At 39.0% G+C, this 137,688-nt stretch overlaps 3 protein-coding genes and 1 long non-coding RNA gene across 6 annotated transcripts in view; 3 read left to right on the top strand and 1 right to left on the bottom strand.

The window, feature by feature from the left end:
- The window catches only part of pde3b (phosphodiesterase 3B), a 59,150-nt gene extending 46,793 nt beyond the window's left edge, over positions 1–12,357 (top strand). The window contains exons 5-16 of one of the 2 annotated variants that reach the window (XM_039795214.1): positions 1,705–1,805; positions 1,919–2,156; positions 2,266–2,357; positions 3,037–3,194; positions 3,447–3,581; positions 3,956–4,067; positions 4,282–4,395; positions 6,092–6,291; positions 9,735–9,938; positions 10,151–10,312; positions 11,368–11,620; positions 11,725–12,357. In XM_039795214.1, the coding sequence (XP_039651148.1) occupies positions 1,705–1,805; positions 1,919–2,156; positions 2,266–2,357; positions 3,037–3,194; positions 3,447–3,581; positions 3,956–4,067; positions 4,282–4,395; positions 6,092–6,291; positions 9,735–9,938; positions 10,151–10,312; positions 11,368–11,620; positions 11,725–11,948 (1,993 nt within the window). In that variant the 3' untranslated portion in view covers positions 11,949–12,357. Of the gene's footprint in view, positions 1–1,704; positions 1,806–1,918; positions 2,157–2,265; positions 2,358–3,036; positions 3,195–3,446; positions 3,582–3,955; positions 4,068–4,281; positions 4,396–6,091; positions 6,292–9,734; positions 10,042–10,150; positions 10,313–11,367; positions 11,621–11,724 lie in introns of those variants that run through there. The other variant, XR_005638780.1, reaches the window with a different exon arrangement.
- Positions 12,358–16,195: 3,838 nt separating this feature from the next.
- LOC120556334 (vitamin D 25-hydroxylase) lies at positions 16,196–20,523 on the bottom strand. Its single transcript, XM_039795875.1, has 5 exons — positions 19,957–20,523; positions 19,227–19,368; positions 18,469–19,101; positions 17,972–18,301; positions 16,196–17,230 (listed from the first exon to the last, which is right to left on the bottom strand). The coding sequence occupies exons 1-5, from the start codon at positions 20,191–20,193 to the stop codon at positions 17,034–17,036; spliced, it is 1,539 nt and encodes a 512-aa protein (XP_039651809.1). The 5' UTR covers positions 20,194–20,523; the 3' UTR covers positions 16,196–17,033.
- An 11,856-nt stretch (positions 20,524–32,379) lies between these two features.
- calca (calcitonin/calcitonin-related polypeptide, alpha) lies at positions 32,380–36,611 on the top strand. Of its 2 annotated transcripts, XM_039794061.1 has the most exons (5): positions 32,380–32,547; positions 32,951–33,042; positions 33,374–33,499; positions 34,894–35,075; positions 35,880–36,611. In XM_039794061.1, the coding sequence occupies exons 2-4, from the start codon at positions 32,957–32,959 to the stop codon at positions 35,054–35,056; spliced, it is 375 nt and encodes a 124-aa protein (XP_039649995.1). In that variant the 5' UTR covers positions 32,380–32,547; positions 32,951–32,956; the 3' UTR covers positions 35,057–35,075; positions 35,880–36,611. The 2 variants fall into 2 exon arrangements, with proteins under 2 accessions (XP_039649995.1, XP_039649994.1); XM_039794060.1 differs by lacking the exons at positions 34,894–35,075; positions 35,880–36,611 and adding an exon at positions 34,152–34,670 and having other exon boundaries at positions 32,387–32,547.
- An 831-nt stretch (positions 36,612–37,442) lies between these two features.
- Positions 37,443–77,787, top strand: LOC120555393. The gene is made up of 3 exons (XR_005638704.1): positions 37,443–37,988; positions 76,829–76,959; positions 77,279–77,787. It is a non-coding gene; the product is annotated as an uncharacterized LOC120555393 (long non-coding RNA).
- Positions 77,788–137,688: the final 59,901 nt, after the last annotated feature.

Genomic DNA, 137,688 nt, shown 5'->3' with positions numbered 1-137,688 from the left:
ATATATATATATATATATGTATATATATGTGTATATATATATATATATATATATATATATATATACATAACATACTATACATACATACATACATACATATAATCCCCACACTTACACATACATATATATTCTTTTTTTAAAAAGGAAGTAACTTTGTTCAATTGTATTTGTCCGTTCAAAAATATAAAACAATAAAAAGTAGATCTAAAAAAAAAAGGAGCACAAGGCAACATTAAAGAACGGCTTGTGTATTGCTAAGGCCACAGGGTCAAAATTAAATGATTTATTAAAAATGTTATAACTTTTAACAACTTATTTCAGGCAGAGTCTGTGTTTTTCACACAACGGCAGCTACAGTCTGGTGTTACAGTCCTCTCCAGTGAAATACATAAATTCAGCATTTTAACCGTGTTTACTCCAGCTGCTAGCTAACAGTAGGCTAACGTTACCTGCTGTCGAGTGTAGTGTTAACTACCGTCCGTGAGGCGATGTTTCCGTTCCCTCTAAAGTCTGTTTTCGGAGCATCAGAGAGAAGCGCAGGCATTTAAGTGGCACCTAATAAGGCACCGAAATCTGCGTTGCTATTCGGTCTGGTAGATAACGGTCGCTGGCACCGGTGCCGTATTAGCACCGGGTCTGTGCAGGTGCGATGGATTGCGTACAAACCAATAGGGTGTCGGAATGGTATATGTTTATACTTAAATTCACTCTATCTGGATGAGATGGCGCGATTTATCTGGATAGGTTTTTTTTTTTTGTGTGTTTTTTTGAACGATGACAAGCCGGAAAGGAAAACAAGCCGAACTGAAATAGGAGTAACGAGGCTATTTCTAAAATGTAAGGAGTAGAAAGTACAGATAATTGCGTGAAAATGTAAGTAGTAGTAAAAAAGTAAAAAGTCTGCTGTAAAATAATTACTCCAGTAAAGTATAGATACCAAAAATTTCTGCTTAAGTAAGGTAACAAAGTATTTGTACTTTGTTACTTGACACCTCTGTTTGAAGCTGTATATGTGATACTGAAAAGCGCAAAGTTAGCTTTCTAACCTACAAATCCTGCTTCATGGGACAGGCCAGACCCTGCTATCATCAGCTGAGAATATGAAATACCGGAAAAATATATATATATAAAACTGACTGAGTCTGTTTTATAGAAGCCTGTCACCCACAAACAAGAAACGGAGAGAAATTGTGTTCCATCGCTTCCTTCCATTGTGTTTCTGCCAACAATAAAATGTACCTGTAAGCCCTGTGTGAGTTTCAGCTTGCACAGAGAAAACAAAAGCAGTTTTTAACACATCATAGAATAGTGCTGTCTCTTCTCTGAGTAAAAACTAAGAAACCGATCCGCATTTTACACAATCCAGGAATAAGTTTAAGTGGACTATAATATCGGTACCTCCTGTTTACATGCTTCGAGGGAAAATCAGGCATCTTTAGTGACTGTAAACAAATCCATTACACAGTGTTCGATTTACTCGAACAGTAAACTTGCTGTGGACACCAGGGTGTAGTGTCTATATGTCTCCACGGGATGGCAGTAGAGACTAGCTATGTTGGCGGTGAGCTTCTTAGAGTTTGAGGCAAAACGCCTGAGAGTGAGATATCTGGTATAAGATATCTTATTCCTTATCTGTGCAAAAACTATGCTAAATAAAAGTTGTATTTTAGAGCCAGTGTAGAATATATGTGTTTTGTGCTCCAGCTCAGGTCTGTCTAATGGGCCCAATCCAAATCTGCTCACCATTCCCAAGCAGAGATCTTCCTCTGTTACCCTTACCTATCATGCTGGGTCCAGGAGAGCAGGTGAGACTTAACCATACAACTTCCCAAAGACACTACATGTGGATTAATTGCTCATGTTTTGACTGAATCTCGTGCCTCTCTCCCTTTTCCTGTACTCCCTTTGTCCTCTCCAGGCGCATCGCCGAGCCTGAGTCCACTTACCTCACCAAGCCACGGTCCTCTCGCAGTAGGTGCAGGTTCTTCGTCGTCTCTCGTCACTCGATCGCCTGTGGAGTTCCCAGACACGGCTGACTTCCTGACAAAGCCAAGTGTCAATCTGAACCTGCACAAGCCCTTGGGCTACACCCTCAGCTCACCTGATTTCCAGCAGGCCTTCCGTAGCTCCACCTTCCCTCCTCACCTGTGCACCAGGTGAGACCTGCAGTAATGAAGTGGCATGTTAATGTGTCTGTTATGTTAGTGTTTCTAACAAAAAGAAGTGCTGCAATTGGACATTGCTGTGATTCTGTGTCCTTTCTAGCTGTGGTCGTCAGATGCTCAAGGGCATTTCCGGTGGAGATACAGGGGAATCCTATCAACCATTTGCCAGTGAGGCTCAACGCAGACGCTCAGGTACATACAATTCAATTTAATGCACATTGATGTGGTGGCAGACAGCCTTGACCAGTGCTACGGTGTTGGAGATTGTAAGAGTAACACTTCTGTAAGCAGTTCAGGGGGTTAACGCTGCCCTCTGCTGGACTCCAAATATAATGCAAGTTCATGCACACATGCAGACAGAGGTGTGCACACGCACGAAAGAATGAGCATTTCACATTGTTTGGTTGAATAGCTAGACCTACACATTGAAAATAAGCCTTGTTTTCTCAGTAGTTATCTACAATCACTATTAACCATCTTGACCGCATTAGCCACTATACGTTCTGGTAACCAGTATTAGGTTTCTTTTTCTTTTTTCATAATAAGTTTACAACAGTTAACCTGTTTCAAGGCAGGCCAGTTTTAAAATATGTAATATAAGTTTTACATAAGTAAAATAAATAATCTATATATACCAGTGATTCTAGTATCAAAAGCCAATTTAAATATGCGACTGCATTGTATTCATTTAAAATACATTTCAAATTCAAACACATTAAAAGTAATGTGATAATGCAAAGCAAAAGGTGTGTGTGTGTGTGTGTGTGTGTGTGTGTGTGTGTGTGTGTGTGTGTGTGTGTGTGTGTGTGTGTGTGTGTGTGTGTGTGTGTGTGTGTGTGTGCTTTCCATTCACTGTGCTCTGTGTATGCAGCGGCTGAAGAGTTCCCAGGAGAGTCTCTGATCAGGGAGGAGAGCGTGGAGGCAGACGTGTCTGGGGACGGGAGTCCACGCGTTGCAGGGAACCAGGGGCAGGCGGAGGAGGAGAAGCAGAAGAGCTCGGGCACAGACCAACAGACTCAGGAATCAGAGGTTTGTGATTACAGGGCTTCTAGTTCCAATACGATTGTTTACTGAAGCACAGCACATGGAACAATTACTCCATTTGTCATGTTGTTTGTAGTTTTCCTTCCCATAAGTATCAGCCATAGTTGTGTGTTTCAGACGGTTAGCTCATACTTGTACGTAGACTTAACTATGGATTCAGTTTTTTTTGTTCAGAACATTATGTGTCAATGAAAAAAGTACTTGTGCTAATCTCTACAACATTTTGCGATTGCTCAGGGTGAGCAGGAGTTCAAAGTAGATCCTATGCTGGAGGACCATGAGGCTCTCATGGAGAGGATGAACACCTGGAACTTCCAGATCTTTGACCTGGTGGACCGAACAGGAGGGAAGAGCGGAAGGATACTCAGCTATGTTAGTACAACAAGCACAGACCAGTCACCTCCTGTAGCTGTAGTAGTATGTGTTTTTAATTGGCCGGCCTGTCCACTCCTGATAAAGAAAAGCAAACCGTTCCATGAAGTTGGATACAATCATCATTGCAGCCTGCTAGCAGGACTTTTAGCCTTTTAGTTTAAATTGAATGTAAATATGCAACACTTAAATTATAATTTACAAAAATTTCAGGGAGTTCAAATTTTTTTAGCTTAAAAATTACATTTAGCAGACAGTGAAATTCTTCTATGATAATGAAAGTTATTTTTAATGTTCTACTGATTAACAGTGAGGGTGCTGGTTATCTTGTGTTCTGATTGCTGTTTCAGTAAAGCTGGCTTGTTTTTCCACAGGTGACATACACCCTTTTCCAGGATACATGTCTGTTTGAAATTTTCAAGATCCCTGTGAGGGAGTTCATGTCATACTTCTGTGCTCTGGAAAGTGGCTACAGGGACATTCCCTGTAAGTATCACACTGTGAAGTGTTCAAGAAATTCAAAGACTCATATTTGGGGTTTGTTTGATGGGTTATTCCAGGATGTTCATATGTATTATTGCCATTGTGTGGCAAAGCTAAGTTTTAGTAATCCATAAATGATGGAATTTTTCAATTGTGTGCTGGTGTACTGTACATGGTAAAATAGATTTATTTTAAATTTGAACTATTATGGTTACAGATCACAACAGGGTCCATGCTACTGATGTGCTCCATGCTGTCTGGTACCTGACCACTCGACCAATTCCCGGGTTCCAGCAGATTCACAGTGAGCATGTGACAGGAAGTGACACAGGTAGGGCTCATAATCAAGGGGGTAAGCTTCGCTTCAGAACTCGAACCTCCGATGGCGCCATTTTGTTGCTACAAAGCGATCACCTCTTGTTAGCATTCCACTGACCGCCATTTTTTTTTTTACGTCACTTGACTGCGAATAACTTTACATCTGAAGCGTTTAAAGACTCTATTTGTCCATTGTTTATTTCTAAAGAAACACAACAATGTATAAAAGGCTCCATTACCTTGTACCTCACGTTATGGCTCCGTAACAGACGTTTTTGAAAAAATAGCCGTCTATAACGATTGTGTCATAACCAAGTGACTTACTGTCGCACAGTAGAGGAATTACCGTATAGTACAGGAGAAGCTTGCGGGCAGTTTCGACTTACATTAGCTGTTTAGGTTTAATTACTAATGTTAACTAGCATGTTAGTTAGCAATAATTAGCCTGTGCCTATGTTATCTCCTTACATATACCTACGCTCTCCGTCTCTGTAAGATTGGAAATGATTGAGATTTCTCTTGGCACAGCTACCAGAAGACTTACAACTTTCAGACACGTTGCTCACGTCACATTTACGTTGTCTCTGTCAGTTGGAGGCTGCGCAGTAAAGCAAGAGATCACCGGAAAAGTGATTCTAATAGCCTTCACTGCTCTCCGTCCAGAGCAACGGGGTCTATTGGTCCATTATATACAGTATATGTCAATGCTCATAATCTCAGTGGTCAAAGATTGTTGTTACAGTTTCTGAAACACGGGTTATAATGCAGACACATAGCTGCACAACAATCATTATTGGCTGAATGCATAATCGCGTTATGTCTATTACAGATGTTAGCCAGTGTCGCACATTTTGAGTTGTTTGAGGGGCGTTCATCATTTAGTCTTGCATAAAAGCCTGCACACAGTAACCATTCTAAATGGACTTCTCTGATCTCATGAATAAATAAAAACCTCCTAAATGTGTCTTGCATTTAATCAGTTAAAGACATTTTGGTCTACCAATCCTAATGAGCATCTTGTGGGAGAATTCATATTATTAGGTGGGTGAATGCGCATTGATAAGGAGTTGTATCTGCAAAGTTAAACCACAGAAACAACCTATCCCCTTAAAACGATTAGTCTCTAGTTGTCATCTAGACAGCATACGTACTGTATAGGTGTGAAACCTCTTAGATGCCTCCGGTCGAACCATTTTTACAAAATAATCTTACAAAGAAATGTCCGATTAGGTCACCAAATAAAGAGAAAGATTTTAGTGTGCAGACTCTTTCTCTCTATTTTGCCACCCTCTGATGTCAGAAATACAGTAATTCTGACTGATTTTGTTTGTGGCTTTTAGAAGTTTCTTCTTTTATTGGGTGTGGCCTTTACACTACCACATCATACTCTACTTAATCTACTCTGCTAATTTATTTATTTTTATCTACTCTGCTAATGATTTTAGCTCCATTAGAAAATACCTGAGGTTTATTCACTGACGTCGAACACTGAGGCTGCCAAAACAGTTGTCATTTGATAAGCGCGGACCGAGAGAAGGGGATGAGAAAATGGCAGTTATATGAAAGTCAAAAGTAAGGTTTTGCTCAGTTGTGGAAAAACCACAATTCTAACCGGATTTTACAATGGCAGTGTAGCTCTACACTTTTTTTTTTTTCTCCCATCATTGTGACATTCATTGACAGCTATCTTGTCTGTTGTCATGTTCCAGATTCAGATAGTGGGATCTCTCCAGGCAGGATATCCTACGCCTCCTCCAAAAGCTCCTCAATTTCAGATGACAGCTATGGCTGCCTGGCCTGGAACATACCTGCCCTGGAGCTCATGGCCCTTTATGTAGCAGCTGCAATGCACGACTATGACCATCCCGGTCGCACAAATGCCTTTCTAGTAGCCACTAATGCACCTCAGGTAATTTAAGATAAAATAGGCATTTATTGGTACTTGAAGGTGTTGTAGATTGAATTGACAAACTAACTGTATCTCACTGGGACACATAAACACACTCGTGTTTACAGAAACAAAAGATCACATCTTCAAACTATGGGTTTATGCAAAATGACATTTCACCACAACTGTATATACGTACACGAGCAACTGCCAGTCAGCATACAGTATAAACCTAGTAAGTTGATGACACCACGAACGTTGGTCCTGTACTTGTGTACTTCGGGACAATCCTGGACTTGATGTCTGGAACAAAGTGTTAGATGTCATCGTAGCTTTTTTTTTTTTTTTTTTTAAACTTGCGTCCTTCCTACTAAAATGAACTACATGAGTTTTTACGTCTTTCATTTGTAAATCTTCTCAAACTTGGTGACCAATTTGCTTGTTAGCACCGGAGCACTGTGCTTTTTAAACGTTTCTATTATACAGTACAGGCCAAAAGTTTGGACACACCTTCATCTTCAATGCCTTATTTTTCATGACTATTTATTGTAATTATGAATGAACACATATGGAATTATGTACTTAACAAAAAAATGTGAAATAACTGAAAACATGTCTTATATTTTAGATTCTTCAAAGTAGCTTTTTTTGATAGTGCTGCAAACCCTTGGTGTTCTCTCAATGAGCTTCATGAGGTAGTCACCTGAAATGGTTTTCACTTCACAGGTGTGCTTTGTCAGGGTTAATTAGTGGAATTTTTTCCCTTATTAATAAAAAAAGCAAAGAGTGGCTACTTTTGAAGAATCAAAAATATAAGACATGTTTTCAGTTATTTCACACTTTTTTGTTAAGTACATAATTCCATATGTGTTCATTCATAGTTTTGATGCCTTCAGTGAGAATCTACAATGTAAATAGTCATGAAAATAAAAAGGAAACGCATTGAATGAGAAGGTGTGTCCAAGCTTTTGGCCTGTACTGTACCTGTACATTACTGTACATGTGTGCAGGGGCGTAGCACAAGACCCTGGGTCCTGATGGGCCCCCATGTTCCTCAACTCACCCCCCTCCCCCCTCCCAAAAAAACATGAATCTGTAGGCCTAGATGTTTATAGGGTAATAACTATTAACTGTAATGCTTAGAGTAGCCTGATGACACACATTTCAAACCTCCTTTCTCAACATTCTCTAGCCTACTTTACTGTGGTTACTACTACATTTTGTTTGTTTTCTCTGTACCTTTACTTGCCAGCCTGCTTACTATGCTGTCTCTCTGATCATCTGTTAATTTATCTGGCCATAGTCCTGGATCCTCTGGCAAAAACTGGTCTACACTCCTCTGCCTACTTTCCAGTTCCTCAGCTCTCATTTCCACACTGTGCTCAGAGCAACACTCATGCTCCCTGCTGTCTTCACTCCCATCATCCTCAATCACATCTTCTCTATAATCTTTCTCTATGAAGGATACATTTGATATTAACCTCTTATCCTAATTGTAACCTAATATAATAAAACACACTAAGATGTTAGCGTTACTTAACACCTTTCAGTCAAAATGGCTAAACATGGTTTGCTTTCATTTTGATATAAGCTCACCTTGTCTCAAATCCAAAGAGGATGATGAGGGGTCTGTTGCTCCCTGGTGTGACTGTTTCTGAAACTGAGGGCCATGTGTTTCACAATGTTAACATCTACTGAATCTGACATAACTATAATGTTGACATGATATGTATCTACCGATGAGCTACCAAGCTACCTATGACACTGATTAGCCTATTATTGCTAATTATAGACATTATAGCCTATTCATTTAAAATTAAACATGTTTTAAATTAGGCTATTACAATGGTGTGTTGTATGCAAACAGCATTGTTAGTGTAGTTTATTTATTTAGCCTTTACCTCAGATTACATGTATAACCAAATTATCATTTCTGCTCTTTCAATGGGTTGTCTCAGTCCGTTTTTACGGACGGTCACGGAGATATTCAAGCAGTTTAGCACCATGGATTTCGTTTTCTAGTTTGTGCTCACCTTTCTTTGAAAATAAGTCAGTTACCAATTGTTTCCCCTCCTTTCGTTTTCTCTCCTCCTCCTGTCTTTCCTTTCTTTTTGGTAGCCTGATTTGGCTTTCTTTGAGAAAGACATTTCTACAGCAGAAGTTTGCGCTCCACCAGACACTCAACTGAACTAACGTAAACAAAATGCGTGCAGATGGACTAAACCATTTGGCGCATTAGCAAGGGGTGGGTGAGACCTTAGATAGTCTTTTTTGTATACAAAATGTAGTCAGTCAATCAACCAAGTTATTCAGCCAATACACTAACTTTACATTTCATCTGACATTCAATTAAATTCAATTTAATTAGGAAATGAAAATATCCAGGTGAAATAAAATATATTCCTTACTTATCCCCAGTCCGACGCCCCTGCATGTGTGTATGTGCACTATTATCACAGTTGTTCAAGCTTTACAAAGAAATACACAATATCCGCAATGGATAATCATCAAACGATATAACATTTTGGATCTTGCATTTGCTGCAGTATCAGCATTTATCCCTTTGTCCGTACTAGGGGGGGGGAGACATTATACACAACAGGTTTGCAACTTGTTGAATTTGCAGAACTAGAAACATTCTTGAAATGATGTTTTGTCCTCATGCATTATGAGTATCCTACAGAAACCCTGTGTTTCCAGTTTTACAGTTAATCTTTAACTTCAAAGTCAACATTTTCCTTAGATGACCTTTCCTTACATACTATATAACGCAAAGCCAAGCTATGCATAGTATAATTTCAAAGTAGCCTTTTTCGATGCAAGGTTTACAGATATAAGAAAGGGCAATCATTACTTGATGTCCCGAGATAAATTATAAATTAAATGTATAATTATTATTAAATTATCTCTCCAAACTGTGTCTCAAGGAGAGAGCGTATATAATTAACTCCACACCACATGGCCATTTGTGCTCTCTCTCCCCGTCATGTAAATGAAGGGTTAAAAGGTTAACTGCATGTCCCAGTTTAAATATTGTATTTTGTCAACATGGCCAGTGATAGCACCCCCACTGTCTGTCTTTTTTTAAGTTCCAGGAAAGTGGGTTACAAGAAAGGAGAGGGAACCCTGAACCTAACATATTGATTGTCTGTTAAAAGTATCTTTTAAGCCTTTTGTGTTGTCTATCGTCCCCGTAACTGCTTTTAACCTGCTTCTCCCCACAGCTATATTTGCCCTTTGAGCCAGTTACATTTCTACTTTCAGAACCAAATACCCTCATGTCTGTTTTTTATCTCATTTACTGAGTGCTATTTTTGAAGTCAATACAAATTGGGTTACACATATGCAGACATATTATGTAAGCAAACGTATTATTGACATTTTAAAGGAAATTGTAGGAATCTTCTTAGCATGCCATCTTTCCCCTCTCTCACCGCTTTGCTTTTCCCTCCTGTGCGGCGCAGGCGGTACTGTACAATGACAGGTCGGTGCTGGAGAACCACCACGCTGCGTCTGCCTGGAGCCTCTATCTGTCCCGGCCCGAGTTCAACTTCCTGGTCAACCTGGATCACGTGGAGTTCAAGCGTTTTCGCTTCCTCGTCATCGAGGCTATACTGGCCACAGACCTCAAGAAGCACTTTGACTTCCTGGCTGAGTTCAATGCCAAGGTCTGAGATGAAGAAATCTGAGTTGTATGATCAGAATAGATCATTATCTATTTATTGATCCTTTAATTTCTGGCAAAATATTGATTGAAACATTAGGAGGATGGTACGTTAAAGTTTAGTTGAGCAGTTTGCAGCATAATGGATGCAGGAAAAACCGGTTGTCCTGTTGTAATAAGGCATCCATCTTTGTTTGTTTGCTTGTTTGTTAACAGGTGAATGATGTGAACAGTCCAGGAATTGATTGGACCAATGAGAACGACAGGCTGCTGGTGTGCCAAGTGTGTATCAAGCTGGCAGATATCAATGGGCCGGCCAAAGTTCGTGACCTACACCTCAAGTGGACAGAAGGCATCGTCAATGAGTTTTATGAGCAGGTACAGACTGCATGCTAATGCTGTGGCGTGTATTCAATTAGCACAAACATTTAATTCTATCTTTATCTTTCATATTTCTAACTTAAAGGGGGCATATCATGACAAAAATCACTTTTTTTTAGTGCCTGTACACATACATTTGGGTATCTGGAGTGCCTACCAACACACAAACAAATAAGACAACCCAGTCAGTTGTTCTGTGGGCTGCCTAGAAAACATGGGATTCAACAAGCCATTTAGATTTAGCTCGCCTTCCTATGTCATATGTAGGATCATTAGAATATACCACCCCATCTGAGTATCTCCAGCCACCACTTTAGAATTATCTTGTGCAATGTTTTTTTCACAAGTCAATCAGAGCAGGCTGGACTTTTCCATTAGGGGGGCTTAAAGAGACAGGTGCTAAAACGGAGCGTTTCAGACCGAGGGTGATACAGGTATATCCAGACACAGTATGAGAAAAAGCATGTGTTTTTTGAACATTAAGGCATGTAAACATCTTCTAGTAGAAACCCAAAATACAAGTATGAACCTGAAAATGAGCATATGTCCTCTTCAAGTAAAAAGCAATACCAAATTCTCTCGTTTTTTTAATACTATAGTAATCCCATTCCTACAAACGCCTTTTAGAGAGAACATATAACTGACACATTTACATCAAATCCACCCTTTGAACAGCCCCACCCTAGTCTAAACACCAAGGTTGCAAATCCAATAAACAAGGACAAACAAGAAAAAAAGGGGAGAAAACCATAAAGGACAGGAAAAAAGACAAAAACAAAAAACAGAGATTAATAAAAGTGACCTCAATAATCCCTCAATAGATTATCCCAGAGATTCAAATTTACAAAAGATGATGAAAAAAAATTGTCCTGCATGAGGAATGTGGTTTTCTGCATTATACGGAAAAAAAACCCACAAAAGAAATATAAGTTAGAGACACTAATAATGTTATGTTCCTCTGTGTCTGTATCAAGGCTCATCACAAATGATCTGTGTCCCTGAGATGTTTTTAACCATACTCCTTTTTTTTTCTTCTTTTTTTTAATCTGCAGGGTGATGAGGAAGCTGGGTTGGGATTACCCATCAGCCCCTTCATGGACCGCTCCTCCCCACAGCTGGCGAAGCTACAGGAGTCCTTCATAACTCATATCGTAGGACCACTTTGTAACTCCTACGACGCCGCTGGCCTACTTCCTGGCCACTGGATTAATGGAGAGGGATCAGATGAAGACGATGAGGAGGGGCAGGTGGACACAGACACAGATGAAGATGAGGATGACGAGCTAGAGGACGAGCTGGCACCAAGTAAGGCACCAACAGCTCACCAGTACTGTCAAGTTTACTGTGCAAAAACTGAGTAATCTAGATTTGATTTTCTGAAATATTTCATTGTTTTCGCTCCGTTGCAGAAAGGAGGAAGAGCCGCCGCAGGTTGTTCTGCAGCATCATGCAGCACCTGACCGAGAACCACAAGGTGTGGAAGAAGACCATCGAGGAGGAGGAGAAGAGCAAAGAGCTGGGCAAACAGCAGCAGGCTGACGGCCTCCCCAGCCTGCCGGCCAGCCTGCCCACCTCCCCGTCAGATGACATCCAGGTCATCCAGGAGGAGGAGGAGGGAGAGGAGCGTCAGTAACAGGAGGACGAAGGAAAAGGACAGAGTTGCGTGAAAAAGAAGAGGAGAGGCAGTCCCTCAACCACCTGCCTTTCACACACACACACACACACACACACACACACACACACACACACACACACACACACACACACACACACACACACACACACACACACACAGGTGACAGATGCACATAAAACACACTTTGCTATCTCTCTCTCTCTCTCTCTCTCTCTCACACGTACAAACACACATTTTGAAAGATTCACTGTGCAGACACTCAGATGCTTAAGCAGTCACATTGTTTTTGGAGAAACAAAAAGGCCTTACTACTGTGAGCGGATCCTTGCTGCAACGGTGGGAGCCCAACTCCTATGCACTTTCACCCCATGGAGAGTCGAGTGCAGCCAGAAAAAAAAAAAAAAAGCACCAGAACTGAAGAGGAAAAGGTGCAGAAGAAGAGTGTGGACGGGGTCCAGCATTGACTTGCCCTCCTGGCTGTGATGCTGCCTTGAATGCAAAGCGCTTACACCTCCATTAGGTACAAAACAATTCCTGTCTATTTAAAACTGAAAGGTAGAGTAAAAATAATGAAGCAAGCGACAAGATGGAGCGAGTGACACCCTTTACCAAAGCGAACAGTTCAAACACGGAAAGACAAGAGACTGAGACTGTTTCAGCCTCAATGTCAGGTATATTTTTGAATTACATATATATATATATATATATATATATATATATATATATAATAATATATATATATATATATATATATATATATATATATATATATATATATATATATATATATATATATATATATATATTACACATATATATACAATATATATTACACATATATATATATATATATATATATATATATTACGCATATATATATATATATATATATTACACATATATATATATATATATATATATATATATATATATATATATATATATATATATATATATATATATATATATATATATATATATCTCAAATGTGCCTGTCTGAACCTTTACTGAGTCCATATCGGCCCAGAGCCTAGGCTTGTGTAGTTCTCTCTCCTTGCTGGCGACACGAAACACTGTATCAGACTCAGTCACAGAGACATTATTGAAATGTTGACTGATTAATAGCATTATATCTGCATCATTTTTGATGCTTTTACTCGTGTACCACCCGTCTTTTTTTTTTTTTTTTTGTGGGAGGGATTCTTTAACTCTCCTTGCTATATTTTATTTGAGTGTGTGAATATGAATTTTGGCGGGAATGTGATAATGAGAATGAGTTGGGAGAAAGAGAGCACATTTTAATTATTTTAGTATGTAATTTGTGTGTATGTTTGTGTGTCCTTTCAGTAATGGTTGGTTTTTAATCGGTGAAATATCCTTTGGTGTTAAGTATGTTGCATTGAGATCAGGAGTGCGGTTTCAATGAATGGATTCTTCATTTTCCTTATTTGATTCTAAGTATTTTTTTAAAGGTTACTCAGGATTCACGTAAAGTTGAATAATTATTTTGCAAGAATTTATGTCATTAATATGAAATACACTTTAAAAAGTAAGACAATTAAAATCTGGGTGACTGAAGTAGTTTGTAATCTCTTAATAAACAACGTGACTACAAACAAATTCAAGCAATTGAAATCCTCTGTGATGGAGGAGCATACAGTATGTGCTGTCTCTTGGCCATTCATACACTGTTTGCATAACCTTTTTACAACGTCACTGGAGAAAAGCTTATCTTGATTGTCAGCAGACTGCAAACGTCTCTCCTGCAGCAACACAATCTTGCAGGTCTATAACAGTATATTAGGTAATTTCGTTTTTTTTTTAAACAAACAGTACAATGTCTATTCATCTGTATTTCAGTCGGCAGGAACACACTGATGTTTAGCCAAATAGAAATCTCTCCCAACTCTCTTTTTCCTCTTTTTTTGTGTGTTTGCCAAACCCATAACTCGGCCAGTGTGTAAAGAAGGGATCCGGGGTTAATTTTCACTTATTTATACCTACTCTTACTAGTTCTCTATTTTTGTCTCTAAGAACTCTTGGCATTTCACTAGGATAAGATGTTTTATGAAAGGGAAGACAGAATTGTTGCCTAGCTCCTCTTATTAACTTACTAAAACACAAATTTCTGGAGAAAATGTTAAGTAAGCAGTGTAAATCAACAGTAATATTTAAAGACAAAACAATAGATACAGGTGTGCACATTTTAATACCAAACAAGTGTTTAGCCGCTGTACAAAAGAGTATGTGCATATAAATATATATTTTTTTTAAATAATCAATTGAATGCATCTGTTTTCTACACGCAGCTGACATATTGTACATTGAGATCCTTGTAATTACCATTGTGTTTCCAGAGTTTTTATCTTCTTCTATTTACAGGTGTGGAACAGTGGGGGTTTGGTGTTTTGATTTTTTTTTTCGCTTGTTTTCACAGGCCTCTCCCTGTTCTGTATCATAACCACTCTTGTATTTTTTTCATGATCTCTCTCTATCACTGTTGTCTCAGTCGACCCAACTCGTGCCAAACTTGACCTACATGCAGTAGTTTGTGGGCTGTGATACGCTGATTGGCAGAATCTCTCTGGGCTCCAGTACTGTTCATGCAAGAGAAACACATCAAGTCAAATATTCCACCAGGCTCAGAGCGGCAGTGAAGGTGTCAAGAGTCAGAGTTGGACTCAGGTCAGAGCCATATACATTCTGACAACTCTGTCGTCAGCTTTTTTTCACATGGACCCATGCTGGATCGTAAAACCTCGGTAGCTCCCGACCCGACATAGTCTGGCTCATTAAGTTGTAAAAGGTTTGTTGGCTTCTCACTGTGCAGTCTTTCAAACCACAGTGCCCTCTGATGATTGTGCCATAAATACATCTATGAATAGTTGTTACCCTTATGTAGCATCAATATACGTGCGTTTGTCTAATGTAACCATTCACCCTTATCTACATTGTGGGGGGGGGGCAACGGATTTTTGTTGTTATTTATAGCTGTCATAAAACACCATCCCTAAAGTATCAGAAGTTCTCATTGACTTTTATTTGTGTGTGTGTGTGTGTGTGTGTGTGTGTGTGTGTGTGTGTGTGTGTGTGTGTGTGTGTGTGTGTGTGTGTGTGTGTGTGTGTGTGTGTGTGTGTGTGTGTGTGTGAGAACTTGTATACGACAATTCTTTTTTTTTTGTGTCCATCCCACCCTAAACAAACCGGAGAATAACCTTAAAGACCCAAAACACACCCGTTGTACGCCCACACAGGTGTTTTCACTTATAAACCAGATTAGACCGCTTCTCAGGACAAAGTGTACAAACTGCTTAATTGACATTAGGTTGCACTTGATAGGATGGGACACGTACGCCCTTCTTAGTTCCAGTATATTAGGGCATGATACCCTGCGTAACTCCACCAAACTTCAACCTGAGCACAGGTCTAATGAGCCTTAGTAATTTCAAAACCCATTTGTAGGTGTGCAGAGCCTTCAAAGCTGCTGTTATAAATATGTTTACATTCCGAAAGGATGAAATCAGTCAGATGCTATGTGAAAGATTACGCTTTTGATGATGAACACACAGGCAATTTCCGTCTCGTCTTTGCAGTACCGGATGGCACTAGCAACACAGCATCATTTCATCTTATTGTTTTGGTTTTAGGCCCTGCAACTTTACTGTTTTGGGTCACTCCCCCCACTGTCCTCCTCCTCATTGTTGAAACAGGAAAAAAATAAAAAAGTTATAAAACCCACTGTACATTACCTCCGCAGCACCAGACAGACACAGTTAGCGATTATCTGGTGAACATAGTGGAGCATTTAGCAGCTAAGGAGACCGATATTTTCCTCCGGTGTTGGTGGAGAAGAAAACTGAGGAGACTTCCTCAGTTCTGTGTTCACCTTTTATGAACACAGTTTACAGCTTATGATAACTAATGATTATGTTGGGTGACTTGGGACACAGTATCAGTAGGCTTTTACCTTTTTGAAATTATTATGCAAGTATTTATTGAGATAATCTAGGGTATTAATAGGTGAATAACACAAAAGTAATAAATATGGGATCTTTGTACATTTTTGTTTTTGTTTTGTTTCAGCAATTTAGCAGCAGCTTAAAGATGACAGGGCAACTTTTAAATATCTTAAGAAAGACTTTATGAATGCACACACAAAAACAAAATCAGTATTGCAAAAAAAGGACAAACAAACATAAATGAAGTACTTTGTGAGTACCGATAAGCACCATTTAGCAGAAACCAGTGTTGCATAGTCAGTTTCTAGAAATCCACCAGGGTTACATTACCCTTCATTTCCAGAGAGCGCTATCCCTGGAGAAGGTCAGAGTCAGTCCACATGACGTAAACCTTGGCCCTCGTCCAGCTCTAACACAGTGTACAGAAATTTCCTGGAAAGTCCCATTTCACCTCACCAGTATAAATCAGTGGTGTCATTTTTCTGAGGATGGAGGGCTATGAACCATCAAAGGTGTACTTACTATCAATCATTGACATCTACCTAACCCATCGCCACCACACCAAGGATCACAGACATGATGAGAAAATAGCACCTGAGTATTCCCAGAATGTCAGCTTTCAGCATCGAGTCGTGTCGCCTCCCGTGCTGCTTAAAGGTATTGCGCTGGGGCGGCCTCTATCTCACCCAGTAAGAGCGTTCGCCCCATTTTGGCTGAGTCCTGCAGCGGCGCGGGTTCAAATCTGATGCCCTTTGCTGCGTGTCATCCCCCATCTCTCTCCCCCTTTCATGCCTATCCACTGTCTCTATGTAATAAAGGGAAAAGCCCCCCAAAATAATCTTTAAAATAAAAAAAATAAAAAAGTATTGTGCAAACATGCATTTTGCTCAGTAAAAGAATTCAAGAGTAATTGAATAAACTGGATTACGTGTCCGTGTGTCAAGCTACTTTTGTCACTGAAAACTGTGACGCAGTGGAACTGGACGCTACAATCCAGAGCGATACAGTTTTTTTGCAGCTGTATCATGTGGTTGCATTGCTGTGCAAAATAGTCAAATTCTGGCTTGAACAGTTGAACAAGCTGTTATAAATTCCTGCTTGCCCACCCGTGATAAGGAGCGTCTCAAGAGCAGGGACTTTTCTGCTGCCTGCGGACAGCACAGATGGAGTAAGGTTTGGGCTGTAAGGTCATGCCCAGTTTGGGAGTGACAGTGGGAATTGTTCCTGGAGGGAACTGAAGATGAAACCTCTGCAGCAAAGTGGTGAAAAATAGGAACATCTCCATCCTGGCCAGCTGTTCGCCCAGGCAGCAACGCCTCCCTGTTAAAGGAAATGTAATTGTAATTAAGACTCACACACAGGCACAACATCTGGCCAAGTCATTCAAATCCTCCGAAATACAAGAAATGCACTGGGGAGCACAAACACTACAGTTGAGGAACAAATGGGTTTAACTGAGGATTGTGGGTGCTTTTCTTCATGCTCTATCTGTATGTCCTGTGATAATGACATTGTGAGAACTCTAAATGAAGAAAACACATTCATCATTTCATTCATACATTTAATTTCATTTTGAATTTGGATTTTATAGATGCTAACACAGATATGGGCAATGCACTGTGATCAAAATGGACTATATGGAAAATTCAAATGTTTTACAGTAAATGTTATTGCTCTGCTGGTAACAAAAAGGACATTTGTTTTATTGTATTCTATTAATGCGAAGGTGGGTTTGGATTTTAAGTAAATATGATGCTGGTATGTATACATGATACATGCAGTTTTATTTTTGTATTTCATTTAAGTGGGTGAGTAGCACTGAGAAGAATGAATCCAAAGACTTTAATTCAGTGTATATAAGACCTCATTTCTTTATGTGTGTTAGTTGGGTTTTATGTTTTTGTTGATAGCTTGTCAGCATCTGATTCTGGGGTCACCGCTGACCAGGGGCATACTGTAATGACCTGCAAGCTTCACTGATCTAGAAAACCTGTGATTTAAGTCTTGTTTTTATTTTCTATCAAGAGTGTTGGAATTTAGGATAAATATAAAGAGACTAACCCAAGGAGAATGGCAGGAATGCCTCACGCCTCACAAAGTTGCCATTGCTGTCCAGAAACCTCTGTGGTGAGAAAACGCCTGGATCGTTCCAGTACTTCTCATCAAAGTGCACTGAGTAGAGGTTTGTGATCACCATGGTGCCTTTGGGAATTGTGTATCCGTTGACTTTTGCATCCTGGGAGGTGGCACGGAAAATACCAAGTGGGACAATGTTGCAAAAGCGAAGGATCTCGTGTAGAACAGCCTCTACGTAAGGCATCTTCTGTTTGTCCTCAAAAGTGGGTGCTCTCCCATTGGCCAGCAAGCTGTCGATCTCTCTGTGCACCCTCTCTTTGCAGGAAAAAAAAACAGACACCATCAGGCATTTATTTATACGTAACATTACATAACCATTACATTTAGAGCAGCCTACAAACAGATGTGCATCAAATCTCTCGCGGGGTCACATTAGAAGTAAAATGTTCTCATATTGGGGTGATGCCTCTACTGTAACTGACCTTGTATGTTGGGGTAGAGAGCCATGTACAGCATGGCCCATCGCAGGGTGTTAGTAGTGGTCTCTGTGCCAGCAATAATAAGCTCACCCACTGAGTAGATGAGGTTCTCATAGGAAAAAGAAGAGCTGGGTTCTCCTGCATTCTGCTCCAACTCATCCAAATAGGCATCAACATAGTGGCGAGGTGCATGTGGCACCCTGCCCTGTGAGAAATCCTTTATAACCTGCAGCAAGAAGTCATACACCTCAGCAGCATTGCGGAACAGCTTCTGGTGTTTTCCAAAGGGCACATACTCAATCCAAGGGAAGGCGTTGTAGAGGAGGGCCCAGCCGCTGACTGCTAGCTCCACGTTCTCACTGAATATCTCAATCATGTGCTGGAAGTTGCGGTCGTCGTAAGTAAAACGCTGTCCAAAAATGATCAGGTTGGTAATGTTGGACACAGCGTTGGTCACCAGGTGTTTGGGGTTGAAGGGCTTTCCTTTGTGTTCGTCAATGGCATCGACAAAGAACATGCACTCCTCCGAGATCTTCCTTTCAAACTGTCTCTGGCCGCTGCCGAAATAACGGAAAGAGTTGCAAGCCAGTTTACGGTGTTCAATCCAGGCTTTGCCATATTTACAATTGAGAAGCCCTTTGGAAGTTGGAGAGAAAAAGAGTAAAACAGAGGAGTTTAATGATGTATCATGGCAGCTGCAATTATTCAGATAATGTTGAAGGACAAATAGTATGCACTGCAATCATATAACATCATCTTACCACCCATTTTGGTCATTTTTATGAATAAAGGCAGCGATGGGCGATCAGCAAACACCTCACTTTGATGGTAAAGGCATTCCCTGACGCAGTCATATCCAGTTAATACCACTGTCAAGATGCCTCCCAGGTCGAGACTGAAAATCTGAAAGGTACACATTGCAACATTAGCACTGTACTACTCCTTTTGTTCTTTCCACATATTTCTATGCAAACAAGTGTTCGTGTCAAGGACTGTTAGATTTATACCAAATGTTGCATTTTGCTTGTTTCCACTCTTTGGCACTAACGTTAGTCTCCAAACTGGGTTTTCACGAGCCAGACAGGAGAGTGAGTGAATAAAACAGACTCTGACCAGCCTTTTTCTACATTTACAGATGTCTTAACTATGTTTAACTTAAAATACCACACTGTGCCACCAAAAGGACGTCATGCGTCTTTATATGTATTTCTGGGAGGGGGGGCTTTCATTTTAGGGAGCCCCTGTGAGCCGGTTAATCTCCTCCAAATGCTACAGACCGCTAAATGTTAGGGCGAGTCTCTTTTGTTCCTTTCATAACTAGTTCCCTATGTGTGCGTGTATATGTATATGTGTGTGTGCATGCGCAAGAGTGTCATGGAAGTCTGAAACCTCTTGTAGGCTATAAGGTCATGCACTGCACAGTTTGCAGAGCACTCAGTTAAAAAGCACCGCAGTCCTAAAATGCGCTGTAGGCTGAGTGCGAGTCGTTACCTGTCCATGAACTTCACTCTGCTTCTTGAGGAAGACGTGCGGCTCGGTGGCCAGAGACATGATGTTCCCTATCACTGGGATGGGAGATGGACCAGGAGGAAAGCCCGGGGGTCTTCTCTGCTTGACGAGCTGGCGAACCAGCAGGAAAGCGAGGCAGGCGACAGTTAGACAGCCCACACCGAGCAGAGCCTGGGCGCAGGACACCGGCACCAGATACGGCGATTTCACTGAAACCATCTTCTCTAAAAGTTGCTCTTCCACTGCTAGACTACCTCCGCTGACTCCGGCTTCTCCTCAGAGCAACCGAAGCACATATGTAGGCTATCATCTTGCACATTTTCTATCCCCCCGCCTCTAAAGCTAAGATTGGCCAGAAAAGTCAGAGGCAACTGTTGGTGAACTTTGTTCTGCTCTTGATCAATAACCCGGATCATTTTTTGGTTGCTTTTAATGAACCTACAGATGGAGCAACACGCCATAAAAGCGACAAAGTCGCACTGCACTTCATCAAACCCATTATTAAAGTTGTAAAACGTTGGTGCAGACCAGCGCTGTAGGCTACGTGTTGCATAAAAAAAAACACTTTCACAAGCAGTAGCCTAACTGACATCAGACAATCATGCAAGTAGGAAATATATCATATATGAGGATATATGGGAGACTGGGGGGAATTAAACCGAAGGGCACACGATCCATTTCAAGGAAACTAGACAGAAAGGCACAGTCTGGAAGCGGCTTTCCCAGTAGGGATCAGGGTTTAAATTACAGGGGTTGGGGGTGGGGAGTCTGACCCCCCCCCCCTAATTAAAGGGATAGTTCAGATTTTTTGAAGTGGGGTTGTATGAGGTAGGCTACTTGTCCATAGTCAGTGTATTACCATAGACTGTATAAATAATGCAAGTAGCAGTACTGACGTCACCCATTAGTTTTTTTTTTGACTATGGAGGGGTTTTTTTTAAAGATAATTTTTGGGGCATTTTTAGGCCCCTATTTGGACAGGACAGCTTAGACATGAAAGGGGAGAGAGAAAGAAGCAAAGGGCTGCAGGTCAGAGTCAAACCCACAGCTACTGCATCAAGGAGTAAACCTCTAGATATGGGCACCCGCTCTACCAGGTGAGCTAACCAGGGACCCTGAACTATGGAGTTTGAAAAAAAAGTTTGACATTTTGGCCATCGCATCTTGGTTTTTTGAAAGGCGCTGTGCTAAACTAAACACTAGGGAGCGCAAGTTTAGTTTTTACGATTTTTCAACCAATGAAGCGAGTCATCCAGTGGAGTTTTACCAACGTGCTCCTTTCCATTCATCTGCATGAAGTACACAGAAAATTGGCAAACTTTCCCTTAAGTTACCAGCTAACGCTAGCACTAGCTAGCCAGCTTGGTTGTCAAGGTGCTACCGAACACTGAGCAAGACATTTTTAGGTGACCAAAATGTTCCAATTTACTTTGATGAAGTGAAAACACACGAGAGGGTCAAACTTTAAGACAAAAACATATGGACAGCACCCAAAAACATGTTCACAGCTATTTTAATGTAACCTACACAGTGCCATGGTTAGCATTGCTAAGCCGCTACCATTATTGATTTATCGTCTATTTTAAACTAAATGGGACCATGTTTACAAATAACCTGCTTTATTGAAGAAGACCTAAAAGTAGTGATTGAGACCATAAACTCATTATAAAAATATTTACTGAGGTAATAAATCAAGTGAGAGGTAGGGTTATTTTCTCATTAGTCTGGATCAACAGACTTCATTTCCAGAATAATCCCCGTCTGCTGGATGTCCCTCACCTTCTGCTCTCCTTGTGTTGACATTGTTAAACTCTGTTTGCTTCGGAAAACAACAATCAGAACCTCCGAGCTAGCAAGCTACACGCTGAAAATGGCCTATGTGGAAGATAATTTGGATCGGCGGTTCCACACGGTCTTCACTTTTAGATCCGGAAGTGCCAGGTAAAATTACTGTTTTTTTTATCAAAGAAGTCTGGTGGCAATGAAGAGAGCATGGATTTGGAGCAGCTTTGTCTGACAGCAATGTAAAGCCGTGATCATTTTCTAAATAAACTGCACTTAAACTGATATTGTTTTTCTTAGGTGGGCCTTGGCTCAAACTGTCACTATATCTTGACAGTAGCACACACAAACAGATAATCTGAAAAAAAAGCATGTTCCTCTGCCACCTTCTAGTGCTCCTAATGGCATTTGAACATTTTCCTGTTTCCACCGCGCCCATAGACTTACAATCAATCAGAGCCAGTAGTCAGAAAGTTTGTGACCAAATTGAGCCAAAACCAAGCAACACCAACAGTCTGACCGGATAGAGCAATCTTTCTCATTTTACAGCAAAACAGTACACTAAAATATGTTTCTGAAATCATTTGTGGCAAGAAATAGGCAATGTAGTAACAAATTCTTGATTCATATTTGATCAGCGCTGCCTAGTTCTACAGTTTGACCACAGTTCACAAGCAGTCATTGGCACTGGGTTGGATACTTCTCGGCTTTGGTTGGTTGTTTTCCTTATGCCGTTTAGAGCAGCAGGAGGAGGCAGAGGAACGTGATTTATGTATACCGTCAGGATATATTGACAGTTTGAGCAAATATGACAAGTTATTTTTTATGAAAGTTACCAACTGTAGCTTTAACCGTATTGATAAATCCATGGCACTGTCCTTGGTGCTGAAGTAGCAGGCGTATTGGTAATTGTGATTTTGCGACCTTTCCCACCATTCTGTCAGTTTCGTCTTGGATCAATAATATACTTGTTAGCTAGCTGATATCACGTCCTTTCAGCCTGTGCGATTTAAAACCATCTTCTCAATAAGTCTTTTTTCCACTGCTAGACTACCTTTGCTAACTCCCTCGGCTTCTCCTCAGAGGAACTCAAGCACATATGTATTATCTTCCACATTTTCTAGCCCCCTGCTAAGATTGGCCAGAAAAGTTAACTGTTGGTGAATTTTGTTCTACTCTATAATAATGATATTATTTTTTCCATATCATTTTTTTGGTTATAGGTTGAGTTGTTGGATACTTTCAACAATGCATAAATCAGACTTGCACAAGCAGTGGACTTAATTGACATCAAAGAATTATGTAAGCATTATTTAAATATGGCATATTTGGGTGAGACTTTGGTGGATTAAAGCGATGGGCACACCCATTGTCTCCAGGAATCCATGGACAAAAATGCACACACAGTCTAGAAGCAGCGTTACTAGTAGAGAGGTACGTGGAATATGCTGCAGCACGTTTGAGATCAATAACAGGTTTTGCAAATGTTCTGCGAATTTTAAATGCTGCTGCTTCTTGGATCCTAAAAAGAACAAAGTTGAACCAGAATAGAACAGTTTAAAACTAAAATAGATAATGTAATTATGTCAGAGAACTCTAACGTTAGGTTCAACTGTTTAAGCTAAGCAAAAGCACTCACACGCAAGTTAAAATGATGCTTAGTTAAAATAATAAATAAATAAATAATTAGTATGATGAACTGTAAATGTAATGTCAAGGTGTTTAAAAAGTAGATTATGTGCACAATAGTTAATAATGTAACTGTCAGTCTTTATAACAGTTAAAGACACAGGACCACACTGTTTATATTGCTCATTATGTATTTTGCTGTGTTTTACTCATTTAGGCAACTTCATGGGTTCAAGGGTTTACAGGCCACTTTGTCTCAATTGTTAGTATGTTGCTAAACATAATAAAGTTTGAGGTTTCTGGAAAGTATAGCTAAACATTATGTCAATGGCAAAATTAATTAAGACCACAAATAAGCTTTAAATGAAGAAAGCAGAGCACAGATTGAAATATAGAAAAAAGGAAAAAAGAAAATTCTTAGGAGGTCACTGGGATAGCAGTCAGAGCAGAAGATAAGCCAAGGGTCATCTGGAGGAGAGGCAAGAAAAGCCTGTCCAGAGGATTGTCTTAATATACTGTATTTATGCTACACAATGTATGTACTTTGAGATATAATCATCTTGCTGTAAAGGCCTGTCTCACAGGTATTGTGATTTTTCAAATTGTGATTTTAGCAGCAAGAAATTTCACTAAATATATAGAACAAGAGATTCCGATATGATATGATGATACAACTTCAAAGTCTAGTTTTGTTTTCTTTATGATTTTCACTATATAACATTTATTTATGTTTTCTACAATGTGTTCACCTATTTTCTTGTTTAAACATTCTGTTATTACTCAACACCAATTTCAACTCATATATAATGTTGCCAATCCTGCTTAGCTTCCATTCATACGAACAAAGATTTTAACAAAATGAGGAAACTGAGTAAAACACACACTTTGAAATTGTCACTGAATCCCGCATCAACCACAATATCACAAAATGTACTCACAGAAATCGTAAGTTTTTTTCAGACTGAAATTGTTAAAAGCGATGCATCAAATAAGATTTGATCTTTCGATTGAAAGAAGTTTTTAAAAGCCTCTTTTGTTTTTCAAAATTGAATTAAATTAGGTAACCCTGTTTTGTTGTCAAGCAAATAAACTTTGCCCCAGTAAGCTGCTGCAGTTTCCCTCACCTAAACACATTAAAGGTTAGGTCACACACTACGTTTGGAGGTTAAAGGTTAAGGTAGGCACCACATTCCAAACTTGCGTACTGGTGTAAGATTTTTCAAGCTTGTTGGCTAAAACCTGGACTCCTCCAGACAGTGCAGGACTGTGCGTGGATGTTCTAAAAATGGGCATAGATTTTTAAAATCTGAATCTTAAAAAGTCTGAATCTTAATTTTTAAAAGTACCAATATATTTCACATAACCCCTTTTAACTACTATACAGTTTCATTTTTATCTACACATTTTGCCTATACCGTCTGTAGATGGAAGTCGAGAGTAGATAGAGCTTGCAAGGGTTAATCCAGGTAAATAAAATCTCATTCATGGGGTTTTAAACTATAACCAATTTGCACTTTTGGAGAACCATGCTGTCCGCTTTGCTGTGTGATCGGTTCATCACGACTAACTCCTCATTAGATATGAAGTTGTTTATCCAGCCGTTCCTGCCTGCTGAGCAGCTGGTAAGCTTTTTTTCCTTAGATGCCTCAAATGGCCTCTACAGACCTCTCCCAGTCATTCAGATTTGTTAGGATACCTAATGAGGACATTCTTGCAAATTACTTCTTTGCTTCCTGCCAGCTCCACAGACTTAAAAGCTGTTCTGGAAGCGTTAAACACATCTGTCAAATGTAATCAAATAATCATGTTCTGACTCTTGCATTATCTTCTTAGTGATCGGATTAATCACAACCCCAGCGACAAGAGTGTCCAGGTGGTTAACGTTGACTATATTTGGCAACATGGATTCAGAAAAAAATCACAAACCACAGTTTTGACCACCAAATATTTGACACAATCACGACTGCTAGGCAATTTAAAGTTTAAAACATGTTTTATTTATGTTTATGTTATAACATGTTCATTTGAGAAGCCAAGGATATACAGTTGTAACGTAAGGAGTGACAAGCCGTAAACGTTAAAATAATCAACGTCAAATAATCAATGTGTTCTTATGCCCTGAGGTAGAAGTAGGCAATATGGATTGATAATACTATATATTATATATTCTCAAAGGTGCACTTAACCAATCTACTCAGCCTGTGAAAACAGTTTTAAAATGTCTTCTTTGGTTCTGCAGGGAGCTTTTCAAAGTTTAAAAAATAACCCTGATGATGTCACCAGCTTGCAAGTCAATTAAATACCATAAAAATGACGGTATATTTCATCACCTAATACTACCCTCTATAATAATAATGTATACTTTATTAGTCCTGCAAGGGGAAATTCCAATCTTCTCACTCTGTTTTTACACGCAAGCCTGAATTACACACACATGCTCAGTACCTATAGATGTCAGAGTGAGGGAGCTGCCCATGGAAAGGCGCTCCGAGCAGTTGGGGGTTCGGTGCCTTGCTCAAGGGAACCGTGGAAGTGCCCAGGAGGTGAACTGGCACCTCTGCAGCTTGTGATTTAATACAGTTACTGTATGTGTGGTAAAACAGCATCAGTCTTTACATTATAAGGCCATTTGAAATGGGTTCTTCCCGTTTTTTGCTTTATTTTCACACTTAAAAGCTTGCTCCTTTGGGACTGGACTAAATTACTTATCCCCAAAATTGTCATCCTACAATTTGTCTCTATGAAGCACTACCTCTGTCATGATTGGAGGATTTTGGAACATGTTAGCTGATACTGCAAAAAAAGATGTGATTCATACTTACAACCTGGCAAGTAATTCAACTCAATCAAAAGCCGACAGCAGTGCAAATGGAACCGTACTGCCATTTCCATCAGTTTTGTGGTTCCAAATGAATATGTTGTGCTTAGGTGAGTGGACATGCTAAGGTGTTCGTGCAGATCAGGTAGCACAGTTGCTGTCAGACTCGTTGACTCGTTGCACAGGACATTAAAGTGGCAAGGACATACCACACACCACATCTACAATAACAGCTGTGAAAAATGCAATACATAACAGTTTCAATGTTTTTTTCTGTGTGCAATAAGATAATGTGAAAAATCTCAGGTGCAATAATAATATCTATATTTACACAAGTAGTCGTTTTTAATACAGTGTATGTTTCCGGTACACTTTTACAATTATAACTTCATTTATCTTACAGCAGTTTTCTCTTTCATATTGTTCTACTTTTAAATTAAATTTTGTATCTTCATATTTAATTAAATAGTTATATATTTTCTCTGTATTTTTTTGTATTGTATTTTTTCTCATATTTTTTGTAGAGTTGACTCTCAGAGCAATGCACAAAAACTACTGGTACGCCCCTGTAAACATCTAATATATTCTACACATTTGGGTGTTAACCTACACTTATCTGCTTAGACTGCTCTCTTCCCAACACAATAGTATCTCCTAATACAAATGATCTGGGTTCCTGTGATCCTTTTCCTCTCTTATTAAGGATCTGTCTACATTCTTGGACAAGGAGCAAATTTTTTATTTATTTATTGCTTACCTAGTAATTGCCCATTTATACGCTCACATTTTCACAATCCTCATCTGCTTACTTTAATATTTGATATTTAACTGTGGGATCATTCCAATAAGTGGAATTATGCAAGGGGTCGATATGAGAGAGCATTGAAGGAATTTCTCTTTGGGGCTTTTTATTCCCAGCCAAGAACGGTGCTGCTTCTTTTTGGGAGAAGACACATTCACACTCATTTAGCTGAGACTGTCGCTGATGAGCACTGCACTGAGCATAACACTGCCCTCTCTGTCATGAATGCTCTCCTGTGTTGCAATTAATTTTCCAGGCCAATTCGTGCATGTGAACAGTGTGAGATAATTGCATTCTTGACAATACATTTTTCCCCTTGGAATGTATTTTCTCTGCCTCAACTCACATCCCTGGTCAGAGCAGGAAGTGGTGAATCAAGGCCTGGGAGCAGCGTGAGTGCAAAACAGTGTGGAGAGTATTTACTTTTAAACAGACAAAGGGGGATCTTGACTTGTTATTAAACCCTATTTTTTAAACATCTTGAAGGAAACAAAAACCATGCCAAGCTGCTATTCGTGGACTTCTTGTCAGCTTTTAACATGATCCAGCCCCACATTCTAATTGATAAACTTATCAATAATTTTAAGTTTAGATTCTTGACTTTTTAAAATCCACAACTCAGAGAGTGAGGGTTAATGGATGCACGTCTGGGGAATTGATATCATCCACTGGGTCACCCCAGGGCCGTGTCCTTTCCCCTCTCCTCTACATTCTTTGTACCGACAACTGCTGCTGTCGGCACGAAAATAGGTCAATTTTAAAGTTCGCTGATGACTCTGTAATAGTCAGCCTCCTACATGACAGTGAAAACAGCCACGGTCCTGTAGTTGATGAATTTGTAGATTGGTGTGGCATCCCTTCACCTAAATGTGCAGAAAACTAAAGACATGTATATTGACATATAGACACAAACCCACTAACATCAACCAAAATACCATGATCAAGGGACAGACTGAAGACTCTGCTGAAACCTAAACATTTCTTGGGACTATAGTGGATCACAAGCTTAAATTTACTTTCCACTCTGAAGCTTTATGCAAAAAAGGCCAGCAGCGCCTGTACTGCCTGAGGAGACTGTCCAACTTTCATGTCGATAAGTCCCTCATGATTCTGTTCTATACAGATCTTATACTGAATCTGTCCTGACCTTCTCTCTTCTCTGATGGTTCAGTAATCTTAACATCAAGTCTGAAACTGCACTAAATAGAGTTGTGAAGATGAGCAACAAGATATTGGGAGTTCAACAGTGCATTATATGTTGAGGACGTCAGAGATGTTGACAAAAGGGGTTGGTGATTTAATGTAATGGATGCTGATGTTGTTGTTGACAATGGTTGTTGTTGACTACCTTGTAAGGCTAATAAGCACTTTTCCTACCCTGTGTAGGCTACCCATGCATCTTGTACTTGTATTTATTTGTTCTCATACTGTAACGGTTGTGTTCCAGTTTTTACTGTTGTTCAGGCTTACTCTATTACCCCACCCCCCACGCCACCCCACTCGTGACTGTGTGTATAGCTCGCATGTATTTACGTGTCTTTTATGTGTTTATACCTGCTGCACACCCAAGCGCCCTTTGGGGACACAAATAAAGTTGAAGTTGAAGTGGAAAATTGGCACTTTTCATGGAGGTAGAGACATCCATCTTAGCTGCTTTAGAGAGGAGTTCACGTCACTTTTAGCTTTTGTAATTACAATAATATTGGAAAATTTGCAAACAGTACAGTAAGATTGTTTGAGCACTGACATCCAAAATCCATGTAATATAGACATGGTTTTCTATCTTCACATATATGCTTTACTTGGTTGACATTGCATGAGAAGCTGGAGATGAGTAAAGATAAATATATGAACTTCACATTTCCTGGCAAGGTACTCAAATGAGATCAAAACCATAATCATTGTGTGTGTATAGTTGGAATCTCTCATTCTAAAGTCTTTAGTCCACCATGAGCAGTTTCTTACATCATGTGGAGCTGTTAGAGACTAATTTAGTGCTTCTGGTAGGGAGCCTGCAGGTCTGTTCAATAGTACTAAAAGGCTCATCTACACTAATGAATTTCCTTGTGATGAAAAAACTAACTGGGAGGCAGGAAGCTTTATGACACATCATCCAATATTGTTACATAAAGGGAAATTACAAGATGGCAAGAGACCAACAGCCCAGTATTTCTTCGGAGAAACTGGATGGACACTACTGAAGTCTATGAAGGTTTAGTTTATCCATGGAGAGTATGTGACGCTATTCCCATACAAAAAAGGCATTATTTTATCTAACCGTGTTTAAATTATGAAAATGAGCAGGATCAAAACATTTATCTCGGTTAAGTAAGAAATTGAATTTGTTGCAGAGACATAGGAAGTTAAAATCTACTTTGTACTCTGTGCTTCAGAAACTGACAACAAGGTTCAATGATCATTAGATCTAATGACAAGTTGGAGACAAATTACTTTACTTTGGTATTTACCAACACACTTCTAAATTGTTCAGCAGTGTGTAATAGGGCAATATTATATTGAAAGATGCGAGGGAGCAAATTCTTTGACTGTTAGATATCATACTGATGAACATACAGTATGAGCCATGCGCTTGGCCTTTGACCCTGTTCCCCTTGCCACACTAAAATGCAACTTGAGTGAGTGACTGCAACAAAAGTTATTTTTTGTTCAGCACATTGCCATCTGGTAATGTTATAAAATATGACTCACTTGTAAACATTCACTGTCTTTGTAAATGTGATGAAATCTTGTGGTATTTCCATTTTTTTGCCCGCTCCATATTAGGGCTGTCAAAATTGCTCAGAAATGACGTGCGAATATTCCCTCTAAAAAAACTCATACCGTGCGTTCATGGACATCGGAAAAACGTTTTTCCAAGAGAAAACGTCACCATTCACGTCCTGTGGGAATCAGAGGTGGGAAACTCGGGCTGGATTTTGATAACCGAGTTTCCCAGTTGGTGACGCGTTGTTGACAACTGACGTTTGATGGAGGCGACTTTGGTTCACTGAACATATTTCAATGATAATAAACTGTTTATTGTGGACAAATGCCTCTGCCAAGAAACATACACAGACATAATATGTTTAAAATTATTCATAAATAGGCCTATGTATAAAAAAACAACACATTATCCGTGTCTTTTCCCGTTCGTTGTCCTGCAGATAACACAAAAAATAGCCTACACTTGGCGATGTGCTGTTTGGATGCTCGCATAAGAAAACAGAGAATCTTCTGTTATTGTGGCCTCCATGTTTTCACACACCTGATGCTCTAGGCTACGGCCAACAGTTGGTGGCAGTCATGCAAAAAGTTGTTATGCCAAACGCCAATATAACAGAAGAAGAAGAACACGCATCCCGACCATGTGAACGCTGCCAGTCGGAAAAACAACGTAACCAGGGGGGCGGTGCCTGTTATTCCGAGGTGGCATGAACGCAGCATTAATATTCGAACTATTCGAACATCTGGTTGCGCATGCGCATTTTGTCAATGACGCGCATTACGTCAATAATAGGACAAATTAATACAAAGAGACATAACTACTTGTATAGGTAGTCTATTTAAGTTTAAACATATTTGACAACGTATTACCTACACAAAAACAAGTAAATCAAATGATGACCAACAGCGCAGACCTCACGCTCGCTCGCTCGCTCGCTCGCTCACTCGAGCACTTTCTCTCTCTCGCCCTCACGCTCTCTGCGTAATGTGCGGCTGTGCGCATAACGGTTTAAAATGAACAACAATAAACACATTTTGAGTGCTGATCAAGATTTTTGTGCAAGCAATTTAAGGTCGCGACTATTGTCCCAAATATAGCAGGCTTCATTCAGTGATTGAAACAAATATTATTAACATTAACAGTTTCACAGTAGCCTATATAGAACCGACATTGAACGCTCCGAGCGAGCTGTGCTGTAGTAAACATGGAGCTTTTCCTTGACATGAAACGGTAAATAATCAAACCAGTGGAAGCAGTGCATTTAACCTTTATGCATGCATATCTATTCAGTCGTAGCATACACTTTAGTAATGTTTCTGTTTAACGTTAAATAAAATGAGGCACACAATTCCGAGAAATGTGACAACAAAGAACTTTTACCCTGAGGTTCATACAAAATAAAGTGCTTTTAAAAAAGAAAAAGGCTACTTACATTCTTGGCGCTTGTATTAAAAAAAAGGAAGAAAAAAAACTGACTTCAATTTATTCCATTGTCTTTTTAGTGCACTGTCACCGTCGGGTCATAGGCCTGAAGGCCTACAGGTTATTTGCCAAAAACACAAGATGGTCCACATTTGAAGGGGCCAGTGCTGATCTCTTTTTATTTACTATATTCCCGGCGGAGGAAAAGACGCGTTCAGAGCGCACTGAGGATCCGGGGATGGAAAGATATTTCTTTGCCATCTGGGCGACGTGAGGGTATCTCCCAGAGCCCAAAGTTTTCCACCACATGAGAGGATTTTGTTGAGCAGGTATTGGAGACTCTTGTTCATACATCAACATCTCTTTTTGAAGCAGCAGACTGTATTTTACATAGCTTGCATACAACTTTATCTCGCGGCTCAACTATTTTACCTCCTACCGACCAAAATCCAAAGTACTTCCAGACATGGCTTTTTAGATTTTTGCACTTTCTGCCATCTTCCATGCAAGACAAGTCAACTTTCAGCAGTGACGCTGTGCCAGACAGTGCGACTCCTGTGACCTGTCCCTGAACCCTCAGGCGCACTAGCGCGCCCACTCGCAAAGCAGACAGCCAGAAAGCCTCTGCTACCGCGAGCGTTTTTTTCCACATTTCCTTTTTTAATTCGAATATTAATTTTCACCTTTGAAATTCGTTTTTTAAAAACTATTCGAATATATATTCGAATTTAGAATATTCGTTGACAGCCCTCCTCCATAGTAAGTTAAAGTAGGTACTGTACACCTTTAGAACCCATGCCTCTCATTGGCCCAAGTTGTGTTCGTCTTAACCACCTAAAGATGAAATAGCACCACATAAAAAATCATTTTGACTTATTTTAAGGAGGCACTGGTGAATTATGTTTAAATTCTCTGACCGTTATAATTATACACCCTGTAATGTCAGGAGATTTACAGTAGGTGGGTCCACATGCACATACCATATTAATTCTCAAGAACATGAGACACTGACTATGACAGTTAGTTATTTCTGTCTTATTGTTTTCCCACTTACCCTGCTTAAAGAATGACTTAACTACAAATGGTGCTACCAACTGATTCAAATACCTGGCAGCTTTCTGTTAATTAGACACATTGATGACCATACAGTGACGTAATTTGCATACAAGCTCTTTTATTGGCTTGATGTAAGTGACGTAGGATTTCTGATTGGCTAGTAGTTTGAGGTAAAACATTCGACTGGCCAATAGACTACAATCAAGTGCTCACTCACTTCATACAGAAACCCACTGGGAACATACAGTATATAAACCCTGCACTGTGGGGAATGTTCAGCAGATTCACAAGTGAGACTATCGTTGAATTCTTCATTACCAGAAGATCTACTATCTCACGGTGAGTATAGATAAAAGACTGCTTTTTCAGTTGATTGTGCAAATTGTGTTGTTTGATATCAGATGATGTGTTTGTAGTAGACTGGATAACCACCTATACTGGTGGATTTACTGGTTTCCAACAGAAGGGAGATGCAACATTGCTGGTTTGATGATGTTATACTATCTATGGTAGGCTGCAGCTAATTCTGCTAATGGACAGAGCTGCTGTTATAGCTACTGGCAAAGTTCAGCTGCTTTCACAGCGAGGGAGTGTAAGAGAGAGATAAGAAGAGGAGTCATATAGCGGTGAATGCATGCAGTAGATGAGAAACTCCGTACAAAAAGAATGCTGTGGACACGGATCACACAAAATTATTTTAAAAACTTTTCCTTGCATTTGGTATTGTGTGTGTTTTCCACAGGGAATCATGATAATGCGCAAACTCTGGACTCTCCTCCTTGCCCATGCACTGATCATTTGTCAGATGTACGTCACACAGGCAGCTCCATCCAGGTCAGAGTTGTGGCTTTATTCCTAAAAGTATAAAACATATTTACCTTGTAAAAACATTGTGATTTTGTCTGACTTTTTTGATGTGTTTACAATTATTTCTGCAGAACGCTTTTCCTCGTTTACCATAACCATTGCTTGCTTATGGATGTAAAAATGCCATTTAACTTCCTGTGAGATTTTAAAAGGAACAATAACATCAGATTACATAAAGTTTGCATTGTATCCCTACTGTTGTATTTGTCTGGGAAAGTTATACGTTTTTTTTAACCAATGATGCGGCAGAACTAGAACTAGAGAGACCAATCTAATCTACTGTAATGTGTATTTTCAGAACTAGTAAGGAGTCTATGTCAGATGGAATCATACTATCGAATGATGATGCCCAAAGGTTACTCCAAGCTATCAAGGAGTTCATGCAGATAACTTCAGATGAGCAAGACACAGCTGATGGAAACAGGTGTGGCTTTTAAAATTTGTAGGTATCATCATAGTATAGTTAACCGTGATTATAATAAAGTTTAAGTACTAGGCCTATCTATCTATCTATCTATCTATCTATCTATCTATCTATCTATCTATCTATCTATCTATCTATCTATCTATCTATCTAAACCTGTTACAATCAGTTTCAAAATATAACACACTTTTGTTTATAAGCTCAACAGCTTCAACTTTGGTATTCATTATTATTCAAGGTATACAGTGAAATTGATGTACATTAACGCTCAGTCATAATCACTTAATGCATGAACTGCAGTTATTTATTCATTCATTCATCCATCCATTTATTCAGTATAAAATGATGTGCCTGAAAAACAGTGTCCTTGGTCAGAAAACTGAAGAGAGCATGATATCAAATAACATGAGAGAACATGCATGATAGACATTATTACAGAAAATGAAACTTAACAATAGCATGACAACATAACAACAATATTTTGACTAACAAGAGACCTTTATATGCCTGTTGGATCTGTTAGCATGCATCTGAAATATTAATTTAATGCATGACTTTTTGGAAAAACATCATGCATGTAATTTTTAATGTTTATCTGCATGCCATGGTTACCATAAGCCTGTTTCTGCATGTTTGTCTTTGTCTCTAACAGCCTGGACAGACCCATGTCTAAGCGCTGCACCGGCTTAAGCACTTGTGTGCTGGGCAAACTCTCCCAGGATATTCACAAACTACAAACCTATCCCCGCACCAACGTGGGAGCATGCACGCCTGGAAAGAAGCGAAGTCTATCCGAGCAATATGAAAACTACGGCAACTCATACAACTAAAACTCTCACTTTTCAGCCAATTCTTTCTGTCTGTCTGTCTGAGTTAACAGATGCTTGTTCATCCAGCACTATCCATTCACAAGACTGCTGATGCATGTGGATCCTATTTGTCTGACTAACTTCATGGAAACGCCCTTGCTTTAATTTTGGCAGACATTAAATTTAACTATTTAGACTATAAAACTTAGAATTACTGTATAGCTACAAACATACTGTCACTTAGGTGGTTCTGTACATTACAATACAAATTAGAAACAGCTAAAAACATTGCTAATATTAAATAATTGTTCTCTTCATAGTAACTATGTTTCCCCTTAAATAAAATCATCTTTTACATGGAAGCTGTTTTTTTTAATTCATTCAAGATTAAAAACATACATAACTCATTGAAAAAAAAAATGAATGGAGACAAGGGTAAGCATGGACTACCTATAATGCACAATGATTGTCGGTATATTTTCTCATTGTGTTTAATTGGTTGTTGATGATGCTAAACAATACTGCTCAACATGTGTCTTGAGTGTCATAATAATCTGTGTTTACTATCTTTTCCATTCTTACAAGTAATGCAACAGCACAGAAGCGGGCATGCAACACATCCACCTGTGTAACCCACCGCTTGGCTGACTTCCTGAGTCGGTCAGGAGGACTGGGACACAGCAACTTCATTCCCACCAACGTGGGTGCCCAGGCATTTGGCAGACGGAAGAGGCGCGGCCCTATGTGAGCACAAGAGCAGATACATGGTGTGTTAGCACTCTGTACATCAGTACTATTGCTGGACTCATTGAAGCTTATACTGTAGATAAAGTACAAGAGAGCAATTTGAAACATATCATTGTGTTTTGAAACCAAATTGAGAATTACAATTAGTAGAAAGGCTTCTTACTTGATTTTTTTCAAGCATAAAATACACTTGTATTTGACATATTTGGTGTTACATAAGTGCAAGGTAGTCTTTTAAATTTTTTATATATCTGTCAAGGGAAATCTCAAAATATATTATTATTAAATATGTTAACAAATATATGGCCACATGCGGAAATTGGTTCTCTGTCAATCAACCAAGTATCAACTAAAGCACTATATATTGTCCAAGTGTTGTTGTGTTTGAACTTTACAGATTTGTAAAAGGCTATATATAATGTCCTTAAATTAGATATAATGGTCAATTATGCCATGTTTTTGTTAAGTATGGACATTCACAAGTTACTCTTGCTGTAATGTGGTCATTCATATACCACAACCTGACCAAACCAGATTTGCCTACAGTGCCAACAAGTCACTGACTCCACTGTCCTTTTTTTGTGACAGCTTCAGTGTATGAATTCTATGAAATAAAAAAATAAAAGGTAATTACTGCGAGCCATTCTGGTGGCCCAAAAGGTTTTTTGGTCCCCATATCTCGTACTGCCCATATTTTCTGTTGCTCTATATTGTAAATCTATGAAATGAAGCCAAATGCCCGACAAATTTTTTTCTGAATCTTAATCTTTTCAGAAGTTGAACTTTTATTTTTTTATTTTCCTATCCTCTCTTTGGCTGTCTAGGACCAAGTGCCTCCTTTGAGTGAAAAAAACTGCATCATCATCTACCTGCAAACACTTGGAAGCAGGAACTTATACAGTATTCTTCACAAACATGGACTGATCTTGCTTTCAGACTACAACCAGAAAGTTGGTATATCATATTCATTGTTAGTCTGTGCTTAAAAACAGAGAAATAACTAGCATTGTTGTCATCCTCATTAGGGAAAGGTAACTAAGAAGAAATTTTATTTGCTAAGAGGGATGAGAATAGATTTCTTCTCTGTCTTGGCTTGTGGCTCAACTGGTCTTCTGACCTGTATCTACAGTACGGTGTGTCGAAACTGGAAGTCGCATACGTTGCACTACCAACAAAACCTTCAACAACAGTGGCTGTCTTGTGTCTTGATGTAAAACACTTCATTACATTTCATTAAAGTGCACAATGCAAGTGTGAAAATGTACTTGGAATTCTAAATATTGTAATAATCGTGAATTCAAAGCAGGAATAAATTGTATTTTAGCTACATTACGCTTTCATGTCTTACTGTGTTTTTGTTTGATTGGGTGATATAAGCTGTTAAAACCCATACTGAGCTTTCCAGCAGCAATCTATTCATTTCAAAAAGGTTCACATAATGTGCTACAGTATGAAAAACAAGGTATAACATCAAACCATGACATTTTGTGAAATAGAGAGGACACATTGCATTCACTACACATACATAATTGGACCATTTCCAAACTTGAATATAGAATATTTCTTTATATAACTGAATTTTGTGAGTTGTAAACTAGTGTTTGATATTTTTTGTTTTGAGAAACAATGGTAGGCATGTCACTGAACACATGTTCATGTGCGTGTTTTATCTTTCTATACCTGGCTCATTTTACCCTCTAGTGGTTTTCAATGGATAAGGAGCCTCTCTCAAGAACAAGAGTCTTGAATGTGGGGTAGCTTCCCCTGAGCATCACAACATGTTTCCTTGTAAAGTTTGTATGTTGTTTCAGTAAAAAGTTTGTATGTTGTTTCAGTAAAAATCAATCTGAAATGTTTCAATGTACTTTCTAAAGCTTCTTACTTACCTAAAAGTAGAAAGGCTGTTTTGTGTATTAGTTCAACAAAGGTCCATAGTGACCCATGCAACAGCAATATAATTGGATTTATTAGCAGATAGCCAATAACGATTACATTTGGACACACCTCATGGAACAATGTAGACCAAAGTGCTTTTAGTTACCTAAGCTAAACCATTCCTTAACCATTTATATTTAGGCCTATAGATATTTATTTATTGTCATTATACAATATTTCCTCATCTTTTAACCAAACAGAGGCATTTGCCTTACATTAACCATACTACTTTTTTTTTTACATGTTCGAAATAATACACATTTATTCATACTATCTCAATTTCATAAATGACATTTACACATTGTTATAAAATGTATAAAAAATCTTATTGTAGAAAATCGATGCCGCAGAACCAGAGATATCTATTTTATTCCATGCATTCGTCTTCCTTGTGAAACCCTGCTGCCTACATTACCCATAATGCACGCTGTTTATTGCTCCAATTAACGAAATCAAGCCCTGCTCTCATCCAGTTTGTGGCGAAGAAAACTATATTGGAAAATACAGTGGTTTTGCCTAAACGCCTTTTCATAGTGGTGATAAGTTAGAAATGGCTCAGCAGGGGGGAAAATGCGGTCAAATCCCTCCAAAGTCGACGTGGATAGCAAATAAACATATATCGGCAAAATAACAACCAACACCTGATGCTAAAAAGACGGGTTAGCCACTATGACCGAACAGTTAAGCTAGCTAACGTTACCATCATTAAGTTGGGGCTAGTGCTAAATTGGCAACTTTGGTACAGAGAAACATTACTTCCTTGAACAAGGAAAAAAGAGACTTGCCGTGGTTTCCAAAGGTGGCAACTATGGATGCAAAGTTTGCCTAACCCTAGTATTCTTAATATTGAACACAAAAAGATTGCGACTGTCAGAATAATTGCGCACTTTTACAGTCCCAGTAACATTAACGATAAGGAGGAGCGCAGAGGTTACCAAGATGCCGAAGAAGGTGTGGACAAAATAACCTGACCTGAGGGAGTGACGTTTCAACTCAAAGTAAGTAATTGTTTTTTACACATTGCATTACTATGCTTTGAACATGAACATACTGAAAATTAGCAATGTCGTTTTTGTCCTTTCTGGTGTGTGTGCCTGTGTGTGGCATTTGTAACCTATTGACATGGTTTATCAATGTTGATAGATGTAACATGGTAGATGTTTTTTATGTTGAGCTCAAAAGGCCAGTGGCAGCTCATCAAGTTCACCTTGGCCTCCCTGTAAAAGCTGACACTCTGTTCTCTTTCTTCAACTAGCATCCACACTGCTTCTTTTCATTTTGCACTTTCAACTGTTTCACAGCACACACTTCACACACCAATGCTTTGCTGGCATATTTGATGTTGCTAATGATTTCAATACAAACTTGTTTTATTTTAGTTCAAGTTAATGATTTTTGATAAATCAAATGCTTTTGTGACCGCGTACCGGTTGGGATAGTATAAGTGATTAGTATATTTAATGTTTTATTCAAGCATTCATCAAACATTTTGTTATTCTGTGAGTCGTTTTGTAAATGTTGGGTTAGTAGCCTATACAACAGCCATTAAAATGGCTATTGCAAGGAGGGACAATGCTGAAGTTGGCTTCCGATTCGCAGCTTCCGAGCGGGTGTTTCTCTGTCCTAATTGGTCAAAACAATATTCAAATATGCTTACAAGCTACTGTAACTTTGGTTTCTAATGTCTTAGAGACTAGATTTTTTTTCAAGATAAAATCCACTTACTTTATCACAGTAGTTACTGAAATGCATATCTTTTAAGAAACTGAAAAAACTAGCCTGGCATAGCCAGAATAATTAGCAAATGCGTATTAAGGCATGGTCACACATGCGTGAATGCAGGTGAGTGATCATCACTTGCAGAGGCGATACAGGCTGGTTAGATACAGCAATGATCAACGTCTCCGATTTTGCTGGTCAAAGTTCCCCAAAGTTGAACTTGCATGATGCAAATTTGATTTGGCACTGGAAACGAATTTTGTATTCGCCCCTTTGCTCGCGTAGAGTGGAAGTGAACGGGATGTGGATAATTGTCAATGTTAATTTTGTGCATGTATGACCCTGCCCATAGCCTAGAACCTCTGTTCAATTTTGATTTCCCGAAGTGCGTTATCAACTGTGCAGACCAAAATGCCTCTGGACACAACGGAATTGATCTACAACCAATCAGAGCAATGTAGCGCTGAGCGACATGTGCAAGTTGGGGCGGTGCTTGGTCTGTTTTTGAAGCAGGATAAAGGTGGCGGCAGGGTCACCTTCTTAAATTACCAAGGGGGTAAGCCTCTCCTCACAACCCGTACCTCCTATGGTGCCATTTTGATGCTAACAAGCACTCACCCGCCATTAGCATCCCATTGACTGCCATTCATTTTGACGTCACTTTGACAGCGAATAACTTTACATCTGAAGCGTTTAAAGACTTATTTGTCCATTGTTTATTTCTAAAGAAACATGACAATGTATAAAAGGCTCCATTACCTTGTATCTCATGTTATGGCTCTGTAGCAGACGTTTTTGTAAAAATAGGCTAACGATTGTGTCATAACCACACGACTTACTGTCGCATAGTAGAGGAATTACCGTATAGTACAGGAGAAGCTCGCAGGCAATTTCGACTTACATTAGCTGTTTAAGTTTAATTACTAATTTTAACTAGCATGTTAGTTAGCAATAATTAGCCTGTGCCTATCTTATCTCCTTACATATACCTACGCTCTCCGTCTCTGCAAGATTGGGAATGATTGAGATTTCTCTTGGCACAGCGACCAGAAGACTTACAACTTTCAGACGGGTTGCTCACGTCATATTTACGTAGTCAAGCTCAGTTTGCGGCTGCGCAGTAACGCTCAGCGCTCACCAGAAAAGTGCTTCTAATATCCTTCACTGGTCTCTGGCAAGAGCAACGGGATCTGTTGATCCATGTATTTAACTGTCTATGTAAATTACAGCTAAACGGTAAACTAAAATGTGTTTCTGAAAACATTTAGACAAACAATAAGCAATACAGTAACATAATCTTGATTCGTATTTGATTAGCATAGCCTGGATTGACCGTTTGATCTGAGTTTTGTGAGCCTGGTGCCTTGCGCTGGACAGAGAATGCCAGTTACATCCGGCAACCACCTTCTCTATCAGTCATTGTCTTAAACCCGCCCCATGTGAGATAAACGGACGGGCCAATCACAACTGTTCTGGACTGATCGGAAAGTTGTTTTGAATCGAGGGGGGCCAGATGTTAGCCTGGTCCTACCAGACTCTCGTACATTTCATTTATACAGAGAGTCTGGCCACTCTCCATTGACAAGTGTTAACTTCCGAGAAGGCGGGTACTCTGTTGAAGTTTAAAACTATTGGATCTGCCCAGAGCCACTCTGGATCTGCCATAACCAATCGCTAACGTTTGGTCGTGACATATGTCATGCGCATGTGCAACAAGAGGGGAGACCGACAACAACTATCGGCTTATATTTAGCATTAGCATCGCGTTAGCCTTAGCCAACTCCTTCACCACTAACGGAGCGAGCTGGAAAATCTAACTTTTCCCGAATCCCGTGGGGAGTAGGGCCACAACATCATGGCCACCAACACAACTCAGCAAAGATTGTTCTTGCTCGGGCTTTAACTTCTGGATATTCGGCGCCGTTGCCACAACAGACCGAATGGCTTCGCTCGCATCTTTCTCTGCCGCAACTCTAGCACACGGCCTCAACATCATCGTTCTCAGCCACTCCCTCTGTTTGCTGATTGGACCGCCAACAATTTTGAAGGAGAAAACCCAAGACTATACCGCGAACCCAGACGTAGTACTGAAGGGAAATGAAGATTGAGCGGAAGTACGTAGGAGGGCGGAGCCAGGCTAGCCAGATGTAGCCAGAGCAAATTAAACTGGTGGTTTTTCAGGCTAAGAAAAGAATGCTTTTTTGGTTCAACATATTTAAATTGTTGGTTACTGTGGGGTATAACAACTTAGAATTAGTTTCTGCATCTTGTAAGTGTCCTTTATAATCAAAGGCCAACAAAAATAAATATGTACAGGGTTTTGCTCTCTCTAACATCTGTCTGATATTGGGTCCTCCACTTTTGAAAATGGTTTGTTATAGCAAATGTTACTTTGACCTTTTCTTGCAGAGCAAAGGATATCCCCTGGAACCATTTGTTATAGGCTTCTCAACCCCCTTGGGTATTGTCACTTTTTCTCTAGAGTTCCTGTGTAACAGACCCTGAGCGTCACAGCTCCTAGTCTTTCCTAATTGATGTGCTTGTTCTACCAGTTGTTTGACTCCTCCATTCTCGAATCTCTTTAGGGAAAATATGCTTCTATCCTTTTTTTAATTTTTTTTTATAACTTAATATATCAACAACAAGGGAATATTACAACATGACACAAATGCACTGTAGCAATGTACAACGTGGGCATTAGTCTGTTTGTTTCTAAACATGAACTCTAATCAGATGTTGACCACAATAGGGAGAAATGATAAGGGTGGTTGTTGAGGTAGGTGGGACACCTAAATGAAAGTGTGACTTGTTAGGGAGTGGTGTAGATAAGTAATATGTACTCTTTATCAATGTCAGCAAAATTTGTACGGTAGGTTTGGCCACTTTTACTGACACATTTGTACAGTGCCTTGCGAAAGTATTCGGCCCCCTTGAACTTTTCGACCTTTTGCCACATTTCAGGCTTCAAACATAAAGATATAAAACTGTAATTTTTTGTGAAGAATCAACAACAAGTGGGACACAATCATGAAGTGGAACGAAATTTATTGGATATTTCAAACTTTTTTAGCAAATAAAAAACTGAAAAATTGGGCGTGCAAAATTATTCAGCCCCCTTAAGTTAATACTTTGTAGCGCCACCTTTTGCTGCGATTACAGCTGTAAGTGGCTTGGGGTATGTCTCTATCAGTTTTGCACATCGAGAGACTGACATTTTTGCCCATTCCTCCTTGCAAAACAGCTCAAGCTCAGTGAGGTTGGATGGAGAGCGTTTGTGAACAGCAGTTTTCAGTTCTTTCCACAGATTCTCAATTGGATTCAGGTCTGGACTTTGACTTGGCCATTCTAACACCTGGATATGTTTATTTGTGAACCATTCCATTGTAGATTTTGCTTTATGTTCTGGATCATTGTCTTGTTGGAAGACAAATCTCCGTCCCAGTCTCAGGTCTTTTGCAGACTCCATCAGGTTTTCTTCCAGAATGGTCCTGTATTTGGCTCCATCCATCTTCCCATCAATTTTAACCATCTTCCCTGTCCCTGCTGAAGAAAAGCAGGCCCAAACCATGATGCTGCCACCACCATGTTTGACAGTGGGGATGGTGTGTTCAGGGTGATGAGCTGTGTTGCTTTTACGACACAACATAACGTTTTGCATTGTTGCCAAAAAGTTCGATTTTGGTTTCATCTGACCACAGCACCTTCTTCCACATGTTTGGTGTGTCTCCCAGGTGGCTTGTGGCAAACTTTAAACGACACTTTTTATGGATATCTTTAAGAAATGGCTTTCTTCTTGCCACTCTTCCATAAAGGCCAGATTTGTGCAGTATACGACTGATTGTTGTCCTATGGACAGAGTCTCCCACCTCAGCTGTAGATCTCCAGAGTGATCATGGGCCTCTTGGCTGCATCTCTGATCAGTCTTCTCATTGTATGAGCTGAAAGTTTAGAGGGACGGCCGGGTCTTCGTAGATTTGTAGTGGTCTGATACTCCTTCCATTTCAATATTATCGCTTGCACAGTGCTCCTTGGGATGTTTAAAGCTTGGGAAATATTTTTGTATCCAAATCCGGCTTTAAACTTCTCCACAACAGTATCTCGGACCAGCCTGGTGTGTTCCTTGTTCTTCATGATGCTTTCTGCGCTTTAAACGGACCTCTGAGACTATCACAGAGCAGGTGCATTTATACGGAGACTTGATTACACACAGCTGGATTCTATTTATCATCATTAGTCATGTAGGTCAACATTGGATCATTCAGAGATCCTCACTGAACTTCTGGAGAGAGTTTGCTGCACTGAAAGTAAAGGGGCTGAATAATTTTGCACGTCCAATTTTTCAGTTTTTTATTTGTTAAAAAAGTTTGAAATATCCAATAAATTTCGTTCCACTTCATGATTGTGTCCCACTTGTTGTTGATTCTTCACAAAAAATTACAGTTTTATATCTTTATGTTTGAAGCCTGAAATGTGGCAAAAGGTCGAAAAGTTCAAGGGGGCCGAATACTTTCGCAAGGCACTGTATACAGTTTTCGATTGTTGGACATTACGTTTACCGATGTGTTCTTAAAATGTGGGGATCTGGGTATCTGGTAGCAGTTTTAGAACTGTCCTGTGTGTCCACTGGACATATGATGGTCGCAGAGTATTTATTAACAATGACACCGTGTCATTGATGCGATCACCTGAAACCCAGTATAGCCAGTATCCTCCAATTGCAGACCTGTGTCAGTCAGGCCTGACCATAGACTGTATAAAATAGGGCCTGACACATATTTGGGTGACATGTGTTTGGGTGTTTCATTGTTACTGATCCTAGGTATCATTATAGCTTGGATAGTTTCTGCCATTTTATCAGCCCTGCTTTTTTGATGTTTCCCTTTTTTTTTACTTTCTCACTAAACACTAAATGTACTGTAAGCTTTCAGCAGGGATTGTCTGTGCACTTGTCTGCTGTACTATACCAAATATGTTTGAAGTTTAACAAATAAATGAACTTAACAACAAACTACATAGGCAAAACAACTAGTCACATGGTGTGTGATTGCCAGTGCTTGAAAGAAAGTAAATGCCTACTCCAAACTTTCCATAAACTTTTTTTTTTAATATGCAGTCTACAAGATGTTGTAAATATTGAAAAGTCAAACTTGATCCTGTGGTGGTTGAAACATGTTCAAGAGAAAGGATGTGTTTAAAAGTTGCATCTTTCTCCCCTGAGTGTTGACAGACACCACATATCTCAGTTGATTAGACAGACGAGAATGTGGCTACTTGGATGTGAGTAGCCATGTGCAAACCCCCAAACAGAGCTAATGAAGGAGATGAGGGCTAGTGTTAGAGTTAGTTCAGAGCCTTAGAGAAGCTCTTCAAGATGCTACGTGTGTCTGGGGACAACGTCTGTCACTTTCGCCTCATCACCATCTGGATGACAAACTGTATGCTGGTTAGCTTGTTTAGCATAGGAACACAGACTTTTTGTGCTTGCCGGCTGGTTGTTTGGTACAAAACCTTTCTATATGGAACGATAAGTTTAGCTTCCATCACAGAGGAGAAAAGGCAACACTATGTCCATGAAACCCTGTCTTAACATTGCCAGGACAATGGAATAGTGCTAGACAGATCGGTTGGCAGGGCTCCAGACTAACTTTTTGCCTTGGTTGCACTGGTGCGCCTAACTTTTTTATTTAGGTGCAAAATTCACGTGCACCCAATTTTTTCCTCTCATCGCCATTAGCGCTGAATGGCGATACACGATATATAGCTCTGTATTTTTTTAGAAAGTGGGCTAAATGTTCAGTTTTAAGTCAAAGCCACTTTTCACAAGCTCTTTTATTAAAACAGATTGTGATTAAAATAAAATGCAAAGACAGGGTTTCCTTTACCAGTTTGAAAATATACAGCTGCAACACATGTAAATGAAAGTTATCTGAAATGAATAGCCTAGGATATATTAAAAAATATATTTCTGAGAAAGCTCCTTCACTTGTTTTCAACAACAATAACAGACTGATTGATTAAAAGAGAAAGAGGATGCCCGGACAGCTCAGTTTGTAAATATAGAGGTTCGACTCCGACCTGCGGCCCTTTCCTACATGTCATCCCCCCTCTCTCTCCCCTTTCATGTCTTCAGCTTTCCTATCAAAATAAAGGCCGAAATCTTAAAAAAAAAAAAAAAAAAAAAAAACAGCCCGAAAGACAGAGGGAGTACGATGGACTGAAGCGTATTCTACTCCTCTTCGGCTGACTCATTATGAATCGGTCCAGCACGGGTCGAATGCGCTTTGGCGGGTCTGCGGCATTACACACGTCTTGTGTAGGCTATGAAATGTCTGTATCGTCACTGCGCTGCATTTTTATGAACTATGATCCAGCAGGCTCAGTCTTACACGCTATTACTCAACGAACTGAAGTTAGTTGCATTTAATAACTTCTAATGTTTTTTTACGCCGTGGCGGCCGCAATAACAGAGAGTTACCAGCGGAAACACTGGTACCAATACAGGTTTCCCTCTCATACTTAACCATATACAGCTGTGTTAATAACAATTAAAACTGTAGACTATTGTCAGCAGTTTGGACCGGCGGTGCTGTGGCTCTCCATGTTGCAGGGGAACCGTGAGTGAGTCGGGGCGGGCTGCGCAGAGGAGAGATCCAAACACAGGCACGGCTTTCCAGAAGGAATGGGTCATGTAACGCAACATTAAACCATATCGATATAAACGACCTTGCTTCGTTCGTGGAGAGGCAGCGGATGCAAGGACGTTAGGTGCACCGGTGCGACCTAGGAAAAATCTTGGTCGCACCCTTACAAATTTTGGTCGCATTTGGGACCAAATTGGTCGCACTCTAGAGCCCTGGTTGGCCAATATTATCGGCCGATATTGGTCTATCACAGACATATTTGTATGGGGCTGGGCAATGTCTCGATATTATATCAATGTATGAGGCTAGATATCCTCTTAAATTTTGGATATCGTTATATCGTGATATGACACAACTGTGGTCTTTTCCTGGTTAAAAAAGCTGCATTACAATAAAGTGATGGCATTTTCTGAACTTACCAGGCTGTTGTAGCTGCTCTATTATTTGCCTTTATACACTTAGTCATTGTATCCACATTATTGGTGATTAATTATCAAAACTCTCATTGTGTAAATATATTGTGAAAGCATCAATAGTCAACCCTACAGTATCATTGCAGTATCGCCGCAATATCGACATTGATGTATTTGGTCAAAAATATCGGGATATTTGATTTTTTTCCCATATCACCCAGCTCTATATTGGTATCGGTATTGGCATATATGTTTTCCGATATGCATGCAACATTTAATGAAGAAAAAACAATGCTTTAAGTGATTTAGAAATGCTGTCGTAGCTATTTATTTTGTTTCTTTATTCTTTATTTAAATGGTAAGCAACTGATACTGAACATGTTTATTGAGCTATTTATTTTATTTTCTCAGTGTTCATTTCTAGAATTAGTTGGCAATATAATACATTGCATGTATAAAAATGTTCTTTAATGAAGTTATTTGTTTAGGAAAGCAGTAATCTGAGTACATTTTGCATTGTCCTATCGCTGCAAAATTGGTACACAATCCACAGAAAAGGTCTATTTTCATTCCAGCTCAAAAATTCACTACGTCGCCTGCAATGTCTCAAGAAGGTAGTGTCAGTTGGGCCCTACAATGGAAATGGATTATGTTGAAAAGCAACTGTCAGATGCATGTTTGTATCAGATGCTGACCTTTTGCTTTTGATTCAAACAAATCCAAAATGTCCAAATGACCCATCTCAAAAACTACGTCCTGTTTGACACTCTGTTACCAACATTTACCCCTAGAAGCTACCCACTGCTACCACTGCTTACCTGATTGTCACAAATCAGCTCCACTGGAGGAGTTGGGGGTTGAGAGCCTTGCTCAAGGGCCCCTCAGTGGTGGTAATGAGGATGTGACAAGCTCTGCTCATTAATTTTCTTCACTTAGATTTATTCTGCCAGTCCAGCGATCAAACCAGAATCCCTCTGGGTTCTATTAGCTACCAAAATGCACTTGACACTATCAATCATTACACATTTTGAAATGGCTAAACCTAGCCATTTTAAATATTTCCATGTCATTTCTTGTGTTTATCTATTTAGTATTTCTGCATTTATAACTGAATTATAGTAAACCCACTATCTGCTTCTCTTTGCGCTGCAATGCCACCATGTGGCAAAATAATAATATAGCATGCAAAGATTTGCTGTGCTGCATGTCATTCATGTCATTAGTGGTCAGAGAATGGGGATAGTGTAGTCATACTTCTTATTGAGATGTAACAAAATATAAGGGAGATTGAGCTGCCAGCACAGGGGAGGTTCATATACTCTGCAGTATTATACAGAACAATACTAATCTAATCAAGGTATTTAGTGTTCTGATATACTGTGTACAAAATATTTGATTATGAATATTAATACACACTAACATTTTGGACATCAGGATTCTCTCAAAATATACTGACTTTCTCAATTTGCATCATGTGTGTTTGTCTGACAACATAAAAATCTATAAATCCATTGGCCATAATCTACTCTAATACTAATTTGATTTCAACTGTTCTCTTAACCTTTTCCTCTGTCCATACAGTACATCAGTGACGTGTTGTGCTGAATTAAAGCGTTCATTCTGTCAGTGAGGTTGTCTATGCTAATGTGGCCTCAACGTTTGCCAAACATACGCCTATTCTCAGTTCCCAAAAACACATTCTGCCGGCTTGAAGAGCCTTTTCAATAATAAAACGCTTTCATATTATATTCATAATGCGCTATGGTGAACACTGCAACCAAGTCTTCTGGGTTTAATTTAATGTGATTTCAGGGCCTAATTTGGCTTCCTACATGTCAGTGGTAATGAAACCTTTGTATTTGATCTAGATACCCTTCATTTGGATATTACCAAAGACTTCCAAGATTTCAAGATAACCTTTGTGCATAGCATTAAATTCAAAGAGAAAAATAACCTCACCAGGGCTCTATGCTCACATTTATTTTTTAGGGGCACTGGTGCCCGAACAAAGGACAGGGATGCTGTGTGTGCTTCATGAATGCATACCGTTTTAAACTGTCTCCTAATTATTTTAAGGCTTTAAAATTAGGATTGGGGTTTTAGCATTGTATTTATCTCAATCCAGTATCAAATCTTTTTATTTAATCTGTATCCTGTCAAAGCTCTTAGTAAATCTATGCATGTTTAGCGTTAACCTTTTTGAAAGTTACTAAAATTATAAATAACTACAAGGGCTCTCTTGGAGAGCGCAGACCTCCGTCAAAGCATGCCCCTATCGTTTTTCCAATTAATCCGAAACCACATGAATGCAGGACAATCGCCCTATCTTGCAATATTACCAAAGTTTCATGAAAATCCGGCCATTCGTTTTTCTGTAATCCTGCTGACAGACAAACAAACCAACAAACAAACAAACAAACCGACAAACCGAACCGAAAACATAACCTCCTTGGCGGAGGTAACTATAAAAAGCTGGTTGAGAACACAGAAACTGTTTTGAGTAGCAACCTTTTAATTAAAGGTTCCATGGCATGAAAATTTCACTTTATGAGGTTTTTTAACATTAATGTGCAGCCTGCCTATGGTCCCCCAGTCGCTAGAAATGGTGATAGGTGTAAACCGAGCCCTGGGTATCCTGCTCTGCCTTTGAGAAAATGAAAGCTCAGATGGGCCAATCTGGAAGGTTACCTCCCCTTTCTCTGCTTTGCCCGCCCAGGGAATTTGGCCCACCAATGAGAGAGAGACATCATGGCTTTCAAACTAGCAAAGTGGCAGTTGGTCAAGGCCACACCCCCACCCTCCACCTTGTCCCCCCTCCCTCTTTCCTCCTCAATAGCTACAGACCCAGAAATGGCACATACTAAGACCCTGTTTACACGTACATGGTTAGTTTTACAAACGGAGACATTTCCCTTCGTTTGTACCCTTCGTTTACACGCAAACGGAGAATTCGCCTCGGAAACAGAGTTCTTCTAAAACCTCCGGCCAGAGTGGAGATTTTTGAAATCTTCGTTTGCCAGTTTGCATGTAAACTGAGACAAACTGAGGTTTAGGCAGCCGAGCGAGAGAAAGAGGAAGGGATTCGTTGCTGTTGTTGCTATTTTCGGGATTCTGATTGGCTAACGTGGGCTTGAGCTTATTACGTAATTCTGCACCAAGCCTGAATTTCGGGAAAGAGACTTCAGATACAGTATGTGGGGACCACTAAGGTCTATATAAAAGTATCCAAAGAGCACCATGTCAAGTGGCGGTTGGTCAAAGCCACACCCCCACCCTCCACCTTGTGAACAAATTGTAGCTACAAATGAGAGGTAGCACTTGATTCATCCTCAAAGAAGCTTTTGTGTTAAAGATGCTGAACGATCAGTAAAAATGTATAGATATCAGCAGAATATGTTGATTAAATAAGTATTTACACATAGAAATACCATTAGCCTATACTGACTTTGGGCACACCTTATTTTCCAGATCAGAACTAGAAGTTGAGCTGCGTAATTTATTGATATGATATTAATTAAATTTTAACCGGGAGATTTTGACTCCTGAAATGAGTGGCAGAATCATCTGATGAGAAGATGCATCACTCTGTTGAAATAGTTGGAAATACAAAAACACTCAATCCACTCGTGATTGTACTCCATAAACAGTCTTTGGCTGAGCAATAGTTTTTCACATTCGCACACACAGGCACCTTATGTTTGCACATACAAACATAAGCTTTCCCTCCCCCCCTTTAAAAAGAAAAAAGAAAAAAGGTTTTAAAATCTTTCTAGATTCATATAAAAAGATTTTATTTTTCGTTCATAAACAGCCTATTACTATTATTTTTCAAGCCTTACTAGTCTATTTTTCCAGTGTAAATGTCACTCTAATAACTGCTTATTATATCTCCTACTGACCATCAGCCTAAGTGCAAATCAAAACCAAACAACCTTTCAAAGGACATTGTTTGCAAATGCCAAGACTCCACTAACTTCATAAAACCATATTGCTCTATTGATTTATTAAGAGTTCAAACTTCTATCTAAAATATGTAATGTCTGTTCATATGCTCAAGATGGCAGCAAAGAGCCATACAACTCTGTTGCTCAATTAATTAATATTCTATTTATGAAGCATATTCAAAAAATATTTTTTTTTGTTTTCTTTTCTTCTGTGCCAGATTTATACAGTACATAATTAATGCAGAGACCTTTCCTTTCTGGTTGTAAAACCGTCTAATCAAACAAATTATTCCAGCAAGAGAAAATTCACGGAATGGTTTAAAGTGCGAGGATAACTAAATGAATTTGTGTATGAGATGAGGATAACGGATGATATCTCAGTGTCCATGATGAGCATACCGAACACTAAATGGCAGTATGTCGTCTCATCCAAAATGATTAGATTTTTCTATAACTCTAGAGCTGGTCAATGGCTGTGAATATGTCAATATCTGCATGTACTGTGAGGTACAAACACCAATGCTTATTTGCAGTCAAGTTGTCGATAATGTTAACCACTCTTCCTTAGTTTTATTACATTTAATTAATCTAGAAATTTTGACAGCAAAATCAGAATAATGTCAAGAAGTAAATTCACTGTCCTTTTTATATTGCATTAATGCATTAAAACAGCAGTGTTATTGATTGAGTGTACGAAAATCATCATGGGAATCTATGAATGCTGTCATACTTATCATATTTGAGAGTAAGACACATTCGCTCTTCTGCTTAACCGCTTACTTGACACCCTGGTTATCAAACTTCAGCCATCACAGCCCTTTTGGTCAGTTTCAAAACTTCAGCCATCACTGGGGCTTATTCACCATGTGGGTTAGATATTTCTAAAGACAACATTAAACAGACTTTGCAAGGCCTGCGTTGTGCTCTGTCAAAGATTTAGCTCCTTGCACACCCAGTCTCTCTCTCTCTCTCTCTCTCTCTCTCTCTCTCTCTCTCTCTCTCTCTCTGAAGGCCTTCTTTGTAGGCATAGGAATGCCCTGTGTGTACTCTGAAATGTAAAGCAGGCCTTCTATTCAGATGTGCATGCTGCTGTTGGTAATGTGTTTAATTCTAAATGACAGAGGGATTTATCAAACACTGTTTAATAAAGATTCCTATCTGATATTCTCTAAAGGAGACACATACAACATGCAGTCCTAATTGTTGAACTTGTCATTAGGGCAGCGCCATGGGACCTTGCCTGATAATGAAATGGTATGGCATTCATCTTGTCTTGTGTGTCTTCTGATCTTTCATGCACATATAGAAGCTGCAGTTATAATCTTACAGCACAACAACTGGCTATATTGCTCACAGTTAATATCACAAGAAAAAAACCTTTATATACAACATTGCATGGAGAGTTTGAGTGGCTATCGGACATTTGGAAGAATCAAGACTAAAACAGAAGAAATTGTGTCCTCTCCAATAATTTACAGACCTGTAAATGGCTTGAACAATTATTATGCTGTTAACAGTTTGATTCATGAGCAGGAGTTAGCATTTTGTTACTTGTTAGTATATATTTTAAGTTTTTAAGTTTATTTATTTCAAAAAGGGGCCGTGTATATTAATGAACATTTCGAAGAACAGGATTATAGCCTTAGGCTAATTTCCATCCTTAGTCCCTGACAGGTTGATGGTCCCTATAAGTTAAGTTAAATAATTGTATTTTATGCCTTTTATCAAACTTAAAAAAAACAACTTTTAGTGTGTATTAAAACCTCTCCTCATTCCTCTCCTTTTGGAAAATGTTTGTGCTAAACTGACACTAGAGAGAGTGACACTGAGACCTCCTATGAATCTGTTTTACTCTCACACACAACCACAAAAAGGCAGGCAAAGCAGGAAATAAAGGTAAATCATTATGCAGTGCTGTTATATGCATGATCCAGCAATTTAAATAATTGCAGTTACTGTCTTGTGTTCCTAAGTGCTCCTTACTAACACATAGGCTAACCTAGTATTTAAAGCCTGGATGGTTACACCCACAAATTCTGTACATGTAAACTAGGGCTGTAGCGATACACTAATCTCAGGATACGATACACGATATTCAACTCACGATACGATATATATCATGATATTCAGCCAACGATACGATTCGATATAATTCGATACACTTACATCATTTTCTGAAAGATTTAAAGGGGACAGAGTGATTTTGGTGACATCTTGTAAGTGCTCCATTTACTTGGATTTAATTAATTGAACTGAAAACATCAATTACACAATATATGTCTCTGACTGGACAGAGAGTCTACAGCAGGGATCATCAACTACATTTTTTTCAGAATTTTTCTAAGCACTCTGGCGGCCGGACTTTCAAATAAAGAAAATAAAATGAATTTATAACTAATACGCCTATTCTTGTTTGAAATTTTAACTTTCTTACTGAATTAATGCTATATATATATATATTGTTTTTACATGTATTAGTGCGAGCGAACTCCTAAAAAACATGGAAACTCCATAATGATAACTGGTTCTTTAACTAGAAAACGATCTCAGACTAGGAGGCAGTTCACTGAGGAGTGATGGTTAAAGTCTGTGATTATGGAAAAATTATTGTAGTATGCAGCATCCTGATTGGTGGAAAATGCTTGCATAAAGAAAGGCTGTTGTCAGGTAAACATGTCACTGTCAAAGAGGCTGAAGCAAAAAGTTGACGTGGAAAAGCCCAGCTTTAATGATGAATGGCCTGATAAGCAGGCTATGCACTCGTCATGTATGCCTCATTTGCAATGAAATGATGTTGTTGCAAAATAATACAACCAGCATCATCATCATCACTCGAACAGAACGATCGCGCCATTCACGTGCATATTAAGTAGCTCCAGATTGTCCGCTCTAGCGGAGAGTTTGGTTTGTTCAGCCAACAGTGAGGTTTACAAGAATTTGTCAAAATTACTTAGGCAACCTAAGATAAACAGTTAGATTACAAACCAACAGCTTTTGTTTTAGCCTGTTTGTAAAAATTCGCTATTTGCAGAGTAGAGCTGTGTTTGCGTAAAACAGCGCGGTGGACTGAGCAGATTGAAATATCGCTTTCTACATGTTTATGCCGGTCTACACAGGTGAGTGCATTGATAAGTATTGACTTTCTACTCACGAAGGTTTAATTGTAGCCTATTTACAGAAAAGAGACTAGCGTGAGTTCATCTGCCCCAGCGGCCGTTGGTAACTCTCTCTGTATCGTTCCCAGTCAGTTGCTGCGTGTTTTAACCTTTAACGCACACACATCTCGGCTCAGCTGTGTGTGTGGAGCTCGGGCATCGCTGTACAGAATCCCAGCATGTGAATAGAGATGTAAATACAGGGGACTGGGTTTTGCTCTAAATGCTTGAAATGATAAATAACAGAACACATTTTTTCCTCTTTACATTTTGTGAATTCATGATTATTCTGCGGGCCAGACTAAAAGCTTTGGAGGCGGGCCACTTGACGTTGGTTGCTCTACAGCGACACTAGCGGCTGGCTGACCAAATCGCTCTTCCTGCAACGCCAACGGGGGTATACACATATGTCAATGGGTATACACGGGGGATTTGAATGGGACTTATGTATCGATACTCGGGGCTTAAAAATCGATACTTTCTTGGGGAAAAAAATATTGATTTATATCGCAGAATCGATAAAATTGCTCAGCCTTAATGTAAACCAGCCTTAGCAGTACGGCTGGGTACTGAATTCAATACGTTTTAGGCACAGACCAAATTGCCTCTAAAGTATCAAGTATCAAAAATGCCTCGTCATCAATACCCAATTTCAATACCTAACTAGTAAATCTCATCAGCGTCTGTGAGCCAATAAGCATGCAGCATGTTTCTACCAAGATCTAATAATGTTTGTGATTGGCTGTCTAACATTACACGTGGTAAAGACACGCAGGAAAAACTCTACGTTACGCACAGAGGCAGGGCTCACGTAGTAGAAGCTGAAAAATAAATAAAAAGATTTGTGCCGTAATGTTGTAATTTCTTTTTGTTTCATAAAATTGGTATCGATTAAAAAGTATTGTTTAGGAACCGGTATCGAAGTCACAGTATTGGTACCGGTAATAAAAATGTTTGAACGATACCCAGCTCTACTTCCTATTATGTAGCTGTATACTGTAGCCTGATGGTCACCTTTGCCCTTATATCACACAGCACACACCACAGATAGATGCTCACACGCTGCGCATGTTGTCTCCCAGCCACACTTTTAACTTCAAAGCCCTGCTCACCCTTGTGTCTCAAGAGGAATGGAGGCACCATAGCAGCCAGTCTTCGCTGCTTTGCCATGGTTAACTATGACTGCAGGCTGGAGCACCTCCCCATGCCTCCTGATACCAAGGCAGGGGTGGTGGAGGGGGTGGGGGGGTGGGCTTGGCGTCCTGTAACTCCACAGCACACTGCCTTGTGCCTTGCCACCACATAACCTGTCCCTGCGAAACAGAGGTGCATTATGCACCACGTTACAAGGCTACACTTGTTGAGCACAGTGTATATAGTATGTATAATGAAAAGGTCACCTGTGTACCAAAGTGTGCTTGACTAAAATGGCTCAGTATGGATTTCATAATAAGAATATTGCTATAAATAATCATTAAGAAAAACCTATAAAGAAAAATAAGTTTGTGTGTCAGAAAAAAGAGATTGGAAGGGTTGAATTGTGTAACTTTGGAATGGAACATCAGGCACGTAGTCTAAAATCGATGAAAATGAGAATTTCTTAAAGATTTTTAAATTATGTCTATGTGTGGTGTGTGTGTGTAGGCATAGTGATGCTTTTCTCAGGTCTGGAAAGTGTCCTCCTTGTTGAAATGGCTGTGTTCAGCTCAAAGGAACAATGTGGTGGATTTACTTTATTATGAACAAAGCCTTTGTCTGAGGTGCTCACATACTGAACGGGGGTCCAGAGACCAGGAGCAGCTTTGAACTATCAGGTCAAAGACATCACAGGACCGACGCGCTATTTCACATTCATCTTGTACCTCACACCGGAGGCCCGTCACATTTGTCCTTTTGATTGTCCTCCATTTCTTTAAAGGTCTGGCTGGAACCATAGGTCATCTGGAGGCTTTTATGTGGAGAAAAACAAACGTGTTCTTATTCTTGCTCTTCACTTTAGGGGAAGAACTGCACAGGGGTGAAGGTATTCACTTGTTTGCATGGCTCTCTGCCACAGTAAAAAAAACAACAACACACAATTGAAATTGAACTCCAAATCCAAACAACCAATTACATTTAGCGAGAAAAGACATTTTAATTAAAAGACCGAAAATGCTTTTCACATGTCAATAGAAAAGTGGGCATAGATATGAACTCCACTGCCATGAAATATGCAAAGCAAGCCCACCACAGAGAATAGCTGAAAACACAGGTTCTTTTGATGTTAAGTCCTTTGGTTGTAGGTCTTCATTCACCTAGCCTGTGGATGTTTTAACCTTCTGTAAAACTTGCTCCAGCACTGCACTCTCCCTCTCCACACCAGAGTAAGGTGGATCTGCAGTTCTGCCCATGAATTTTACTTCAAGAATGCAGTGTTTCTCTTTGCCAAGGTTTATGAGTGCCCAACATTAAGAGTGTCAAGAAATCGACCAAAATGAAGTCACAATCTCGAATTAAAAAGTGGAAACGTCGATGCTGCCACGCCCCCATGTCACGTCCGGTCGGCTTGCCAAGCGGAAAACCCCCCAGAAAAAAACACACGTGTAGCCTGCTCGAGGTAGTATATTTCCTGATTGATTCTATCACCACTCCAGTGGAGTCGCTAATGAGCTAGATTACTACGCACACAGTAGCAGAAGAAAACACGACTCGGGTTAAATAACTTCGGTCAGTTCGTCAACACACGTGTTGAAGTGCTGCGAGTCAGTCAACCTCCTCTAATTTAGCTAACTACCCCTCCTCTTTCACTGAAGTCGCCGGTGTGGAAGTATTTTGGATTTCCAGTGAGTTATGTTGACAACGTACGCGTTGTTGGAAAAAAAAGCCACAGTTTGTAAGCTCTGCAATGTGCGTGTACCATATTCTTCCACTGGCAGCACGACTACATGGCAGTTAATCTGTGTGGTGTATGAAATAGTTTAAGACACTTAATTGTTCAGAGAAGACTATGGACATGGCTGATTGTTTTTTTGTTTGTTTTGTTGTGAACTTGTCTGTCATCTTCTGTGAAGAAGACTGCAGTTACAAAAGAGAAACTAGATGGCAGGTTATAGATATAAGTTATTGTTACATTATGTTGTTAATAAATGTTTGACAATGTAGTGTGGTACATTGCAAACAAAAGTCATATATTATATTGCATAAAATTCTACTGTATCTTTTGACTGGCTATAGCTAAATTAGAGGAGGTTGACTGACTTGCAGCACTTCAACACGTGTGTTGACGAACTGACTGAAGAGCCGGTTAATTAACCCGAGTTGTGTCACTGAACCGGGAGAATGAACCGACTCACTTCTGTTTTTTTACCTCATTCGTGCCGGCAGCGCTTCGCTCAAGCTGAGTGTGATCGGTGTCGGTACACGATCCGTTCTGCCTGCACGATCCGTTCTGCACATGCGCAAGATAATACTGTTTTACCGAGGATACGACCTGCACGATCTGTTCCACACTAGCCTATGGCTAGCCTCCACTGGGAAGCTAACGTTAGTTTAGCTAACAGCTAATTCGGCTAACCGCTAGCTGACAGCTAGATTCAGTCTAAAATAACGTTAAGTCAACCTTAATGGGAGAAGCAGGCTACAGCTACATTAAGACTTTACAGTAATAACAATAAAGACAAATATTGAGTGATTGTATTTTAAATGAGCACAAGTAAAGTAGAACTGACGTAACAGCTGTTATATATGTTAACGTTTATTTTCAAGTTTTATTTTGAGGGTCTTTTAAAGTTATTACATGCTGTCTCAGCTAGCGGTTAGCCGAATTAGCTGTTAGCTAAACTAACGTTAGCTTGGCTGTCGACCGGAAGCGTAACTAACATTAGCTTGGCTGTCGACCGGAAGCATGGAACAGATCGTGCAGTGTCGTGAATCCTCGTACAACAGCGCATGTGCAGAACGGATCGTGCAGGCAGAACGGATCGTGTACCGACAATCGGTATATGCCAAGGGGGTAAGCTTCGCTTCTGAACGCGAACCTCCGATGGCGCCATTTTGTTGCTACAAAGGTATCACTTCTTGTTAGCATTCCACTGACCGCCATTTTTTTTTTACGTCACTTGACTGCGAATAACTTTACATCTGAAGCGTTTAAAGACTCCATTTGTCCATTGTTTATTTCTAAAGAAACACGACAATGTATAAAAGGCTCCATTACCTTGTACCTCACGTTATGGCTCCGTAGCAGACGTTTTTGTAAAAATACGCTAACGATTGTGTCATAACTAAGTGACTTACTGTCGCACAGTAGAGGAATTACCGTATAGTACAGGAGAAGCTCGCAGGCAGTTTCGACTTACATTAGCTGTTTAGGTTTAATTGCTAATGTTAACTAGCATGTTAGTGATCAGTAATTAGCCTGTGCTTACGTTATCTCCTTACATATACCTACACTCTCCGTCTCTGTAAGATTGGAAATGATTGAGATTTCTCTTGGCACAGCAAGACTTACAACTTTCAGACACGTTGCTCACATCACATTTACGTTGTCTCTGTCAGTTGGAGGCTGCGCAGTAAAGGAAGAGATCACCGGAAAAGTGATTCTAATAGCCTTCACTGGTCTCCGTCCAGAGCAACGGGGTCTATTGGTCCATTAATATATATGTCAATGGTATCTGCTCCGTTGTGTGTAGCTGGTCTTCTTCTGCTACTGTGTGTGTAGTAATTTAGCTCATTAGCGCCTCAACTGGAGTGGTGGTAGAATCAATCAGGAAATGGACTACCTCGAGCAGGCTGCACCTGTCTATGGGCTGCACGTGTGTTTTTTTTTTTTCTCACATGGCAAGCCGACCGGACGTGACGTAGGCTAATTCCATTTTTTTAATTTGAGATTGTCACTTAATTTCGGTCACACCCTTACTGTTGACTGTGAACACCAACTTTCTGTAATGAGTGCTATTCGGCCATTAATATCTTTGGTGTTTTTGCTGGTTGCATGGTATGTCCTCTTTTGTGTTATGTTTATTGTTGCGCCTTGGGCAAAGTTCACTGCCTTAATTGATAATTAGGGTTGGGTATCGTTTGGTTTTTTTTCGGTTCCGGTGCTAAATCGATACTTTTAAAACGGTTCCGGTGCCTAAACGGTGCCTGAATCGGTACTTTTCAATAAAGTAAAAAAAAAAATAAGAAAAAAAATAAGGGTAGTAAACAACAGTCAGTGACTTGTTTATTGCTAAGGACATGGTCAAAATTAAAGATTTAATAATAATGTAATAACTATAACAATAAGTTATTTCACCAGTAAATTGCTGTTGAACCCAAGATGGGAAAAGGGTATTTTACAATTACTGTGAATGCACCACGAGGCTACCTGTTTTAAGTGAATGCACCGTCTGTGTTGTTTAATTCCGACAACGGCAGCTGCAAGTGAACGCACCGTCTGTGTTGTTTAATTCCGACAACTGCAGCTGCAAGTGAACGCACCGTCTGTGTTGTTTCATTCCGACCATATAAACATACTGTATATCTATGAATTGCGACAACGGCAGCTGCTGCTGCGCTGCAGTGCAGACTGTTACATCCCGCTGTTGAAGTCCTCCACAGTGAAATACAGTCACACTTTACACTGTTTAACGTTAGCTGTCAACATTTTACCGGTGTTTAATCCAGCTGCTAGCTAAAGGTAGGCTAACGTTACATGCTGTCAGGTGTAGTGTAAAGTCAAGCACCGAAATGAGGCACCGAAATTTTCGTTCTTATTCGGTCTCGTTACTACCGTTTACGTCGGCACCGGTTCCCTATTGGCACCGAGTTTCGGTACCCAACCCTATTGATAATTAAAGACAATTTTTGAAGTAATGGTTCTTCAAAGAAATAAGTAATAGTAAAGGTATCACAGTTGAAAACAAATGACTTGACGCACGCACGCTCTCTCTCTCTCTCTCTCTCTCTCTCTCTCTCTTTTTTTTTTTTTTTTTTCTCTCTCTCTCTCTCTTTTTAACAAACAAACAAAATAATACAAATGGGACCAATAATCAATCAACCATGGAACACGTATCCTTTGACTCCAGGCTATTATTGCTTCGATGAGCCCATGCGTGTTGTGCAGTATTGACTGTTTCAGTTTTGATGATCCATTCTCAGATGAGAGGAAGCATGTCAGTGCACCGAGCATCACAAAGGGCAGATGAAACACAAGGCTGCACATGCTAGAGCAGATAATTACAGCAAGATATCATCTTCACTCAATCTACGTTTTTGCCCTCATTTTTCTTGTGATATAGTCTCCTGTTGGAACTGTAAGGACCAGGCAGGGTCCCAGCAGTGAACTAGACACTGCTGGTCTTACAGGCTTAAGATGCTCCTGAAGAGAAGCTCAGAATTAGTTAGTATTCACTGGACATAACAAGGCCTTTGATGTAGCCAGTATTCTCTTTACTCGCCCAGAGCATCAACATTTAATGAGACCTGATATCAGCCTTTTTAGGAACTGTGAATATTTCAGATAAAAGCAAATTGTATTCACCAATACCAACAGACACAATGAGGTGTTCAGAGGTTCATTGTCACCTGTGTGCTATACTGGATCTATGCCTTTGTGAAATGGGAGATGTTCATTAAAACAGGCCTATTTCACTCTCTCTTAATCAGCACCGCATATGTCATGGGAGGATACTGCCTGGAGCAAAAAACTAGTGCATAATTTATAACTCCAGGTCAGGCTGTGAAATGAGTGCATATTATCTCAACAAAGATGCATTACTCTCCCATCATTCCATATTTACAATTATGTCTTGATGTGCCACTCATTTAGCACACAATAGTGCAATAATCCTCTAGATGAAATTTCAACATGTAAGAATTTTAAAATCGGTTGTTAGTCTATCTCTACACATTTAAATGAGATCTAAATATAAGAACCTTTCTTTTAAATGTAAGCACCTTTCGTTTTTCAGTCTTCAGCAGCACGCTAACACAAATTGTGGTGTGTGTGTGTGTGTGTTGTGTGTGTGTGTGTGTGTGTGTGTGTGTGTGAGAGACAGAGAGAGCGCGAGAGTGTGCAAGAAAGTGTCACAGTGAGCTGTGACACTGCAGGTGTTTAAACTGTGGTGATGTAATTGGTCACAAGGGGAATAGAAACAAGAGCTTCACAGTCCTTGATTTGATCCCTTGGTTATTGATTTCTCAGTCTGCTTCTAACAGAAATAATTGCCACATGTAATGTATTATTCAATTACAAGACACTGCTCTCAAGTTTGGTTTTGATGGTCCTTTTTGAATCACTGAGACCTATAGATAATTCAACACTGTCAGCCCATTAAGCAGCGCGAATATTAAAAGGTATGCGTTAATCCTGCCTATTTATTAGCAACTGTGACATTCACCAGTACTCAAAGTTTCCCATTTTCAGCCTTTGTATAGTTGAAGGAAGTGGGCTTAACTTTTGTTGAATTGCAGGCATATTCTTATTGTGACTCTTATCTGTTTATATAGGCAGTCAACTGTTCTTTGAAGCCAAATCAAAATAATGGAAACCACACTACTGTACAGTACCTGTGATGAGGTATGACATGGGCTTTCCTTAAATGCTATGTGTTAATTATTTGTAACCGAGTGAATCAGACAAACCTACTGGACAGAACAGCAAGAAATACTTTTAATTCTTAACTTCTAGACAGTAGAGTGTGATTGTGAACCTACATTGTTGATGGACACATTATTTGGTGTCAGCACATTCACTGTATATTATATAAACATAGTATGTTTTATATTATAGAGATTTGGATAGGCACATGCAATTTGGAAGTAAGAATTTTCTCCTCACCAGATTTTCTTTTACTTTTCTCTTTTTCACTCTGTTAGAGTAAAAAAATCAAAATTGATCCAGCAAAGACAAAACTCTTACTCTTATTTTCTATGCTTCAATTTCACACTGGATCCTATCTCCCATAATGCAACTTGATAAAGTATTTTGTTAGGCCTGCCTTCTCTGGAAAATGCTTACATTTTTCAACCTTTACACAGAGTTTGTAAAAGAGTGATTTCTATAATTGGTGTTTTTAGTGTATTTTTGTCACTACATTCACGTTTAGGAGTTTTGGTGTACTTGATTGAAGTAGAGATTGAAATCATGATTTCATGAATCATGATTTTTTTAGGTGTATGTCTGTGCATGCATGTACACAGTTTATGAAGAAAGTGCTGCTTTTGTAAGCTTAATATACACTGAGATATTATTGTGATGTTTTAATTTAATCATAATAATTTGTTTTCTAGGACATGTGCTTATGCAACCATTTCACCTTTTGATTTTATTTTCTTGTGGATATTAATGCAAATATTAATAGTTTCTTCATAGTGTGAAAATCCAAAATAATGTATCTAGACTACCTAATGCTTACCTGCTATTATAAATTGTGACTTAATAGGTGTACAGTTGAGGCCAAAATTATTAGCCCCCCCCCCCTTATGAAATTAGACAAAACTCTTGATTTCTCCATGGAAATTACCATTAACAACAAGTATTATAATAAGTTTGATCGGGATGTTTTATTAATACACTGAGTTGAAACAAGAGAGGGCAAAAATGAGACGTCCACAATTATTAGCCCCCTGGCCATTAATAGTCAATAGTGTACCACTGTACCCTTTCTGAGCCACAACTGACAACAACCTCTTAGAGTAGTTCTTTAGTAGGTTGGCACAGGACTCCTGAGGGATTTTGGTCCATTCTTCCATTGCAAATTGTTCCAGATGGTCCAAATTGCGTTTCCGAGCATGGACATTGACTTTGAGCACCCGCCACAGATTCTCAATAGGATTGAGGTCTGGGCTCTGTGTGGGCCACTCCAGGACCTTGGGTTTTGGTATCCTTCAGGAACTGTTGGACCAATTTCGATGTATGCTTTGGGTCATTGTCTTGTTGGAAGACCCAGCGACGACCTAAGGCTAGACTACGAGCAGATTTCTGCATATTATCCCTCAAAATTTCAACATCATTTTCTTTTTTCATGATGCCATGCACCCGAACAAGGCTCCCTGTGCCTGAGGCTGCAAAACAGCCCCACAGCATGATGCTCCCACCACCATGTTTTAACTGTGTTCTTGGGGTTGAAGGCCTCTCCCTTTCTTCGCCTAACATAAGTAACATCTATGTGCCCAAACAATTCAAGTTTAGTCTCATCAGACCAAAGCACAGACTTCCAAAACTCATCTTTACCTTTCAAATGTTCACGGGCAAACCTCAGTCTGGCTGTGATGTGCCGCTCTTTGAGTAAAGGGGTTCTTCTGGGACGACGGCCCTGAAGCCCACCACGATGAAGAGGCCTCACAACTGTGTTCCTTGCAACATCAACTCCAGAAGAGGCCAGGTCAGCAACAATCATCTTGGCAGATGTCCGGGGCTTCTTGCTGACATCTCTGACTATTTTCCTCTCCAGAGTTCTTGAAATCTCGCGCCCATGACCACGCCCAGGTTTGTTTCTTACAGAATTTGTCTTCTTGTACTTGGCAATGATGCAACGTACAGCGGTTCTAGACACTGTGAAACGCTTGGAAATGGCAGTATAGCCTTTCCCCTTATCATGAGCCTCCACTACCTTCTTTCTGAACTCGACTGATTTCCTTAGTCTTTGGCATGGTGAGTAAAAGTAGTACCTCTCAATAATGGGTTCAAGTGCTCTGTTCCTTGGAGTCCTTTTATGCTGATTGAATGCTCAAGTGTTGTTAGGAAGCCACTTGACTGCAGATGTGTGGATTGAAAGCTCATTGGTTAATTAAGTGTGCTTTGAAAGCAAAAATTCACATGGGGGTTAATATTATTGACCACCCCACCATTGGGGCAAATGTTTTTGACCACCCCATTTTTCACTATATTTGATATAAAGCAAGCCTAAAAATGTATTTTATATTACAAAATGTACCAAAAGCTACTAAATAGCAATGGTGAATGTTTGATTATATGAAGTTTTATCAATGCTGCACACATTGGGAAGATTTTTAGGAAAATGTTCCATAATTCTTGGGGGGCTAATAATTTTGGCCTCAACTGTATGCTACCCAGAGTATGGACCAGTTTCTATTCTGTCTACAAGATAATACTCTGCTTCATTAAGCTCTGAAGAAAGTCTCTCCAATGCTGTGCAGCACTGTGTGACACAGTTTAATGATCAGCAATCCAGCACTTGTTTACAGGCTTACAGCTCTGCTTTCCCGGTCATGTTCTGTTAATACCCACTCCTGTTAATATTTATCGTCAGTCTTAATTGGTTTGATGTCACTACACTGTTGCTGCTGTCGGCGTGCTTGTTGAACTGGCCTTGGTGTTGTTTTAAAGTCTTTATTATTGTGACAGTCAAGTCCTGTTCATTAAATGTCCTGTTCATTAAAGTTTCACTTTCTATTTTCATCAGTATCAAGCTGATTCTGTAAATGCAAGGGAAGAGTCAAACCCTGCAAGCGATCACAGGGGAGGTGCATAGTCTGTATAAATTATCAGGAATATGAACTCGATCGAAGATGTAAATTGCACCAATGGTTAGTTATGTGGGGAATTGCCATGCATTTCATGCAGCGATAATAAAAATGAATTTTTGAACAAAGGGATCTTAAAATAATATATAATCTACAGAGAATACCCACATCAAACGAATAATTAAAAGCTTTGAAATATATCTTTGTGGTCAGAATTGTAAAGCACTAGCCCTGTGAATATTGTACTCAATTCAAGTTTGTCAAAAGAAAAAACAAAACCAGAGTTAATTAACGGTTATTACAGGCCTTTTCAACTTAAATTTGACTTTCAAATATTAGCTCTTATATATAAACTATGCTTCTGGCATCTGCAAATTAGCTTTAGTGTCTCTCCTCTAATTAGTCCTCATAACCCACACACAATAATATTAATAATTCAGAAGCATAAGATGTATTTAGGATTAGTCATTAAAGTGCATTTTATTTGCATTGTATTAATCTGATACACATCACCTTTGCAATTTGATAAAACTATAATCTTGGGTCAGGACAAAATCAAATGATGAGGTGATCATTAATATTTAACTGTGGGTATTTTAGTAGCTTTCACAGGCCTTTCAAGAAGTTCTCATTATGAAAAAAAGACTACAGCTTTATGTTCTAAAGCCCAGTTGATTTTAGGTCAGACCCATTTTACCCAAGCCCTATACTTGTAAATGAGATGGGGCTTCATCATCATCTCATTAGTTGATCACTACAACATATTTGGCTTATTTGTGGTCTTTCACATTCAAACCAGACATCACACTACAAAAAGCTTCATTTCCCAATAAGTAATTTATAAACTTAATGTCTGTCAGTTGTACAGTAAATAATCGTATATAAAGGCACAGCCTTGTATTTGTATAGTGTTTCTTGGGTGAAATAAAAAAAAAAGTGTGGTTTAGTAAAACCTGCCCCCCAGCTCTCACACTTCTCTCTCCCCCACCCACTTTCCCTCCTATCTCCATCCTCCTGCCATCTCTCTCTGTCAACAGTGATTTTGCCTCTTGCCACTGATCAAACGCACCTGCCAAGCCCTGCTAACATTCCCGAGCATGTTCGCTAATTACCCACAAAGCCTTGCAGATTTATACTCCTAATAGGGAATTTGCCTCAAATCGGGGGCAGGGTTGTACTGCTTTACAATGGTATTTATTTACTCATTTGGGAAAGAATCTCCTGGGATAATGTGCATTTTAAATGTTTTAAGGGAAATAAACTTCAATTTTTTACATGACTATGGCACTATTCTAAATAAGTGTCTCTCTGTTGTATTACCATAAACAAGGGTAGTAAAAAGGGTTAGAGACATTGTCATAATCATCTCTTGATTTGCATCGAAGTTAAAGCATCGTATCCTACAAAGGCGTGGCATTACTATCAGGGAGATCAACAACAAAGCTTAGCACTGATTATAATCCTCTTGTTTCAGTGTACATGTAATTAGACAAAATAGCCTTTTAACTGTGCATTTAATAGGGGAAATAATAGATTAGTTGCTTTACTTAACAAATTGCCAATTACTTTTATGTTAAAAATACAATAGATGGCACAATAGATGCCATTACAGAAACATCTCCTCCGATTAATTAGAAAAGCATGCTCAAACACATTTCTAGTGATTCAAGATTCTAACATGATATTAATGAAAATTTGGAATTTGAAGGCTGTTGACTTTGGCATCCCCTGTTCAATTTGACGTTTGGAATTTGCGCATTTGTTAAAACTCCAAATGCCTACCTCAAGATGTATACCTATAGGGCTGTCACAATACCAACAATCTAGTAGTCGGTACCGATACCACCAAAAGGACACAAGGTAACAATTTATAATAACATCACTAATAAATAGTAAATTGATAGTTAATTAATCTTTAGTTAATAGGTATATTACTGTTAAAAGACAATGAAATGATGATTTATAATGTTTACTCATTATTAGTAATGTTTTTTTATCATTAGCTTAGTGTCATACAAGTTTATAACTTCAGATAGATAGGTAATACTTTGTCAGTGGTCAATAACTGTTTTGTAAACTGTCTATAAACCTAAACATTATTTGAATGGCTATTATAAAGTTGGAACTAATCCTTATTATAATAATAATAATAATAATAATAATAATAATAATAATAATAATATTTAAGTTAATGATTAATAAAGAGTTTATAATGCATCACGTTACATTAATTTGGCCCCATTAGAGCTTTTTTTGGTGATCTGTCTAAATAATGTTTATAGATGCTTTACCAAGTCTTTATTAACCATTAACAAGGTATTATTTTCAACAGATGCAACTGTACAATAGACATGTTTACTGCCGGTTCACAAACAATTTCTTAATCCTTAACAAAAAGTTAATATAATATATGAAATATACTTTTAGCTTAGTACAATACTACAATAAACTTTTAAAATAACATAAATTAAAACATAACTAATAATTAGGTAACCTTATTAATTATCATTTTGTTTTTAGTTTACAGTAAAATAACTTTAATTTAAGTTTAATTAACTATCCATTTACCATTTATTATATAAAGTGTTACCGGACACGATACTCAATACCAAAGTCGATACCACGGTGTGTAAAAAAAGAAAATAAATAGCTAACTTAACTGACTTTATAGAGCTCTGTAAAACAATCTGTAAAGTTAGCTAATGTCAGCTATCGTAGCTAACGTTATGCTCTATGGGAAAGAAAATTCACTCGTAATGTAGGTCAATGGCGGTCGAATTGCTTTGATAAACACGCTAAAATACGATTATGCGTGTTGATAACACGCCAAAATGGCATTTGAATTGCCGTGTCATACATACGCCACTTTATGAGATCAGTCTGACCATTCATAAGTTGCATACTTAAGATAAAAACAAGTGTCCTGCTTCCCTACATATCCTGAAAGAAATGGCCATCCTGTGAAGCCTTTCTAAAAGTGCCAGTCACAAATAGGAAGTTATAGGATGAGGCCACAATTTTTTACTGTTTTGCGATGGTGTCGGCACATACAATTTAAAATGAGATAAATCAAATAGGTCATTGCATATGAAAATCAATTAGTTTTGAAGGGGTTGAGGGCAGTTGAACTGTTATTTTCTATGTAACAAATGTCTGCACATGTATTTATCTTTGCCAAAAGAACAAACTCAACTCTGTTTATGGCAGAGACCCAGCCATTAAGGGCTTCATCTGAGCCTAGTCAGTTGATATAAGCATCAAATATCTTTTTTGTCAGGAGGAAGCAATCACTAGGGAGAGCGTTTACTGCCTATCCATTTAAAAGAGAAACAAGTTTTCCTTAAGCCTGCTGCTTTCTGCATGGTTAGTTCCCCAATGCTGCTCTAATGGAAGGCAACGCACTCTGCCAGTTCTCAGCAGCAGTAACAGCAGCATGGTGTGGGGAGAGGAAGAATATGTTGTGGAAGAAGTGCTTGAATGCTCTCCTCAAACCAAACAAGCCTCACCATCTGCTATTACCTGTCACATGTTGTAGAATTCGTTTTGTATGTCTGAAGGTGCCAATACAAAAAGTTGATCACAAAAAAACCCCCAAAAAACAAGCCTGACTTTCAGTCACCATACCATCATTATGGAGGGAGATCAACCCACTTGTCAGACAAGCCTAATGCACAGATCCCTGTGCAGTCCACCTCTATTCAATGTACTCAAATGATTACAGGATATTGTAACACACTTTACACTGAAATCAAAATCAGAGTAACATTATTTGCTGACTATTTTAAACAGGTAGGTGCAAGTTAGGTAAATCCTAAAAAAGAATTCCCTTTTCACTTGAAGCAGGGTGAAAAATGTAATTGAGTACTTAACAGGTGGCCATATGTGAAATATAAATCCAAACATTAAATGAATTGTATAAATGTGATTTTCAAGTGAAATTTAGAAAATATCAATGGTTCATTTACAGAGAATAATACTTTGAATGTTTTCCGAAAACAGTTAAAATCAAAAGGTTGGTTTGATGACTGAGTTGTTAGCGTGGTCTCCTCACAGCAAGATCACAGGTTCAAATTCTGGATAAAATGGATTGATGTCTTTATATAGCTTGTTGGCCTTCAACAGATACAGCTGCAGCGTTGATTAGTAAAATTGACTCTACAGGAGGCAGTTTTATAAATAAAAACACACATAGACACCTACCTGTAAATCAAACATGCACACGCACACACAAAGCCATGAATTTGTTTTCAAAGGATGTCAGTAGGAGAATAAGCAATGGAGACACCCAGGTTTGTAACCTGCCAGGACTGATACCCCCCCCCCCCGCCTGCCTTCAAAAGCAAATGAAGAGTCTTAATAAAGCCTGCCATAACATGAGATCTTTTTAAGTGAGACACCCTCCTTCCTTTACCAGTCTACCCCCTATGGAGCAAAAAACCTCTCTCACCAATCTCATTTCCACCAATCAATAAACTTAGTCTTCTGAAGACAACCATGCAAAGCCACAGCTCTGCTCCTTTTCTTCTCCTCATTGCAAATTAGAAACAAACCTCACTCTCTTATTTATGCCAGACTCATTAGATGTCTAAACAATATTCTAGAATAATTCCTGATTTGGCTTCGAAGTTGCATTTAGCAATTAACACTTTCATGGCATTTTCTTCAATAGTCATTCAGGTTATTACATCTAAGATCTCAAAAGAAGGACCCTTTTTTGGTGTCACAAGGCCAGATTTTAGTCATATTAATCATTCAAATGAAAGCCCAATTAGTTACTATTTATTTTCTTTAATCTAGGACAAAAGTCTAAAGTGTAGAATTGTATATTCAGAATGTCATTTGCTTGAGTTGCATGTAATGTACAAGCTGTTTTTATGACTAGTACAAGTGTTTCACTGAGACTGTCGGTGAAGACCAGATGGTGGAGCCAAAAACTCAGAAGAGAATAAGTCTGATTTCAAATATGTTCTGATCCTCAAGTTTCTTGGATGGCTCTGTAGTTTGTAGTCTGTGTGTGTGTGTGTGTGTGTGTGTGTGTGTGTGTGTGTGTGTGTGTGTGTGTGTGTGTGTGTGTGTGTGTGTGTGTGTGTGTGTGTGTGTGTGTGTGTAGGTTTGTGTGTGTGTGTGTGTAGGTTTGTGTGAGTGTGTGTGTGTGTGTGTATAAAAGCATGTGTGCATGTGTGTTTAGCCTAGACTAAAAACACTCACTTGAGAAACAGAGAACAGGGCTCATTTTCTAACCACCCCCATCGGCTGGTTCTGGGCTATGGATGAATAATGGCTGAATTCAACTGTGCTGAAACAGAAACACATTCCACACACTCGGCAAAGCTAATAGCCAGAGCAAAACAACCACATTCGAACATTTACAATTAAGAAAGCTCAGTGATTGAATATCTGGGTGACTGGTAAGTCATGCCTTGGAGTGAGATAAAATGCTTCTCCTGGATATTGCTGAATGCTTCACAAAACCCTAACTATGTTTTAGATGTGCCTCAACAACACTAGGAAATGAGTCAATTTGACAGGGAAGCAACATTTTGTTTGCGATGAGAGGGCATGGGGAATATAGACATTGGCATGTCTAGCGAGAAAATGTCTATGATTTCAAATTGAAGCCACTGTTGAAGATATGCGTTCCTGGTAGGTAACTGACTGGTGAGTATGATCTCATCCAGATCTATTTGCACCATTATATAGATCAAGCAATATATGAGGAAATGCTGTATATTCTTTATTTTTAATGTTTTATAATATGTTTTTATAATCCTACAATAATATTTATACTTTTTTTTTACGTGTCAGCTTTTGGCAGCATCTGAACAATACCAGTTATACTACATTCCTTTTTAGCAACATATACAGCATATTCAGTCAGCACATAGTTTTTCATCATTTTGCTGCTCATTGTCTTGCATTTCAATAGTTGGGTCTACAAGGCAGACACAAGACATTTTAAGATATTGAGATGCTGAGGGTGAAAAACCTCTTAAACTCACCCTGCTTTTACCACCTGAACATTTTCACTTAGAGGTCAAGAGGAAAACAAAAAAACCCTGTGTAAATCTTATCTTTTTAAACAAGCTTCCTCAATCATGTAATAGAATGGAAACACAGCACCATGTTCATTTTTTGTTAACATATCAGTCAGCTTTGTTGACAAAACTACAAATAAGCAGCTAATAAATGAAAAGTCCTGGAGATGCTCAGGTTGCAATTTAAATAGCTGGACCAAGAGCCTTGCCTTTGCAGGGTCCATACTCTCAAAGTGTCATTTGTGTGTGGGGATTTAATTGAATTGAAGTGGAAGTTATACCACAGTAATCGTTTGTATAATTAAGAATTTTAAATTACTGTGCAAATTATTTAATTTGCAAGATCTAAAATTAAAACTCAAACATGACTGACTGTAACATTTGGCGGTCCATCATATATAAATAAATTTATAAAAAAATTAATCTATATATATATATATATATATAAAAAAAAAATATAAAAATAAAAATATAAATAAAACGATTAATGTTTTTTTAATCGCATATTTTATCACATGATTAAAATTCTATTATTTTGCATTTCAGAACAGTTTTTAAGTACTTATTAACAATGGAAAGCAATTCTTACCAGTGTATCTTGATTGGGAATCAAATGAATGCAAAGAAAGTTACTTTATGAACTTTTCTTTAAGATTTGTATTAATTTATTATTTATTTACTGTAAACAAAAGAAGAAAAAAGGAAAAAAAGAAGGGTACTAAACAACAGTCAGGAACTTGTTTATTGTTAAGGCCATGGTCAAAATTAAAGATTTAATAATAATGTAATAACTATAACAATAACTTATTTCACCAGTAAATTGTTGTTGAACGACAAAAACAACCACCAGATGGGAAAAAGGTATTTTACAATTTCTGTGAATGCACCACGAGGCTACCTATTTTAAGTGAACACACCATCTGTGTTGTTGCTCCGCTGCAGAGCAGACGGTTACGTCCCGGTGTTGGAATCCTCTACAGCGAAATACAGTCACACTTTACACTGTTTAACGTTAGCTGTCAGCATTTTACCGGTGTTTAATCCAGCTGCTAGCTAAAGGTAGGCTAACGTTACCTGCTGTCAGGTGTAGTGTAAAGTCAGGCACCGAAATGAGGCACTGAAATTTTCGTTCTTATTTGGTCTCGTTACTACCGTTTAGGTCAGCACGTTTCTGTACCCAACCCTACTTACCAGAGTCAATACAGTGTGCAGTAACTCCCATTTTGTTTACTCACTGACGTCCAGTGATCACCGGTTGATGAGACAGCGTTTGCACTTTGGTTTCAACAACCGGTCGGCAAGTAGCACTCTCCAAAATAGTGCTTTGCCTGAGCCCACTAGCATCAACCTGAGTCACGTTAACTGTACTATGGTTAGCTCGTAGGTGGTAGCTCAAGCTTGACGTGCTTCGGTGATATTTTAATTCGGCTTTACGCAATATGCATATGGCTATCGACTTGTCTATGAACCGTCTGGGAGTTTTGGAAAATAAAAAGCGCCATTCAGAATTGTGTTGCTGCTGCATTTCTCCATCATGCCTGCAGCCAGCAGCAGTAGGATGTGTTAGGAGGAAGTATGACAGCTTGATGATAAGTAAAGGTGCTGCAAAGGGTCAAAATATTAGCCTGTTAGGCACGACGTGAAGCAGAGTGAAGTGAAAATAAATGAATAAATGGCGGCATGCGATTAATGTGATTTAAAAAAAATAAAAATTAACGCGTTATGCTCGGCCCTTAATCGCAACGCGATTAACGTGTTAATGCTGACAGCCCTAATATATATACATATTTCCCTCCCACTACAAGGAAATCTATCCAACTGCATTCTGTTAAATTCTTTTTGATAAAGTAATCCCGTTTTAGAGGTAAATGTGTTATCTTGTGTATCAGTGTATTAAAAATTCCCACCGTACCAACAGGCTCAGGGGGATATGCAGGTCAAGCACACGACGGATCACAAACAATCAACTTTAAGAAGAATGTTGAGGGAAACATCTGTAGATTAATTTACCCATGGCCTCTCAGATTGCTGTGGCCATCACAAGTCCTAATGGCTTTACCTGGTGGCCCTTCATTCACAGGACTGACATCTCATGTAGTTAGATTTGGCAGGTGTTCATTCCGCAGAGCATCGGTAGCATACTTCTCCATTTTATCAGCCCCTGGTTAGAGAGCTGGCCAGAAAATAATTCTGGAGCAGTTACCATATGTTGTAATTGTGGTTTTGGAGCAACACTACAACATCTGTGTTATACTGGCAACTGGGGCACCCTGAAAGAAACTTCCCCAGTCTACATTCCTTCCCTGCATCTACTGAACAGGTGCTCACTGCAACACTGCTCCCCTATAGAGGGGCTTTGGGCCGGCCACATGGTTCCTCCCTGTTAAAGCTTTTATATACACAGGGCATGTTTGTAAAAGAGTAATTACTGACTTGCAGAGTGTAAGAGAATGCAACAAACAGCACAGTCATCTCTTTGTGGTTTTCAATGAAACGATAGCAACTAGGGGTGGTACGGTTCACAAAACCCACGGTTCGGTTTGTATCACGGTTTTATCTGTACGGTTCTTGTTAATTTTTCTTTTAGTCTTTTACACTCCAGAAATATACTTCATATGATATATAGCTTAATTATCCCCAATGTAGGATACAGTATTAAATAATTATATTGTTATATCATGTAATCATGCACAAACTGAATTTGACTTGACTTTAAACATATTATTGGGACCATCTCTGAGGAAAGCTAAGTGAGATTTTGATACAGCAAAAGGGAAGACATTGATGATTTCAACAAGCTTTTCATTTATTTGGCAAAAAAAGGAGTGTGTATTGCCATCTACAGGAACTTATGTGCCTTTTTAGCACATGAAGATTGAAATATTACAGAATATCAATTGAAATAACTTGCATTTATCAAACTGCCAACTTCAGTGTAGCTCTTACAAAAATTGTTTCCTTTAAAAGAAAAAGAGGAACTCTTAAAGCTCCGTCTTTTGAATAAGTCAAAATACGTTAAACATAAAAACTGTTTACTTTGTTAGTTAATTTCCTATCCTGGGTTGGGACACACATTCATACAGTGTGATAAAGTACTTATTGGACTTTAACTTATCATTGCACTTACAATAATGAGTGTAGCTGTCAGGTCCTCCTGTACGTCTCATCTGTGTGTGTGTGTGTGTGTGTGTGTGTGTGTGTGTGTGTGTGTGTGTGTGTGTGTGTGTGTGTGTGTGTGTGTGTGTGTGTGTGTGTGTGTGTGTGTGTGTGTGTGTGTGTGTGTGTGTGGGTGTGTGCGGGTGTGTGCGTGTGCGTGCGTGCGCCAGTCGCGGGGGGAACTGAGCAGCCCCGCCCGCTGCAGAGACCCGACAGGATTGAAACAGCAGCAGCTTTCAGTGACTTTAGAGTGAAAAAACGTTACAGCGTATAGGGCTGTGCAATTAATTGAATTTAGATTTTGGCTCCCAACGATCACCAAAATAGTATAATCGAGAAAAAGCAATTATTTTGCCATGTTCTGTTTTGTAAGAACACTCTTATTTTGTCTCGTGTTCTGAATGACACGTGCACATCCGCCCCTCCCGAAGCCAGTCAGGGAGGCAAGTCGTGTGCATATCATCCGCTGGAATTTTAAAACTCAGCGCGAGTAAAGATTGCAGCAGCGGTTGGTGAGCAAAAAAAGGCAAAACCAACTCCGTTGTCTGGGAACAGCTAACGTTAGCTAACCCTGCGGTCCCTCTGCCTTTGCCCCCCCGCTGTAGTATACTGTCTAGAGACGTTGTATTCCCCCGACACGCTTTATTCACTTACTGTTAAAAACTTTTTCCAGTTTAGTGGGGGTGCATAGGCATACTGCTCAAAAACAACATGAAAAAACATAGTAATGTTCCCTCAGCATTTAGTTTAGTTGTTAAACTGTATGTAAATGAGCAGGGACGTTAAATCACCTGTTTCACGTAACGTTACTCTAAGGTACCGTTTATGTGCTGGATTTTTCCTAAGGTTAGCTAGCAAATAAGCCCACTGACGGCGACATTATTGTTGATATTTTGGCAAAATGTTTCGTAATGACAGTATTAGTGGTCATAGTTGGTGAAAATGTGATGTGAGATGCACATTGTGTTATGTCTGTGGAACTGTTCATTAGCTGTGTAACGTTATGTGTGATATCTGTAAAGCTGAACCAACTCACAGTAGTAAAACAGATTCTGATCCAAAGACTCTTTCTGTGAGATAAAGGACACTAACAGATGATACCCTGGACACTATCCATTATATCCAAATGTTAATGAGTAATCGTGTTAAATAATCGTGATTTCAGTATTGACCAAAATAATCGTGATTATAATTTTTTCCATAATCGAGCAGCCCTAACAGCGTACATTGATGTTAAAATGTATACAGGTTGGCAGGACGGTCTGAAATGTTTTGCACGGTCTTTCGCTGTACGTTTTGTTGGTAACTTGTCCACACCTCTTCTTTCGCGCGAAAGGGAAACACACTGCCTGAGGTCACATACGGGCACGAGGCTACATTGCGCATGCGGCGAACCGTGCGCGGCACACACATGCTCCGAACAGAGACAAGCGGACCGAACGGTTCGGATGTTTTTTCATGAACCGTACCACCCCTAATAGCAACTCACAATTTCACTCTGACTGAAGAAACACTTTTCCTAAAATGTCGATCTAGAGTAGTTAATCTAGAGTATGTGATATTTGTGTATAACATAACACTTTCTTTTAATGCTTATGACAATGGGTTCAGTCATTTGCATACACCATTTTGGATTAGTTGAGATAGTTAAATATGAAAATAATTCATAAGCCTTAAGGTTGAAGACACAGGCCACACTCCTTGCACAATTTTTTGAAATACACACACACACACACACACACACACACACACACACACACACACACACACACACACACACACACACACACCCAGTAGAGGCTACAATAAATGATGGCAAATTGGCAAATGAAAAACAGGCCGTTTGTAAATGAACCCACATATGGGGATTCCCTGGCCTAAAGAATCAATTATCTCTTTAAACTTGTAACATCTATCAACATTTGTCACAAAGCATACAGCAGAGCAGGTGGTAAGCTAACACACCGTCCACAGGGGACCAGGCAGTGAAGCCAGCGGGCTCCCAGTCACGGTGGTGTGTACTCCTGTGTTAAGTGATATCTCCCACTACAGGGCTGTGCCGGTCTGTCATACAACCACTCAGACCCTCAATGTAAATGTCATTATAGTGCAGCAGAATGGCAACTGTCACAGAACCTGGCTATCTATTTCAGACTGGCTCAGTGCTGTAGGTGTTTAGAAAAGCACACTTTGATTTTCTCACCAAATCAAAGTCTTCTCTCTGCTGTTTTCTTCGTCCACACCCTCCCTCAACTGTAGCCAACAGTAAATAGACAGGAAGTTGTGGTGGCTGATACAGTAAATCAACAACTTTACAAGGCAGGACCTGAACATGGACCTAGTTCATTTTTCAGTGTTGGTCTCTGATTTATTACATATGACATGAACACATGAGGGGACGTTTAAGTCAATCATTCCAGCAATGTCACCCCACTAATTCAGAGCTTGCACAATTAATATTTTAATCAACTGAATTCATACAACAGCCTCCATGATCCTGCATTGGCTTCCGCATATGTCAGCTGAGAAGCTAACTAAAATTACGGTGCTCCCATTATGTAGTATTTTAATAGAAAGTAAGAAAATGTAAAATAGGCAAAACTGTGGTTGATTTTGATGAAGTTTATTCAGAAATATTGTGTATACTCACTGACTATCCATTTCCAGAGGTTCCTTCACATTCCCTCCTGTTTTCTAACAGCGCGACTGGATCTTTCACTGTAGATTCTCAGACACACAAGATGCACACAAAGCAGAGACAAAAAATTCAATCAACCAGAAAGTATGAAGTGAAACACTGCCAAGATGACAATCTGTTTTCAAGAAGTGTGTAATTAGGAGACCAACACATTTTAACATCAATAGAACAGCAGAGGAAGGAAACGGAAAGAATTAAACACTTAGAGCATGACCACAGCATCGTGTTTGAATAAATGGGAAGAGAGAGAATAAGTCAATTAAAAAGGAGCTATTTCAGTTCATAAAAGATGGGGTAAACACTGGGTTTGCTGCAGAAGAATAAGCAGAATCACATTTTGTACAGCTATAAATTTGTCAAGGGACTGCAGAGAAGACAAAGACCTGAACATTATCTCAAAGACTAGTTTAAGAATAATTAAACTTTCATGGTTTGAAATAATTTAATTATCCATAGAAATGCAGGCTTTATAGCTGCAATTTTACCACAACGACATTCATTATAAACACATGGAGTCATATTAATTCTTTTCAAAATGTGTCTCTGCTCTCAATTCAACAAATACAGATACATGAAGTGTTCCTACACATTTCAGCTACTTTAACACAGAAATATCAAGAACTCCTGGCTGTTAGATCATTTTAAGCAGAGTCCTTCAAGAATGTCTACAGTATCTTATTTCCCTGATATGGACAATTAGATTATTGTTGATTTGTGAACCTGCCACTAATGCTTGTTGAAAAAATATTCTGAAAGCAGACTAAAAGTGTTGCAGCTGTGTGAAATAGATGCATTTATTTCAAATCGCATATGATAATTAATTATCATTTCTTGTTGTGATTGTTTTTTTTTTCATATTGTAAGCAAACATTAGCTTTGAGCTCTTCCTCCTGGCAAGCAATACTGTCGCATGCCAAATTCCCTTCACAGTGACAAAGGAAAGTCTAAAAAGCCACTGAGCACAGACAAGCTGGAAAATGTTCCCATTCATATTCAATATTTAAATTCCTATCCGTGTGTCTGTGTATATGCATGAGTGCTCGGTGATCGCAGCGTACCAATTGCGGCTTGAAGTACTGTAGATTGCTGGCTTTGACATTTTCCCATTGTGCATGGTGGTGCAGCAGGCAATAATTGAATATCAGGTGCATAAGCTGCTCTTTAATTTGACATGTGTGCTTGAGGCAATAAACACATGTGGTGCGGTGGGGGCTGCATAATTGCAGAGGAATAAAATATCATATCCAGAGTGAGTGGATCATTGTATCAGGTACCCAAAGACGGCTCATTTGATCATTACGCCAAGGCTAAAGAGGTTGGCTAATTAGTTGTCATTAAAACTCACCGTCTAATAAGGGCTTGCTCTTGCATAAAAAAAATTTACCTATCACATGATGAGCGAACAATGCCCTAAACCCTTTCAGGCCAATCTCAGTGCTAACAGCTTTGAGCAATGGGAATACTGAAACATTATGGTATTTTTGCAAAGTAAGGATACTATGAGCTTGTGTTTCTGTTGTCGTATGTGATGTGGTTGCTTACCAGTGCTTATAAGAGAATGCCTGATCTAAAATATTGAAGTGAGCTGTGAGAGAAATGGTTATAATCATACTTTTATGTTTTCGCAGATCCTAAAATCATCAGCTCAATAGTGACCTATAGGCTGATGCACTTAGCAGAATAGAGGACAAGACAGAGAAGAAGTAAATCAGTGACCGGAGATAAAGAAGACACAGCAACACAGATGCATTATATCAGTGTAAGTGGGAATGACTTCTTCAGACATCACCCTGGTGAGAGGACCCCTGAAGTCTCAGAAACCATGGGTGCCTCTTGCCATGACTTTCAAAGATGGCAGAAAGTGCTCCAGTGAGAGACCCATGCATTATTAGCTGACAACCCCATATAAATAATAAGGCACATAATGCCAAGTGTGAGTGCTTGTGTCTCCACAAGGACGCTCAACAGGTGCACCTCTCGTTGCTGCATTTCCATTTTGTTCAACAAAGAGCCTGCCTGTGCGAATGACTTCTGTCTGAAAGCTTTGCCTGATCATTCTTTTATGTGCCACTTCCCAGAATGCACAACATTCACAGGACCTCATGATAATAGGCTCGTCGGGACACAGAGAAAGGAGCGAGACGCTTGTCAGAGTGGATACATCCGTGCCTGACCCGAGGGAGATGGCTCAGTGCACGACACATCAGTTACAGGACACCGAGAGACCCTCTCCCCCCTCCTCGCAGGCTAATGGTTTTCAAGTTAGTGAGGGCCTGTGCTCTTGTCTGGGCCAGGCCTGTTGTCATGTGAAATCCATTAGAGGTCGCAAGCACACAGGATGGGCGGTCTATTGATAAGGCAGCAGGAGAAGTGAGGCAGAAGCAGGGGAAGAAATGAGAAGCTTTTTATCTCCCGACTGTACTGTACTGTACTCTCCTTGAGGACTTTGTAAAGCAAACTGAAGTAGAGTGGAAAATTGATGGAGATGTTTTACATTATTATTGTACTTCTGAGCAATGGCTTGTAAGATTGTATTCTGAAATGGTAAGACAATTGAAAATAGTCTCCTATGTAATCAGAAACGTGTCAAAATTGAAGCTCTCTTTCTGTCAACAAAGATACAAGAAATAAGGTTGAGTCTAATATAATGTCCTCAAAAATGGTCATACATTGATGTTACATCCCAAATCCACCAATGAAAGTATTTCAACTAGCACTTACTCCCGCATTACAATGATCGCCAATGGCAACCTAAATGCTATTCTCAAACAAAGTTTTCCCTTAATTTACTGATAATCTGTTCATCATTTAACTTGTTTACTCTTTTTCCATTCTTTTTTAATTCATAGCCTGTCTTCCAAAATGTCAAAACTTGTTCCAAATCTTATTTCTCAAGACTTGACACTGCTACAAACTTTGGAAGATGCGTTGGCTTCAGTGACAGCACACTAAGTCATACTGTGGGTTTCTTGATTACATTAATTCACAGGCAATTTAGTGGGGAGCCACCGGATAGTTGAGAACCAATCCATATGCTATTTATTTTCTGCCTATTTTTTCATTTATTATATTTTATGCACAAGGGCCCCTGTGAACACCCATTTTTCTGTCAAATCAGTCAAAGCAGCAGCATCATTTTCTCTTTTCTTTATTTTATTTTTTTACCTCCGAGCACATTAAGTAGGTTTCTTTGTTTAAAATGTCATTAATAATCAATCCTGCATTCTATTTTTCATGCCTGTTTTCCTTCATATATGAATGATAATTATTATCTTTCACTGTCACACAAATGCGCAAGGCGGTACAATGCCTCATTAAAAAAAATTGCAGGTATTGATAAAGTTTATCATTTTTATTTACTCAAATGAATGAAGCCCTCCATGTGCTCTCTGCATCCTGCCTGTGAGATTTCTAAAAGAAGTATATGGATCGGTCAGTCCCTGTATTTTCTCCTTAATCAACACATTACTACTGTACTGACTGGTTCTGTCCCTACTTACTTCAAGAATTCAATTGTTCAACCTCCTCTGAAAAATATAATTTCGAACCAGTCTCCAAACTGCCCTTTTTTTCTAGGTTCTAGAAAAAGTTGTTACTGAACAACTGATTGCTTTTTTAAATAGAAATGGCCTCTTTGATGCTTCAGTTTGGGTTTAGTGCAAACCACAGTACAGAGACTGCACTTCTTAAAGTGATGAATGACCTGCAGGTTGCAGCTGATGCTGGAAAATCTTCAGTTTTTTAGTTCGGTTAGATCTACAGTGCTGCATTTGATACTGTTGACCATTCTATTTTAATGGGTTGGCATCTCTGGTTTAGTTTTAAAGTGTTTTTTTTTCTTTTTCTTTTAGTGTAGCCATTGGTAACTCGCTGTCATTCTCTGTGCAGATGACCTGCGGTGTACCTCAGGGTAGCAGGGGTCTGTCTTTGGACCAGTCTTGTTCTCGCTCTATGTTACCCCTGGGGCAAGTCGTCCACAGGCATAATGTGAGCTTCCATTCATATGCCGATGACACTCAATTGTACCTCTCTATTAACTACAAAGACTTGAATCAAATCAATACACTCAACAACTGCATCCTTGACCTCAAACGTTGGATGGCCCAGAACTACCTGCAGCTAAATGTTGGTAAGACTGAGGTAATTATTGGCCCCAACACAGTTAATGCCTACACTTCAAAACATCTGAGCTCTCTGTCCCAAAATATTGCCTGAAACTGTAAAAATCTTGCCGTTATCTTTGATAATAACCTTAGCTTTAAACAAGCATGTTAACACAGTTTCCCAATCTTATTTGCCGCAGCTCAGGAGACTCTCCAAGATTAGGTAAATTTTATCCAGTAGAAACCTTGAGACTGCCATACATTATTTTATTTCCTCTTATTTGGACTACTGTAACTCAATCTACATGTGTGAGTCAACATATTTTACACAAATTACAGCTTGTCCAAAATGGAGCAGCCAGACTCCTCACCAAAACCAAAAAAAGAGTCAACATTACTTCTATTTGAGCTTCTCTTTTGAAAATAGACCTTGTTTATCTGGCTTGTGCACTGATTTTGCACCCATATGACTATGCAAAGGTGCTCAGAAAGCGGCTTTCTTAACAAAAATTACCTATTTTAAAGCATATTTAACATTATTATACATTAAACATACAATGTATTACATTGTCAACCAATTCTAGAAATGATCACTGAGAAAATAAAGAATAAATGAAATTAAATAAATGGCTAAGAAGAACTGTGTGTTCAGTATCAGTCAATTGCTGACCATTTCAATAGCATAATTCTCTGCATTACATGTTTTGTAAAAAAAGTTTCAATAGCGATGCATATTGGACAACATTTGCCGAAACCGATAGATACCGATATGTCTGTGATCAATATCGGCCAATAAAATGGCTTTTGAACTTTGGCAGAGTGTGCTAATGTATAAGCACCTTAAGACATAGAAAATGTTTCTTTTTTTCATACAATGCTCCAATTTCATCTAATGCTACCTGCAATTAAGATTACATTTGCTCATTTGTTCAGATAACTAAAGCACTAGTCAACAATCTACTGGATTTTTAAAGGTACTCCTAAGTGATGTTACACGTTTTTTAGGCTACAACATTTTTTGTCACATAAAGCAAACATCTCCTTACTATCTGCGAGTTGCCGGTCCCCTAAACACACTGTAAAAAAACGCGGTCTCTGTAGACCGCATAGGGTCCACACATGGCAACAGAAACAAAGTGGTCCAACCTGGACCATGCAGACTTACACAAACCGTGTTCCAGTGTTCAGCCAATAACGGACAAGAAGGATTTGTTGCGATTTGTTGCGCTGAAGCACAGAAGGGAGGGGACAGGATGAGGAGGAGGGAGGAGGGAGCTAATGTTCGTTTTGTTTGAAAATACTTTGAATGTCATCAAGAAGTAACGTCACCCAACATCGCTTAGAGCACCTTTTTAAGAGAGAGTGTCAGCAAAGGGACTTGAATCATCTTTAAATTGTTAAATTGAATTTTAAACCCATTATGCTTCATTAAAAGAAAAGCAGAAATGTTTTGATCCATCATGACAATTCCTTTTTATTTTTTTATTTTTATCTTTTTTTACTTTAATGGTCTCTTTTTTTTTTTGTATCCTACATACTAATAATCTTGTAGTCTTATATATAAAAAACAATCTGCATTTGTTGGTCTATTTCTGATCGTGCACCGCTTCATTATTGAAAATGTAGCCTAGGCCTTTTTTTAACCAATGGGTTTTTGGTTGTTTCAAATTGTTGTTGCAAGGTGACCCTTCTTTTTACATTTGGGTGATGGGGAGTGTGTGTGTGAGTTTGTTTGTGAGAAATGAGCTATGCACAGTAAATGTGCATATATAATTAATGGTTTATACATGCTTTAATAAGTAATTTTGTTTGTCCATTTCCATGTTTGCCTTCATATGTGAATGAAGATAGTTGTTACATTGCATTTTCTAAAATTGGAGCTTCAATTGGGTCTTTTGAAGGATGCTACTGAGCTGCCTATGATAATTAGAGAGCTATGACCTTCTCCTTAGAGCCAGGAGGCTGCTCGTTTTCTCTAGCCCTCCCTTCTACCATCACGCCGGCCTGCCACAGGACAATCACTATATCAAAGCAAAAAAAATTACAAAAACACACAGCACAACCTTTTGAATTACAGACCATAATATATGCAGAGTCAAATAAATCGTCGTGCTTGACCCCCGTAAAACCCTTCCCATCCTGCTTGCTTGTAGCTTAAATTTTTCATTACAAGTTTCCAGGGCTTCAAAGTAGCATCTCAGAGCTAATCTGTTTCTTCTCCTGTTTCAAATTGTCCCTTTGTTTGGACCTGCTTTGCTCCCTGTCTTTTACATCTAAATGTCAAAAATTGGATTAAATACTGTGGCACTCATCTGTCGATACCGGCAGGAGAGAATAAGAGGGGAGAGTATGGCAGAGGGTGTTTAAAAGCCCTTTAATTAATCTTCCCCATGGATTTTGTTTTATGTCTGATCTACTGTATGAGTCATTAGCATCTTGATGTCCTCCAAGAAAACATTTAACACTTAAAACTTCTGAGAGTGCATTCACAAGTGTGTGTGTGTGTGTGTGTGGTGTTTTAAGTAAAAGCAAGACCCAGAACATAAGATTTGGACAAACAGCGTGGTAAACAATGCAAACATTTTAACGTGTTGTCTGCTTCATGTGTGGTCTCAGTAGGAAGAGAAGAGCTGAGTTGTGAGTAGATTCACGAGGGTTATCCTTATGGAAAGACCCGTTCATAAGCGACACGGTCTTGATACATGTGAGGTTATTTAAGGTTTTTTAATGACTTCTGTAATTTAATCCTGTCTAGACCCACAGTGTCACTGAGGACTTTCCTGTTTCATGTTTCACAAACATGTTGTTGTTGGATCAAGCTGAGAGATTTGAAAAGCAGAAACCTATGTATCTTAATGCAATAGACAGTCCTACTGTCGGGTGTACTTCAGTGTCCTTATTAACACATACCCATAACAAACCGGCAGTGGGAGAGTTTATAGCATTAGTTATAAACTTAGTAGGGTTATTTCTTCACCTTGTTCAGAAGTCATTATTTTAATACTGATAGTAACAGAGTCTACATTGTGTTAATAATTGGAAGGCTCTGTAAATGTGTAACTATAAATTATATTTTTGTAAATATTGTTTAGTTTATTTTTTTACTGTACAATAGACCTTCCATTGTGTCCTGAATAAAGTCATTGTTATTATTATAACATGAAAAAAAGCTAAATACATCCTTTTTATTGTGGATACATATGTTGATTGGAAATGAAACCAGGGTTAAAATCACTTATCGAATCTTATCAGGGCATAACTGATTGCCATTATGGAAAAGAGGAGATTTTTCTAAGTTGTTTTGGACACTGTTAGATGATGGGTATGAGCGTGTAATCTTCATCCTTAGGTCCTACGAAGCAGCGGTAGTGTGACAGGCACATGCCAGAGCTGACACACAACATACTGTATGAGAGCGAGGACTCAGTGTAGCTGTGCCACCCAAACCAAGTCATTAGGCTCCTCACCACCTGCACAGTTTCCTCCTACGTAAAGAGCTGTATAAATTAATCACACACAGCCTTATGCACTTTGATGCAATTTATAATGCACATTAATGAGGGCTGACAGCTGTAACTAAAAGGCAGAATGATCACTTACAAAATCGCATTGCAATAACAAAAGTCATTTGCATGACTTTTTTTTTTTTCCTGTCATGCTCTATTTTCATCTTTATCTAGCTTTGATTCCTGCTGTTTTATCAGAGGCCGAATGCATGTGAAAAGACTAAATGATCTGCAAATTGATGCAACAATTAGGCTGTGTCTCACTCCAAAGTATGAGCTCTAATTGTACATTGTGTAGGCAAGGTATGGCATTTATTGATAAAAAGCTTTTCTCCACACCTCATTTCAATCTCAATGTCTTATTAGTCGCCTTTGTTAAGTCACTGCTTGTAGATGAGCATTCATAGGTTATGCAGTTACTAATTGCATTCCTTTTTTCCATACGTTTCTGCACAGGGCCAACTTGTCTTTTGTTGTGCTATATTCCCCATGCAAGACCAAAGTGGAAATAAATACAACCAAACATTGTGCTCACATGAAAACATCACGAGGAAACCATTTTGAGCTGACCTTCAGAGGTGCTAATTAAATTTTGGGCGTGTGGCGATGGTATAACTGATTTCATTCTTCATTATGGCCTGTAATGACATTTCTCAGCTGTCAGAAGCATTGCAGGGGGCTCGCTTGTGAGGTTTGGGATGAATTAACCATTATACCATCATAGAGACAGCATAACCATAAAGGAGGGGTGGGGAAAGGCTCGGAGTTCATTTTTCAGAGACTGAAGCTTACTGTTTACTGCAAAAACGCATTTAGCAAAGCTTGCTTAAAAATGGATACAATATGCTTTTTGCCATTCAGCGGCTTATAACAGGACATATATGACCTTCCTGGCTGCAGAGCAAACCCATATGTCTCTGCTCCAATAAAAGGCTTTAACAGGATCCTAAAGAGTTAATAAGATGTCAGTATGCGTAGGTCAGCTGCAGTGCAAAATCTGGTGTGGAAGATATACAGTAACACTACAAAGAGGTCAGCTGCATCGCTGAGGCCGTGTACAGTGATGAGGGATTTTCCCTGTCAATGATTTACACACACAGCCTTGTTAGGAAAGCAATGGCATTTTGAATACCAGTTCAGTTGCACACAGTAAGCAAAGCAATGTTGGACTGGAGGAATTGAGACAGGCCCATAGTCAACACTCGTCACCTGGTCATTAGCAACTGAACAGACATACACGGGCTAATTTACGAACACTAGCGCAGTTTGCGCTGCATCTGTTTATGCGAGTTCGGTAATAGCGCACGCTATGCTTCCACATTTTGCGTAGTATTTATCAACCCTGACACCCATCAGGCAATCAGCGTCTTTCTCCGCCCACTATACCGTAAATTGCGCTGTAGCAAAGCGGTACTTGTGCTATGATATGGCTGAGTGCAGACTGCGATATTCCCACTGCTGATGCTATGACTGTTTGAAATGATCCTGATGCCAATATTTGTAATGTAGCGAGGAGTTTAACAACTGCTGGAATGGGATGTGAACGCTGAGTGGGAGATTCAATTTCATCTTTGAGTACTTCCAGTAACTCTAATATTGCATGGCTGCTTGATCTGTAACGCTAAATGATGTTGTGTTCACTGACAAAGTGTAATTCTTGTGTTAAAAATATTTTCAGCCTCGCCTATGTCTTCGTCTTGCTCAAATTACTGTTGCCATTTCACCAGCGGCATAAAGGTCTACGAGGAAACTCCATTGCGGCTGGTTTAAAGAGGCGGAGAATTTCCCCCGCAGAATAGAGGCGCGCTCTTACTGACAGTCTTTGTAAATACCACGGAATATATAATTAGGTGCACTTTGCGCTTATCCTCCCACCTTTTTGGGTGGAACTCCCACTTTCCCCACCCAACTTCCCACGAACGCATATTGAAAGCGCAACTTGTCTCTTCTCGCTCATGTGGCAGACAATCTGCGATTTTACCCAAGTGCGCCCTGTTTGTAAATAGCCCGCATCGGTTACGTCCGTCTTTGCGACCAATTAGCGCCTGGGAACAGGCGCAAACAGTTTGATAAATCTAGCCCACAGTCTAATAATTTAACTGTAGAGCTGGGCAGTATATCGATATTATATCGATATCGTGATATGAGACTAGATATCGTCTTAGATTTTAGATATCGTAATATGGCATAAGTGTTGTATTTTCCTGGTTTTAAAGGCTGCATTACAGTAAAGTGATGCCATTTTCTGAACTTAACAGACTGTTGTAACTGTTCTATTATTTGCCTTTACCCACTTAGTCATTATATCAACATAACTGATGGTTATTTATCAAAAATCTCATTGTGTAAATATTTTGTGAAAGCACCAATAGTCAACACTACAACATCGTTGCGGTATCGATATCGAGGTATTTGGTTAACAATATTGTGATATTTGATTTTCTCCATATCGCCCAGATATCATGTATAGGCCCGGATTGGCTAATCGGGAGCACCGGGAGAATTCCCGGTGGGCTGGTCTGGTTGTTTGGTTGTGAGGGCCGGTGTTCAGGTATGGCACTGGGTTGAAATCATAGTTGAATATTATGGATGCTGTCCCTATACAAATACAAAAAGTGGGCTGCGCAGACCACTTTTTGTATTTACAGTATTTATTTTTTCTTGCAGCCCATCGTTCTCTTCATTCATGCAGCCCACTCGCAGAGTGCAGCCTGGTTAATGATGACCTATTTATGTTCAGAGTCCTCCGACGGCAGCACCTTGCTAAAAAAAAACAACAAACCGTCATCGTACACAAGTCACTGGTGCTTGTTTGAGGACAAAAATAAGCTGTTTTAAACGGGTAATAGAAAGCACAAAATGGCACTGAAAAAGCGTCAATTTAAAAAGTAGAGCTCTAGAAAGTGACGCGGCCAGATTAACTTTTTTCTATTTTTAGCAAAACGCCAAAATAAGACGTTGAGACGGGTAAGCTAAGTTAGTTAGGAGAAGTGCCTGCAAACCAGCGTTTATGTTTATGAATCAAACTTGTTCTTGTAGCTCCGCAGCAGCAGCTAGTAGGCCTACTAGTCCAGTTTGCTGCTAACAGTGACAATGAAGAGCCAGTACTACCAGAACTCCAGTTTGGGCAGGTAGGGTTGATCATTGACTGAGTATTATAAGAATTAATACGAGTGTGGTGTTGACCTGCTCTATATGAAAAATGTCCTGGGATAATTAATGATGCCAGATGATTCGGCACTACCATAATGACACTGACTTGACTTGATCAGAAAGCTTTGTAAAAAGGAGAGATTTGTGCTGAGAATTATGACAATTTATAAAATGTGATTTAGTGTCAGAAGCAGAGCCAGTAGTGTGCATTAGGGATAGCTGCTGTCAGTGTGGATGGCACATCTACTGTAAGCTGTTGTATCACAGTGTGTGAACAAGCAAACATGATCAGATTAGCTACAATATAATCAAATTTTTATGACCAAATATTACTTGTGACCCATTATGAAAGTTGTATGAAATATTCAAAGGAAAAAATTGATTATGGTGTCATTAGAAAGTGCAATACAATGTATCTTGTTCTTTATTTAATCTGTGATTACTTATTTGCACAGAAACCGATTCTGATATTGTTCAACATCATTGGGTTGTTGTTGTTAAGATGTTAACTTTTCTAATAAATCTACATTGTGAGGCAACACTTGGAAATAGTGATATTTTACAAAATACACCGAATTACAAGGATGTAGAGGACAGGGCGCTATTGCAGACTTATAAACTAAGGTTTTGATTACATTTTTTTTAATATAGTCATTCGTGAAGTAAAGTGGGCCAGTCTAAGGCATGAAAATCCAGGGCTGAAAATGAGTCCCAATCCGGCCCTGGTGCTAAGATAAGTAAAGTGTCACAAGGACACTTGCTGTGTGCAGTATGTGTTGTATAAATGTCTGGTGATATAGAATGAGATACAGTACAATACAGTGGAGCACTGTTGTCTGCAGTCTATTAATATATATGTTGATTCATTATTTACAGTAGCTAATGTGTAAATGATGCAACATTATTTATCTTCTGTATGTGTAGCTGCATTATTTCCAATGTATCTAAGGTTTATAGGTATTCATATTATCTTAATAGATGAGCAAATAAAAAATATGTGACACATCAAAGTAAGTAAACTAAATGAATACAAATTTTCTGGCACTGAAATAAATGACCTAAGTCCACAATGTCTTCTAAAATGAAACAAACTAATGATAAGGGAAGCTGTTTTGTTTTGTATTTCACAACAGATAAGATCTGAAGGGCCACTCATCTGCAGAGAGAGTGGAGGAGAAGTAGATGGGATGTGGGCTGAGAAAAGGAAGGGTGACTGACACAGTTAAATGGTTCATTCCCTGGAGGGTGGATGTAGATCTTGTTATTTCCATTTCCCGCCACTTCTCTCTATCTGTCTTGTCTGTTGGTCTGTCTTCTTTTTGATCGTACAGAGGATCTGATCCCACAATGTCCAGTGAAAGCGGTCTGCCACAGTTCTCTCTGACAGACAGGATTTCAGTTAAAAGGCCGAGTTCACAATACTTATCCATCAGATCTTGTGGTAGCCAAGGAAAACAAACTAGCTAACATCAAACTTCAAAACACATTGATTTAAATAGAAATTGTTGTGATGGTAAGGGACATTTTGCAGATCAACAGCATTTTTCCTTAGTTTAAAAAGGAAGTAACTTCCTCTGATATTAAAGGTCCAATATGTAATATTTGTACTGTAATAAATCCAAAAATGACACCAATGCCTCATCAGATATTAAGGAAACATGTTAAACTGAAATACTATCTTTTCTGACAACAATGCTAATGTCAGTATTTTTTCTTTTTGAAATTTCCTTTCCGTGATGGAATTTATGTTTATGTTTTGGCCTGTGTGTTGTTATCAACTGCCCAGTTTGACAGCCAGGCCGGGTTGCCAGATATACCTGGAAAAACGTAAACCCAGCACGCTACAGCTGTAACGTTAGTACAGCCATGAAAGCAGCACACAAACGAACAGGATCAACGAAGATAGATTCTACCCGACCTAAAAAAAGAGAAAACGGCATGTTTCTAACAGTGGCGTGACCAGAGACGTAACAACCCCCTGGTAAATATTGGAGATGTATTTGAAAGATGGAGACAGCTTAGATCCCAAAAGGACGCAGAATTGGCTTATTTGCTCCTGAACAGGTAAGCATAGCTTCAGGCTAATTTATCACAGTCACTAGGGAGGGGCATTTTATGTCATTTCAACATTTGTGTACTCGCATTGAATTATATAGCTAGAGTACCCGAGTTGGTTACTCGCAAAAACAATTGAGACATAGCCAGTAAAGTGATCCCGACTGGTCCTGGCTAACGCCGCCATGCTAACCCTGTTAACTGCTAACGTTACCGGGAGGACCAGGCAAGCGGGCCATGGCTGTTTACAACGTGTAGTTCAGCGGCTGGAGCCGACAACGGTGAGTTATTTTAAGCCACGAGAGGGGGGCTGTAAATCGGGAAGAGAGGACTGTGAGTTTGCAGTGTGTTTAGCGATTGTTGCCGTAATTCTAAGCCAATGAAGTGTGTTCCGTCGGCAAGGTAGTGGTATTTTTAGCGTTTCGTATTGTAATTCTAAGCCGAGGAAGTGTGCCGGACTAGCGTGTGGAGAGGACGGTGAGGTTGTTGTGTTTTTAGCAGTTCATACTGTAATTTTAAGCCAAAAAAGTGTGTCTGTCAGTTGGTCACAGAGCTCCGCGTGAGCACGGGCTTTTATGACTGTCAATATAGCCAGCATCTAACGTTAGCTACTCTGCTGTGCTGTGGAGTAATGTCTGGCTATGTGAGACTAGCATCTAACGTTAGCTACTCCGCTGTGCTGTGGAGTAATGTCTGGCTATGTGAGACTAGCATCTAACGTTAGCTACTCCGCTGTGCTGTGAAGTAATGTCTGGCTATGTGAGAAAAGCGTCTAGCAACATTGTTGTGAATGCTGCGGTCTCAGCCTGGCAACCTCCGTGAACTTCGAGTCTGGGCAGGAGGGGGCGGGGGAAACGACTCCAGTATTTTGAATTGGTAGTGCAGTAACTATTTTAACCGCTAGCTGCCAGTATTACATACAATATTACATATTGCACCTTTAAGCATGATCTCAGTCAAAGCTAAACATGAACTCAAATGTCCGCTGATTTAGGGATGTCACAATACCAACAATCTAGTAGTCGGTACCGATACCACCAAAAGTACACGGTGTGTAAAAAGAAAAAGAAAAGGGGGGAGTTGGGACAGTGTCATGTCACCTGTTTTTAGTGTCAGTTTTTTGTTTGTTTCAACTTTCTGTCACTGTTTTGGTGTAGAGGGGTTTGAGGGGAAGGGCAAGGAGAGCGTGACTGACATGGACCCACAGCCCACTGCTTTAAAGCCCAGCATCACCACACAGCTAATGTTAGCATACGGTAACGTTAACGTCCTCCATGAGTTCACCTGGAACTTCCAGACAGCAATTATGTTTAGTAACGTCTGGTTCTCTCTGCCGTTGTGGTTTTTTCAGATCAAACGGGGCTAGTTAAAGTTAACTTAACTAACGTTACAGAGGTCAGCTAAAACAAGCTAGCTAATGTCAGCTATCGGCGCTAACGTTAGGCTGTGACAGACAACGGCAGTGATAAACAGACCTACTTTCTGTTTGGGAGCTCTACTGTAGGTGAATATGTAGTGGCAGAATAGAACACTTGTGGATGACATGTCTAAGCCAGTGTTGTATATGGTTTCACTGCACTGTGCTAAGCTAATAATAATAAACAATAAACCATAAACCAAAATAAACATGTATAAATGACACCACCCATCATACATGTCTCTCCCCAGCACAAAGCTTTCTTAGGACCCCTCCAGAAAGCTCAGTTACTTTCCCCATTTTCTAGTATATACATCCAATCTGGCAAACCGCCACCCTAGCCATCTAACAAGCCCACTCCTGGATTGACAGCACCTCTTCATTCTTCCATCCTCTTAAAGTAATCTGTCTGGCTATCATCAAACTAGTGCTTATCCATCCCGCTTAGGTTTGACCCATCTCCCAGAACAAATAATCTTGGGCTGAATGGAACCTGGGTCCCTGCAATCTGAGGTTATCATGTATCAGATTTCAACCCTTCTGACGCGAGTCATTCAGCAGAGTTTTACTGGCGGGTAAACGCAGACCTCCGGGTGCTGGTGCCATTCGTCAGCGTGTACGGCAGTACACAGAGCTGGTTAAAAATCTGCAGACTTTCTCTTGAGTTATCAACTTAGGTAGCGCTAGCTAGCTAGCTTGGTTGGCAGAACGCTGAACAGACATTTCTAGGCAACCAAAGTTACACGGAAGTTACATGAAAACATGGGCAAAAACAGGTTCACTGCTATTTTATAGTACTTTGGGCCATGGTTAGCATTGCTAAAGCTTTGGTTATACTCGCGTGTGACACTGTGGCTCGGGCCTCCTTAAATGACGTGTGCTACGAGCACGCACGGACACGTTCATGCTCAACCCATTGTTTGTTGCAGTATTCTCCGAAACCCCAGGGGGCGCACAAACAAAATAATCTGTGAATAAGCAAGAAGTAGTAGAGAAGAAGAAGAGAGCCGAAGTAGGAAGGAAAGCAGGCTGCCTGGCAACAGTAGTAAGCCCATCCATGATAAACACTGACATACCACCGACGTACCGCCATCCTATAATTATTAACGTGACTGTCTTTTATCTCCAAATCAAAATTACTGTCTGCCTCTAACATTGTTAAGAACACTCTTTTCATGAGGCTGTTTTTTAGCTTTGACAAAGTGATCTCTCATGTTTTTCCACATTCTCCAGCAAATGCTTCATATGTTTGACTCCCTGTGGTCTGTACATAAAGATTCATACAGATGTTTTTTTATAGTTCTTTAAAAATAAAAAGGAAACTTGTTTTGGGGAGAATAAAACTAACCTGACTCCGCCAGATGGATTGCTTCGCATTTGCTCGGCATATCCATCTGGGAACTTTCCGTTGGAGAACTTTTGGGAAGGGGCGAAAATACTGGTTAGCTGATTGGATAAACCATCTGTCTATCACCTATGTTGGTGATAGACGGGCCAAATCAACCAATCAGATCCACGAAGCGTATGAAAATACAACCACAAGCCCGCCCCTGCTGCTGCAGGCAAAGCATAGCTCGTTAGCTCAGCAAGCAAGCATCATGTCGGTAAAGGATATTTGCCGTTTGTGTAACGAGAATTTAGGAATAAAAGGCACCATTTCAGGTTCCCGGTCCATATTCCAAAAGAAGGATCCAAGAGAAAAAAGCATTAGCGAGCGGCTAACAGAATTAGGGCTACCGCTGTCTGAAAATACTGGTTAGCTGATTGGATAAACCAATGAATCAAATTTGAACATATGTGTTAGTGGCTTGTTGAACTTTACATTGTTAGTTAATTTCCTAACCTGGCCTGGGACTCACATTCATACGGTTTGATAAAGTACTTATTGGACTTTAACTTTTCATTGCACTTACAATAACGAGCGTAGCTATCCTCCGTTTAGGTCATCGTGTCTCATCTCCGGTTTTTCCTGCATCCACCGTGTGTGTTTGTGTGTGTGTGTGCACGTCAGTATCGGTATTGGCTCCAATACTGCCTAAAACGCTGGTATCGGGAAGTACTGGAGTTTATGCACCAATCCGATACCACGTAGTAAAGCCCTAAAGAAAATCTACGTTAAAGTAGTTTATTTATGTTCTTTTTCCGTTATAACTGTCAAACTGCATAATAAAAGAAAGTTCTGTGGCATTTGTTGTTTGTTCATGTTTTACAAAGAGTTTAACCTGAGCCAGACAACAAAGATAGAAATCATATCACATCCATACAGGGATAGTAGCATACAATTGTTAAAACATAAAAAAATATATGACACACTGGTATCGGATCGGTACTCTGTATCGGCCGATACACAAGTTCAGGTATCGGAATCGGTATCGGGAAGCAAAAAATGGTATCGGGCCATCTCTAGAACTGTATGAGCAGCAGCCTGGCCCCTGCCCGCTGCAGACAGCCGACAGGATTGAAACAGCAGCCGCTTCAGCAACTTTATAGTGTAAAAAACGTTACAGCGTACATTGATGTTAAAATGGATACAGGTTGGCAGGACGGTCTGAAATGTTTTGCACGGTCTTTCACTGTACGTTTTGTTGGTAAATGTGAGATGTTTGAGTCTGGAAACGAGCTCTCTCTCACTCCCGCTTGGTCAGTGGCACTCAGTTACATCATACTGACGTAAAGTCTGGCACGTGGGACTGCTGGGATTTGGTTGCAGGAAACTCCGGTTATTGGTCAAATTTGCGGAAAAGTTGCGGTGATTGGTCAAAATTGCGAGTCGCACCAAAGTCACGGTGATTTGTTGAATTCGCGTGAATTGGCGCGATTGCGACATCGCGAAATCCTGGATGGACTGTAGCAGGCGCACTTGAGAGGTTTATGCCTCTACGCAACGGTCCAGGGTTCGAGTCCGACCTGTGACAATTTCCTGCATATCTTCCCCCTCTCTCTCTCCCCTTTCTCATCTAGCTGTCCTATCAATTAAAGGCGGAAAAGCCCCAAAAAAATAAGTAAAAAAAACCCCCAAAAAACTATAGAAACTGAATTCTTTTTGGAGCCAGTAGAGTCCCCCTCTGCTGGAAATTAGATAGAATGCAGGTTTTAGGCACTTTCGCATTGGCATAACTTTTCAGGCACGGAAGTTGTCGCTTGGTTTATAAGCATGTTTGCACATCTGTTATCACACACTGGGTGAAACAACAGTATAAAACAAGGTAGGAAGTTCCTTGAAATCACTAAAAGTGGGATATATAATTTTGTTTAAATGCTAACTTTGACATAAAATTGACTTCTTTAAACTGGTGCAAGTGGAGACTGCACAGGTAGTGAAGAGCAACTCCAATGCCAAGATTAACCAGCGACAGCAACAGTGTAAATGTGCAGCAATATAGACACCTTAAATGCACCTTACATTTCCGAACATATTGTAAAAAGTTCATTGTGTAAGGTCTTAACCTTGGACTACCTTCCATGTGCAGTCAACCTGATGGGCTGCCTCAATCTTATTCTGCCTTTTTACTGATTTGCATAAGGTTGTATACAATGATAAATATATGCAAGCTAAACTAGAGGTATTTCATTGCTAATGCAAATTTTTTATCATTACGTTTTAAGTTAATGCAAGCCAAGAACATTCTTACAGCAATACTTCTGCTTGGATGGACCCTGCCATGCTAGGGACTCTAATAGCAATGGTGGAAATTCATTGAGAATGGGGGTGGGTTTCTGGGTCATTGGGACCTCATGTCATCCTTAATACTACTCCATATGAGGCCAACCAAGTGAAACACCAGTGTCTTTGTTAAATATTCATCCCCTGTCAATAATTAAATGCTCATTATTTGAACCTGAAGAGTGCTGTGATTCCAAATTTAATGTGCTTCTAATGCATGGGGCGATAAGGCCCGGCTAATAGCTAGGCTGCATGATGAAAAGGTACTGTAGATGTGTACAGCCATACCCATTCTTTTTCAGTTGAACAGGTAAAAAAAAGAATCCCTGTTTCAAATGAAAAATTTACAACCGTTGTCCAGCCTTTTTTGAAGAACATCTGAGGTTTTGTATTCTATGACTGTACACGATTTTGAACAAATGTCAGAGAAAAGAAGCTTGTTATCTCAGGCCCTTTTAAATTAAATCCTCTGTGAAAGCAAGATACTTTTTAGGAGATCTGTTCCTGGAACTGCCACAGCACAATCAACCACCCACACAGGAAATAATGACACATGAGCCAATTTAGGTGATAAGATACAGGCAGGGCATGAATACACAAATATACAATAAATATGCAAACAACAAGATCTGTTACCCAAGGGCTAGGGGCTCACATGATAATACAAGTATTGTCCTGCAGCTATGTAGCACACTCAACCATCGTGCATGGTGCATCGTGCTATCAATTAACTCCAGGAGGAAGTCAGTGCATCAACAATCTTTTGCCTCTTTCTTAAAACTTTAAAGAATTTTTAAATACATAATCATTTCCTTCTTTGATGTCAGGCATTTTTCATTGTTTGTTGTTATTACGATCTGCACTATGAACAACTGAGAATTACCAACTGTTTTTACAAATGTCTGAGTATGTGTGTGTGCACTTGTGTGTGTGTGTGTTCTGGTATGGCTTAAGGACCTGTCTGTGATGTAAACACAGGGAGGGTAAACACACAGGCAGCTTGTAGTCTCCATTGTTATTATCCTGTTTGTATAATTAGCCTTATAAATTGCTCACATCAAAGGCGCTGTCCCTTATATACTAATTATACTTCCATGCCTCTGTTCAAGTAAAGGAGAATGGAGTGGGGAGGGGTGGCTCTGGTCCCCCTCCCGTTGAGGTTCTGCTGGGCATTGGAGGATTAAGCAGTGTAGCGATGTCTGGTGGCAATCCTGTGTTCTCTTCCCCTGGCTTGTCTTTGTGATGCTATTTTCTGGAGATATGTTGTTAAACTGCCAGAATATAAAGGCTGCGGCATGCTAGAAATGAACTAGTTTGCAGAATGGGTCGTCCGACCACGTTGCAAGGCAAAAGTGTTTTGTTCCAAGCAGCCACACTTGACACTGTTAGACAGTCTCTCCATGAAGGCATCCATGGTGTTGCACTTGATTGTGCACGCAAAAAGTTACAGAGGTAGCTGTGTGTGCCAATCATTGTGAGACGTGGATGTGATTGTTGGTTTGTGAAAATTTGTTGGACACAGCCCCCTCAACTCTGATGTTGGAAAGGTGTGGGGAAAGGTGAAATCAGACACTGTTTGACCATCCGATAAGCACTTCAGTTGATGCATAATGACGTCTTTAACCTACTCATGTCAGTAACTATAGTGCGTACAAACCTAGGAATGACTGCCTTTTCTTTAACCCTTGTGTTGACTTCGGGTCACATATTTTTGTTTTATATCAGAAAATATGGGACGTAGAAATAAGTGCTGACAATGTGTAGAAGAAAAATTTAACAATTTAAAATGCTGGAAAAAGCCAAAACAAACGGTTAAGTGGTGGGTTAAGTGCTCCAAATTCATGGAATGCCCTGCAAAACTATTTAAAATTGACTGCTCTTCCTACTCTTGGTATATTTAAAACTATGATTTCTAAATGTTACACATCTCATTGTAACGGTTTTTAGCTGAATTTCTTGCTATTTTAGTATTTTACCCCATTTTATCCTATTAATCCTTATTTTATCTTTTTTATCCCGTTAATCCTTTTTATGTTGGTGTTATTCTTATTCATTATAATTATCTTTGTTTATGTGTTTATTGTGTTCCTCTGGCTCGTCATCACCGTAAATAAGGGCAACCTCAGTGTCTCACGAGTTGAAATAAAGGTCATTGAATTTATATGTTCACTTCATAAGATGATTGTACTGGAATGTTTTGTTTCAAAATCACTGTTTGCAACTGTGTCTAAACTAGGCAGATCACCACCGGAAGCAACATTTTTCCTGTCACCTTCTATCCTTTCCACACAGTGACAACATAGCGAATATTGAAGTTCCTTCAGATTAATTAAAAAAATATCTACAGTACATTTAATGACCTTTATGACCTGTAGTAAGTGTACGAATGGGAAAGTGCTGGAGTACAGTATGTGCTGATTCTGCTGCACTCTGAGATGCTGGCGTGAACAATAATGGCTTGGCAGCTTAAAGTGATGAGAGACAGAAAGTGTCAGAGGGGGTTTGCACAAATTTGATTGACAGTACCAAAGCTGCCTCTGCCATCAATTTAATGGTAATTATTATTTAATGTATATTACTTAAAAGCATATGCAAAATTAAGATTTAGTCACAAAAACACATTTTATATGGTATTTAAAGAATAATATGCATAATATATTTCTAGTTAATATTTATGGCAAAGAAGTTCAAGCATTTCTTGTCTTGAGCTAGTCCTCTGCTGAAAGCGTTGACTCTCATGATCTCAATTAATAACTAAAAAAAGTAAGAAAAAGAGGAAGCAGCACAAAACTGGAAGCTTTTTACACAGAGGATAAAAACCTGCCAAGGAGAATTTATCTCAGATTCACTTATGTGTAAGAACAAGAGACTGGCCTCCTTTAGGGTATAATTCAAGAAAGCACACTGAAAATCATTTTTTCATGATAGATTTGAAAAGAGATATTATTTGTTAAAATAAATGTTCAATGTAATTAGAACGAAATCCTTTTGATGGAAATATTCTATTATATTCAATTCTCCCAGTATATTTTTTTTCTCTCCACCCACACCTACTTGTGTGCGTCCAAAGAAAAAAATATAAACACACTATGGATGACACAGCTAGCTTACCAGTAGCCGGCAGCTTCAACATTTTGCCTTCCCCGTGAGTTAAAGCTACATTGTGTAAGAATTACTCCCATCTAGCGTTGAGATCATATATCGCAATCAACTCTCTCTCGCCACGCAGTATTGCAGCTACGGTAGCCTTCATGCTTCAAAAAGCGAAGGTGTACAAAAGGCCGTCTATCAGCCGTCATTGTTGGAGTTCATGCGTTCTCTTAATACATCCATGAGTTCATGTCGGAGAGTGGCGCGGACACCATGCGCAGACACAACGAGCGGGCACGCGCGCCACCCGACGGAAAGGAGAGAGAAAGTAAAAGAGACTGCAGCGGTCCGGAGGATAATTAATTAGGATTTGGTGTGTGCCTTCAAAGCAGCTCCAATGTTCACTCTTTTTCCGGTCTCTTTCTCTTTTCAATATCAGTTTTCTTTTTCTGGGCGAAGAAGAAGACTCCTGTTCCTAAAATTTGGATTTTGAATACGTGTGGTCCTCCATGTTTCCTTCTTCAAACTTGCTGGGGCTGGGAAGCTACGATACCCATTAGCAGCAGCTGTGAGTTGAAAACGTGAAATGGGGAGCAGTGTAGCCTGTATGTCCCTTACCGGCTAACTTATTTCAAGATGGCGCATGAATATGGAGCGTCTACCCCAGTTCATGCAAGCGCAAATGTAAAATTCCAAGCTAATAGGAATACTTGAAATTGATGGTGGTGGTAAATATTCATGAAAAAGGACAAGTTTGTGAAGGGCAATACAGATTTTGATAATGAACAACTACAAATGTTACACACTGGACCTTTAAGTAAACAGTAAAGCGCGTGGGTGCCAACCATAGACAGTATATAAGAATGGACCAGCAGATCCCGTTGCTGTGGACGGAGACCAGTGAAGGCTATTAGAAGCACTTTTCTGGTGATCGCTAGCTTTACTGAGCAGCCTCCAACTGAGAGAGAAAATGTAAATGTGACGTGAGCAACGTGTCTGAAAGTTGTAAGTCTTCTGGTCGCTGTGCCAAGAGAAATCTCAATAATTCCCAATCTTACAGAGACGGAGAGCGTAGGTATATGTAAGGAGATAACATGGGCCCAGGCTAATTATTGCTAACTAAAATGCTAGTTAACATTAGTAATTAAACCTAAACAGCTCATGTAAGTCGAAACTGCCTGCAAGCTTATCTTGTACTATACGGTAATTCCTCTACTATGTGACACAATCGTTAGCCTATTTTTACAAAAACGTCTGCTATGGATCCATAACGTGAGGTACAAGGTAATGGAGCCTTTTATACATTGTCGTGTTTCTTTAGAAATAAACAATGGACAAATAGTCTTTAAAAGCTTCAGATGTAAAGTTATTCACTGTCAAGTGACGTCAAAATGAATGCTAGTCAGTGGAATGCTAACGGGAGGTGATCTCTTTGTAGCATCAAAATGGCACCATAGGAGGTTAAAGTTCTGAAGCGAAGCTTACCCCCTTGGTGCCAACAGGAGTTCATGGTGAATTCAGGTGCACCTTGTGAACTATGAACATCCCAAGCTTTTGTTGTAAAGTACCATTCTGCCATATAGAGGCTCTTCTTTTTGCTGTTTAACATTTTGTCTTTAGCAATTAACTGGTAAATTACATTTTAAATACACTATTTAAATGTGACCATATGGCCATAGTGTGGCACACTTAACAAAATATATGGTTGTTACTTCACACTTGATACAGTGTAGCCTATCTTTTTAAAGAATAATTTGAAAATGTAAATAACCGTTGTCAGTAGGGCTGCAGCTATCGATTATTTTAGCAGTGACGGTGAACGATGACGTCATTCACGTGCATATTAAGTAGCCATGAGGTTAACCGTTCCAGTAGGGAGGGGCTGGTTTGTCTCCGACAGCAGCTAAGTTTACAAGAATTTGTCCAAATTTCAAGATTCGTAGCAAACTAATAAACAGTTGGACTACAAACGGACAGCTTTCGTTTTTAGCTTGTTTGTAAAAGATCGCTAGAGTAGCATAATGTAGTTGTGTAAAACAGCGCGGTGGACGAGAGCAGCAGACGTTAATGTTGCCTTGTGTCGGGTTCGCTCCGTAGACTGGATGTTTTCTACTGACATGATGTAGCATTGACGCCCTGCTATTGTGGTAAGCACGTTCGATTTTACAATAGACCCACTGTACAGAGTTGTCGTTTTTTTTGCAGCTTGAAATGATCCCAAACTTTTTGTCGTTTTCTCTTGCCTGTCTACACTCTTAGCCCCTCACTATTTTTGCACTTTTCCTTCATTTTGTAATCCGCACCGTCAGTCTTGTGTCCACAGAAGCGTCAGCCCATTGTGCGCTAGTAATAATCATCCATGCTGAAACACAGTGAGCGGTACAACGTTAGTTACATTGATTTAAACGAAGATTTTGAGGCAACGAATTTTTCAAGTTACTCAAGGAATCGTTTCAGCCCTAGTTGTCAGGGTATAAAACAAACGATCAATCTGGTTATCTTTATGAATCAAGACTCCTTAGTCAAACAATGTCATAGCAGCCAATGCTGAAAAAAAAAGTTGATTTGAGGAATAGTGAAGCGACTGAAGAATCTAGATATGACCTACACAGGGCACCACTTCCTTAGTTTGGTGTATCAGACAAATCACCAGTGCACAAAACAAAATGAACATAAGTCAGCTTCCCTTTTAAGGAGCGTCAAAAACTGTGTGTAAACCCGATGTGCATTTAATGAGCTCAAAGAAATGAGCTATTCCTAAGCTGAGAGAAAGCACTCAATCAAGCACAACATTTCAAAATAAGTCAGGATTGTTTTCTTTGATAATAATGAAAGCAGTAGAAAATTAAGAAATGAAAATTGGTACCCACCTCTGTTCCTACCCACAAACAATGTGTAGAATAAAAAAATGTCAAAAAGGCCGCATGGCAGACATACATGCTTGCCCCCAAATCCACCACAGATCCTACATGATATTTATATCTCTCACATGACAGAGAGAATAAATGGGGGAAAAGTAGCACAACGCACCAATTTTTATAGGCACGTAAGGGCCCGTTCGGTATTTATGGAATGGACCACCGTAGGAAAATAGGGGAGGGTCATGTGTTTTTATTCTTTGTTGATGGGAGGGTCATCCAATTTTTTTTAGTCTGGGGGGTCTCCCAACTTTTGTATTCATGAGAAGAGCAAAATTTCAAAGTGGCTTGTTTGGTGCATATGTATCCATGTAGCTCCATGTAGCTCTCTCAGTCTCGGCCCCTATCGCTAGCAGATGGGTCCCTCCCTAATTAGTCAGCCAGACCTGTAGCTTAGAGACCGTAGGATTTCCCAAACTGAATAAATCCCGCTCGCACATATAAACCCAAAACTGCGTTGCTAGCTCAATCGTGTTGTAACTGTTGTCTGCTGAAAAAATAATTGTATTCATTAGCATGATTGCCGTACTGTTTAGTTCAAAAACATCCAAAACACCATACGAAAACATAGCTGACCAGACGCAAGCTTTTATTTTGAAAAGCCGAAACTTGCGCCGCGGATAGCACCAGCCGGCAGCTGGGAAGGCATGAGATGTGAGGTATATCCTTTCGGTCCTGGTGATTATTTGTGAAATTGTGCAAACGACAGCCTTTTCAAGGGATTTGAGAAGGAAGGAGTGGTAGCATGCAGCTCCAAAATTGACGCTCGTCTGAGAAATGGAGTTTTGGATAATGTTCAGCTTTGGCAGCTTTACCTATGCTAAAATATACAATGACTGAGGAAGCCTAGTGACGAGTAAATAGCAAGCAGTGTTGAATTACCCAGTGTGCTTTGCTGAATGGTCCCAATGTTTTATTGTTTTATTTCATGTGAATACTAGTGGAAGTGTGCATTTAGTTTCCATGCTTATTGTGTTTCCACAACAATGTTACTGAGTAAATCTACTGAAATGGCCACCACACCATAACAGAGGAGTGGGATGCGTCAGATGAGAATGCAGCCGTTTAGCCACCTATGTCATGGCTGGAAAAAAAACCCAATGGAAATCTGTACAGCTTTGCCAAAGGCAAATCAGTACAACAAATTGTTGGGGAGGGTCATCCTTTTTCTCCCGATCGGGTTGGAGGGTTATCCAAAATGTATTGCTAATGAAGGGAGGGTCTGGTCTATTTTGACTAAAGGTCCCAAAACTCTTCCGGTGGCCCCTAAAATAAATAACAAACAGTTGAAGTCGAATTTTGACTACAAACAACAATGTAAACACCTAAAATCTACACGTAAAATGTAACAAAGTTAATGTGTCACCCAGATCTCTGTACTATATGGTGCAGAAACGGCCTCAGCAGGACTAGCAAGTTCAGGACTTGCCACAGTAGAAATACCATAGGAGACAATATAATTAAACTGGCTACTAGCTTGTAAATATTTCTCTGCTCTCTATTAGCTCTTTGTTCTATTACTGCCAAGATTAGGATTCTGGACAGCGTGATTGACACATAGATGAGGGTTTGACGGTCTGTCATCACTCACACTGAAACCCAGTGTTAATATGATTAAATTATAAATGAGTGCATGAATGTTATATCAGAATGGGAGAGCTGTAAGGGAGTTCAGCGTTGCTTTCCAACATCAACAATTCTACCATTTTAGTCACCCCTGTTCATCTTCAATCACTGCTAAAACACAATGCAAGGGAATTCCAGCATATCTGAGTAATGTTAATGTGAGTCGATCTCTACACCCCCTTATAGCCCCATTCAGGAGAGGTCACTCTGAGAGGACCAAGGAGAAAGCTAGTTTAGAAGAGGACAAGGACCAAGGTTAAAAGATAAAATAAATCTGTTTAGTTTATTTTCTGGCAACCCCCTGAGGGAGAGAGACCATGAACTGACAGCCCCTATGTAATTCTTGACAGTGGAAAACTTTGTATACAGACAGTCTCAGCAACATGTTATTAAAAAGAGGAGCATGGCCGTGGAAAATAAATAAATAAAGAAAAAATACTGATTAAATTTTAAGCAGCTGGCGGGCCGATAGTTTGCCTGAGGCATATTTGTCAGTTTCAAAGGGTGTTTTTATTAATTTTGTACTTTGCATTTTGTTAGTGGAAAGAGCTAACTCCACCGGGAGCGCCACAAGCTATAGCCAGCAGAGCCTATAGCAGAGAGAAAGGAGATGCAGAGCATGCCAAGCAGATCCTGCACACTTAGAGAAAGAAATCAGCTCCAGATCACCAGCATAACCCACGGACCCCCCAACCTCTACCTCAAACAACACACACAAAACCCACAGACATGTTCACATAGAAGTAATGTATACACTACGTACACACGTACAAATCTTTATTTCAATCGTGCTGCATTTATATTGTACATAACAAACTATTTTACCAAATAGAAATATAAAACTTAAATAAAAATTGTCCTGTATATCCTACTGTATAGATTCAACTCCCTTGAACCGTTATCACTGCAATAGTAATGCTGCTGCCTAATTTTATAGTCTTTTATATGAATCAACTGGTAAGGATGCTGATGTTAAGCCTTGGAACTGTAGCCTGAGTCTTTTTTGCGTCTTTGCAGTGCTGAGTTAGCATGAAATCATGAATGCAGCTCAGGGCCACCACTGACCTTTTATGGGCCTTTGGCAGATATTTCATTTGAGTATTTTTATTAGTAACTCCTAAGTCAGTTACTTATTATTATCACCACTGATCAGTTTCTCTCCCTTTTAATATGGGCTACATGAATAAACATGTGGGATCATGCCTAATTCAATGCTCATTACATCACACTTTGATAAATAACGTGATTTTAGGCTATAGAAATGAAACTGACTTGACATTATAGCAGCATGCATGGATATTTACATTATGACATGAAGCAGGGGTTAACTGAACACTGATGTGTGATAAATTGTACTGTATATTTTTTTTAAACAACATGAGCACAGTCTACACAGACAGACTTTCCAACCCTCTGTCAGCTCAGTGTCAGCGTGGTGCTCTGATGTACTGACCTGAAACCAGCATTCACAACCGGTGCTCACCATAGTCTGAGAGTACTCTGTTGCTTCAGTGTCTGAAAGTAATTCTCCTTTTGGCTTTGCTGGAGAGTGCTCTTGATAGAGCAGGTTGCAACTGAGTATCAAAAATGAATAGGTTAGGCGTCTTAAAGGATTAATTGCAATAATTAAATGTTTTTTTTGTTGGTTCTTTTATTTAATGTTGATGCAGGAAATTGGCATCGCGTGCCATCATCTGTCCATTTCGCTAACTTGTCTGGCCCTGACACACCAAGGCGCTCCAAGTTGGGCCGACGGTGAACGACTGTTTTTTACGGCGTGTCCCGCACCGTCACCATGCGTTGGCCTTTGGCGTCGGCTGAACAGCCTATCCATCTGATTGGCTGTTCAGCTTGTAGTGAGGAAAGCAAACCAATGACTGTGAGAGCGCACACCGAAGGCTGTTCTCATTTTTCATCTCATCTGATCAATCTTATACACGTAGGCCCTAAGAGCTGTCAAAACTGGCCAAAAATGACGATTGAATGTTCCTTCTAAAAACACATAGAATATGATTTGATTAGAATATCTATTTTTGCACATTATGTCCATAAGAAGGCAAACCTATGTACGAGATACATAACTACTTGTCTGGGTGTATTAATTTCAACATTAACATGTCTTCTAAAGGATCGACATATACCGACACATTAAAAAATAAATGTTAATAAACCAATGTTCTACCTTGACATTTAATATAAAGACTGTAACGTTAGACCTCTCTCTGAACCGTGCTGCTAAATGAACCAGCTAACTAGCCGGCCGGCTGGCCTCTAAATTAGTAAAATGTAACCACTTAATGTTTCATTCATACCCTCTTGTCACATTGTAGGAAAGCACATTGCTATCGCCAGAGTGACCACTTTGTTCGGCTCATTTTCTGTGTAGGATGAAGGCATGCTGGGTGGGTGGAAGTAGCAAGCTAACGTCGGCCGTCGGTAGTGATGACGGCAAATGAAGCTTTGTGAACCATTTTCTCTTTTTTCTGAGCCCACTAGATGGGGCTCTGTCTTCAACAAAGGGTTGACAACACACTGAATGGCCATTCCTTTAACCTTTTTATTTGAACAGAGAGCGCCATCTAGTGAGCTCAGAAAATAAAGACAATGGTTCACGAAGCTTCATTTGACCATCACTAGCCGTCGGTACTTGGTACTTGGCCGTTGACTGTAATCTCTGCAGTGTGTTTCAGTGCAAATTTTTGGCAAAGACGAGGGCGACGTGGGCCGATGTGAGGCGACGCCACAGTTGGCCTTTGTCGCCACTAGTTTCTGGCCGTCGGCTTGGTGTGTCAGTAGCCCAGATGCACAGCCACATCCTTCCACTCCTGTGCCTGGAGTACATCCACAGGGAGGCCATATAAGACATACCATGTTGTGTTGTTTGATATTTACCTGCACCTTTTATATTAATTGTAGTTTTAAATTTAATCCACGTATATTACACTACCAAGATTTTTAAACCGAAATTGAAGTACAGTATATGTCGATTAAAACACATCTTGGAAAATGAAAAGATGCTGAGTAAATTTCTACCAAATGTCAATTGTTTGGGAGAATTATTGTTTTATATAAATGCTTTTTGAAAGTAGCTGTAACGAATAGAATGATGTAAAAAAACCTCAATAAGAGAAACTTTGAATTCCACAAACTCCGGGCAGACAGTATCAAACAGCATTGAACACTGAGCAGCAAAGGCTGCCCTTAGGCTATAATTTGCAGAAGTTTTACCTGCTGCTGGCTAAGACTGAATGCAAGTGTGAAGACAAAGCTTAGAGTGTGTGTGTCTGTCTCTGTGTGTGTCTGTGTGTCTGTGTCTGTGTGTCTCTCTCTCTCTGTGTGTGTGTGTCTCTCTCTCTGTGTGTGTGTGTCTCTCTCTCTGTGTGTGTCTCTCTCTCTCTGTGTGTCTCTCTCTCTCTCTCTGTGTCTCTCTCTGTGTCTCTCTGTGTGTGTCTGTCTGTGTGTGTGTGCGCGTACACACACACATTTGTGCACAATTCACACACATCACCATTTTCTATAAAATTGCCAGCATTTGGGTCAGGCAAGCCTGCTAAACCCACCAACAGCTTTAATCATCTTAAAGAAGAAATAGCCGTTGAGGCATTTGATGGCTATTAGCAATGTGTGTTGCATCTTCAAAATCACCTTTCATTTCAAAATACTCATAAAGCCTTTGTGTCAAATCAGTCAGGCAGAGCAGTTTGAAGTAGATGCTACTTTGTTGTGTAAAGGTGAAGGAGTTAATTAGGTGATGGGAAGGTGACTGATGCTATGTACATACAGCACATACGACCGGGAGAGAAGCCAAGTGGGCTGCTAATCATGCCCTCCACCCCCTTACTCCTGCATTCATCTCCAACCATATGCTTTTGAAGTCAAGGCTGTCAGGAGCTCTGTGACATGCACTCAAATTTCTTGGATTTCACGGAGAAAGTATGCTTTGTTTATCATGGTTGATTTTGAATAAATCTCAATAAAACACTAAATTACAGTTAAGTGATGTGTTCAAAGAAGCTCAATCTAAATAGGATGGAGATAGAGGCTTCTTTGTTCGTTTTCTAAGAAAATTAACGCATGTGCTATACAGTAATGGAGCAGGTTTGACTGTGCATGTTAACTTGAGCACATAAGAATGAGAGACAGTGACACTAATACAAAAACATTATAAAATAAAGATGACTGGGTATTTTGTACTGAAAGTTAAATCAGTAATTAGGAGTTTATAAAAATAATATAGATGTGTTTGTTTCTCAGAAGTCATGATGGTTGATTACTTGCGTCTCAGAAGCAATTACACAACAAAAAAATCCTAAAATGTGGTACCAGTATTTGAACAGATTATAAATCCAGTGAAGACACACATTGTTGTAATTACACCACACAATCAGGGGCAATTAAAATGGTGAAATATGAATGAAGCAATTCAGGACTGGACACCAAAAAAAAAAAAAAAACAGTTTGTGACATATCTCATTTGTACAATCATTTAAGTGTGTGTGCACGTTATTTATGTTAGAAGGTTTGAGTGTTGTCTATATTTCTGAATATAAAAGAGACATCCTATGAAATGTTAACAGATTGATCAGTGAATAATATAATATTTGTATCTCCCTCATGTAAACCCAGGTCCATTGCTCCATGATTATTTAATGGATAAGAACATTTAGACCAAATATCATCTAATGAAATATCATCACATCAGTTGCTGTGGGTCCAACCCCTATCATCAACCTAACCTACAGTATATTATCTGATACAGCCAGCTGGAATACCAGATAGCAAAACTATGGTGTTGCATTTTGCAGGCTGCCTTGAGGTTTGCTTGATTAAGTGATTATTAAAACGGTATTCATTAGGATTTTGTTTTTTTTTCATACAGCAATAATGTTAGTACTGCAACAACTAAAAAAGAAGCAACAGTATGTTTATGCCTTTGTGGAATTGGATGAATTTCCGCAAATAATTCAGTTTTTACTTTATTGTCCACAAGAACAGTTTTTTTTTGTTGTTGCTAAAAGGGCCAACTTCTTCTTAAGGACAGTACTGTTGTTGCCAACTTGACCTTTGTTTTTGGTGGGAGTGATTCACCGCTAGTCTCTAGTCTTTTCAGATCAATTTAAAGGTTGATGATTGATTATCTAATCGTTTTTATAATGTTTTATTTATGTTAAAGGTCACTTGTTGAAAGATGCACACAATTGATTATGTCATGACAATTTTTAATGCATGCACAAGAAAACTTTACAGAGAAGAGGGGGTTGTTATTGTCACTTCCTTATGAGTTAAAGAGCTCAGGTTCGAGACTAGTCGTGTAAACTTCACACTCCTACTTTATTTTTGTGTATGTCTTTCAACCTAAGTAACAAAAATGACTTGAAACAAGTGTGCTAGGCACAATATGCTGTTGACTTGGTCAAATATTAACCCAAACATGGCAATCCTTGACAACAAAACTACCAGTGGTCTGCTTTCTACTAACACAAACCTCCAATAAGCAACAATGTGGTTGTGTCATGATTATGATGCTCATCTGTTTTTTCATTGTTTCATTTTTGTTTCATTCTTCTTTACAAAAGGTTCCTTTTACTGGATTTTCCTCCACCTCTAGTGATAGACATACTGTATATCAACTCTAATATTGAATTATTTGTAGGACACAAGTAAAACTGAACCCCCTCATAGTTTGTCTTAGAAAATTAGCGCCAACACTGCACTGCTTGATACAGTAATGGCTACTGGTCGCTTGCAAAAATGACTTAATTGATCACAGGCTGTGATCCAAACCAAAGCAATTAAGATCAAAAAACTATTATGAATTAATGAAGAAGGCATTAATGAATTATTAATGACAAAAGAATTGCAGGCTTGACACTTGCGTGTTGTTGATAGAGGGATGTACTGAAGGATGAATTGAGCTCAACCATAGGTGATCATTTCCTTCTTATACTCTTTCATAACAACTGGCTTCAGAACAGAATGAAAATGGGTAAATGGACAATTAGGTGAAGGATACCATTAAAACGAGAAAAAGCTTTTAACAGTATGTTGCTTTGTTTTTACAGCACACTCACAAATGAGATTAAAAAATTAAAACACTGTATAAATGAGCAATAATCTTTTTTCTTTTTAGTAGGTTGATAGCAGATTTTTTTTTGAGTTTGTGCACCATCAGTTCATGGAGGATTTTGTTTAACTTTTAAATTTAAATTTGATTTTATTTGTATATGTGACTAAATTATATAGTCATTCTGTTGGAATGTTGTTTATTAAAGATTCCCTCACTTAATTACACCAATTTACAATTCCGACTAAGTGGATTCCTAAAATGGATATATAGGGTTTTGTACAGAGATCGACTGGAAAATGCAACTCTCATAAGATGCATACACATTTTAAACATGTAACCTTTTTTTTTATAATTTATCTTTTGGGATTTTGAGTAATGTCTGTATCTCCCCAAAACTCAGAACCCTAAGTGCATGGCACAGTTTTTTTTTTTTTTTTCCCAACTCTAGAAGTAAACTGTTGTGGAATAAAAGACCACACTGACCTTCCATTTAGTGTTAGCTTGTGCTTGCAGGATCCCTGGTGAAAATAAGGCTGATTTTGAACATGCAGTATTAGAGGTACAAGACCTTGTTTCTCTACTCTGTCTCCCAAAGCCCTTTCACTGTCTGTGGAGCTCCCCTGCCACCTCTCGTTCTCAGACATAAAATAATCCGCAGATGAAGTGCAGAGTTCAGCAAGAAATACAACATGACAGCATTACAGAATGAGTAGGGTGATAGCAACTTACTGCAGTACCAATGTTGTTGGAAGGCTTGGACTTAACAGAGAAATTTATTTGATATTATAGTTGCCTGTTATTTATACAACAATAAGCCAAGGAGAGAAATCGTACAAAAAGCTGATGCTGCAGAGCTATCAAAGTTAATATGATACACCACCTCAAATACATTAAATTCACAAATGCGTTTTGAGAGCCTTATTTTTATCATTTATTTCCAAGCCGTGGCTTATTTAAATGTTTTTTTTTTCTTGTGTCTGCTTCGGTGGATGGGGGGAATTCTTTACTTAATTCCATTAACTTTGTATTGCTGCTCAATCTTTGGTGCCCTGAGCATCAGTGCTGTGGCTTGGCTGTCTTTTAGCAGTTCTGCTTCAGTGCTCTTGGATAGAACATGACAGTTACATTAATGTCTCCATGTAAATTGCTGTCTACATGTAGGAAACAAGCAAAAGGGGAAAAAAGAAAACATGGAACATTTATTGCCCCATGACAGGAGGAATTACAACACCATTCATTGTGTGGAGCCCCAAATGGCCAAGTCTATTATAGTGTACAGCAGTTTCACTGAGAATCCAACCGCGAAGATGGACAGCTGAAAAAAAAGCAATGACAGAAAACACTCACACAGTGCTTTTAACTAAACAGTACAAACATGAAGGAAATAGGGGTCAGGGTTCCTGTTACATCAATTTTTGTTGGGAGTACTGTCTGTGCTTTTCTGAAGCATACGTGGTACTGAAGGTACCCTATGGTAGAGCTGGGCAATATATAGATATTATATTGATATCGTGATATGAGACTAGATATTGTCTTAGATTTTGGATATCGTAATATGGCATAAATGTTGTCTTTTCCTGGTTTTAAAGGCTGCATTACAGTAAAGTGATGTCATTTTCTGATCTTACCAGACTGTTGTAACTGTTCTATTATTTGCCTTTACCCACTTAGTCGTTATATCCACATTACTGATGATTATTTATCAAAAATCTCATTGTGTAAATATTTTGTGAAAGCACCAATAGTCAACACTACAATGTTGTTGCGGTATCGATATCGAGGTATTTGGTAAAAAATATTGTGATATTTGATTTTCTCCATATCACCCAGCCCTACCCTATGGATTTTTTGACAACTTGCTGTGTTGTAGAGTGATGTTTTGATGAGCGGGTCCCCGAATTGTTTGCGTATGTTGTACCAGCATGCACATTACGGGCACCTGGGTGGTTTAGTTGTTATTTCCCGTGACCGTAGTTCATACCTTTCATGTCTCACCCTTTACTTGTCAGACTTGTGGTTGTATGTATTTTGTGAAATCTCACAGCTATGGAATGAAAAAAATAATTTAATTGTCAAACACAATAAAACGTGATGGTTTTAATCGTAGACTGTAAAAATAATGGACTTAGCATCATTGACGTCATCCATTAGTTTGTGGACTGCTGTTTTGAAGCCGGCAGTTTGTCCTTTTGGCTGTCGCCATCTTGGTTTTTTTGGAGCCAGAAGTGATGTGGTGGAGTTGGGAAGGATGGCGTGGCTAAGCCAGTGACATCTGTGGTTTCAATGGTGCTGCGCTAAACTAATTGCTAAATTTTCAATCGGCTGACGGGAGTCATCCAGCGGAGTTTTGCCAGTGGGTAAACAATGACCTCCCCAGGGTGCAAAATGTTATACCTTGCCTCCGGGCACCGGCCCCGTTGATCTGCATGTACAGCAGTATACAGAGCTGGTTGAAAATCGGCAGACTTTAGTGATAGCTTGCTAGCTTTGGTTGACAAGGTGCTAGCGAACGCTGAACAATTTCAATTTGTTCAACTTCTGACATTTTCAGGCGACCTAAATGGTCCAATTAACTGTGATGAAGTGAAAACACACCGTGAGGGTCGAAGACAAAAACATGGACAGCACCCAAAAAGAAGTTCACAGCTATTTAAATGCACACAGTGTCATGGATAAACATTGGTAAGCCGCTGTCCGGATTGATAGGTCTGCATGTAGCTACGCCTCCAAAGCATGCCCTGCTTTATTGTCTATTTAAAAAAAGAAACGGGACCATCATTTACAAAATGAACATCATGCTGTATTTAAGAAGACTTGGAATGAGCAATTGAGATCATAAACTCATTTTGAAAATGTTTACTGAGGTAATAAATCAAGTGAGAAGTAGGGTCATTTTCTTATAGACTTCTGTAGAATCAGAATTCTTTTTGGAGCCAGTAGAGTCACCCCCTGATGGAAATTAGATAGAATGCAGGTTTGATGCACTTCTGCATTGTCTTCACTTTTCAGCCTTCTAGATTGCCACTTGTTTTCAATCCAAGGACAGTGATAAACTCTTTGGACTGCTCTTCTTGGCTTCTGCTGAGGTGCACTAGTTGGCAGTAAAGGAAACCAGAATATTTTCCATTGTTTGTGTTTTTTTTTGGCTGACCTCTTTCTGCGCTGGTGCTACAGTTAGCAGAATGGTAGAGCGACAGAACACAAAAGTAGTGCAGGCAGCAGGAAAAGAAAACTAGAAATTAAATGGAGAAATCAAAAAGTTCATGTGAAAACATGTAGATTATGATGAGGCTTGGGGAAGGCTTAAAAAAAAATAATTTTAAAATAAAAAATAAAATGCTGAAAAATCGGCACACGCGGGACGCAAACCCGGCTCTCCCGGGTGAAAGTCCTGTGTTTTACCCCAACCACCTCCTTACGCAATCCCCCGTTCCTTTATACTACTCGCTACAGTGGAAATTCACTCGCAATGTAGGTCAATGGCGGCCGATTTGCGTTGATATACACGCTAAAATGTGATTATGCGTCTTGATAACACGCCAAAACGGCATACAAATTGGCGTGTCATACATACGCCAATTCATGAGATCAGTCTGGAATATTGTAGTTCTGTCCAGTTGCTATTAATATTTCCATGGTGGTAAAACAAAGTGGTTTTGATCAAATTAATAGTACAAATAACGAAGCCAAAATGCACTGTTATGTAAAGAATAAATATCTACTATGGAGCTACTTTAAACTGTACAGTGTTGTGATCTACGAGATCTAGACAAAGTAAAACAACACAGCGTGTGTGATCTCAGGCTGTACAGACGGACACTAATGGAGAACATGGGCTTTTCTGAAGTGAGGTGGGCATTCTAGACTTGAAAGTACATCCAACACAAAAGTTGTGCAGTCAAGATGACAACACAGTGTCCTGAAGACATGTCCAAAGATGAGTGTCTGTGCCTTGCCTCTGTTGTGCTGGCACATTTTCAGGCTTCTCTGACTTCACAGTAAGCCACATACTGTAGTAAGTACCTGGAGCCACCCTCATTCAGTGTCTCTCACTCAATTTCTTTACTCCTAAGAAAAGAGTGTGGCCAAGAGGTGAGTGCTGTCTTTGATACAATATTACATCAAAGGAGCAACCATTGTGCATTTCAATTGTTTATGTTGTACCACTTGGTCAATTAATTATTGTGTGTAAAAAGGCTTGAGATAACTACTGTTTATTTATGGATCTGTGAATAATTTATAAAATTATCAATGAAATTTCAGAGACTTGTGTCAAACTGTTAAAGATTAAGGTTACTGATCCTCTTTGCACCAAAGTTGCCAACCTAGGTTTGAAAAATACCAGTTTCCGTACGGCAAACGAGAGGTGACAGAAGTAAGAGATATTTCTATTATTATGCAATTGCTACAGCTTTCCTAAAGGGACCCTAACAATATTCCTTTCACGCTGTGCTATCCATCATGATAATGAATGGCAGTAACTTATCCTGGGACATAAATCTGGCAAGCCCCAACAGCACTGTGACACAGCATTTAATTACAACGCATGTCTAATTGAAAGACCCCCGGAAAATAGTGGGATGTCTCTCTGGCTGTAGCAGGGTTTAAAAAACTTAATTAATTATGAGGCACCTCCCTCCCTCTTTATTCTGAGTCACTGGCGTCCCTGCCTCAGTGAGCTGATGACATTTTCAGCCTCCCTTTCATCCTTCAGAGAAATGAATGACGTGGCAAGAGCGTTATCAAATGAGCTGTAGAGCCAGCCAGTGAATATGTCATTGAGTGTGACTGCTCCCTGAGTGAATTGTGATTTATCTGTATGGCTTCCTCGTCATGCTAACTGACTTGCTACCCTACACCCCTCACCCCCACCCTGGAGTTGACAGGCTCAGTAGATCATTTGGGGGATCTCTAGGTGAGGTGCTGGCTAATGTAGTCTGGGACCCTCCTGAATAACAGCACCCCTGTGTTTGACTCCAGTTGCCCCTCACTACATGGGACAGTTTCCATTCATTGTTTTCACATCCCTAATCAGTAGTATATAGCACTCTCACTCTTAGATGCAGGCCTAATGTTTTCTTCAGTATACTTTTGTGAGTGGGGGAAGCTTCCAAACAATACAACATATCTGCATGGTAGTTTGTCATTCGATTATAGTAAAAGAAGATATTTCTTGTCTAGAAGGAGGAATTATTAAATTAATACAAATGGCATAGTCACATTCTCTCTGTGAAAGCTTTGTTTCATTAACAAAACTATTACACAACAAACCCATGCACAGACTTTAAAAACAGGTACACCATAAGCTGACTCTCCTTTTGACCGCTCAAGTTAAAAGTGGAGGAAGGAAAAACACAACAACAAAAATTTTGGGAGCATTTTAGTTAGGGTTAGGGTTGTTTATTAAATGAATAGGTATAGTTTGTACAAGAAGGCCAGAAATTAGTATAAGCTTGCATATATCTATTTCATATCCATGATATGTAGGCCTAATCTTGCTCTATACAAAAGTGAGTAGTCTTCACTTGTCACTTGTTTAACCATCATAATAACTGGTAGAATACATGATTATAAAGAGAAGTTGATAGTTATAGCCCTTCTCCTGAAAAAGATTAGTAAAAAATAGGATTTTTTAAACTCACAGGAACTTTGGAGAAACTTGCATTAAGGACAGCTTGAAGTTGTTGACAAGGCACTTCCTGATCTTCTTGTACAAAAAACATGCACTTTAAAGTTGTTTATGTCTAAATCAAGTTTGTGTGAATAAGTAATGTATTCATCAGCCTTTGCTTCCAGTGCTTCTGTTTGGCAGAGACAGCACTTACACGTACATCAAGCGAAGGGTTGTGGGTTGCTGGGTAACACCAGGACAAGCGAAGGGACCTTGGAAAACTGTCTTAACTAAAAAAAAAAAGGTGATGCAGCTTCCCAAATAATCATTTTACCAGCTCCAAACATTTGTCATCCAGACTCACACCCATGCCCTGCCCCACCTGAGCTTGATAAGTGAATGCCTGAACCTGAAGTAGACTGTTGAAAGGCTGTCAGCAGACACTCAAAAGCCAAATCAAAAGCTTCACTGAAGAATCAAAAGAGTTCAGTCTTTCACTGCATAAACATGAGAGCAATGGAGGTGGTGGGCTGTGTTGAATGTGAGCCAGTTCTGACATCCCCCAGTGGTTCCTGCACACAATATTGTCATATATCATTTTGCCTTTGCTGTCAAATTCAAATATCATTTCAAACCAAGTAAAATTACTGTTATGTACTTTATTCCCCACATAAATCTAAATAGGGCATATTGTTGCAGTATTATTTGCAAAACATTTTCAAAATTTCCTTCCTTAACTGGCTTGCTCCCCAGAATATTTTTCAAAATTGGCAAAAGAGATCAAATGTATTTTCCAGTATGGCATGGGAGTATCAGATTTGAACTAATGGTTATTCACTAATTATACATTTACTTAGGATATTTGCATCTTTAGAGAAATTGTGAAAAACATTTCATAATTATCATCTACGCCATGACTAGACAAGTATAATTATTAACCTATTTCAAGTTGAGGATAATTAAGAAAGAAGCCTGAAAACTCTAATTGTAAAACGAAAATACTCTCTATATCTTATGCACATTATAAAAAGTTGCTATCTAAATGTCACTTTCAGGCAGCAACCTTCACAATGGTCGGGTAAAGATCAGTAAATCCTACGATTTGTCACCTCAAAGTTTAGTAAAAAAAACTATTTTCCACACACAATCTGCAATTTAATTTGTAAACCCAATACAGTTCAGTCCAGTTTCACTGGGGAATTAATATCATACAGTAGACAATGTCCTCTTCATTGCATCACTTTGTTGTCTTTCAGTGGCAAGATGACAAACTTTGTCCTCCCCTGCCATAGTGTGCCTTTTGTAAGCCTTTATCAAACATGCTGGATAAAAGAGAAGGACAAGTACAGAGCATATAGAGAATGGGACACTAACCTTTTATTAGAATAAAGGCCATCAAGAGAACATAGTCCCTGCGTTGCTGTTCACAGTAGTATTAGCTTCAGCTCTGTCACCGGTAAGTGTCATGCAAAGAGACAGGTCATTTACATTTTTGATAAAATGATCCTGCATTTTTTATTTGTCTTTGAAATTAAAGACTTCTTTAATCATTGTGGATGGAAGGGGACTTAGCCGACGTACTCATGTGTTTCTGATTGCATTAGAACTGATGTGGCGTGGCATGATGGATATTTAATAGTTGTGCTGTCCCTCTGTATCATGTCAGGAGTCTGATACACACAGATGCTTTGGAGCTCTCCAACCCATACAGAATTGCTTTAATTATTAGGCCTATCATCTTGGCTTTGAGATGAGAGGAGGGGTGAGGAGAGAAGAGGAAGAGAGAGTAGACATATAGACGAGCAAAATAGGCCATGCGAGACAAGTCAAAGGTCGTTGTCAAAGGTTCTAAATTAGTTTATCAGACATTTGTGCATGGTGATGTGGTATCAAACTGACATGCCATATCCTGTTTGTCTGCAGTACTTTCTTCTCCACAGGCCTCGTAGTGGGGCCTAATTGCTGTGTATATCTACAGAGGCCGCGAAGAGCCCACGGCAGCCCTGTAGTGCCCCAGGCAGTGTGTTGATCAGACCTCTCCCTCTGCTGCGCTAAACTGTCATCTTATACAGCTATGTGTTTTTATATTGCAGCATAAAGCTGATTTTACTTGATTAAAAAGATCAAATGTTGGCCATGCCAATATGAGTAACTCAAAAGAAACACCACAATTGCGTCACCAGTACCGCAGAAACATTCATCAGTGGATATGCGCTGGCATGTCTATTCTTGATAATCCAGAGCTATAATGAAGGAACATAAAATGGCCATACAAATTTTCCGTGAATACTTTTTTATGGAAATAAAGAGGACAGATGAGAGCAGAGGCCAGAGAGTGATTATGTGAGAGAGAACAGCCACTCTTATGCTGGCACCTCCAGCATGCGAGCCATCTGCATAGAGGGCCTGGAAATGAGGATGACAATGCTAATCACTGCCATGGAGGCCTGACTGGTGTGGATGAATGGCCATCCCAGGCTCTAAACACACTGAGTAGCGCTCATCACACAATGTTTTTGTCTGGGCATGCCAGGTCCACAAGCCTCCACCAACCCCGCCCTTTTCCTGTACACACTCCATCACTCAGTGGCAACACGTGTATGGCTTCCTGTCAATTCAGGAAGTCTTGGTTCATGTCCCAGCCACATTAATGGACTAGGCAGAGGATACTTAGTAATTTCCTATTTCCCTATTGAAGCAATTGTTGTTGGCTATTCTCATTCATCATTGCCCCCATAACTGGATCATTATCTGTTTCTTGTTTCTGTATTGGTTGTTTGTTTCTTTCTTATACTAAATCCTTCATCCTAGAAATTTAGCATTTGCTTCTTTTAAAGGTGTTTTCTTTTGGTCAGTGACTTAAAAACAGCAAGCTCAAGGAGTTATTTTGAATGTATGTTTTAAAATGAAGTCTAAACGTGTCATTAAAAAGGGGCAGTGATATACTATAGCCTCAGGTCAAATCAAATAATAAAAGCAAGGGAAATTGTCTAGAGGATAAGATCAATCTAGTGACAGATGTATTTTCATGACTGATCAATCAAAAGGCTAAATCAAATAAATTTCAGTTTCAGTAACATACAATGTCTGGTTAATTCCTTTATCTTTAGAGAATGAGAAGAATAAATTAAGAATGACACATTTACATGAGCAAATAAAAGACTGTGCCAAGACAGTCTTTGGGCACATGGAGGGAAGGCCCATAGTCTTAACTTTTCATCCTGATGGTTTCCAGCTGTAGTGTGGGCTTGCTTTTGCGGGTGTCCCAATAAGTGAATATGAAGAGGACCAGCTGCCTGGCAGCCACGTTCTCTTTGCCCCCAGCTTTTGGTAACCAGTAAACCTCTGTGCTCTTATTACACTGGAAGGTCCTTTTGAGGTGATCTCAAAGCCTCCTGTTTGGCTCCATTAGCTTCTATACAAACGATCTACAATTCTGACCAGAAATTACAGGGAATGGTAACAAACAACATGTCATAAAATAATTCTTGTAATTGTAATCTTTTTAGAAGTTTAGAATTCAAGTCTACAGCGGTAACGGATGTAATTCCTAAAACACCAATATATGTGACATATATTAATAGTTTTTTTTTTAGTATATAGTATAGTATTATTTTCTTTTTTTCTTTAAGAGTACTGCGGTTGCGATTTTGTTTTTGCAAACACAAATCGTACATGTGTTAATGTTATCTGAATAAGCATCAATTGCCTTAGTTGACAACTCACTAGAGGGAGTGTGGAAAGGAAGTTTCAGCATTTCCCTAATTAAGACAAGATGATTACAGATAAGGCTATATTCTAACGCTGCATGGACAGAAAACAAAACATCAGGTGATTAATCCATGGAATTCAAAACCATGTCTTCCCCCACAACTGCTCTAAAAATAGCATGGCAACATTTATAAAATATTAAACTAGGGTAATGTTTAAAAAAATATATTTCTCATGAAGAAAATATCTGGTTTTAATACACAACATCAATGAAGTAATTACCCAAACTTTCAAAAAAGTTTGTCCACATTTAGTTTTAACCTGCAGACCTCTTTCAGACTGAGAAGACAGGCTTTTTTTTTTTTACCGTATGTCTTGTTGCATCGGGTATGCACTGCTGCAGTTCAACTTCCATGTGGGGCCTGTCGGGAAGCACTTCATTCTAATGTTCTGTGGTTTTCAAAATCCAATCCAAAGTATGAAATAAAAGCCCAGACAACTGCATTACTGTTCAACCTGTCAGCTTTGTTAAATATAAGCTCCATCCTGCCTGCCAGAGCTTTAAAAGCTGAGCTGGCAGAGCGCAGGACTGGAAGTGACAAAAGCAGATAGCTGCAGCTGTGATTTTAGGAAAGGAGAATGGACACTTAAATGCGTTTTTATACATTTACAAGGAGTTCATTCTGTTCTCTATGAATCAATAATAAGCAGCATGCAGGAGACCTAAGATACAATTTCCCACTCTGAAGTACCTCCCTTGTCACTACAATGAGAATTAAAGTCAACATGCTGTCAGGTGCAATGGCATTCATGTTTCCCCTTAGCTCCATTAAGTATGTCTCATGGGGCAGAACAAACCAAAGTAGCCCGGAAATAAAACCTGTCCTATTGCAAAATCATAAACCTCTTCTTGGAAAATGGAAACAAATGCCTATACAAATGTCCTGAGTGTGTTGTAAAAACTTATGCTGTTACACAATGCAAAACAAATGTCAATACAAAGTCAACATACTGACTAACAATATAATATGTAGAACAATGTTGCACATTTTAGCACTCATTAGCCTGCATTTCTTATTGCAGTGTTAAGATTTTACTGTCATCACTGTGACATTTAATTAGATCGTACAACAACTTGAAACACTGAGTTGGATGTGCCATTGATATTTCCCTCTATGTCACTCATAATTCATTACCATCCGCAAGCCTTATCTTTCACAAAGGATACAGTCACTTTTAAGTATATTTGACAAGTCCAGCTGTTTCTCAGCAGATCGCGGTTCCATGCTTCAGTTGGGTCTGCGTCTGGATATTGAGATGTTTCATGCAATTATGGAAACCTCATTGCTCACATAAAATATCACTGTAGTCATTCACAGTCTGTCTTTAGGTTGCGTTGCACTGCATCAATGCACTGGGACATTTTTCTTATTCAATGAGTTGTTTGATCAAAAAAAGAATAGTTACGGATAATATCTAAGCAGATGATCCACAGGGGATGAAGAAGACTTCGTATCTGAGCCACACTGGGACGCATAAATAAATGAGTAAATTGGCTCCGACTGTATAATTGGGATGCAATGATATTCCCTTATCCTACCAATTCTCTGTAGACTTCATACAATCCATACTGGATATGGACATGTTTTGAGCAATGGAATAAATAGCCACATTGAAAACATATGCGGAAAAGAAAATCTATATATGTAAGTGCTTATCTTAAAATCAAAGTAAGATTTATAAATCTACAACTGTTAAATCAGCTTGAGATGGAGGAACTTGACATATGCCGACTGTGTCCCCAGGCTAATGTTCTTAGACACGAAACACTGACTATACAAGAAACAAAACAAATGGTTGTGTATGTATATTCAGTCCATACAAACATATTAGATGATTGTGACTTTAAAGAATGACATTTTCACATGACATTGACATGACATTAATGACATCCTGTCAATAAGTGATCAACTTGAGAAAGCAATATTTACACTACCACTCTATTTTCTCATTTCAACAGAATTGAGTAATTTGCCCTTTTTTATATTGTTGGCAATATACTGTGTCGTATAAAAAAAAAAACCTTATACTATTGTAAAGTCATAAAACAAGACTGTATATATTGTGGCTAATTCCACTCCACAGGATGCCCACACACTCCGCAAAGGTATGGTCGGTCTTGGGAGGGAGAGATTGGCATACACATGGTTTTGCTAGCTGCTTGTTTTTACCTGCCGTTAAGAAGCTTCACCAAGAGGGCAACTTTAGGAATTGCTAGTGCAGCAATAAGGTCATGGCAGTTGAAATCTAGCCACTTGGCTTACACTGGTTCATTGATATAGATAAATATGCATTGTAAGCAAATTTCCACTATCAACAGTATAGGGCATTGCCAGACCTTCCTCCACAGCGCTGCGGAGGAGGGTCTGGGGAGTCCACACAGCATTCCGGGATGGGAGAAAAACTTGCTCTGGTTTATTGGCATTTCTTTAAACCAATCACAATCGTCTTGGGCGGTGCTAGGCGCCGTCTGGAGCAACGGCGCCTCTGCAAAATAGCCTCGGGAAGGAACTTGTTTTGGTGGAACGTGTGTACATTCAAAGGTTGTTTTAGTCGTGCAACAGAAAACTCAGATTGGACAGATGGTCTAGCTAACTGTCTGGATTTACCCTGCAGAGATCTGAGAAAATGTTAACCAGTCCTCATAAATCGACAATGTCAACACAAATAAAGCCTGAGGTAACGGATATCCAGCCTAAATGAGTGAAATCCGTCGGCATCGGAGTAATCCTGGAAGTGGAACGTTGTGGATATAGACTGAGGGCAGAGTAACAATAATGTGGAAATATGAATGTGAGCCTGTGCCGGGACTTTTACTGTAGGACTGTCTCTGAATGGTTTGGTTCCTTTTTTTCAAGCAAATAAAAAAGGCAATAGAAAACATTTGATTGAATGTGTTGGTGATGAATTTATAACTGGCAAAGCCTGAATCACTATATTATTGGAGCTGAGAAGTGTACCGGTATTCATGCTTTGTCTCTTTTGTTGCATGAATCATTGTAGTTCACATGAGAATTAGTAGTCATTTTACAGCAATTCATCATCCATCTATAAAAGGAAGGAATCTCTGTCCGTCCATCTGGCTGTCTGTCCAACAAAAAAAAAAAAAAAAAAAAAAAAAAAAAAAAAAAAAAAAAAAAAAAAAAAAAAAACAACACATCCCAAAAGATACATAATTTAAATATCACACGTAAATTTAAAAAAAAAAAAAAAAAACACGTTTTTAGGCGTAAAATCGCAGCTCTTAGTCAAGCATGTTGTCCGCAGCGGGCAAGCATACAAACGCTTGCATCGCCGCCGCCCGCTGAGTCAGTTTCTGTACTAAGTCGGCTTCCGGTGGTTGATTAACGCACATTTCTTGTGGACTGGCTCTAATAACATAACAAAGCTGCATTCCTTATCTTTCAACCAGGGGTTAAAGTGGGCTGGAACGATTTGGAACTGCTCCGGCACGTTCGACTAACACAGTAAGTTAAAATGAATCTAATCGGCAGTTTTATACATCAGTGTAACATTCTGCAGCAGCACAGCGCCATGACTTAATGAATAAGTTCATGAATAAAGGCATGGGTGTGCGATTACTTCACATTTCTGATAACAGCAGGACAGTTAAGTGTCTGTTAAACTGCTAAGGTCAGTTGTGAAGTGAGGATGACATTGTTGGTAGGCACCTGTGTTTTATTAGATAATGATAAGATATATCAGATGAAATCAGTTTGACTAAAACTACAAAATTATTGGTTTTGGCGAGCCGATTAACTGAAATGTTCAATACAATAATATATTAATTTGGGGGCCCCAGGCAACCAGCATCTGGCTTTTCATTTCACCCTTTCTCTAACTGGTAATGTTAGTATTGGCAGTGGTAGAAGTATAACTATTAACAGTAACAATTTTGATATCAGCACAATACACTTAGATTTACTTAACTGTTCAAGGTGGAGCTTTCAACTCTAATTTAATTCTGGATAGTTTAATGATGCATCATATTTTAATTGTGAAAATTTGTGAGTCAAATCTGAATCTGCCACATAACCAGTAACATTTCTCTGTCAGGTAAATAGTGGTAGTAGTAAATTTTTTCCTCTGAAAAAGAGGTACACAGTCAAGTCAGTAATATACAGTGGGGTTGCATATTAAGTGCTTTGATGGCCTTCTGTAAACTATTTTGGGGTACTATGGTTCTGGAGAAAGCTGCAAGCAGCAATAAAGCAGGCCAAGCAATCGGCCTGTTCCAAAAAGGAAGGTTTTAAACCGGCACTGCACTAGTTATATTTAATATAACACAAAAGGGAATCAAGTATATTATAATATAATTGTAAAGGTTGCCTAATATTTGTCTGTCATCATTAAATTATGCAAATATAACAGTTAAATTTGAGTCTATAGAGATAACGGCTCGGTCTACAGTTCATATTTTTTTCCTATCCTTTCTCTTTTACATGTTGATCATACACTTAAATTGCTTCATGTGAATTGATTCCAGTGCAGCAGCACAAAAAGCCTGAGCAGAATGGTACAGCCACAATATGATTGAAAGATGAGGAACTCACCCCTTTCCAGCCATTTATTGCAAACCTTTTCTACAAAGTGCTCCAACCGGAGCCATTACACGACTGAGGTGAAAATATTTGCTTTTATCACCCATCTATTTGAACACTGGCCACATCCCCAGCCAGCAAAATACTCAGTGTGTAGCAATCACAGTCTTGCTTTGCATGTCATCATTTCCAAACAATTTACCAGCTGCAATTAACTGACTCTAGTTGTCATTGCAGTGCTTTGGGAAGTCCTTAGGAGAGGAGTTAATGTATTAAAGAGACAAAAATAAAAAGTCTGCATTAAAGAGTGCATATGTACAGTCCCTATATGTATCACTGATGATTGCACACACCAATTGAAAATATAAATGACCTCCGCCTGACAAATTAGAAATAAACCTGTTTGACAGGCCCCGTTTGGTTAGAACAAATGTGAGACATGAAAAATTGTTTGACACACTTTCATAAAAGCAAGTGGCGACAACCCATCCTTTAGCATGTGGTAATGGCCTCTCGTTGTTAGATTCAATGGAAAAAGCTATTCATACTGTTACGTGATTGAAAAGAAAATTGAATCCTTTTGATGTTATAAATGTGTCTATTACCGCATTTGCACACAAAATTTCTATGGAAATTATAGAGAAAGGAGTGATTCTCTGGAGAAAATGTTTGGGAATGACATATTGAATTCTATTCCTGTCTGAATATCAATATAGTTTATGCGTTCTAGAACAACTTCAAAACTATATGATTTTTCACTGGGCTGAAAGCCTAAAATTACTATACAGTGTATATATATATATATGAGAAAAGGTTAATGGTTAGATATTTCTTATGTTCTAATGAACAACCTCTTCAGTTTACTGCTAAAGTTATGAGAAACTTTCTCTTTTACCTGATGAGGTATATCTGCAGCTACTGTTGGAGTTCAAAAAAGGTTCATAGGTGGGATGGGTCAACTCGACGTTTAGTACCTGAAAAATGATTTCAAAAGGAAATAATCCTTTAGGGTGAATGAGTCCGCGAGGATATAAGGGAAGCATTTTCTTTTTTTCTGAAACAGAGTTGGATAGACCCATTGGAAGCTTTATTCAGAGCATATCAGTCAGTTACATAGGGCCTTGGGCTGGAGCTATTGTTTATTAAGATTTAAACAGGATTATTTTTGTTAGGCGACATATTAATTAATTTATTTACAAATGCCGTTAGCAATACTGTATTAAACACAGGGAGGTGCCCTGTACAACCACAGTCTTGTACTGTTTTCCCACTGCATAGTACGGCTTGACTGGACTCGCTCCTTTTTGGTTTTCCATTACCAAAAGTTATGGATAGTACCTACCTGGTATACTTTTTGGTACCACTTTGGTTGAGGTTCCTAGCGTGGTGAGCTAATACTAAAAAGTGGTGTTAAAACACTTCAGACCACTGATTGGCCAGAGAGGATCGTCAAGGATCGTCATGGAACATTCTGCACAAACCTGTGATTTTTTTTTAAATAACCATGCTATTGGCAAAAAAATTTAAATGGCAGCCCGCAAAACTACGCTGTACACTTAGTCGTAAAATTGACCAAGTGCAGATGTTCCTCTGTTTGGTTGCCGATGAAAGGGAAGAATTCCACGTGTGTCACCTTTTCATGCAGTTTTGTGTTGGAGATCAAGTGAGAATCCAGTCCACACTGAGGAGATACCCCGTGGAAAACGACAAGCGGGAAGTACTGGTACCAAAAAAGTATGTCGAGCAGAGCTGTGCCATACAGTGGGAACATGGCATTATACTGCTGACCTCTGAGCAGCTCTACTACAGCAGTTGCTCAGGAACCTCCCAATGGTTTGGACTGAGGTGGGCAGGGAGTGTTATTCATTCACATTCATGACAAAATATAGCAATAATACTCACATTTGAAGATGGAACCATGGATGATTGGCCTTTCTTGCTTGACAAATCTATTTATTGATCATCAAAATGGTTACTGGTTATTTTCTGTTGATTGACTAATGAATTGATCGACTTGTTTCCGCTCTTAAACAGTCTAAGTATATGCCATTGTTTTCCATAAGAACTTTTAAGAATTTTGAAGTTTGTCATGGTTCACATGTTATTAAGTAAAAGGATGGAGAATATAGAGCTAGCTTATGAGTGATATATTCGCAGTCAGATGAAGACAAAGGTTTAAATATCTAATTATTTATTTTCTCTTTTGTCACAAACACACATATATATATATATATATATATATATATACATACATACATACATACATACATACATACATACATACATACAGGCCAAAAGTTTGGACACACCTTCTCATTCAAATGCGTTTCCTTTTATTTTCATGACTATTTACATTGTAGATTCTCACTGAAGGCATCAAAACTATGAATGAACACATATCATGTCATGCTGTATCTGTTGCGAGAGTTAGGAGAGAGTTGAGATGGCGCCGCATATGGCGACTCGGTGTGTTTGTGCATGTTGCTTTAATGCTTTAATGTGACTTGCACCTAGGGTTGGGTACCGAAACTCGGTTCCAATAGGGAACCGGTGCCGAAGTAAACGGTAGTAACGAGACCGAATAAGAACGAAAGTTTCGGTGCCTCATTTCGGTGCTTGACTTTACACTACACCTGACAGCATGTAACGTTAGCCTACCTTTAGCTAGCAGCTGGATTAAACACCGGTAAAATGCTGACAGCTAACGTTAAACAGTGTAAAGTGTGACTGTATTTTACTGTGGAGGACTTCAACAGCGGGATGTAACAGTATGCACTGCAGCGCAGCAGCAGCTGCCATTGTCGCAATTCATAGATATACAGTATGTTTATATGGTCGGAATTAAACAACACACACGGTGCGTTCACTCGCAGCTGCCGTTGTCGGAATTAAACAACACAGACGGTGCATTCACTTAAAACAGGTTGCCTCGTGGTGCATTCACAGTAATTGTAAAATACCCTTTTCCCATCTGGGGTTCAACAGCAATTTACTGGTGAAATAAGTTATTGTTATTGTTATAGTTATTACATTATTATTAAATCTTTAATTTTGACCATGGTCTTAGCAATAAAAAAGTCACTGACTGTTGTTCACTACCCTTATTTTTTTTCTTCTTCTTTTTTTTTTTTTTACTTTTATTGAAAAGTACCGGTTCAGGCACCGTTTAGGCACCGGCACCGTTTTAAAAGTATCGATTTAGCACCGGAATCGAAAGAAAAAAAAAACGATACCCAACCCTAGTAATGATGGCCACTCGTTTCTCTTTACTTAGCTGATTGGTTCGTGCCATAATATGAATTCTAACCATTGTCCAATAGGGCTGTCGGCTGTGTATCAACCTGACTTCTGCACAACACAACTGATGGTCCCAACCCCATTAATAAGGGAAAAAGTCCACTAATTAACCCTGACAAGGCACATCTGTGAAGCGAAAACCATTTCAGGTGACTACCTCATGAAGCTCATTGAGAGAACACCAAGGGTATATATATATATATATATATATATATATATATATATATATATATATATATATATATATATATATATATATACATACATACATACATATACACAGCATTTAAAAATTGCTAAAACAACACATTTAGAAAAAAGGAAAACATTTTTTTAGTCATATATTTTTTTTGCCTGCGGAAGACCCAGCAGGGTCAAAACGTTGCAGCACAATAAACGTATGGGAGTATTAGCAGAGTGCGGGCATCTCATTCTTTTCAGTTGTTAGTCATACATTAACCATTGCAGTTAGAAAACATTTTGATAGAAACATTAGGTAAGTATCACTCAACACACGATGAGACAATGCTAATGTTTTAATGTAGCATAGAGTATGTCGAGCTAAATCCCAAATTCCAGTTTTGCATTGTGATTTTTGTACATTATAAATCCCCACAGGGTGGTGAAGCATAAACTATTCATGCTATCAACAGAGTGAAGTTTTTTTTTTGCTTTTAAACTCTACTGATAGCAGATAGAGATTAGGGAAATATTTGATTCTTGAATGTGTATTTCATTTCAAATCAATCAGACATTAATCTACCATTTTAACAGCCTGCAAAGGGATATGGCTATTCATTTGCTAGAATGTAAATTTGGGTCTGAGTCTTTAATGATAGAGAACATAATGCTATTCATTTCTCTCTCTACTGTCAATAACGCTCAGACAACCGTCATTGAAAAAGTTCCTGTAAAATACTTTTTTGAGTGTTTTTAATAGTGTATAAGTTATATGTGTCATGTGGCAATGCTACTGACAAAACATACAAGAAATTAAAGAGAAATCTGTATTCAAGGTAGTACACCTCCATAATTTAACCCGTCGTTGAACACAAGCTGCTTTCTGATCACTACACCACAACATTATTCAATTGCCTTAATGAGTGCATTTAAAGACTTTTCAGCTATGCTCATATTTGATGTTTCGGGCCTGTTGTAAAACATTTTGAAGTCTTAGCAAATGGTTGTAATAGCTTCCTTTCAAAATGGTGGTAATGATTATGGATGTATTCAAATGAAATTAAATCTCAAAGACTGTGATGCAAGTCACTGTGACTAACTCAAGCGCATCAATCATTTTCCTGAAGCTTACAGCAACACTGTCAATTCACTCGGAGGTACTTTTGATGTTGGACACAAAGGAATAATAATTACTTTAATTCAAAGATACACTTTATACTCACAGTTTTAATCAAATTTCAATCTAGGATCAAAAGGATATGTTTGCATTATGCTCTGGCGCAATCCAATCCTTGAGTTTGAGGACAGCTTTTCCCAGAATGTTTTGGTGAATAGAAAAGCAGATGGCAGTTCGTTTTTCTGCACTCATTACGTTAAAAAGATGACAAAGTTTCCACTCCACAGGACATAAAAACCAAAACATCATGATTAAAAATCAGTATGTTATGTGAGAGGTAGCAAATATAGGCTCTGATTACTAATTTCAAATTGAAAATATGCACCAAATTTGGTAATTTGCTAAAATATTTGATTAAAAGTGGTATGATGCCAAGCGAAAACCTTTTAAGGCTGGACCGAAGTAGGCTCTACATTTCATGTGTGCGGCATAAAAGCTGTCACACTTCTTCTACATTATCACAGGAATGTTGAGGAGTCAAGCAAAGTGGTGGGTTTAGTTGTTAACGTGATGGATGTGACCTGAGGACAACAGGATATTAATTTGCATGTGATTAGAAAGACTGTGATTGAGGGGATACAGAAGTGGCGTGCTGTGGTGTGTTGTTGCCGTGTCATGCGGTAGTCATCCTGTGTGCGCGTGTGCGCGTGTGCGTGTGTGTGTTGTGTGTGTGTGTGTGTGTGTGTGTGTGTAAAACAAGCTCAGTGGCTGCAGGTGTGAAAGTAGCCCAGGCTGTGAACTCCACACACTCCCTCATCCTCTCTCACTTCCTCTCCCTCTCGTTTCTTTTTCTCTGATTTGGTTTTACACTGATGCACTCTACTCATTTGCATCTGCTCCTGACACCCTTGTACCAGTCACAAGCAGCCCCTCCAACACACATACTCTCTTTCTCACACACACACACACACACACACACACACACACACACACACACACACACACACAACACACACACACACACGTTAAAACTACTATTCTCATTCACAACTTGTCCCGTCTTTGGAGTGTGATGAGGAAGAACCTTATGGTACAACAAAACTGGTGACAGAGAGGTTTCTGTCGGAACTTAGAGAAATAATGTACGTAATATATTTATATATATTGATATTTCTATATGAATATTTACAATAGAAGTATCAGTTACATGTAAAAAAATGTTCCTATAAAACTGTGAATAGGCTCGGTGGTCTAAATAGCATAAGCACGTATCCAAGCTTGCGGCCTTCCTTTGTCTTTTATTTTGTCGGCTGTGTGTGTGTGTGTGTGTGTGTGTGTGTGTGTGTTGGGGTTGGGAGTCGGAAACATATGTTTGTATTTATACCAATGTGTTTACGGCAAAGATTCAAGCATCGATGCACAAAGGGAACTGGTGATCACATTTTTAATCCAATTAATTTATCCAAGCAGCAGAATGAGCTGAATATATCAGGCGACTCTGGTCATGGAGCTGTGCTGTTGAGAGCGCTGCGATGAAGTTCAATTAAGACACAATATAATAATTATAAACTGCCTCAAGAGACAAGGCAGGGTTCATTTCTCCAAGCGTCATTCTTGTGAGTAACAGCCTGTTTTGTTAATCACAGCTTATTCGATAAGTAGGCACAGAGATTTGCCTCCAGCTTTGCCCGCTGGCTTTTGGATGAAAAACGCACCTGTTCTTTTTTTTTCAATGCTACAAAACATAACAAACAGAGGCAAAAGAGTCTAATATATATTTGTTAAATATGTTATACATCCTGCTCGCGGTTTGTCATGTGCTACTGTGATCCTCAAAACCCTTTTGTAGACGCTCACATTTCATGATACAATAGCAGGAGGGATTTCAACTAAATTCTAGGAAGAAATTTATAACAGCTATTAAAAACATGAAGTCCTCCGGAATAAAACACATGAATACCTGTAAAAAGAATGTTTTTTTTAATAAGGTTTTTTTTTTAATTTACGGTGATGTAATCATACTAAGAAACTATAGACTGTCTTAAGTTCTTCTAAAACATTTCGTACAGTTTAAGAACAATCCTAAGCATTTGCAAGTCACAGGTCAGGCTGATTATGTCCTCTCATGACAAGTAAGCCTGACCCCGTACAGCTCATACAATCACACATTGATTTTCTAAAGACAGCGTGTTTAAAAAATGTAGCTACAATAGCAGGACCAGGTGGTCAATCATTGTCCCATTCTCAAAGCCCTTGATGAGCACTGAGAAAGATCACAGAAATAATGCATCATTGTTCTGTCTAATTATAGCATGTCACAGACAAGAGCGGATTTGCATTTTAAACAAGCACTCGTTCTGATTGAGGAACAATTGCTATATATTTCATTAAATTGTGAGCCATGCAGAGGGCAGCACACTCCCTCCAAACATGCACTACAGCTAGAGGAGATAAAATCCACAAAGCATCCAGTTTTACTCAAACATCTTCTATCGGAAATTCAAGATATTCTTTAACATATGTTTGTTTGTTTTCATTTCTTTTACACTTATGCATACTTTAGTGATATTTTTCCTCCCACCGACGATTAATTTAATCTTGCAGCCTTCTTCAAGGTCTTTTTTTCCCCACACTCCCAGTTCAAGCAGAAATGGGAGAGGGTCTGAGGAGAAAGGGAGAGGAAGAAGAACTAAAACAAGATGCTAGAATCAAATACGCTTTAACAGTTTTTGACTGCTTTTGCACTATTTTCTTAGAGTGGATCTGAAGCAGGGCTGGGCTCCTTCCTGAATATCTTACAGCCTCCTCAGTGTCTTTATCTACAATTCCACTTATTTACAGATCACTGGATGAACATCTGCTCCAACACTTGCCCCAAATCTAAGAAGTGATGTTTTGCAATATACCATTTAATTTTTAATGCTGGAATTCAGTTCTCCTTCAAAACAGAAGAACTTTCATAGATAAGCGCCTTTTGATGACAACTAAACAACATCCAATAGCCTGGAAATATACTGGAATTCAAGGGATAAACAAAACTGTGGCAAACAAACAACTACAGTAATGGTAAACACTGCAAAAGTTGACAGTATCATAGCAACATAAAAGTAGCAGCACCATTTTATCTTAGTTATAAACAAGTCTGAATGCAGCTAATCCTATCAGATGAGTCACAATGTGTCAGCGAATGCACAACAAATAACTTCATAGGAGATGAAAAGTGTCTTGTTTTAGTTTTACGCAAATGCCTTACAAGGAAAGGTCATGAATGATCCAATATTATCAGAATTCAACCAAAAAAGACCAAAAACTTGTAAAAGATTTTTAATTTTTTTTTTTACATAAACTTCAACACATACAAGTGTACACTCAAAACACCTGCTTCACAAAGACGTTTAGAGCGAGCCTTCTTGTACAGTTACTCTGAAGTAGATGCCTGCCATTGTTGCTGATCCATTCTGTTACCCTGACAGGCACAGGGAAGTTGTGATGCACCTGCATCTGTTCATCTGTACAGCAATACAGGCTGGCCTCATGCCAACACTCCCCACTTCAGCCACCGCCAAATACTACACATAGTTGATTTGCAATACAGCATACTAGGCCATCAGCTTAATTATAACTGAGAAGTTATCATCCTGAACCTTTCTGCACAGAATTGCAGGAACGAGAAAGATGGCTCATAATACCGACATTTGCATGTGGCTCAACAACAATGTTGTTTTTCTGCTGCTCTTTGAGAACATTCCAAATTTTCTTGAGCTTTCTTTTTATACCCATTATATTTATGAATCCAAGAGAGGAAAGAGACTGAAAGGAGCACAACAGTTTACACTTTCACAGACATTTACACTGGTAACAGCTGCACTGTATATTGCGATACTCTGGATTGATCTTCCTTTCCAGGCACACGTTGCAACATGCTGCACTGAATATTGCTACATACTATAATAATAATTACTATTATTTAAACTACAAATATACATACTTAAATCTGTGATACAGTACGAAGGTGTGTGTGTGTGTGTGTGTGTGTGTGTGTGTGTGTGTGTGTGTGTGTGTGTGTGTGTGTGTGTGTGGGGCTCAGCTTCTCTGAATTATAAAACGTAACTCAGTAGACATAGGGCAGGATGTTGATTCATTATCATTTAATCAGTGGAGTCAGTGAAATTACTGTTTTACTGACTGTTGTCCAAATGATTGATTATATGATTCTATGCAAATTGTAATTCAAAACAAAACAAATTATTGAAGTTTTTGTTTTATGTGTACAAAGAGTGATGTTTCATTCTTATGTCATTTTGCATATATTTTCTATATATGCTATCAATGTCAGGAACATATTTCTAACAATATGATGATTATGTAATAAATGTTGGAAACATTATATAGCTTAGAATTAAACTAAACTGTAATGTGAAATAATGAATCATTAAGAAAAACATCAATGCTATTAACATTTTCTAGTTACTGATTTATTATATTGATTGATATATTAAGTCCTGCAGATTCATGTTGCTTTTTTAACACACCTTTGCACAAATTCAACTCAACAAAAATGTGTATGGTATAGTAACCTACTTCACAGACAGTTTACCATTCAGATCTAATGTTATTGTATAGTGTGAGTCAGGAGTTACACCCTGGCCAAACTGAAAGTTGAATAATGTTCTTACACTGGAGTCTGCCAAGCATGTATGGGGATGTTTGTATTGGATGCTGGTCATGGAACTGATTTCATAACAACACAAAGTCTGTGCACTGCACAGTGCGCCGTTTCTTCTGCTAAATGTAAGCATCATGCTCGGTTTGACTAAATATGAAAAATGTTTAACCATTCAGCAGCATTTATAATTACACTGGGACATTTTAAGACTACAATGCAGGAGAAACTACGCACGACAGTAAGCATGATCGGTCCTCAGTAAAGGCAAAGACTCTGTGTTACCTTATTTGACAGAAATCTATATGCATTTTCCTGTTATTTCTGAAAATTTGACAAACAAAAATCTTGATTACGCTTGAGTAAGTGAAACCCCAATCAACAAAACTGCTTAAAAAAGTAATATTTATATTTAAATACCACCATTAAAATCACCGGGAGAGTCCGACAGCCAGATTCTGGACGGTAAAACGGAGATAAGCGCTCCTATTCAAGTTTTCTGCTTTTAAACTGTTGTTTGGTAAATTACTATTAAATACATTCAAAGAGGATTTGAAGTGCTATTTTTTCTCTCAATTTCTATCATTTTGGCACAGATTTCCCTTTGTGGCTGGCTAAAACCTCTTTGGGGGGTGCCAAAAATTCCTCTATGCAGGAAAAACACTGCAATGTCAGTAACAAATACACCTTCCTAACAGCTGTTTATTGCTGAAATTATACCATGAATGGTATCACTGATGGTCAGAAGTATTTTTGTAGCTGGTAGTAGTCTGGTTAGCCAGACTACTTAACACAAAATGCAAGGTTCACACATACTATCACTGAACATGTGGTCTCTTTTTCAGACTTTTCCCACCTGGCATTTATGGGGTATATTTCTGCAGCCACTGGTCGAGAAAGGGTGAAATGATTCCGTTGGTGATTATTCAGCTTTGAATAGGTGACAGTTTTGTTCATGTCAGCAATCAGAGCATTAATCTTCCAAATGGGCCTTGTATTTGTGCATGTTCCCGTGCAACTGAGCATTTGAAATCCCAGAGATCTTCACAAACAGTGATGTTGGTTCTCTTTGCTGAGTAGTGATCAGAGATGTGCTTCTCAGAATTAGTTTTTTTTGTAGCATATCTCTCAAAAAAGACGTTGTCAAACACCCATCAAGACATTATCTGTGTACTATTATATTATAGAATATTATTATTTTAACCTTACACTACTTACGGATTTATTCACCCTCCATATGTCTTACATGCCACGGACATGAAACACAGGTGCCTCATTGCTGCAACATGGCTGAATTATGGTATTGTCTACACATGCTAAAAAATGTATTTCAATATATGACGATGTGACATACGACTATACATTACTGCAAAGTTCTTTAGACGGCTGTAAAATAGTCATTGCTACATATGAACCTTTGAGTTAGATCAACAAAATGTGACATTTTGACACTGCAGTAGTAATTCTGCCACAGTGTTACACTTAAAGATCCAATGTGTAGGAATTTCTCCCATCTAGCGATGAGATCATATATATCGCAATCAACTCTCTCGCACCACGCAGTTCAAAGTATGTATTACAGCTACGGTAGCCTTCACACTTCAAAAAGCCGGTCTCTTGCTTTTTTCAATATCCTTTTTCTTTTTCTGCGCAAAGAAGAAGATTCCTGTTCCTGAAATTTGGATTTTGAATACGTGTGGTCCTCCATGTTTCCTTCTTCAAACTTGCCGGGGCTGGGAAGCTACGATACCCATTAGCAGCATTAGCAGTACCTGTGAGTTTATCATGTGACAGCGAAAATGCGAAAGGCGGAACAGTATGTCCTGTATGTCCCTTACCGGCTAACGTATTTCAAGATGGTGCATGAATATGGAGCGTCTACCCCAGCTCATGCAAATGCAAATGTAAAATTTCAAGCCAAAAGGAATACTTGGAATTGATGGTTGGTGGTAAATATTGATGAAAAAGGACAAGTTTGTGTATGGGCAACACAGATTTTAATAATGAACAACTAAACACGTTACACACTGGGCCTTTGAACACATTGTGCTTGTTGCAATAAAAGCTCTGTGTACTGATAATAGAATATGCATTTGCTGTGGCACTTTGAAAATTTTAGAGAAAACAAAAGTGCAGTTTAACTTTTTTGTAGAAGTAGAAACATTCAGTTCTAAAATAACACAGACTTTACATCCACTCAGAGAAATCACAGTAACTTCTTTACACAGAGCACCATACACACATATACATATACAGTGCTTTGTAAAGGCTGCCTCTCTCCAATTTCTCAATGAATACACATCAGCAGTCAGTGTTGCCCACTCTTTGGCTGCGAGTGATGTCATTGTCAACTACCTTGTGTTGCTTTGACAGCTCCTAATCACACCTCTTGTGTTGTGGCGACTAGGCATTCAACATCGCAACAACACTGCTTCTTCTATCTGTCAATCACTGTCAGTGGGTGATACTTCTCCCGTGGGGTGGCTGTCCATCAGGACAGGGCTGGTCACCGTGTTCACATGTAGCCCATCAACCTTTTTTAGATTGATACTACACAAACCTGACTGGCCCTTCAGTCTCTCTTTTCCCCCTCACTTCAGTTCAGCTCCATCAGACTAGCCAGAAACAGGCTGCTGGCCTTGTATCGACAATGCAACAACATGATTCAAACTAAAAAACCCAAGTCTTTCTACTTTCTCTTTTTTCAGAAAGTGGGATCAATACATTGTGCAGCAGAAGTTGCTCCCACAAAGACAAGAAAATGTAAACTTTTGTTTTACACCCTCTGTCTTTGGAAAAAACTTCAAATAGAGGATACATCAAACAGAGAACCAGAACACTTTGATCTCACTCTGAATGCAATGAAGTTACATTGCATTAAAATTTAAGAACTGGACAAGAAAATAGAATACTGTAGAGAAACCTGTATAGTAAAGAGACGTGTATTGAAATAATATTGTACAGTACTTTTTGAGAAGGCTAGCTTCAAAAAATCCCATGTATCTTTAGGTGATAATCTGAACACATTTGACTGACAAACAAACCTTTATAATTGTGTTTAGCAGTATGGCACTGGTTTAATTGGTTTACATGGCTAACTAACTGTTTATAAAAAGTCATAATGCACTTAAAGTGTACAAGGACAACAAAATGAACAGAGGTTGGACCTTTTACATGAAAATGTCCACAGTAGCATTTGAAGCAACAATGTTCTTACCTCCTCTGTTTGCAGCAGGCATCACTATGTGCTGACAAATGACCATGGCAGGTAGGACAGTATAATTTACCACTGATTAAACAGCATGGCTCTTAACAGAGAGCCAAGGTTCATACCGTTAACACAACTCATCTTTATGCAAGCATATTTTATTACCTTACACGGGTGGCATGCCCCAGCTGCAAACACAATTAAAATACAGCTCCTTGTCCTGTCAAAAGTGATATAGCATATATTGCTATGATCATAACAAAGCACAACAAGGGAGTCTGTGGGGAAGTAAAGATCCTTAAGATAATATAAGACTATAGGCTTTATTTATCCTGGAGTGTAAATCAGTCATCAAACAGCTGAGGCACAACGTGAAAATGTTCTAACAAAAAAGAAATACCTGTTGAAAAAATTTCACAATTACCTAAACTAATTTCATAACCTATACATTTTACACTTAACATATTACATTGTGATGATGGTAAAGGTGATCATGTGTAATAGAAACATCACATTGATCAGCTTTTCTCTAGTGTTAACCTAATTTGAATCAATATTTTTACTGCATTTTAATAGTTTACTGAATAATAAAAACATTATTTTATTCCACTTTAATTTTAATTTCTTTGTATGTGTGATTTCTTTCTTCTACAAATTATATTGTGATGTGTAAATGAGTTGCTCTTAGATAAATTAAAACTAGTCTTCCACTGCCCTGCGTACAACTGCTAAGGTGAAAAGCAGGACAGGCAGACTTAGTGTATAAAGTTTACAGTTACAGCTGTTAACATATTTGAAAATTATTAAGTTTGGAGGTGGGTCTATATTCGGGGTGGGGATCTTTTCCATTAGGGGGTGATTAAATAATGATAAGCTTGTGAATATTTACTGTGATATTACAGTGAATGTAGCGTGTGACCCACTTTAGACTTTCACATCTGAAAAGGATAAACCCTTTGATAATTCTTTGACTGCAGACACTATTTGACAGTCAGTTTTGGGTAATGAAATATGCTTCCACCCTGTTTTTCCCCCTATGTGAGTTCTGTTGCTTGTGTTAGGCCATGAGATGTGCAGTCTGAGGTATATGTGACTGAGTGATGTGTCATATAATCTCTTGGACATATCTAGAGGACGTTATTCCAGGAGAGGATATGGGGGCTGCCTCATGAAACATTTATCTGGGAAGAGTAGCGCAGTGATGGCAGAGAGATGGAGTGACAGAATGGAATGAGGTAGAAATGGTAAAACAACAAGGAAAGTGTATGTATGGGCTTCTGTCTGTGTTTCTGTCTCTCAGTCATCCCGTTTGCTGGGTAAAGGTGAATGTAGAGAAACTATAAAAACCATACATATTTTTGCCACGCAAACTCAATTTACATTGAAAATGAAAAATTCCCTAACCAGTGGACAAGTGTATACATCAACAGATGATACAAACATATACACACGACCCACTTTTAAACATGCTCTGAGAGCTTAGAGAGGCTTTGAGTGTGATAACTCCTAACAAAAACCCTGAGGCTGAGATCTGACACAAAGCTTATAATCTGGCCAAGTGTTCCACTGGTTGAATTTAGCTACATCACTGCGCAGCAAATGGAGCTCTCAACACTGTTTAACTGTCACTTGTTTTTATTCTGTAAGAAAAGATCTTTAAATGTGCTCTAATCCAATTTACTAAGAGTTCCTCAAATGCTGTCATTGACTGTAGGCCTGTTAACACATAAAAACTAAAATCAAGTTGATTCTATACTTCACCATGTATGACTCCTACTGACCTCTGTCTGAAACTTAGAAATATCAAAATATGGTCACGTCAACAAGTGACTGATACATCTTACAGTGCAAGACATTTCAGCTCGCAGAGTACCTGCTGTTAAGACATTTGCAGTAGAAATCCCCCTTGGCAACAATTTTGAAGGTTAATTAACTTAACAGGCAAAAATACCAAATAGTTGCTGGTTCCAACTTCTCAAATGTGAGAATTCGCTGCTTTCATCTGGTTTGTATAATTGTAAAATGAATATCTTTGGGTTTTAGACTGTTGAGCACAAAAAATAAGCAATTTGAAGATGTCACCTTTGGCTCTCATAATCTGTGATGGGCATTTTTTACTATTTTTATTTTTTATTTTTAGACATTTAGTTTTAAGACTAAACTATAGATCAATTAATCAAATTATTAGTTGCATCTTTTAGTTATTTGACTTAATTAAGGTTAAAAGAAATACAAATCTCTTTCTAAAATCTGCATTTTAAGTCTTCATGTTATACTTGACTATTCTTAGTACTTGTCCAGTGTACACTAGGACCTTGAAATAAATGACTGTGGGCAAAGGATCATGGGAAAAATAGCTCATGCTCCCAGCCACTCTTGGTTGTGCTTGGCTGGCCTGCGTTGGTGCTTCAGCGCTGGATCTTCAGATGCTGACAGACACCAGAGCCTAGTGGGAGCCTGGTGGAGTGGCCTCTCTCAGAGGGAGGAAAGCTGCTCCCACCCAGACAAGGTCATGCTGGTCTCTTGTCATTATCCTCCAAACAGACAGGGGAAAAGCATTCCTATCCAGCGACCATTAGTGCCAGGCAGAGACCAATTACCACAAGGCAAAGGGCAAACAGTAAGCGAACATGAATGAAGCCAGTCAGGTCAAAGTGGTCATACATAGCAAAGGTCATTGTTGTCATCGTTTAAGACAAGTTTAAGTTGTAAATAGCTCCCCAGATAAATACATGAGCAAGAAGGGTTAGATTAAGTACACATTTCCTGAGTGCAATAAATGCTGTCCATTAGGGCTCTTTGCTGCTGTAGAAGAGCATTATTGCCATTATCTGAATTGTCTCTTTACCAAAATCATTTGCATCAGCAATTTATCATACACTAATGAATTGTAGATCAATAGGGCCTTTTATTATCTAGATAAGGTTAATATTCACCTTGAATTCACAACAGAGCCAAAGGTTATCTTAAGTAAACATTATGAATTACTCAGAAAAATCCTTTACTCAGCATAAGATGAGAGAGACTTTATTGTCATCCATCTATATACGGTGCAGTACAGCACATCGAGGAACGAAACAGTTTTTCCCTGGTCCCTGCACAGAAACGAAAGAATGAAAGAATGGGTGCGAGATACAATAACGGGTACAGAACAAGATAAAAGACATGGTACAGACATATAGTGCAATAATAGAAAAATATAAATACGAGTCATGTAAATATAAATCCACTGTAAATAACTGTAAGCAAATGTAAAGTGATGTAAAGTGCAATAAACAGTGAAAGCAGTTCCCTGAGGCTATTTATAAGTGATACCACCAGCCACTGTTGCCAACACATTTATATGAGGCCTTCCCCAGAGTGTATTGAGATACAGAAAGTTCTGCAGAGCCTCTGTACAGTATGCACTTTCTGTATGGGGCAGTCACAGCTCTCAAAATGTTGCCTATGTCATGTACAAGTGTACTTCTAGTTTTCTTGCAACTTAGAAAAATAAAGCACACACTGTTTGACATGCAGCATTTAGGGTCACTGAGGCAGCACACACACACACACACACACACACACACACACACACACACACATACACATATATATATATATATATATATTTTTTTTTATACACCAACAAGGATCCTTGCTCCTGGCTGTGGAGAGCTGCAGAGAAATGATAGTGCTTATTCCTACTCCAATCTGTTTATGATATGTATTAGACATCTTGTCTACCTGCTTCCATATAAGTGTTCTGCCTACATTATGCTCATATTTTCTAGAAGACCTGAGGCCAGATACTAGGGTTGGGCGATTGGATGAAAATATTGGCTATCGGCTATTAAAATAAATCTCAATCCTTGTGAAGTTTGATTTCCACTCTCACAGTTGTCCATAAATGCCCATAGACACGCCCTCTGTGTTGACCTGTCATTGAAAAGAATGCAACACAATTTTGCATTGGCAGAATCCTCCAACACCAGAGTAAGACCATTACAGTAATATGTCTATACTCACACTCATCAAACATCAGAAAGGACATCAATACCGTTTTAATTTATAGCACTCTTATTAAACAGTTTACAAAGCGTGTCACAATAAAGGATAAAATGGAAAATAATGGATGGAAAGGGCACTACTCGTCGTCTTTATGTTAAATCTCTCAAAGTCATTTAGGCTGCTAACGGCCTGTAGCACAGATCCATTGAATTCACAAAAGTAGAGCGAGCACAAATGTTCCTCTTTGCTTTTTTTTCATCAATACCAACAGGTCAATTGGAACTGCTGCAGTTGGACTTATATTAAGCTTATTAAAAGAAAAATGAAATTTTAATGAATTTGTGTGTGCTCGGCAACTAATTTATAAAATAGAAAGAAAATAAAGATAGAAAAATAAATTGTCAATTGCAAAACACAAAAAAATAAACAAAAGATTAATAGAATTGCTTGCAAGTGCAATTCTTTATAATGTAGTTGGTAACTGCACCTTTGAATAGCACATTATAAGTCA

This window comes from Perca fluviatilis, chromosome 3 (genome assembly GCF_010015445.1).
Source record: "Perca fluviatilis chromosome 3, GENO_Pfluv_1.0, whole genome shotgun sequence".
NCBI lineage: Eukaryota > Metazoa > Chordata > Actinopteri > Perciformes > Percidae > Perca > Perca fluviatilis.
This window is presented reverse-complemented; position numbering and strand designations above follow the sequence as displayed.

Excerpts from the sequence above, each read along its gene's own strand:
- LOC120556334 (XM_039795875.1), bottom strand. The coding sequence starts at position 20,193 with ATGGTTTCAGTGAAATCGCCGTATCTGGTGCCGGTGTCCTGCGCCCAG. Across the intron at positions 19,369-19,956 it reads AGAGTGAAGTTCATGGACAG|ATTTTCAGTCTCGACCTGGG; the intron begins GTAACGACTCGC and ends TGTACCTTTCAG. Across the intron at positions 17,231-17,971 it reads ATTCCTGCCATTCTCCTTGG|GGAGGCGTTGCTGCCTGGGC; the intron begins GTTAGTCTCTTT and ends TTCCTTTAACAG.
- calca (XM_039794060.1), top strand. The coding sequence starts at position 32,957 with ATGATAATGCGCAAACTCTGGACTCTCCTCCTTGCCCATGCACTGATC. Across the intron at positions 33,043-33,373 it reads ACACAGGCAGCTCCATCCAG|AACTAGTAAGGAGTCTATGT; the intron begins GTCAGAGTTGTG and ends GTGTATTTTCAG. Across the intron at positions 33,500-34,151 it reads GACACAGCTGATGGAAACAG|CCTGGACAGACCCATGTCTA; the intron begins GTGTGGCTTTTA and ends TGTCTCTAACAG.